This window comes from Microtus oregoni, unplaced genomic scaffold (genome assembly GCF_018167655.1).
Source record: "Microtus oregoni isolate MIOR12 unplaced genomic scaffold, Mior012 000119F_ref0000445, whole genome shotgun sequence".
Taxonomy (NCBI): Eukaryota; Metazoa; Chordata; class Mammalia; order Rodentia; family Cricetidae; genus Microtus; species Microtus oregoni.
In genome coordinates, this window is record NW_024544748.1 from 1618855 (window position 1) to 1763033 (window position 144179).

General features: G+C 41.1%; 2 long non-coding RNA genes across 4 annotated transcripts; both read right to left on the minus strand.

Annotated features, from left to right (window-relative positions):
* Positions 1–15718: 15718 nt before the first annotated feature.
* Positions 15719–38397, minus strand: LOC121444280. The gene is made up of 2 exons (XR_005973771.1): positions 18600–38397; positions 15719–17778 (listed from the first exon to the last, which is right to left on the minus strand). It is a non-coding gene; the product is annotated as an uncharacterized LOC121444280 (long non-coding RNA).
* Positions 38398–45822: 7425 nt separating this feature from the next.
* Positions 45823–108488, minus strand: LOC121444287. Of its 3 annotated transcripts, XR_005973773.1 has the most exons (5): positions 108107–108488; positions 104011–104065; positions 100562–100737; positions 69320–69434; positions 56631–57070 (listed from the first exon to the last, which is right to left on the minus strand). It is a non-coding gene; the product is annotated as an uncharacterized LOC121444287 (long non-coding RNA). The 3 variants fall into 3 exon arrangements; XR_005973774.1 differs by lacking the exons at positions 56631–57070; positions 69320–69434 and adding an exon at positions 45823–46532; XR_005973772.1 differs by lacking the exon at positions 56631–57070 and having other exon boundaries at positions 62231–69434.
* Positions 108489–144179: the final 35691 nt, after the last annotated feature.

Genomic DNA, 144179 nt, shown 5'->3' on the forward strand with positions numbered 1-144179 from the left:
GCTAACCAAGTAAGTTCTCTGTTGTTTTTAAATCACTAACTCAAATAAAATTTTATCCTTCTCAAAGATCTCTGATGCACTTTGACAGCTCAAAGGTTTTGTCAGTTTAAAAGGACAACCTCACCAAACAAATTTTAGCAAAATACAAATACAAGTTATGAAGGCATATACCTGCAAGTTATAAAAGTGTGATGACATGTGCATGCTATCAAATTTCTCTCTCACACTGCCTTTCATAGTCTTAAAGATACTTTTTATTATGCAAAAATATCTGTCACCATCATTCTGATATAAATATACTGCTGTTTAAAACTTATGTTTTTATAAAACCAAAAAATTCTTGTGAGTTCCAAGGAGCCGAATTGAAGGATCCACTTTAAGCAAGTCAGATACACCCCTCTCAATACTCTGATCCTAATTTTTTTTCCTAAACTTAACTTTGCCCTCTGTTCTGCCAATACCTTAAACAGGTGTAAGAGACACCAGACATTTTTCCATACTACAAACACCCAACAGAAGCAGAGACCAGCTACCCCAGGATGTGACCAGCACCCAGCTTTCTCAGCCTCCCCCCCAAGACAAAACCCAAAAATAAGCAGGAAGAAGTCTTGAGAATCTGCCATCCCAATTCCTTTAACCTGCTTTGCCTAACCTCCCCCTTTTTATTATAAAAAAAGAGATGAGAGTGTAATGGTCTGTCCTGTCCCTTTAAAAGATAAGCCCTACCTACTCCCTCCCCTGTTCGCTGAGGCAAGTGGATCTTCCACTTCCAGCCTGAGTGCCTTCCTTTTCCATCTATTTCCTGAAGAGGTAGCTGCAGCCATGGCTCCTCTTCTCTCCTCTCCCCCCTCCTCTCTTCCTCCTCTGTTTCTCTTTCTCTCTCTCCTTGTCCCCCTTCTCCCTCCCTCTCCCCTTCCTTTCCATAACTTACTAAATAAATACGCACTTTCTCTGCATGGCATGCCTATCCATCTCTGTCTTTCACCAGCTGCCCGGCTCCCTGCCTGAGACCAGCTGCCTTCGTGGCCTGCCCACTGCCCACTGCTGCCACTCAGGGAAAGGCACCGTTTTATTTAAACCATTAAGCCATCCTCATGCTTATATGAAATGTTCTTAGTCAGGGAGGCATTACCTCAGTCCCAGTACCAGTTTGAGGAACCTGTCTGACTCCATTTTAAAGGCAAGAACCATTATGCTGTATTTTAGAAAATAAGTTTTTATTTTCTGTGAGAGTTGAGTTGCTCTGTTTCCTGGTACCTGACCTTCCCCAACTCATGACCTTTATTTGTTTTTGAGAATACCTTGACCCTCCCTGACTCTTCCTGGCCTTCTCTGACCCCTCCTAATCTTATGATGAGTGACCATGTGATGTTTTTCTAAGATTTTTGTATTTTCTTATTGTCCAATTGTCTCCCTCCTGTAAACTACTCTGTAAAACCCATTAAAAGGGGTCAAAGACGTGAATTTGGGGCTTTTCTCTTTAACCCAACATAGGAGGCAGTAACTGACCAGCTTGGGCGCACCACAATAAAAATCAAGCTTGCTTCAAATTCAGCTCAAATTGTGGTAAGTGGTATTTTTCTCATTGTTGACATTTCCTGGAGAACCCGAGAGAGATTCAGGCCACCCACCCAAATTTTAATCCCAGACCTTGTGTCTGGCATGATGGGGGCTGAGGGGCACTGCCTCAGGAGGCATGTGCCTTGAGATATTCCAAAGCCCTGAGACTGCCTTCAGTTCAATGCAAGAAAAGCAGTAAGCATATAAGGAGGCCTCCTGGTGAGGTATAGTCTGGTTCTGTTTTATGGAATCCCTATCTAGGATATGGAGGGGGTTCAATGGGGCCCCAATATTCTCCCATTCAGAGCAAAAAGTGAGACATCACACCACCTTCCTGAGGTTCTTGGTCTGTTTTTACGACCTGTTTATCTTGTCTGTGTATGTCTTGTCTTGACTTTGGCTTCATTTTTACCATCCTCTTTCTGCCATTTGTACTTTCTGTGTTAATTGGTTTATTTTGGATTGTGGCAACTGAACTTGTGGACAGTATGGATAATAAGCCTAGCAAGCCTAGTAGCCCTCTAACCTGCCTAACTGCATCAGAGAGCTTTGAGAAGGCTAAAATTTTACTTGAGTTATTGATTTAAAAATGATAGAGAACTTACTCGATTGTTAGACCCAGGGCCTGTCAGGCTTTAGAAGATCCTGTGGGTTAGGAAATCTGTAGGAAGACAAGCCTACCTTGCCCTGAGCAGCTAGGCAAGTCGATTTCACTTATCTTTTGTCCACTGTCTAGAGATCGTCAGGAGTTTAGATGAAAGGCAATTCTGCCAAGTGGTTAGTGCTTTCACTTGAAGAAGCTAATTGTGGATGGACATTGTTCTGTGCCCACTTTGTGCCCATTTGTCTTCTGTCTTCTTTGGAAGAGAAGGGGTGCTGCAGCTAGCAGTCAACCTCTTTCTCTGTTGTGAAAAGTCTTTTAATAATTAAACATTTAAATGACATATTTCCCAGATCTCTGAGCACTTGAGGGCTGTTTATTGGGTATAGATAAGTTATAACTGCAGCACAGGATCTGCCTGGAGAGCTGGGTCCAAGCCTAACTGTACTGGCTTTTAACTTAACAGGTGAGATTTATACTTGTAAAAGACAAAGAAGAAAAAACTGTTTGCAATAGAAGCTTAACATTAGAACTGACAATAGTGGAGAACAGCTTACAGAAAAGCCTGTAGGTTAGCTTCAAAACATTTTTAACAGTAAGTACATGTACAGATATTCATAGTTGAATTTCAGTTTTATACACATATACACACAGAGTTAAAGCTAACTTATATTAATACATAGTTAACTCAAAAGTCACATGCATGCATATACACATATATTAAACAGGAGTTGAATGATATGGATGCTTTGGTGGGCCCTGCCAAAAGCATGCCACTGTGCAAAACACACATGTAACAGAGTCAGCAAGAAGAATTTAGAGACAAAAACATAAGTAAACGGCAAGACTAGGCAAGGAATACCTCAGTAAAGATGGCAACTTGGTTACCTGACCTGTCCTTAGTCAAGATGGCGGCAGTCATGTTTTTCACAGAGAAATCATGTTTTCGGAGCCATGGTGGGAATTTTATACAGATATGAATAACAAGAGAGACATAGAGGCCATATAGAACACACATTTAGAAATAGAATCACATCTGTGTGTCCACACCATTTACACATACTTTCATACATGAAGTAGGCAGGAAAATTTACCCAGTGCTGCCAGATACCACAGGGAGCAAGGGCTAGGAGTGGAACAGCTGCCTTGGATCTGGCCAGTTTTGCTGGTTCTTATGGGCCCAGCAACTATAGTGGTGACAGAGACAGAATAGGAGAAAGATAAGGAATAGGAGGAAGATAAGGAACACTTATAGGCAGGTAAGTGGTGCTACCTAGCTAAAGGAAAAGCGGGCAGGCATGGGATGCTGATGGGACATTGGCAGCATGGAGCATGGGTGGATAGAAAATTTTCATCTGCCAGTGTGCTGATAGTAATTAGAAAGTTTCTGTGTTGGGGTCTGCTTGTAGGCCACTTTAGATAGTTAATTAAGGGGTGAGGAGGCCATTTGTTAGTGCAAAGGTGAGTAAGGTTAAAAATCTGTAAGTAAGGCATTAAGCTTAGAGATATTAGGGTCTGTAAACGACATGGACAGATAGTATTTTACGTGGCCAAGGATGTGAAAAAGAGATGAGACCAATGGCTGGCTGGCTGGCTGTGAATGTCTTTGAGACTGAGTGAGTGTCAAGTGAGTGGTAATGTCAGTCTGAGGCTCATCAACACAGGGATTTAGGACCAATGATGACTACTCCAAGTAGCCCAAGACTAGGACAACAGACCACACTGAAAAACAAGATCCTAGTCCTCAGCCATGGGGAATCACCAGAGATGAACATCAGTGAGAGCTGACTTGGAGAAAGGGACCTTACCATTTGCCATGATGGAGAGGGCACAGAAAGCTGGAAAGTGGTCCAGGTCCAGGGTCCCCATGTGCCTCAGGCCACCCACCCATGGGCAGAATGTACTGCAGAGAGAGCCTGGCCAAGTCACACAACAATATTGTAAAAGTAAATCTGCTGGCCTAGCCTGTCACCTGGGTGTTTTGTCCCTTTAAGAGACAAGCCTCACCCACTTCCAATCTCCATCTTTCTGCCTAGGCAAGTAGATCTCCCTCCTCCTCTCCAGCCTGCTTTCTCTCTGTCCACCCTTCTTCTGAAGAGGCAGCTTCTGCCTCTCTCTTCTCTCCCTTTCCCCTCGCCCCTCCTTTTTTCTCTTTCCCTCTCTTTTCTTCTCTCCCTCCCCCACTAAATAACTTCTATACCCAAGCTTTCTCTGCATGGCATATCTGTGTCTCTCCTGCCTGCAGTGGCCTTCGATCACCAACCACCGCCCCTCATGGGACTGGCCTCCAGTGACTCTCATGAATGATAACACAATCATTTCCCCATGTGGAACAACTGTCAGCAGATCCTCTGTACCTACCCTCTTCACTACTGAAGAAAGGGAATGGATTCTTATGAAAGCAGATGAAGTGCTCCCTGGATTAGCTTCAATGGCTGATGCCCAGAGGGCAGAGATAATTGACCATGCTCTGCCAAGAAGGAGACCCACAATGGGACTACAACACAGAGAGAGGTAGAAAATCACTCAGTGAGTACCACCAAGTCTGCTAGAAGGAAGGAAACAGGCATACCAGAAGCTTGTTAACTTATCTAGAGTAACAGATGTGAAACTGGGCTCTAATGAATAGCCTTCAGCTTTTCTGGAGTGCTTCCTGGATGCCTATTGGTTATACACTCCTATAGACCCAGAGGACCTGGAAAATCTCAAGGCAGTTAATCTGGCCTTTGTTACTCAGTCAGCCCCTCACGTACATAAAAAGATACAAAACATGGATGGGTTTGTAGGAAAGAACAGGTCAGAGCTATTAGAAATAGCCCAGAAAGTATTTGATGGCAGAGATAGCAAAGAAGATCTTCCAATAAGGAAGATGGGGCATGCTACTGTAGCTGTACTACAAGTCCCAGCCACTCTCAACTCTGCCCATTCACACCATGATAAAAGGAGGAGACCTTTACTAAAGGACCAATTCACTTACTGCAAAGAAATGGATCGTTGGGAAAATGAATGTCCATACCAGAAACAGGTAGCTTATCCCGCAAACCCAAGCCAATCCTAACTATGGGGAATTCATGAAGCTGAAGTTCCTTCAAATTAGGAATTCAGGAGCCTATGGTAACTTTTATCATTGGGGGCCAACCTGTAAAATTTTTGGTGGACACAGAGGCTACTCATTCAGTATTACATGAGTCCCTGGGCCCCTTACCAACCAAACAATAAATTATGGGAGGGGGGGCAACAGGGACATCAAAGAGTACAAATGGACCCCTGACTGGACTGTTAACCTAGGACAAGGAACTGATACTCACTCTTTTATTGTTATTCCTGAATGTCCCTTTTACTGGGGAAATACTTCTTGAACAAACTGCAGGCAACATATTGCTCTCAGGAGGAGCTGCTAAGGCTTTAAGTATAAACTGTCCAATAAGTGGGGAATATCTTCTCTCCAAAATCCAACCCATTCCTTGGAAGGGGAATGGAAAATTTGCTGATCCAGGTAATTCCTACAGTTTGATCAGAAGGCAATCCTCCTGGCTCGGCAAAATGTGCCACCATCGTAGTGCAACTAACATCTGGAGCAATGCCCATTCAAGTCAAGCAGTAACCCATCAGTTCAAAAACCAGGGAAGGGATTAAGATTCTCACCAGGTGCCTCCTTTGTTGTAGGAAGTCTTACAGGAAGTGGTTACCCACCCACTGGGGCATGGCCTCTTATACTATATAAGCCAATGTAGAGCATGTGTCTGCTCTCTTTTTCTGGCTGCAGGATTCGGTTTCTGATCTCTGTTCAAGTAGAGGATTCTGATTTGTGAGTCTACCCCTAAATAAATAACCATCTATTACTCAATTCTGAGCTAGTGTGGTATTTCTTTTAAGCCTCCTTCTTTATTTGGTGCCCATGTGGATTTGGACTCCATTTCTACCAGGTGTACAGCCTAGTGACCTAGCTGGTCCACAGCCCAGACAGTCTCCCAACCCTGCCTGCTTGGCTTGCTTTTACCTAAATGGAATAGGTTAGTATGAACTTACTCACACTAATAATAATAATGAGTAATAGAGTGAATTCTTTTGAGTTATTATTTATAGGCAATTACATTGGTACAGATTCTTGTATATTGATACAAATTTAAATTATGTTAAATATTGTATGCATGTATGCTTCTACCTCTGCTTAAAACATTTTTATATATTGATATATATTTATTATATTGCAATGTACATTTCTATGCCTGATCAAGATACTTATACATTGTTTACATTTGTTTATTGTATAATAACCTAATATGAAGTCTTAGTCTTTAAGTTATATAGGTATTAAGAATAATAGATCAATAGTCATCTATGTTTTTCATACTTATAGTTAGACTAATCAGGTTCTTTAGATACATAGAGATTATATTCTGCATAGATAAGTAATCTTCAACCACTTCAAAGAGCTGTAAAATATAGCGTTTAAGTAACTTAGGGTTCTGTTGAAGTGAGACACAATTGCTCCTCGCAACACCAATCTATTCCCAAGAGAATGTTGAGCACCGAAGATACTCAAGCTTGTTTTCTTCTTGGCAAAACTAGCCTTTGGGAAAAGAAATGCCCATTTCTCAACCACTGACAAGATACATGGCATCCAGAAATGGATAAGCAGAACTGTCAAATCTTGCCAAGACAGGGTAAGGTGGTTTTGAAAATTTTCCTGCCTCTAAAAATGATCTGTCCGTTATTTTAGGCCTTTGCCAAAGTTGGTTGCTTCAATGTTGCAAATGAGACTTTGGGTGATTGCCCAGGGAGCCAGTTGTCTCTGTCATTTGTTACACATTTTGGAAGTTGCTTAATTGCACTTCCTGCTTAATATTATTTCCCTTCTTGGATCTTCGGTGGGGTTGAAGACTAGATAGTTGTAGTTACTTTCCTCTTATGACTTGGCCAAATTATTTATTACACAAGACTTAAACTAGTTAGGATAGGATAATTATTGAATATATTTATTCTTATTGTATATAATTTTGTATTAGGCTTAGAACTCTCTTATTTAAACAAAAGGTGGAGGTGCTGTAGGAAGTCTTACAGCCAGTGGTTACCTGCCCACTGGAGCATGGCTCTTTTATACTATATTAGCCAATGTAGAACATGCATCTGCTCTCTTTTTTTTCTGGCTATGGGATTCAGTTTCTGATCTCAGTCCCTGATCTCCGTTCAAGCAGAGGATTCTGATTTGTGAGTCTACCCTTAAATAAATAACCATCTATTTCTCAATTCTGAGCTAGTGTGACATTTCTTTTAAGCATCCTTCTTCACTTCTTGAAGCAGGCATACATATTCCTTGCCAGTCAGCTGGAAATACCCCCATGTTGCCTGTCCAAATGCCTGGAACTTGAGACTATAGACCAGTTCAAGACTTGAGGGAAGTGAAAAGGAGGGTAGAATCCATTTATACAAGTGCCCCAATCCCTATACTTTGCTCAGTTTATTACCACCAGAGAATAAAGTCTACACTGTGTTGTACTTAAAAGTTGCATTCTTCTCCTTTTTTTTGTTGAAATTAAGTTAGCCTATGTTCACATTTGAATGTGTTGAACCTGGACCGAGGATATAAGGGCAACTAACCTGTACTAGACTGCCTCAAGGGTTCAAAAGTTCTCCCACCATCTTCAATGAAGCAGTCAACCAGGATTTAAGGATATTTCATAGTAAGTACCCTGAGGTAACCTTGGTCAAATATTTGGATGATTTATTATTAGCTGCTTAAGATGAGGAGGACAGTTTGAGAACCCCCAGAGGCCTTTTGGAAACTATAGAATTTCAAAAAGAAAAGCTCAAATTTGTTCACCAAGGTTCCTTACTTGGTATAAGAACTGAGAAAAGGAAAAAGACTGGTCCCAGGCCCACATAGTAGTCATATAGTAAATCCCAACTCCAACCACTAAGAAACAATGTTAGGGAATTTCTGGGAGTTGTTGGATATTGCCATCTTTGGATACAAAGATTCACTGAAATTGCCAAACTCTTGTACTCTCCTATGGTCAGAGGCAACACCCTTTTGGAATTTCCCATGAGTATCAATAAAACATGACATATCAAGTTGTAGTAAGACTACGCACCTCCCTTGTATTAAGGCTGGGCAAATTGACTCATTACAGAATCAATAATAATTTTAAATATATATTTGCTTTATCAATACTTAAGTGTTATACTAAAACCATTATTCTAAATGCTGTGCCAACTTTTTAAGGGTCTACTCAAAAGACTATGAGTGCACAGAGTGTACAGAAAAAAAGGAACAAATTTCTACAGTTTCAAACTATTCTGGTGGCTTTTTAAGCAATAGTCATAAAAAAACCAGAGTGGCAGTACAGTAGCTCTTCTAAAATATATTACTCAGCCTATTAAAAAACATTACTAGATCTTATATTATAAAAATACCCTAACATTTTCACTAAAAAAATGTGGTCACATTAGCACCCTCCACCAGGTGGTACAAGCTCTAACTGCTAACATCAATTACCAACAATCTTATATTAACACTTAACTGATCAATATGGGAGTCTATCCTGTTATTAATAAATGTTTCTCTGGTCAACAATTCAATAATACTACAGATTGGATTTTAGAACATTATCCTCAAGTCTAACCTACACAAATCTCTTCAAAGTGATAGTTGTCATTCTTTTAGTTCTATTATAGATTGCTCACCTTGTAGCTAAGCCCCTGGGACTTAGTTATTATCCTCATTCTGCTTATAGACTTAAGTCCTCTTGGAAGGTCAAATGTGTTAATCAGACCCTAAGATCATGCATTAGAAAGCTTTGCCAGGAGACTCATCTTACCTGAAGGAAAATCTTATAAATAACCCAAGTTAGAATCCATGTAAACCCCCTAGCCCTAGTATTTTGGAAGCTGCTTCAAGATACTCTTTTCTGTATTTAGGTCTATTTATAGATTACAAAGTGTTTTTATAACTTACTATTCACTTTTTGGTGTGGGAGAATTGTCTGTATTCTGTCAATCATGTTATAAATAAACACTGATTGGCCAGATAGGAAATATAGGTGGGAAAACCAGACAGGAAGTAGAAATGATGTAATGAAAACAGGAGAATTCTGGGAAGGAGGAAGTTCATTCCTCCCACTCCTGCCCAGACCACCAAAGCAGCAGGATGTGATCTGCCCCACTGAAAAAAGGTACTGAGCCACATGGCTAACATAGATCAGAAAAATGGGTTAATCAAGATATGAGTTAGCCAATGAGAGGCTAGAGCTAATGGACCAATCAGCTTATAATTTATGGAAACCTATGTGTGATTTTCTTTGGGGCTAAACAGTTGTGGGGTACTGGGCAGGACAAAAACCCCAACAACAAACAAGCCAGCCCTTCATGTTACAACTTTTCAAATTTTTTATTTTATTATTTCATTTGTATTTGTGTTTTTCTTGCAGTTATGGCTATTTGAGTATTGGATCCTATGGAACTGGAGTTACAGTCGTGAGCTGCCATGTGGGTGCTGGAAATTGAACCTAAGTCCTTAGAATGACAGCTACTGCTCCTAACCACTGAGCTATCTTTCTGGCTCCCAAAGTTTTTTGTTTAATTTTTTTTTTCATTTTACATAACACCACCAGTTCACCCTCCTTCCCCTCCTCCCACCCCCTTTTCTTCCCCCATCCACTCCTCAGAGGGAGTAAGGCCTCCCTTCTGGGGGGGGTATCAACAAAGTCTGACTTACCAAGTTAAGGCAGGACCAAGCCCCTCCCCCCATATAAAGACTAAGCAAGGTATCCCACCATAGGGAATGGGCTCCAAAAAAGCCAGTTCATGTACACGGGATAAGTCCTTGTTCCACTTCCAAGGACACCCCAACAGATCAAGCCATGTAACTGTCACCCACATTTAGAGGGTCTAATTCAGTCCCATGCAGGTTCCCCAGCTGTCAGTCCAGAGTCTGTGAGATCCTACTAGTTTGGGTTCAGCTCATGTTTTCCCCATCATGATTTTGCTCCCCATTGCTCCTATGATTCCTCCTCTCTCTCTTCAACTGAACTCCAGGAGCTCAGCTCAGTGCTTGGCTGTGAGTCACTGCATCTGCTTCCATCAGTTACTAAATGTAGGTTCTATGATGACAGTTAGGTTAGTCCCTAATCTGATTATAAGGCACCCTCTCCACTATTGCTAGGAGTCTTAGTTGAGGTCATTCTTGTGATTCTTGGGAATTTCCTTAGCATCAGTTTTCTCACTAACCCCAATAATGGCTCCTCCTATCAAGATATCTCTTTCATTGCTCTCCCCCTCTCCCAACACAATCTTCTTAATCCCTCCTGTTCCTTTTCCTAATAACCCCCATCCCAGTATACCCAGGAGATATTAACTATTCCTCTTCCTGGGACACTCCATGTGTGTCACTTCTGGGGTCCTTCTTTTTATCTAACTTCTCTGGGGTTGTGGATTGTAGTCTGTTTATCTTTGTTTTACATCTAATATGTATGAGTGAATACATACTGTTTTTATCTTTCTGGGTCTAGGTTACCTCACTCAGGATGGTTTTTTTCTAGTTCCATCCATTTGCCTGCAAATTTATGGTGCTGGCACAACTGGATGTTGACAAGTAGAAGAATGAAATTAGATCCATATCTTTCCCCAGGCACAAAACTCAAGTACAAATGGATCAAATATCTCAATATCAATCCAGTTACACTAAGCCTGATAGAAGAGAAAGTGGGAAGTGGCCTTGAATGCATGGACGCAGGAGACCACTTCCTAAATATCACACCAGTAGCACAGCTTCTATAAGGCAAAGAACTCGGTCAATAAGACAAAATGGCAGCCTACAGAATGGAAAAAGATCTTCACCAACCCCACATCTGACAGAGGGCAGATCTCCAAAATATATAAAGAACTCAAGTAACTAGACACTAACTAAGGTACCAAGTAATCCAATTTAAAAAAAATGGGATAAAGATCTAAACAGAGAATCTGGTTTTATCCCATGTTTTTACAGTCCCAGTCCAGCTGGCCTTGGTGAGCTCCCAATAGATCAGCCCCACTGTCTCAGTGGGTGGGTGCACCCCTTGTGGTCCCGACTTCTTTGCTCATGTTCTCACTCCTTCTGCTCCTCATTGGGACCTTGGGAGCTCATTCTGGTGCTCCAATGTGGGTCTCTGTCTCTATCTCCATCCATCGCCAGATGAAGGTTCTATGGTGATATGCAAGATATTCATCAGTATGGCTATAGGATACGGTCATTTCAGGTTCCCTATCCTCAGCTGCCCAAGGAACTAACTGGGGACATAGCCTCGGGCTCCTGGGAGCCACTCTAGGTTCAAGTCTCTTGCCAACCCTAAGATGGCTCCCTTAATTAAGATATATACTTCCCTGCTCCCACATCCACCCTTCCTTTATCCCAATCATCCCATTTCCCCAAGTTCTCCCCATCCTACCCTTCTCACTTTTCTCTCTCTATCTCCCCTTACCCCCATCCCACCCTACCACCAAGATCCCAAATTTTTGCCCGGTAATCTTGTCTACTTCCCATATCCAGGAGGATAACTGTATGTTTTTCTTTGGATTCACCTTCTTATTTAGCTTCTTTAGGATCACAAATTATAGACTCAATGTCCTTTATTTATGGCTAGAAACATGGCAGACAATGAGGGCTGATGAGAAGCCAAGGACAATGGCACTGGGTTTTGATCCTACTTCATGTTCTGGCTTCATGGGAGCCTAGCCAGTTTGGATGCTCATCTTCCTAGACCTGGATGGAGGGGGAAGTACCTTGGACTTTCCACAGGGCAGGGAACCCTGATTGCTCTTCGGACTGGAGAGGGAGGGAGAGAGGAGTGGGGGGAGAGGGAGGGAAATGGGAGGCTGGGAGGAGGCAGAAATTTTTTTCAATAAAAAAAGGATCTAAACAGAGAATTCTCAATAGGAGAAATTCAAAGGGCCAGAAGACCTTTAAGGAATTGTTCAACATCCTTAGCCATCAGGGAAATGCAAATCAAAATCACTCCAAGATGCCATCTTACACCTATCAGAATGACCAAGATCAAAAATACTGATGATAGTTTATGCTGGAGAGGACATGGAGTAAGGGAAACACTCTTTCATTGCTGGTAGGAGTGCAAGGTACAGCCACTTTGGAAATCAGTATAGTGGTTTCTCCGAAAATTGGCAATCAATCTACCTCAGGGTCTAGCAATACCAATCTTGGGCATATACCCAAAGGACGCACAATCATACCACAAGGACATTTGCCCAGCTATTCTCATAGCCACTTTATTTATAATAGCCAGGACCTGGAAACAACCTAGATGCTCCTCAATCAAAGAATGGATAAAGAAAATGTGGTACATTTGCACAATGGAGTATTAGTGGTAAAGGCAAAGTGTTTTTTTTTTTTTAAGTCAGAAACGTGAGACTTGAGTCATACATAGTTTTGGCCTTGGGAGGACACACGCATCCTAAAGTACCCATAACATAATGGGTAATAATATAAACCTAGGTTCTAGAACTCTAAAACTTTTAAAGTTATTATTTAGCAGGAGCCTTTATGATATAAAAATAAAGGCATGGTTTGTGAAGCAATTTCCTCCAAGGTAAAATATTCGATCTTGGAGAGAAGTTCATTAAGAGAGAGGATGTAAGCCAGGCGGTGTGGCGCACACCTTTAAGCCCAGCACTCAGGAGGCAGAGAGAGGCGGATCTCTGTGAGATCGAAGCCAGCCTGGTCTACAAAAGTGAGTTCCAAGACAGGCTCCAAAGCTACAGATAAACTCTGTCTTGAAAAACCAAAAAACAAAACAAACAAAAAAAAAAGAGTGAAGATGTTCCAAAGGGGCATGAAGCATTCTAATAAAGCATTCTATCCTGCAGGGAAGCTGGTTAAGACCAAATAAGTAAACAGTTCCAAATTTTTGGGAAGTCCATGAATCTGAACAGATGCACTAGGCCCCCACTTCCCCAAGCATATATGAGCAGCAAGGACTGCTGGAATGCTCTCAGACCAGAAGAGCTTCCTGGAAGTGACACTCTCTAAACTATGGAGCTGCCTTCAAGTTGTGCAGTGTATTTCAGATTCCCAGCTTTAGTGAGTTATCATCCATGGATGGGCTTTTGGTGATACAGCAGCCTTCATGTCACCTCTTTGCTGTAACTCTGATACAATTCATTGGTTCACCATGTTGAACTTAGGAGGTATCCTTAGTTTGATCTGTTGTTGGTTCCCTGTGTGGCATAAGTGGGTATTTGTCCAATTTTCTCCAGGAAAAGTGTCATACAACAACATACCCATGATCCCTCCTGTAAGAGTTAATGCAAAAAGCCTGTCAATCACTTGGAAAAGATAAAGTCCCTTAGGATAAGCTGTTTGTTCTAGGTACATAGACATAGTGTAAAGACATTGTTCACTTTCACCTGCTGAGATTCCACTCTCTTCTGCAATGTCCCCTTTGGCCTTTGGCCATCTTTACCTCTTGATACTGGACTTTGCTCTACAATGGCCCCTTTGGCAACTGTCTACTTTCACCCTTTTGAGAATGCCCTCTGCTCTGCAATGATTTCTTTAGCCACCTGCTCTGATCCTTTGGGAGGTATTTCTACAGTGTAATAAACTGCCTATCTTCTACACTGTACTCTGTCAATCTCGTCTGAATTCTTTCAACAGTGATCACAAGGACCAAGGAGCTAAGGGGCATCCAGAGAGAGAGATACTGCTGACATTGTTGAGATCTGGTTTTGCAGTAATAGTGAATATAATTTGTAGGGTTTTGATTTTTTAAAATCTATTTCACCGTTGTGTCTAAAGTGAGTTTCTTATTTTTCCCACCAAAATGGAAACTATGTGAAGTGATACATATGTTAATTAGCTTGATTACATTATTCCACTATGCATATGTATATCAAAACATTGCATTAAGGTCTGGCTATGGTTCAGTGATAGACAAATCCCTTAGCATTGATGAGGCCCTGGGTTCCATCCTTAGTAGTATAAAAGAAATTGAACACCACACTAAATATTTACAACTTTTATTTGTCAATTATATCTCAATACATGTGTTATGGTATATCTGTTTTCTTTTCTTATAATTTATCTTATTTTTTTAAAAAGAAAACAAGTTATCTTTTTTTTCATTTTACATATCAATCCCAGTTCCCACTCTCTCCCCTCCTCCCATTCCTTCCACCTTACTCCCACTCCAACCCCATCCACTCCTCAGAGAGGGTAAGGCACATTGCTTTGGGGAAGGTCCAAGGCTCTCCCTAATATATCTAGGCTGAGTAAGGTATCCATCCAAAGAGAATGAATTCCCAAAAAGCCAGTACAAACAGTAGGGATAAATCCTGGTGCCACTGCCAGTGGTCCCACAGTCTGCCCCAGCCATATAACTGTCACCCACATTCAGAGGGTCTAGTTTAGTGCTATGTTGGTTCCTTCTGTGTCTGACTGAAGTTGGTGAGCTTCCATTAGCTCAGGTAAACTGCTTCAGTGGGTGTCCCCATTATGGTCTTGACCTCTTTGCTCATATTCTCATTCCTCCTACTCTTCAACTGGACTTTGGGAGCTCAGCTCACAGCCCCACTGTGGGTCTCTGCCTCTGTTTCTGTCAGTTGCTCGATGAAGGTTCTATGGTGACATTTAACATATTCATCAGTCTGACTACAGGGCAAGGCCAGATCCTAGAGAAGCTAAGTAACAAGGTGAACCCTAAGAAAAATACACATAAATCAACCTGCAAAGGAGAAATAGATAAGACTGCCTGACAAAATTGGGAGCATGAGGGTGGGGGGAGAAGAGAAAGCAGAAAAGGAAGAGGAGGGGAGAAGGGGAGGGGAGGAGAACTTGAGGGAAAAGGATACATGAGATGGAGGAAGGACAGAGACGAGATCAAGGAAAGAGATATTTTGGTTGAGGGAGCCATTATGGGCCTAGCAAGAAACCTGGCCCTAGAGAATTTCCCAAGAATCCACAAGGATGACCCCAGTTAAGCCCCTAAGCAATAGAGGAGAGGGTACAGCTGTTTTCTACAAGTACAACATGACTATCACCTTCATAAAGCCTAGATTGTTGTGACGACCTATCGAATACTTTAACTCCACAGTCATAGTAATAAAATAATCAAACTAACATATTAATAGCTAGGTTAATAATAATTATAATTGTATTGTTAGCATTAACTCTTAGAAGGAAGGTAACTACACCTTAACCCACTATTCCATACCTCTTGCCTATATGTGGTCTTGGGAAGTTCTAGAGAATATAGGAAGGGGAAGGATGACTAAAGGCAAAACTCCAGTTATGAAGCATCTGTGAGTGGTCACACATGCTAGAGTGGATTCTTCAGTGAAATCAGCTGCACAAATAACCCATGCAGTGGTGACTCATGTTGGGATTGGACTTTGTTGATGATGCAGCTGCCCAATCACCCATGTTCCTGTAAGTAACTCCAATAAATCCATTGATATACCAAACTGAACTTAGGTGGAGTCAGGCTTTGAGTTTCTAAGGGATACCCTATGTGGAATGAATAGTCATTTCTTTATCCCCACCCCACCCCAGGAAAAGTCACACAACAATGAAGTTTGATGTTTAATCCATTTTTTTCCAGTCACTTCATTTTTAGGGTCAGTGATGAATTTAACGTATGTATAAAACATCTTTGATGCTTTAAAATGAATAACAATAATGTTAACAGTATTCACATTATGGGAACATGGAATTTCTTAGATAAGTTTAATGGTGTCCCCTCCACTTCTTTTTATGAGATTGTTTAAGAAGTACTGATGCTAGACTTCCTTAAAGATTTATTAGAATTCAATAGTGAATCCATTCAGCCCTGTCTTTCCTTTCCTCTTTTTCTTTTCTTTTCTTTTCTTTTCTTTTCTTTCTCTCTCTCTTTCTTTTTTTCTTTTTCTTTTAGTCTTTCAAGACAGGTTTTCTCTGTAGCTTTTGGAGCCTGTCCTGAAACTTGCTGTGTAGACCAGGGACTGGCCTTGAACTCATAGAACTCCTCCTGTCTCTGCCTCTCAAGTGCTGGGATTAAAGACATGCACCAGTACCACCCAGCATCGCCTGACTTTCTATGTGGAAAGACTACAAAATCATTGCTTATTTTGCATTTCTTGAAGTTGTTCGTATTTCCTTGAATTCATGTTGGCAGGTCACATGGGTTCAGGAATATATCCATTTCTTTTAAGTTTTCTAACATTTTTTTAACAGTGCTAGGAATCAAATTTAGGGTTTTGAACATGCCAAACAAGCAGTCTACCATAGATCTACATCTCCAGTCCCAATTTTCTAGCTTTTTAAAAATGTAAGGTAATAAAGTATCCCCTAAAGTCTCTCTGGATTTTATTAGAGTCTACTGTGAATTCAGAAATATATTGTTCAGTACCAAATATTTTTGTAACTTCTTTTATTATACCATTATCTGATAAAATGTAAGCAATTCGATCTTTGCTTTGTTCCTGAATAGTTTTAGATAAAGGCCCCTGTGCTGCTGAGATTAATGCGTAGTTTCTATTAGTTGGATGGAATACTTTGTAAGTATCTGTAAAATGCGACTGCTCTATGGTGTTATTTACTCACGCCATTTCTTTGTAGATTTTTAGTTTGAAATGTGTCTAAAGATAAGAGTATTGAAATTTCTCACTGACTGGATCTAATATTTGGTGCAAAAAATTGATAACATTCTAATATCCTTGACAAATTGTTCCTTCTATTAATGTGTAGTGATCTTTAGGTTGTCAAACCACATTTCCACTACTCACAGCCTGTTTTATATAAGGGATTTTTACCCATTCAGTTGAGTTTACACAGCCCAGGCCTTCTCTCCTGCACTTTCATGGTGAGAATACATGGCTGGCAGCTACAGTTAGTAGGAGTAGTACCACAACTGATTTCTGCTGGACCTGGCTCCTTCATTGTAGAGAAGTTTAGACTTTGCCTTTTTAGTTTTTTAGTCTTTCTTGTACATAAATAGGATTTATTATGCTTTTACCATAACATTTTTTTTTACTCACTGGCTCAGATATAGTGTTTAATCCACTATTTTATTTGTAAATTCTAATCCACCAATCTTACATAACTTAACGGAAAAGATATACACTGAACCATCAGTATACTACAAATAACAATATCAGTCTAAAATGGCACAAATATTATCTCATCACGCACATACATATAAGTATTTCACCCATTACGAAAGTTCACTCAAGAATGCGTGTTATTAAGAATGAGTATTTTGATGGCTTAAAAAATAAAATACCATTAACATAAAATATTAATGGCATTATCCCTTAACATTTAGCAATACAATCCTTTTCCTCAGCAAGCTCACTAGAAAGTTTATGAATATCTTTTCTGGAGTTTGGTTGGTTTTGATTTGAGAAAAGGTTATACTGTGTTGTTCAGGATGGTCAACTTGTTTCTTTGACTCAAGTCTCCCAAGTAGCATGGATTACAAGCACAACCAAACTAGCATTTATGGAAATATGAAGAAATGACTCTTGATGTCCAGATGGTCTTGGGACTTCAGCTTGTTGCCAGATCCTAGGCAAGTTTTTCCAGTGTGGTGGCATGTTGAATATTGTTCCTCTTGACAGAGCTAATGGGCGGCATTTCTGGTTAAAATCACCTGATAGAAACAAACAAGTGCTATGATATGGCAGTCATAAGCCAAAAATAATTATTTCACTCCAATTGAGAAAATATCTTCCCACATACTATAGAATAAGCAGGACCACGTCTCTAAATAAACACCTCCTTCAGTCATCAAGTTTCTAGAAATACCAGCTTTTCAGAGGCACTTTATGAATTTGAGTTTTACTAGTTCTTTGAGACTTTGATCACATCTATCCCTCCTCCCCTAATTATTCCCACACATACCCACACATTTATCCCTCCCCCAACTATTCCCATATTACCCGAATATTTATTGCCTCCCAGAACTATTCCCACACATTTTCTCTCCACCTGACTTTTTGTCTTTTCAAAAGCACCTCAAGACCAGCTTATGCTACTCAAGTAGTTTCGGATATGAGGTCTTCCGATGGATCATGGTCAACTTATCAGGGGCTCCAGTCCTAAAAGAAACCTGTCCTTTCCTCTCCCAGAAGCTAACAATTGCCAATAGTTCCAAGTAATAGAGATTAATACCCACATATTTTCAACTGCATAGTATTTGTAGTACTTAATAAAGATGCCAGTCCATAGGATATCCCAGTTTTCTTTCCTGTGAGCTAGAGCTAGACATTGAAAGTATTGTAGTGGGTTTACAAGAAGCTAATGGAGAAGATGGATTGGTTCTAGCTCTCTTTGATCTGGCAATAAGTGTGTATTTCCACATTTAGGTTAGTATTATCCCTGCTTTGTGCAGTATATCCATGCTTTTTTGGTAGGTATTTTAGGCAAAAAGACAGGCTAGACAGTTTGGTAGAAGTCACGAAAACTACTTACCTGTAATTATGGTGTGGAGGTCTATAAGGAATACCAAACATCAAGCCTGAAGGAAATCCAGGTACAAATGTCCCAAGATGTTTCTCAGAGTATAAGACGACATAATGTTGAGTGAAGTGGAGTTCAGAGATCCAGGGATATTTTAAAGAAAAAAGAGCAAGTATGAGTAAAAGTAATACATATTAGTCATTTTTAGACAGATTCTTATCATGCAACCCACACTGGGCTGTAGTCCTATTGCTTTGGTCTTTTTAGTGCTAAGATGACAGGAGTATACCACCAAGGTGAGCACTCATAGTATTCATATGAAAAGAGTATTTCAGCCACAGGTGACTTTTTACGAGGTATAAGCCTCAGTTTTCTTGGTAGGTTTGGTCTGATGAGGGGGCTGGGTTGAGACAGACAGACATCCCCAGATCCTTTATCCTAGGCAGTCATTGGCTTTGCCGCCAGAAAGCCTCACTGTACTCTAATGAATTCCTGATATTTTAAGGGGGGTTTGATGATTGTTTCTGCAATCTCTTCACCTTTTAGAGAATAGTTCCTGAATTGGCCATTGTCTTACCATAATTACAATATGTTCTCCATGCTACAGTTGCAGTCCTCTTCTCGGCTTGAATACAGTCAGGATACAGAGTAAAAAGCCAAAACATACAGCATGAAAAGGGGATACATACATATAAATAGGCATAGGTAGAAATGCAAAACCCCACAGAAGAGAACAAAGTGGGTTCATCTACTTGGCTGTCCTTGCCTAGAACTTTGTTCCAATTAGTGTATTCTTTATGTTTCTCTATATTCTCTCAAGCCATGGGTGAAGCTAGAAAAGTGGGAAGCAGCAGGATAGAATTGCACTTTCACTACAAGGAAACCTTCACTGTACTGAAGTGGTGAGAACTGTTCTAATTGAATCCTGAGGTAGAAGATGTGTAGGAGGAGCAAGTACAGAGACTTTATGTATGGCAGCATAAGTACTAGAGTTAATAAGACCATATTGTATTTAGTTTTTTATGAAATAAGTGGATTTTAGCTGCTTTCATCACAAAAAAGCAGATATGCAAGATAATATATCTATTAATTCATCTTGCTGTAGAGATTTATTTATTATGTGAATGTCATAAAGCTCAGATACATGTATCAAAGAGCTGCTAGCTAGCACTGTAGTAGGATAGTGAGTTCAAGACCACCCTGACTGATGAGATAATATCTCAGTACAAACACACAAAGAGCTGCTATGGTCATATAAGATACACAATCAAAAAATCTTCAGTGATCAGAGCATAAATGGCCAGAGAGGGAAGAGAAAACTTTCTGTGGTCACCAAAACAGACACACTGACAGCAAATTTAACAGGAGAAATCCTAGATTTAAAATCATTGTTTACTTGACAAAGTAGCTATGGATGCAGAAACTGAGGAAACCAAAACTAGAATGTGACAAAAATAAATATGACTGAACAGGAACGGAGTAAGAAGTTTTCCTAAATCGTAAACAGCAAGGACTGTTCTGTGGGAAGTCTGCTCTCATGATCAAAGCTGCCATGATTTGAAAAGCTATGATAACAGGGGAAAAAAACCAATTCTGTAACAAAGACAGCTGTAGTTTTGGGGATACAAAAAGGTATATGGTTTTTTTATGGAAGGAACTATAGCATACAGCATTCAAAGGTCAAGCTCATAACCAGAGCAGAGAGCCTTTGAAAGGCACGAGCAAGGAATGGCTTTTTACATTATCAAAGTAGATGCACATGAGAAAAGCATGAAAATGAAGAACTTATTTCTTGGCCAGAGACGGAAACTTTTTTCTCACCAACTTTGTTGAGCCTATGGAAGAGGAGAAGCAGGAAAAATTCCTTAAGGAGAGTGGATATAAACTGGGAAGATATGGTAATGGAAAACTTCTTGTTTTACCAATCAACTTTAGCTCATGATGAAATAGATTTGGAAGGCATTTCACAGCTACAGCCCTGCACTGAATGACACAACATAGAAGTTGAGCATCACTTTCTTGTCAACAGCATCTATATCTAGGGAAAGACATAGTGATAGATGACTTATTCCAGTACTAAAGCAGCAACAGGGAGGATGTGACTGCAGAGAATGCACTTTATTGCCAGAGTAGTTGTGAGTTAGAAACATATAGGCATGGAAAATTATAACATAATTTTTAAAACCCGTATGAGTGAACAAGTCATGTTCTTTTTGCAACTAGAATTTTTAATGATTATACAAGACTGAGGATTGGATTCTATCTCTTATGGATACTCATTTTGAGTAATAAATTGATATGAAAAATGCACCAAGGAGCTGTGGTTAGTAAAGACATGAGATAGAAGGCTTATTTCCTAACAATACTATCTATGGTAGAAAATATAACATGCAGAATATATTTCATGGTGCAGATAGGAAAATGGTAGCTGCTTTTCATCACCAAATAGTTATTGCTGTGGTAAGGGAACATTCAAAAAATATGGCATTGAAAGATGTGGATATTGAAGATTTCCATAGGTATCAGAAAAATATATCTGGGAAAGACAAGAATATGGAGTAGATATTATTATTTGAAGTCAGCTATAACTTGAGAAGACATAAATATTGAAGATTGTTGTGCAGCCAAAATGAATACAGCCAAGGAAGACATATAAATACAATAATTCCTTCCTGACTAGAATAAATAATGATGGTGAAGATACAGAAATGGTAAACTTCCTTTGGAACCTACATGACGTGACCTCTTTGGAAGTGGCTGAGTTTAGAGATTTACTTCCTGGCCAGAGCAGATAAAAGCTGGCTACAGAACACTTTTTTAATGATCAAAGCAGAAAGAGCTGGAATAGTAAAATGCAGAGACTATCTTTCATGATTAATACAGCTCTTAATGTGGAAAACATCACATGGAAACCTTTTTCTTTAAAAATAGGGTAAAAAAGAGATGAAGGGGTCATGGAGATCAGACCAGCAATGCCTATGAAAAACATGACAGAGGAACCATTAAACACCAAACAGGTAATCATTATGTCCAAGGAAACTTTGTAATAGCAAAGACACACAGCTGAAATGTGTCTTTCATTGTTAGACCAGACAATGCAGGGAAAAACATGGAAATGAAAGATATCCTTCGGTCAACAATTTATAGTTGAAAAACATACAAAGCAGGAACAACTAGAAAATTCTATTCCTACACAGGAGTGTTAAGACAGAAAACTAGGAAACTGTCTGGCAGATACTGGAAAAATAATTTCACAGGAACCAAGCAAATGCTAACCAACAAAAAAGACCTGGTGATGGACCCCAAATAATCAGCTACCACAATTAGCCATATACACTAACCTCAGCATGGCCATGTATCTGGCATCTGCCTAACCTGAAGAGTGATCCAGATGTTCACCCACCTGTTTGGCCTAAAAGTCCCAGGTCTATTCTGGTTCTCATAGCTTGTCAACCAAATGAGCCAGGTAAGTGCTCCTGAACACAGCATGACCCTGCCCTTCATATTCCCAGGCATAGAAAACAGCAATCAGCACACTACCACAGCAGACTGAGAGACTCCTACAAAACTGACCAATCTTTATATGCCTATGATTAGCTGGTATCTTGCACTCTGCACACTAGACAATCAATGAGACTGATCCAGCATCTTGCTTTCCAACAAATAACCATCCACCATCATTGACCTCATTCACTAGGACAGAGACCTTGCTGTGGGCATAGGTCTTACACTTTCCATTCATGGAGAGTAATTCAGGCCCTGACCTACATACTGTCTGATGACCATAATAGAGTAGGTTTTAACCCTCCTCATGCTGAGACCATTTAGCAAAATTTCTCGTGTTCTAGTGAACACAGACAGTAAAATCATTTCCATTTTTGTTCACAAAATGAATTTTGCTCATTTAAGCCATGAGCAGTGAGTGCCACATGTCCACAGCTTCTCACAGTGCCATAGGCCCACCTCTCACAGATCCCCAAAATCCTGTGATCCATTCCAGCAAAGTGAGGATCCTAGAACTGCCTTCATAGGCCATGTTCCCATTCTCCCAGTCTAGATGGCTATGCACACCATGGGCACTAGACCAGCAAGGGGAGAGCTCTAGTCACATACATGGCTTTCCCTGAACACAACACAAAGCAGAGCTGAGGAACCAGGTTCTGTAGGCCAGTCCAGTATGATGAGACCAGGACATATGATTGCAGGCCACCAGCACAGGGCAGGGCCTTTCCTTGGTGTCACAACATGTGCATCAGCCAAGCCAGCTTTAAACCTGGTTCCTCACATGCTCATGAATTTTCCCCTCAGTAGGCTGTGTTGAGACCCACAATTCCTCCTCCATCCCAAAACCCAGACAAATTTTCATCCTCCATGTACCCATCCTCACTAGGTGTCCCAGCTGGTATGGCATAGTTTTTGAACCTTACCATTGAGTTGGGGTATTTTGGTCCTCACTTTTCTCAAATTTGAATCATTTAAAATCAGCTGGGATCCTTTGGTTCCCAGTCAGACAGGCCTCAATCATTGTCTGAAGCTTTAACCTTAGTCATTTTATCCATATCCTCTCAGGATACCTGTCTATGGTCCAGGAACCTGTGCAACACCAAAGCCTCCTTTGTGACCCAAATAACCATCACCTGCATTGACCTGACTATCCCAGGACAGAGACCTTGCTGTGGGAATAGGCCTTACACTTTCCATTCACGGAAAACGACCCAGACCCTAACCTATCAACTATATGAAGACCATAAAACAGTGGGTTTCAACACTCCTCATGCTGCTACCCTTTAGCAAAATTTCTCGTGTTCTGGTGAACACAGAGAGTAAAATGATTTCCATTGGTACATCCTAACTGCAGTTTTGCTGCTGTTATGAATTGTCATGTAAATAGTCATTGCATTGCTTCAGATGGTCATTAGGAGGGTCGCTTCCCATAAGTTGAGAACATATCCCTAAGAAAACGTCTCTGTAGGATTTCAGAGCACCTAGCCATGTGAGGGTCAAGATCCCATGATTTCTCAATCATTCTCTTTGACACCAAGCTGATGTAGTTTGCACACCAACATAGTAAAGAGAGGGACCAATAAGCCAGTGTCTCCCTGACTACCTTAAACTCCTAGGCCAAGCTTGAATATTGAAGTCTGCATGGCTGCATCTTGTGGATTCTTGCCCACGGTCTAAACTTCTTAGAATGTGACCTTAGCCCACATGTTTGTGGAACCAAAAAAACTGTGCAAAATCCTGTCTGGGTGACTGTCAAATATGCCACAGTCACCCTACTTACTGTATAGGGATTTCTAGCAAGTGCTGTTGTCATACAGATTGCATCCCAGCTCAACCATAGAGTTTTCTAGTAATGGATCCTCCCACACTGGCTCACACCCTTAAATCTATATGGAGCTATGCTCTAGACATTCAGGCCATAAGCAGTGAGGGCCACATGTCCACAGCTAATCAATGTGCCATGGGCCCAGATGTCAGTGATGGCCCATATTGTGCAATCCATTCCAGCAAGGTGAAGATCCCAGAACTGCCTTCACAGGTCATGTTCCCATTCTCCCAGTCTAGATAGCCATGCACACCTTGTGCACTAGACCAACAAGTGGAAAGCTCTAGTCACAAACATGGCTTCCTCTGAACACAACACAAAGCAGAGCTGAGGACCCAGATTCTGTAGGCCAGTCCAGTATGATGAGACCAGGACACATGATTGCAGGCCACTAGCACAGGGCAGGACCTTTCCTTGGTCTCACAACATGTGTATCAGCCAAGCCAGCTTTAAACCTGGTTCCTCTCATGCTCATGCATTTTCCCCTCAGCAGTCTGTGTGGGGACCCACAACTCCTCCCAGACACATTTTCATCTCCCATTTCCCTGTCCATCATGAGGTACCCCAAGGATGTTGCACAATTTTTTGAACCTGACCACTTAGTTGGGGGCATTTTGGCTCTCATCCCCAAATTTTAATCATATATCACCTGGGATCCTTTGGATCCCAGTAAGACCAACGTCAGAGTTTGTTTGAAGCTTTGCCTTCACCCATAAAATCCACATCCTCTAGGGATGCTCGTGTGTGGTCCAGAAGTTTGTGCACACCAATGCTTCGGGATTGACCAAGAAATTCAACCACCATCATTATCCCCACTCTCCCAGGACAGAGAACTTGAGGAGGGCATAGGCCTTACACTTTCAATTCATAGAGAGCGTTCCAGCCTGTAAACCACCTACTTCATAAAGAACTAAAGACAGTGGCTTTCAACCCTCCTCATGCTACAACCCTTTGGCAAAGTTTCTCATGTTCTGGTGACCACCAACTGTAAAATAACTTTCATTGAAACATCCTAACTACAATTTTGCAGTTGTTATGAATCATAACAGACATATCCTAACTGAAATTTTGCTGGTGCTATGATTCATACCAGACATATCTTTACTTCAGATGGTCTTTGGGAGGGTAGCTTCCCACTGGTTGACAGAAATTGTCATAAAAAGGGCTCTGTAGGATTTCACAGCAGCGAGCCAGGTGAGTGTACAGATCCCATGATTTCTCAGTCTCTGTTAAACATACTCCATGTACATGTATTCTGCACACCAGAAGAGGTCTGAGAGGGACCAATATCCCCTCGACTCTGCCACTAGCGTAAACTCCTAGGCCAAGCTGAAATCTTGGAGTCTAACTGCCAGCATTTCGAGGATTCTCATCCCTGCTTTGGCTTTGTTACAGTGTGACGTTACCACACATGTTTGTGGTTTCAAAATGACTATGCAAACTCTTATCCTGTAATGGCCTTATGTGCCACAGTCAACATTCAATGTGGGGACTTCAAGGAAAGGCTGGTGTCATATAGACTTCATTCCAGCTCAGCCTTGGAATTTTCTGGATACATAACTTCCTACACTGGCTCATGCTCTTAGGCCTAGATGGCACAGTTCACCAGGCATTCAGGCTCTGAGCAGTGAAATCTGTGTGTGCATAGCTCCTCATATAATCCCCTACTCCCAGTTCTCACAGATCACCCTTATCCTGAGATCCATTCCAGCAAAGTGAGGATCCCAGAGCTGACTTCACAGGCCATGTTCCCATTCTCCCAGTCTAGATGGCTATGCACACCGTGTGCCCTAGACCATCAAGGGGAGAGTTCCAGTAACAAACATGGCTTCCTCTGAACACAACACAAAGCAGAGATGAGGACCCAGGTTCTGTAGGCCAGTCCAATATAATGTTTGCAGGCCACCAGCACAGGGCAGAGCCTTTCTCTGGTCTCACATCATGTGCTCATGCAGGCCAGTTTTAAACCTGGTTCCTCTCATGCTCATGCATTCTCCCCTCAGCAAGCTGTGTGGGGACCCACAATTCTCCCCCATACCAAAACCCAGACACATTTTCATCCTCCATGTATGCATCCTTCACTAGGTGGCTCAGCTGGTGTTGCAGTTTTGAACCTTACCATTGAGTTGGGGCATTTTGGTCCTCACCTTTCTCAGATTTGAATCATTTGAAATAAGCTGGGATCCTTTGGTTTCAAGTCAGACAGGCCTCAATCATTGTCTGAAGCTTTAACCTTAGCCATGTCATCTACATCCTCTCGGGATGCCTGTCTATGGTCCAGGAACCTGTGCAACACCAAAGCCTCCTGTGTGACCCAAATAACTGTCCACCACTATTGACCTCATTCACTAGGACAGAGACCTTGCTGTGGGCATAGACCTTACACTTTCCATTCATGGAGAGTAACCCAGGTCCTAACCTATGTACAATCTAGTGGGTTTTAATCCTCCTCATGTTGAGACCATTTAGCAAAATTTCTCATGTTCTGGTGAACACAGACAGTAAAATCATTTTAACTGGATCGTCCTAACATCAGTTTTGCTGGTGTTATGAATTGTCATATAAATTGCATTGCTTCAGATGGTCTTTGGGAGAGTGGCTTCCCACAGGTTGAGTATAACTGCCCTAAGAAAAGGTCTCTATAGGATTTCATAGCACCAAGCCAGGTGAATGTACAGATCCCATGATTAGGCAATCAGTTACTTTGATACTAAGTTGATGTAGTCTGAACACCAGCACAGTCTAGAGAGGAATCAATAAGCCGGTTATTATCCCACTACCTTAAACTCCGGGTTCAAGCTGGAATATTTGAGTCTGCATGGATACATCTCATGGAATCTCACCTACGGTCCTGAATTCTTAGAATGGGACCATTACCCAAATGTATGTGGAACCAAAGAACTGTGCAAAATACTGTCAGGGTGATGGTCAAAAATGTCACAGCCACCCTAATTTATAGAAGTTTCTAGAATGTACCGCTGTCATATAGACTGCATGCCAGCTTAGCCATGGAGTCTTATACTAATGGATCCTCTCACATTGGCTCACACACTTATACGTAGCTGAACTGTACTCTATTCATTTTTGCCTACAAAAATGACTTTTGCTCATTCTAACCATGAGAGTGAGTGCCACATGCCCACACCTTCTCACAGTGCAATAAGCCCAGGTTACACAGATTTCCAATATCCTGTGATCTATTCCATCAAATTGAGGATGCCAAACTGCCATCAAAGGCCTTGTTCCCATTCTCCCAGTCAGGATGGCTACGCACAACATGTGAACTAGACGAGCAAGGGAAGAGCTCTGGTTACAAACATGGCTTCCCCTGAATAACACACAAAACAGAGCTGAGGACCCAGGTTCTGTAGGCATGTCCAATGTGATGAGACCAGGACATATGATTACAGGCCAACAGCACAGGGCAGGGCCTTTCCTTGGTCTCACAACATGTGCATCAGCCAAGCAAGATTTGAACCTGGTTCCTCTCATGTTCATGCATTCTCCCCACAACAGACTGTGTGGGGACCCACAATGCCTCCCTCATCCCAAAAGAGGCAGAGACACATTTTCATCCTCCAAAGACCCATTCTGCTCTAGGAGGTCCACTGGTGTTGCACAGTTTAATTTTGAAACAGACCACTGTATTTAGGCATTTATGGCCCCACTGTCACTAAATTTGACCATTTAGAATCAGCTGGTTTCCTTTGTTTCACAGTCAGACAATCCTCAGAGGTTCTCTGAAGATTTGCTCTCACCCATAGCATCCACATCCTCTAGGCATGCCTGACTATGATACAGAAGTCTGTGCAACACCAAAACCTCCTGAGTGACCAAGATATTCAACCACCACCGTTGTCCGCCCTCTCCCAGGAGAGAGACATTGATGAGGACATTGGGCTTACACTTTTATTCATAGAAAGCGTTCCAGTCTGTAATCCACCTACTTCATAAAGAACTAAAGACAGTAGGTTTCAACCCTCCTCATGCTGTGACCCTTTAGCAAAGTTTCTCATGTTCTGATGACCACCAGCCATAAAACTATTTTCATTGGAAAGTCCTTACCGCAATTTTGCAATTGCTATGAATCATAACAGACATATCCTTACTGCAATTTTGTTGGTGCTATGAATTGTCACAGACATGTCTTTGCTGCAGATGGTTTTTGGGAGGGTTGATTCCCACTGTTTGACAACAACTGCCATAAAAGGGCTCTGTAGGATTTCACAGCACTGAGTCAGGTACGTGTCCAGATCCCATGATTTCTCCGTCTCAGTTACAGATACACCATGTACATGTATTCTGCACACCAGCAGAGTCCTGAGATTGTCCATTATCCTCTCAGTCTGCCACTAGCCTAAACTCCTAGGCCAAGCTGGAATCTTGTAGTCTATATAGCAGCATTTCAAGGATTCTTGTCCCTGCTTTGGTTTGGTTACAGGGTGAGTATATCACACGTGTTGATGGCTTCAAAAGGACTATGAAAAAGCCTGTCCTGTAATGGCCTTATGAGCCACAGTAACCTACAATGTGGGGATTTCAAGGAATGGCTGGTGTCACACAGTCCTCATACCAGCTCAGCCTAGAAGTTTTCTAGATATACAACTTCCTACACTGGCTCACACTCTTAGGCCTGGTTGGCACAGTTTACCAGGCACTCGGGCTATGAGCAGTGAGATCCAGGTGTCCAAATCTCCTCATATAATCCCTAGTTCCAGGTCTCACAGATCTCACTTATCCTGAGATCCACTTCATCAAAGTGAGGATCCCAGAACTGCCTTCACAGGCCATGTTTCCATTCTCCCAAGTCTAGATGGCTATGCACACCATGTGCACTAGACCAGCAAGAAGAGAGCTCTAGTCACAAAAATCACTTCCCCTGAACACAACACAAAGAAGAGCTGAGGACTCAGGTTCTATAGGCCAGTCCAATATGATGAGACCAGGACATATAATTGCAGGCCACCAGCACAGGAAATGGCCTTTTCTGGTCTCACAACATGTGCATCAACCAAGCCAGATTTGAACCTGGTTCCACACATGCTCATTCATTCTCCCCTCAGCAGGCTGTGTGGGGACCCACAACTCCTCCCTGATCCCCAAACAGGCACAGACACATTTTCACCCCCTACATACCCATCCGGCACTAGGTGGTTCACTGGTGTTGCACAGTTTAATTTTGAAACAGACCACTGTATTTAGGCATTTATGGCCCCACTGTCACTAAATTTGACCATTTAGAATCAGCTGGTTTCTTTTGTTTCACAGTCAGACAATCCTCAGAGGTTGTCTGAAGATTTGCCCTCACCCATAGCATCCACATCCTCTAGGCATGCCTGACTATGATACAGAAGTCTGTGCAACACCAAAACCTCCTGAGTGACAAAGATATTCAACCACCACCGTAGTCCCCACTCTCCTAGGACAGAGACCTTGATGAAGGCATCGGGCTTACACTTTTATTCATAGAAAGTGTTCCAATCTGTAATCCACCTACTTCATAAAGAACCAAAGACAGTGGGTTTAAACCCTTCTGTTGCGACCCTTTAGCAAAGTTTCTCATGTTCTGGTGACCACCAGCCATAAAACTATTTTCATTGGAAAGTCCTTAACGCAATTTTGCTGATGCTATAAATCATAACAGACATATCTTAACTGCAATTTTGTTGGTGCTATGAATTGTCACAGACATGTCTTTGCTGCAGATGGTCTTTGGGAGGGTTGATTCCCACTGTTTGACAACAACTGCCATAAAAGGGCTTTGTGGGATTTCACAGCACCTAGCCAGGTGAGTGTCCAGGTCCCATGATTTCTCAGTCTCTGTTACACAAACACCATGTACATGTATTCTGCATACAAGCAGAGTCCTGAGAGGGACCAATATCCTCATGACTCACCCACTACCGTAAACTCCTAAGTCAAGCTGGAATATTGGAATTTAACTGCCAGCATTTTGAGGATTCTCATCCCTTCTTTGGTTTTGTTATAGGATGAGTATACCACACATGTTGATGGCTTCAAAAGGACTATGCAAATTTATGTCCTGTAACTGCCTTATGTGCCACAGTCCACCTTCAATGTGAGACTTTAAAGAAAAGCTGGTATTGCACAAATTTCATACCAGTTCAGCCTAGGAGTTTTCTGGAAACACAACTTCCTACACTGGCTCACGCTCTTAGGCCTGGATGGCACAGTTCATCAGGCACTCAGGCTATGAGCAGTGAGATCTATGTGTCCGCATCTCCTCATATAATCCCATCGTCCCAGTTCTCACAGATCATGCTTATCCTGAGATCCACTTCATCTCAGAACTGCCTTCACAGGCCATGTTTCCATTCTCCCAGTCTAGATAGCCATGCACACCTTGTACACTAGACCAACAAGTGGAGATTTCCAGTAACTAACATGGCTTCCCCTGAACACAACACAAAGCAGGGCTGAGGAACCAGGTTCTGTAGGCCAGTCCAGTATCATGGGACCAGGACATATGAATGCAGGCCACCAGCATAGGGCAGGGTCTTTCCTTGGTCTCACAACATGTGCATCAGCCAAGCCAGATTTGAACCTGGTTCCTATCATGTTCATGCATTCTCCCCTCAGCATGCTCTGTGAGGACCCACAATACCTCCCCCATCCCAAAACAGGCACAAACACATTTTCATCCTCCATTTCTCTGTCCATCACTAGGTGGCCCAAAAGTGTTGCACAATTTTTGAACCTGACCAGTTAATGGGACATTCTGCTTCTCACCCCCAAATTTTAATCATATAGAATTACCTAGGATCCTATGGTTCACATTAAGCCATCCTCAGATATTTTCAGAAGCTTTGCCCTCAAGCAAGGAATCCACATCCTCTAGGGATGCCCACCTATGGCACAGAAGAATGTACAAGACCAAAGCCTCTTGAGAGACCACCACTGTTGTCCCCACTTTCTCAGGACAGAGACCATGATGAAGGCATTTCACATACAATTTCTATTCATGCAGAGCATTCCAGCCTTTATACCACATACTTCATAACGAAGCAAAGACAATACCTTCTAACCCTCCTCATGCTGCAACCCTTTAGCAAAGTTTCTCATGTTCTGGTGATCAAAACTCAAAAAATTATTTTCATTGAGACATACTAACTACAATTTGTGGTTGTTGTGAATCTGAACAGAAATATGCTAACTGATTTTTTTCTGGTGCTGTGAATTGTCACAGACATAACGTTGCTTCAAATGGTCTTTGGGATGGTTGCATCCCACTGTTTGAAAACAACTGCCTTAAAAGGGCTCTGTAGGATTTCACAGCACCGAGCCAGGTGAGTGTCCAGACCCCATGATTTCTCAGTCTCTTTTACACATACTCCATGTAGATTTTTCTACATTACATCAGAGTCCTGAGAGGGAACAATATCTCCTCGAGTCCTCCACTAGACTAACTCCTAGGCCAAGCTGGAATCTTGTAGTCTATATTCCAGCATTTGGAGGATTCTCATCCCCGCATTGGCTTTGTTACAGGGTGAGTATACCACACATGTTTATGGCTTCAAAAGGACTATAAAAAATCCTGTCTGTAACGGCCTTATGAGCCACAGTCAATGAACAATGTGGGGATTTTAAGGAAAGGCAGATTCACACAGATATATTCCAGCTCAGCCTTGGAGGTTTCTGGACACATAACTTCCTACAATGGCTCACGCTCTTAGGCCTAGCTGACACAGTTCACCAGACATTCAGGCTATGAGCAGTGAGATCCATGTGACCACATTTCCACATATAATCGCATCGTTCAGGGTCTCACAGATCACCCAGGCCCTGAATCCATTCCAGCAAGGTGAGTATCCCAGAACTGCCTTCACTGGACATGATCCCATTCGTCCAGTCCAGATGGCTATGCACACCATGTTCACTATTCCAGCAATGGGAGATTTCCATTAACAAACATGACTTCCCCTGAACACAACACAACACGGAGCTGAGGACCAAGCTTCTGTATGCCAGTCAAATAAAATGAGAGCAGAACTTATGTTTGCAGAAAAGAGAACAGCGCAGGGCCTTTCCTTAGTTTCATAACATATATTCAGCCAGGACAGTTTTAAACCTGGTTCCTCTCATGCTCATGCATTCTCACCTCAGCAGGCTATGTGGGTACTGAAAACTCCTCCCTGAACCCCAAACAGGCACAGACACATTTTCACCCCCCACATACGCATCCGGCACTAGGTGGTCCACTGGTGTTGCACAGTTTAATTTTGAAACAGACCACTGTATTTAGGCATTTATGACCCCACTGTCACTAAATTTGACCATTTAGAATCAGCTGGTTTCCTTTGTTTCACAGTCAGACAATCCTCAGAGGTTGTCTGAAGATTTGCCCTCACCCATAGCATCCACATCCTCTAGGGATGCCTGTCCATGGTCCAGAAGTCTGTGCAACACCAAAACTTCCTGAGAGACAAAGATATTCAACCACCACCGTAGTCCCCACTCTCCCAGGACAGATACCTTGATGAAGGCATCAGGCTTACACTTTTATTCATAGAAAGCGTTCAAGTCTGTAATCCACCAAATTCATAAAGAACCAAAGACAGTGGGTTTCAACCCTCCTTCTGTTGCGACCCCTTAGCAAAGTTTCTCATGTTCTGGTGACCACCAGCCGTAAAACTATTTTCATTGGAAAGGCCGTAGTGAAATTTTGCAGATGGTATGAATCATAACAGACATATCCTAACTGCAATTTTGTTGGTGCTATGAATTGTCACAGACATGTCTTTGCTGAAGATTGTCATTGGGAGGGTTGTTTCCCACTGTTTGACAACAACTGCCATAAAAAAGCTCAGTATGATTTCAGAGCACCGAGCCAGGTGAGTGTCTAGACCCCATGATTTCTCAGTCTCTGTTACACATACTCCAGGTAGATTTTTTCTACATACCATCAGAGTACTGAGTGGGACCAATATCGCCTCGGCTCCCCAATAGCATAAAGTCCTAGGCCAAGCTGGAATCATGGAGACAATGTTCTAGCATTTTGATTATTCTCGTCCCTGCTTTGGGTTTTACAGGGTGAGTATATCACACGTGTTGGTGGCTTCAAAAGAACTTTGTAAAATTCAATCCTGTAATGGCCTTATGAGCCACAGTTACCCTACAATGTGGGGATTTCAAGGAAAGCCTGATGTCATACAGTTCTCATACCAGCTCAGTCTAGGAGTTTGCTAGATACACAACTTCCTACACTGGCTCACGCTCTAAGGCCTGGATGGCACAGTTCATCAGGCACTCAGCCCATGAGCAGTGAGATCCATGTGTTCACATCTCCTCATATAATCCCTCCCGTTTCTCACAGATCACGCTTATCCTGAGATACACTTCATCTCAGACTGCCTTCCTAGGCCACATTTCCATTCTCCCATGCTAGATGGCTATGCAAAATTTGTGCAGTAGACCAGCAAAGGGAGATTTCCAGTAACTAACATGTGTTCCCATGAACACAACACAAAACACAGCTGAGGACCCAGGTTCTGTAGGCCAGTCCAATATAATGAGACCAGGACATATGTTTGCAGGCCACCAGCACAGGGCAGAGCCTTTCTCTGGTCTCACATCATGTGCTCATGCAGGCCAGTTTTAAACCTGGTTCCTCTCATGCTCATGCATTCTCCCCTCTACAGGCTGTTAGGGGACCCACAGTTCCTCCCCGATACCCAAACAGGCACAGACACATTTTCACCCCCCACATGCCCATCCGGCACTAGGTGGTCCACTGGTGTTGCACAGTTTAATTTTGAAACAGACCACTGTATTTAGGCATTTATGGCCCCACTGTCACTAAATTTGACCATGTGGAATCAGCTGGTTTCCTTTGTTTCACAGTCAGACAATCCTCAGAGGTTGTCTGAAGATTTGCCCTCACCCATAGCATCCACATCCTCTAGGGATGCCTGACTATGATACAGAAGTCTGTGCAACACCAAAACTTCCTGAGAGACCAAGATATTCAACCACCACCGTAGTCCCCACTCTCCCAGGACAGATACCTTGATGAAGGCATCGGGTTACACTTTTATTCATAGAAAGCGTTCCAGTCTGTAATCCACCTAATTCATAAAGAACCAAAGACAGTGGGTTTAAACCCTCTTTCTTTTGCGACCCTTAGCAAAGTTTCTCATGTTCTGATGAACACCAGCCCTAAAACTATTTTCATTGGAAAGGCCGTAGTGAAATTTTGCAGATGGTATGAATCATAACAGACATATCCTAACTGCAATTTTGTTGGTGCTATGAATTGTCACAGACATGTCTTTGCTGAAGATTGTCATTGGGAGGGTTGATTCCCCCTGTTTGACAACAACAGCCATAAAAAACTCAGTATGATTTCATAGCACGGAGCCAGGTGAGTGTCTAGATCCCATGATTTCTCAGTCTCTGTTACACATACTCCAGGTAGATTTTTTCTACATACCATCAGAGTACTGAGTGGGACCAATATCGCCTCGGCTCCCCAATAGCATAAAGTCCTAGGCCAAGCTGGAATCATGGAGACTATGTTCTAGCATTTTGATTATTCTTGTCCCTGCTTTGGTTTTTTACAGGGTCAGTATACCACACGTGTTGGTGGCTTCAAAGGACTTTCTAAAATTCAATCCTGTAATGGCCTTATGGGCCACAGTTACCCTACAATGTGGGGATTTCAAGGAAAGCCTGATGTCACACAGTCCTCATACCAGCTCAGTCTAGGAGTTTGCTAGATACACAACTTCCTACACTGGCTCACGCTCTAAGGCCTGGATGGCACAGTTCATCAGGCACTCAGCCCATGAGCAGTGAGATCCATGTGTTCACATCTCCTCATATAATCCCTCCCGTTTCTCACAGATCACGCTTATCCTGAGATACACTTCATCTCAGACTGCCTTCCTAGGCCACATTTCCATTCTCCCATGCTAGATGGCTATGCAAAATTTGTGCAGTAGACCAGCAAAGGGAGATTTCCAGTAATTAACATGTGTTCCCATGAACACAACACAAAACACAGCTGAAGACCCAGGTTCTGTAGGCCAGTCCAATATAATGAGACCAGGACATATGTTTGCAGGCCACCAGCACAGGGCGGAGCCTTTCTCTGGTCTCACATCATGTGCTCATGCAGGCCAGTTTTAAACCTGGTTTCTCTCATGCTCATGCATTCTCCCCTCTACAGGCTGTTAGGGGACCCAAAATTCCTACCGAATCCCCAAACAGGCACAGACACATTTTAACCCCCACATACCCATCCGGCACTAGGTGGTCCACTGGTGTTGCACAGTTTAATTTTGAAACAGACCACTGTATTTAGGCATTTATGGCCCCACTGTCACTAAATTTGACAATTTAGAATCAGCTGGTTTCCTTTGTTTCATGGTCAGACAATCCTCAGAGGTTGTCTGAAGATTTGCTCTCACCCATAGCATCCACATCCTCTAGGGATGCCTGACTATGATATAGAAGTCTGTGCAACACCAAAACCTCCTGAGTGACAAAGATATTCAACCACCACCGTAGTCCCTAGTCTCCTAGGCCAGAGACCTTGATGAAGGCATCGGGCTTACACTTTTATTCATAGAAAGCGTTCCAGTCTGTAATCCACCTACTTCATAAAGAACCAAAGACAGTGGGTTTAAACCCTTCTTCTGTTGCGACCCTTTAGCAAAGTTTCTCATTTTATGGTAACCACCCGCCCTAAAACTATTTTCATTGGAAAGGCCGTAGTGAAACTTTGCAGATGGTATGAATCATAACAGACATATCCTAACTGCAATTTTGTTGGTGCTATGAATTGTCACAGACATGTCTTTGCTGAAGATTGTCATTGGGAGGGTTGATTCTTCCTGGTTGACAACAACTGCCATAAAAAAGCTCAGTATGATTTCAGAGCACCGAGCCAGGTGAGTGTCTAGATCCCATGATTTCTCAGTCTCTGTTACACATACTCCAGGTAGTTTTTTTCTACGTACCATCAGAGTACTGAGTGGGACCAATATCGCCTCGACTCCCAAATAGCGTAAAGTCCTAGGCCAAGCTGGAATCATGGAGACTATATTCTAGCATTTTGACTATTCTCGTCGCTGGTTTGGTTTTTTACAGGGTCAGTATACCACACATGTTTTTGGCTTCAAATGGACTTTGTAAAAATCGGTCCTCTAATCGCCTTATGTGCCACAGTTACCCTTCAATGTGGGGATTTCAAGGAAAGCCTGATGTCACACAGTCCTCATACCAGCTCAGTCTAGGAGTTTGCTAGATACACAACTTCCTACACTGGCTCACGCTCTTAGGCCTGGATGGCACAGTTCATCAGGCACTCAGCCCATGAGCACTGAGATCCATGTGTTCACATCTCCTCATATAATCCCTCCCGTTTCTCAGAGATCACGCTTATCCTGAGATACACTTCATCTCAGACTGCCTTCCTAGGCCACATTTCCATTTTCCCAGTCTAGATGGCTACGCAAAATTTGTGCAGTATACCAGCAAAGGGAGATTTCCAGTAACTAACATGTGTTCCCATGAACACAACACAAAACACAGCTGAGGACCCAGGTTCTGTAGGCCAGTCCAATATAAAGGAGACCAGGACATATGTTTGCAGGCCACCAGCACAGGGCAGGGCCTTTCCTTGTTCTCACAACATATGCATCAGCCTAGCCAGTTTTAACCTGGTTCCTCTCATGCTCATGTATTTTCCATAAACAGGCTGTGCAGAGATTCACAACTAATCCTGAATCCCAAAACATGCACAGACACATTTTCACCCCCCACATACCCATCCGGCACTAGGTGGTCCACTGGTGTTGCACAGTTTAATTTTGAAACAGACCACCTACTTCATTAAGAACTAAGGACTGTGGGTTCCAACCCTCCTCTTGCTGCGACCCTTTATCAAAGTTTCTCATGTTCTGGAGACCAAAGGCCATAAAATTATTTTCAATGAGACATCTTAACTACAATTTTGTGGTTGTTATGAATCTGAGTAGTCATATGCTAACTGAAATTTTTCTGGTGCTATGTATTGTACCAGACATATCTCTGCTGCTGATGGTCTTTGCGGGGGTTAGTTCCCACTGTTTGACAACAACTGCCATAAAAGGGCTCTGTAGGATTTCACAGCACTGAGCCAGGTGTGTGTCCAGATCCCATGATTTCTCAGTCTCTGTTACACATTCTCCATGTAGATTTTTTTCTACATTCCATCAGAGTACTGAGAGGGACCAATATCTCCTCGAGTCCTCCACTAGACTAAACTCCTAGGCCAAGCTAGAATCTTGTAGTCTATATAGCAACATTTCAAGGATTCTCGTCCCTGCTTTGGTTTTGTTACATGGTGAGTATATCACACATGCTTATGTCTTCAAAAAGACTATACAAAATCCTGTCTGTAACGGCCTCATATGCCACAGTCAACATACAATGTGGGGATTTTAAGGAAAGGCTGGTGTCACACAGACTTCATTCCAACTCAGCCTTGGAGTTTTCTGGATACATAACTTCCTACACTGGCTCATGGTCTTAGGCCTAGCTGGCACAGTTCACCAGACATTCAGGCTATGAGCAGTGAGTTCCGTATGTCCACATTTCCTCATATACTCCCATTGTTTCATATCTCACAGATTACCCTGACCCTGAGATTCATTCCAGCAAGGTGAGTACCCAAGTACTGCCTTCAGAGGCCAAGTTCCCATTCCCACAGTCTAGATGGTTATGCACACCTTGTGTACTTGAAGAGCAAGGGGAGAACTCTAGTCATAAACATGGCAGAATACAAATCAGAGCTGAGGACCCAGGTTCTGTAGGCCAGTCTCACAACATGTGCATCAGCCAAGCCAGATTTGAACCTGGTTCCTCTCATGCTCATGAATTCTCCCCTCAGTAGGCTGTTTGTGTACCCACAAAACAATCCCCAACCCAAAAAAGGAACAGACATGTTTTAGTCCTCCATTTCCCTTTCTGACACTAGGTGGCCGACTGGTGTTGCACAGTTTTTTGAACTTGACCACTTAGTTGGGGCATTTTGGTTCTCATCCACAAATTTGACTCATTTAGAATTACCTGGGATCCTATGGATCCCAGTCAGACCATCTTTAGATGTTGTCTGAAGCCTTGGCCTCACCCATGGCAACCACAACCTCTAGAGATGTCTGTCTATGACCGAGAAGACTATGCAAATCCAATGCCTCCTGAGTAACCAAGATATTCAACCATCATTGTAGTCCCAACCCTCCCAGTACAGAGATCTTGATGAGGACATAGGCCTTACATTTTCAATTCCCAGAGAGCATTCCACTGTATTCAAGCACCTACTGCATGATGTACCAAAGACAGTGGCTTTCAACCCTCCTTATGCTGCGACCCTTTAGCAAAGTTTCTCATGTTCTGGTGACCACCGTCCGTAAAATTATTTTCATTGGAAAGGCTTTAGTACAAATTTGCAGATGTTATGAATCATAAGCGACATATCCTTACTGAAATTTTGTTGGTGCTATGAATTGTCACAGACATGTCTTTGCTGCAGATGGTCTTTGGGTGGGTTGATTCCCACTGTTTGACAACAACTGCCATAAAAGCGCTCTGTAGGATTTCACAGCACTGAGTCAGGTGAATGTCCAGATCCCATAATTTGTCCGTCTCTGTTACAGATACACCATGTACATGTATTCTGCTCACCAGCAGAGTCCTGAGATTGTCCATTATCCTCTCAGTCTGCCACTAGCCTAAACTCCTAGGCCAAGCTGGAATCTTGTAGTCTATATAGCAGCATTTCAAGGATTCTCATCCCTGCTTTGGTTTTGTTACAAGGTGAGTATACCACACATATTTGTGGCTTCAAAAGGACTATGCAAGTTTATGTCCTTTAACTTCCTTATGAGCCAAGTCATCTTAAAACGTGAGATTTCAAGGACAGGCTGGTTTCACACAGACTTCATACCAGCTAGCCTTGGAGCTTTTTGGAAACACAACTTCATACTGGCTCGCACTCTTAGGCCTGGCTGGTACAGTTCAGCAGGCACCCAGGCTATGTATGAGCAGTGATATCCTTGTGTCCACATCTCCTCATATAATTCCGTGGTCCCAGGTCTCATAGATCACCGTGATCCTGGGATCCATTCCAGCAAGGTGAGTATCCCAGAACTTCCTTCACAGGCCATGTTCTTATTTTCTCAGTCTGGATGGTTATGTACCGCTATATGGACAAGACCAGCAAGGGAAGAGAGTACCAGTACCAAACATGGCTTCCCTTGAACACAACACATAGCTGAGCTGAGGACCCAGGTTCTGTAGGCTAGTCCAATATAATGAGCCCAGGACACATGATTGCAGGCCACCAGCACAGGGCAGGGCCTTTCTTTGGTCTCACAACATGTGCATCAGCCAAGCCAGATTTGAACCTGGTTCCTCTCATGCTCATGAATTCTCTCCTCAGTAGGCTGTGTGGGGACCGACAAATCATCCCCCAACCCAAAACAGGCACAGACATGTTTTAGTCCTCCATTTCCCTTTCTGACACTAGGTGGCCAACTGGTGTTGCACAGTTTTTTGAACTTGACCACTTAGTTGGGGCATTTTGGTTCTCATCCACAAATTTGAATCATTTAGAATTACCTGGGGATCCTATTTTTACCATTCAGACCATCTTCAGAGGTTGTCTGAAGCCTTGTCCTCACCCATGGCATCCACATACTCAAGGGATGCCTGTCCATGGTCCAGAAATCTGTGCAAAACCAATGCCTCCTGTGTGACAAAGATATTTAACCATTGTCGTTGGCCCTACTCTCCCAGTACAGAGACCTTGATGAGGACATAGGCCTTACATTTTCAATTCATGGAGAGCATTACAGCAAATAAAAGCACCTACTACATGATGTACCTAACACAGTGGCTTTCAACCCTCCTCATGCTGTGACCCTTTAGCAAAGTTTCTCATGTTCTAGTGACCACCAGCCATAAAATTTTTTTCATTGGGATGTACTCACTGCAGTTTTACAGGTGCTATGAATTCTAACAGACAAATCCTAATTTCGATTTTGCTGGTACTATGATTTGTACCAGACATATCTTTGCTTCAGATTGTCACTGGGAGGGTTGATTCCCACTGTTTGACAACAACTGTCATAAAAAGGGCTCTGTATGGTTTCACAGCATTGAGTCAGGTGAGTGTCCAGATCCCATGATTTCTCCGTCTCTGTTACCAATATACCATGTACATGTATTCTGCTCACCAGCAGAGTCCTGAGATTGTCCATTATCCTCTCAGTCTGCCACTAGCCTAAACTCCTAGGCCAAGCCAGAATCTTGTGGTCTATATGCCTGCATTTCGAGGATTCTCACCCTTGCTTTGGTTTTGTTACAGGGTGAGTATACCACACATGTTGGTGGCTTCAAATGGACTATGTAAAATCCTGTCCTGTAACGGCCTTATGAGCCACAGTCAACCTATAATGTGGGGATGTCAAGGAAAGCCTGCTGTCACACAGACTTCATACCAGCTCAGCCTAGGAGTTTGCTAGATACACAACTTCCTACACTGGCTCACGCTCTTAGGCCTGGATGGCACAGTTCCCCAGACATTCAGGCAATGAGCAGTGAGATCCATGTGTCCACATCTCCTCATATAATCGCATCGTTCCAGTTCTCACAGATCACACTTTTCCTGAGATCCATTCCAACAAGGTGAGTATCCCAGAATTGCCTTCACTGGACATGATCCCATTCTCCCAGTCCAGATGGCTATGAGCACCATGTTCACTAGACTAGCAAGGGGCGATTTCCAGTAACAAACATGGCTTCCCCTGAAAACAACACAAAGCAGACATGAGGACCCAGGTTCTGTAGGCCAGTCTAATATAATGAGACCAGGACATATGTTTGCAGGCCACCAGCACAGGGCAGAGCCTTTCTCTGGTCTCACATCATGCGCTCATGCAGGCCAGTTTTAAACCTGGTTCCTCTCATGCTCATGCCTTCTCCCCTAAACAGGGGACCTTGATGAAGGCATTGGCCTTACACTTTTATTCATACAAAGCATTCCAGTTTGTAATCTACCTACTTCATAAAGAACTAAAGACAGTGGGTTCCAACCCTTCGACTGCTGCGACCCTTTAGCAAAGTTTCTCATGTTCTGGTGACCACCAGTCATAAAATTATTTTCATTGAGTCATCCTAACTACAATTTTGTGGTTGTTATGAATCTGAACAGACATATGCTAACTGAAATTTTTCTGGTGCTATGTATTGTACCAGTCATATCTCTGCTGCAGATGGTCTTTGCGAGGGTTGCTTCCCACTGTTTGACATCAACTGCCATAAAAGGGCTCTGTAGGATTTCACAGCACCGAGTCAGGTGAGTGTCCAGATCACATGATTTCTCAGTCTCTGTTACATAAAAACCATGTACATGTATTCTGCATACCAGCAGAGTCCTGAGAGGGGCCAATATCTCCTCGACTCTTCCACTAGCCTAACTCCTAGGCCAAGCTGGAATCTTGTAGTCTAACTTCCAGCATTTCAAGGATTCCCGTTCCTGCTTTGGCTTTGTTACAGGGTGAGTATACCACACATGTTTATGGCTTCAAAAAGACTATACAAAATCCTGTCTGTAACTGCCTTATATGCAGTCAACCTACGATGTGGGGATTTTAAGGAAAGGCTGGTGTCACAGAGACTTCATCCCAGCTTAGCCTTGGAGTTTTCTGGATAAATAATTTCCTAAAGTGGCTCACGCTCTTAGGCCTAGCTGGCACAGTTCACCAGACATTTAGGCTATGAGCAGTGAGATCCATGTGTCCACATTTCCTCATATAATCCCATCGTTCCAGGTCTGACAGATCATCTGACCCTGAGATTCATTCCAAGAAAATGAGGGTGCCAGAACTTTCTTCACAGGTCATGTTCCCATTCTCCCAGTCTAGATGGATATGCATGCCTTGTGCACTAGAACAGCAAGGTGAAAACTCTAGCCACAAACATGGCTTCCCCTGAACAGAACACAAAGCAGAGCTGAGGACCCAGGTTCTGTAGGCCAGTCCAATATGATGAGACCAGGACACATGATTGCAGGCCACCAGCACAGGGCAGGGCCTTTCCTTGGTCTCACTACATGTGCATCAGCCAAGCCAGATTTGAACCTGCTTCCTCTCATGCTCATTCATTCCCCCCTTAGTAGGCTGTGTGGGGACCCACAAATCATCCCCAAACCCAAAACAGGCACAGACATGTTTTAATCCTCCATTTCCCTGTATGTCACTAGGTGGCCGACTAGTGTTGCACTGGTTTTTGAACTTGACCACTTAGTTTGGGCATTTTGGTTCTCCTCCACAAATCTGAATCATTTTGAAATTCTTGGGATCTTATTGTTCCTAGTCAAACCATCCTCAGATGTTTTCTGAAGCCTTGCCCTCACCATTGCATCCACATCCTCTAGGCATGCCTATCTATGGTCCAGAAGTCTGTGCAAAACCAACGCCTCCTGAGTTACCAAGATATTTAACCATCATTGTAGTTCCAACTCTCCCAGTCTCTTGATGAGGACATAGGCCTTATGAGCCACAGTCAACCAATAATGTGGGGATTTCAAGGAAAGGGTGGGTCACAAAGACTTCATACCAGTTCAACTTAGGAGTTTGCTAGATACCTAACTTCCAACATTGGCTCATGCCCTTAGCCTGGATGGCACAGTTCACCAGGCACACAGACTATGAGCAGTGCGATCCATGTGTCCACATCTCCTCATATAATCTTGTAGTTCCAGGTCTCACAGATCACCCTTATCCTGAAATCCACTTCATCAAATTGAGGATCCCAGAACTGCCTTCACAGGCCATGTTTCCATTCTCCCAGTCTAGATGGCTATGCAAAATTTGTGCACTATACCAGCAAACAGAGAGTTCCAGTAACAAACATGGCTTCCCTTGAACAAACCCCAAAGCCGAGATGAGGACCCAGGTTCTGTAGGCCAGTCCAATATAATGAGGCCAGGACATATAATTGCAGGCCACCATCACAGAGAAAGGGCTTTTCCTTGGTCTCACAACATATGCATCAGCCAAGCCAGCTTTAAACCTGGTTCCTCTCATGCTCATACATTTCCCCTCAGCAGGCTATGTGGGGACCCACAACTCCTCCCCGATCTCTAAACAGGCACAGACACATTTTCACCCCCCACATACCCATCCGGCACTAGGTGGTCCACTGGTGTTGCACAGTTTAATTTTGAAACAGACCACTGTATTTAGGCATTTATGGCCCCACTGTCACTAAATTTGACAATTTAGAATCTGCTGGTTTCCTTTGTTTCACAGTCAGATAATCCTCAGAGGTTGTCTGAAGATTTGCCCTCACCCACAGCATCCACATCCTCTAGGGATGCCTGTCCATGGTCCAGAAGTCTGTGCAACACCAAAACCTCCTGAGAGACCAAGATATTCAACCACCACCGTAGTCCCCACTCTCCCAGGCCAGAGACCTTGATGAAGGCATCGGGCTTACACTTTTATTCATGGAGAGCATTCCAGCTTGTAATCCATCTACTTCATAAAGAACCAAAGACAGTGGGTTTCAACCCTCCTTCTGTTGCGACCCTTTAGCAAAGTTTCTCATGTTCTGGTGACCACCACCCGTTAAATTATTTTCATTGGAAAGGCCTTAGTGCAATTTTGCAGATGCTATGAATCATAACAGACATATTCTAACTGCAATTTTGTTGGTGTTATGAATTGTCACAGACATATCTTTGCTGCAGATGGTCTTTGGGAGGGTCTCACGGTCATGCATTCTCCCCTCAGCAGGCTGTGTGGGTACCCTCAATTCCTCCCTCATCCCAAAACCCAGGCACATTTTCCTCCTCTATGTACCTGTCCTTCACTTGGTGGCCCAGCTTGTGTTGCACAGTTTTTGAACCTTACCAATGTGTTGGGGTATTTTGGTCCCCACCTTTCCCAAATTTTAATCATTTAAAATCAGCTGGGATCCTTTGGTTCCCAGTCCTACAAGCCTCAGACACTGTTTGAAGCTTTGACCTTACCAATGAAATTCACATCATCTATGGATACCTGTCTATGGTCCAGGAGCCTGTGCAACACCAAAGCTTACTTTGTGACCCATATAACCATCCCCCTATTGACCACACTCTTTCAGGACAGAGACCGTGTTGTGAAAATAGGCCTTACACTTTCCATTCAAGGAGAGTGAGCCAGACCCTAACATATCAACTATTTGAAAACAATACGACAGTGGTTTTAACCCTGCTCGTGTTGCGACCATTAGGCAAAATTTCTAGAGTTCTGGTGAACATAGAATGTATCATTATTTCCATTGGTACATCCTAACTGCAGTTTTGCTGCTGGTATTAATCGTCATTTAAATTGCATTGCTTCAGGTGGTCTTTGGAAGCATTGTTTCCCACAGGTCGAGAACACCTTCCCTAAGAAAATGTCTCCATAGGATTTCACAACACCAAACCACGTGAGAGTCCAGATCCCAAGATTTCTCACTGAGTCTCTTTGACACAGAGCTGATGTAGTCTGCACATCAACACAGTCAAGGGAAGGACCAATAACCCCATTTCTCCCAGACTACCTTAAACTCCTAGGCCAAGCTGGAATATTGAAGTCTGCATGGCTTCAACTAGTAGGTTCTCACTCACAATCTGAACTTCTTAGAATGTGACCATAAGCAACACTTATGTGTCATAAAAAGCACTGTGCAAAATACTGTCTCGGTGACTCTCAAATGTGCCACAGTCACCCTACCCTATGGGGAATTCTAGAATGTGCTGGTGTCATACAAACTGCATCCCAGCTCAGCCATGGAGTTTGCTAGTATTGTATCTGCCCACTTTGGCTCACACTCTAAGGCATATTTGGGACAGTCTTCTATTTATCCAGGACACTAACAGTGAGTTCCATATGTCCACAGCTTCTCACAGTGCCATAGGCCCAGGTCTCACAGATTGCCATACCCTGTGGTCCATTCCAGCAAATTGAGGATCCCAGAATTTCCTTTACAGGCCATGATCCCATTCTCCCAGTCTGGATGGCCATGCACACCATGTTCACTAGACCAGCAAGGGGAGAGCACTAGTTACAAACATGGCTTCCCTTGAACACAACACAAAGCAGAGCTGAGGACCCAGGTTCTGTAGACCAGTCCAATATGATGAGACCAGGACATATGACTGCAGGCCACCAGCATAGGGCAGGGTCTTTCCTTGGTCTCTCAACATGTGCATCAACCAAGCCAGATTTGAAACTGGTTCCTCTCATGCTCATGCATTCTCTCCTCAGCAAGCTGTGTGGGGACCCACAATTCTGGCCCCAACCCAAAACAGGCACAGACATATTTTCATCCTCCATTTCCCTGTCCATCACTAGGTGGCCCAATGGTATTGCACAGTTTTTTGAATTTGACCACTTAGTTGGGGCATTTTTGTTCTCATCCCAAAGTTTTAATCATATAGAATTACTTGGGATAATTTGGTTCCCAGTAAGACCATCCTCAGAGATGGTCAGAAGCTTTGACCTCACGTATGGCATCCACATCCTCTAGTGATGCCCGTGTATGGCCCAGAAGAATGTGTAATGCCATGCCTCTTGAGTAACCAAATATTCAACCACCACCATTGTCACCACTTTCCCAGGACAGAGACCATGATGAGGGCATTGGCCATACACTTTCAATTCACACAGAGCATTACAGCCTGTATACCACGTACTTCATGATGAACCAAAGACAGTGGCTTTCAACCCTCCTCATGCTGCAACCCTTTAGCAAAGTTTCTCGTGTTCTGGTGACCACCAGCCATAAAATTATTTTTATTGGGACATCACATCTGCAATTTTACAGATGCTATGAATCCTAACAGAAAAATCATAATTTCAATTTTGCTCATGCTATGAATTGTACCAGACATATCTTTGCTTCAGATTGTCATTGGGAGGGTTGATTCCCACTGTTTAACAACAACTGACATAAAAGCGCTCTGTAGGATTTCACAGCATTGAGTCAGGTACGTGTCCAGATCCCATGATTTCTGTCTCTGTTACAGATACACCATGTACATGTATTCTGCACACTAGCAGAGTCCTGAGATTGTCCATTATCCTCTCTGTCTGCCACTAGCCTAAACTGCTAGGCCAAGCTAGAATCTTGTGAACTATATGCCAGCATTTCAAGGACTCTTGTCCCTGCTTAGGATTTGTTACAGGGTGAGTATACCACACATGTTGGTGGCTTCAAATGGACTATGTAAAATCCTGTCCTGTAACGACCTTATGAGCCACAGTCAACCTACAATGTGGGGATTTCAAGGACAGTCTGGTATCACACAGACTTCATACCAGCTCAGCCTAGAAGTTTCTAGATACCTAACTTCCAACACTGGCTCATGCTCTTAGGTCTAGCTGGCACAGTTTGCCAGGTATTCAAGCTATGAACAGTGAGATCCATGTGTCCACATCTCCTCATATAATCCCATTGTTGAAGGTCTTACAGATCACTCTTATGCTGAGATTCATTCCAGGAAGGTGAGGATCCCAGAACTTCCTTCACAGGCCATGTTCCCATTCTTCCAGTCAAGACGGCTATGCACACCATGTGCACTAGACCAGCAAGGAGAGAGCTCTAGTCACAAACATAGTTTCCCATGAACACAACACAATGAAGAGCTGAGGACCCAGGTTCTGTAGGCCAGTCCAGTATGATGAGACCAGGACACATGATTGCATGCCACCAGCTCAGGGCAGGATCTTTCCTTGGTCTCACAACATGTGCATCAGCCAAGCCAGCTTTAAACCTGGTTCCTCTTATGCTCATGTATTCTCCCTTCTGCAGGCTGGGTGGGGACCCAAAATTCCTCCCTCATCCCAAAACCCAGACACATTTTAATCCTCCAGGTACCCGTACTTCACTAGATGGCCCAGGTGGTGTTGCACAGGTATATTTTTAAAGATTTACTTACCTCTTTATTATGTATTCAGAGTTGGCATCAGAGCTCATTACATATGGTTTTGAGCCACCATGTGTTTGCTAGGAATTTAACTCAGGACCTCTGGAAGAACAGGCAGTGCTCTTAACCTCTGAGCCATCTTGCCAGCAATATTCTACAGTTTTTGAACCTTATCATTAAGTTGGGGTATTTTGGTCCCCACCTTTCACAAATTTGAATCATTAAAAATAAGCTGGGATCTTTTGGTTCCCAGTCAGACAGGTCTCAATCATTGTCTGAAACTTTGCTCTTACATATGTCATCCACATCCTCTCGGGATGCCTGTCTATGATCCAGATGCCTGTGCAACACCAAAGCTTCCCTTGGGACACAGATAACCATCCGCCACCATGGACCACTCTCCCAGGAGAGAGAGCTTACTGTGGGCATAGGTCATGCACTTTCCATTCAAGGAGAATGACCCAGACCGTAACATATCTACTATTTGAAAACAATACCAGAGTTGGTTTCTACCCTCGTCATGCTGCAAACACTTACAATAATTTCTCGTGGTCTGGTGAACACAAGCCAAACAATTATTTTCATTGGCACATCCTAACTGCAGCTTTGCTGGTGTTATGAATCGCCATATAAATTGTGTTCCATCAGATGGTGTTTGGGAGTTTGCCTCCCACAGGCTGAGAACACTCCTTTAAGAAAATGTCTCCATAAGATTATAGCACGGAGCCAGGTGAAGGTCAAGATCCCATAATTTCTCATTCATTCTCTTTGACACTGAGCTGATGTAGTCTGCATACCAACACAGTAAAGAAGGGGGCCAATAACAATGTGTCTGCCCAACTAACGTAAACTCATAGGTCAAGCTGGAACATTGATGTCTATATGGTTGAATTTCATGGATTCTTGTCCACGGTCTAGACATCTTAGAATGTGATCATAGCCTACATAAATGTGGCACAAAAAGGACTATGCAAAATCCTGTCTGGTTGACTGTCAAATATAATGGAGTCACCATCCTTAAGTAGAGGGATTTCTGGCAAGTGCTGCTGTCATACAGATTGTATTCCAGCTTAACCATAGAGTCTTCAAGTAATGGATCCCACTACACTGTCTCACACCTTCAGGTCTACCTGGAACTGTCCTCTAACATTCAAGCCATGAGCAGTGGGGGCCACATGTCCACAGCTTCTCATAGTGGTATTGGCACAGATCTCAGAGTACACCCTAGTCCTGTGATTCTTTGCAGCAAAGTGAGGGTCCCAGAACTGCTTTCACAGGCCATGTTCCCATTCTCTCAGTCTAGATGGCTATGCATACCATGTGCAAAAGAAGAGCAAGGGGAGAGCACTAGTCACAAACATGGCTTCCCCTGAACACAACACAAGCAGAGATTAGGACCCAGGTTCTGTAGGCTAGTCCAATATGACGAGACCAGGACACATGATTGTAGGCCACCAGCCCAGGGCAGGGCCTTTCCTTGGTCTCACAACATGTGTATCATCCAAGCCAGATATGAACCTGGTTCCTCTCATGCTCATGCATTCTCTCCTCAGCAGGCTGTGCTGTGTCACAACTCATCCCTAATTTCAAAACAGGCACAGACACATTTTCATCCTCCATTTCCCTGTCCATCACTAGGTGGCCCAATGGTATTGCACAATTTTTTGAATTTGACCACTTGATTGAAGCATTTTTGTTTTCACCCCCAAATTTTAATCATATAGAATTACTTGGGATAATTTGGTTCCCACTCAGACCATCCTCAGAGATTGTCAGAAGCTTTGCCCTCACGTATGGCATCCACATTCGCTAGTGATGCCCGTGTATGGCCCAGAAGAATGTGTAACACCATGCCTCTTGAGTAACCAAATATTCAACCACCACCGTTGTCACCACTTTCCCAGGACAGAGACCAAGATAAGGGCATTGGCCATACACTTTCAATTCACACACAGCGTTACAGCCTGTATACCACGTACTTCATGATGAACCAAAGACAGTGGCTTTCAACCCTCCTCATGCTGCAACCCTTTAGCAAAGTTTCTCGTGTTCTGGTGACCACCAGTCATAAAATTATTTTCATTGGGCCATCCTAACTACAATTTCCCAGTTGTTATGAATTTTAACAGAAAAATTATAACTGAAATTGTTTTGGTGCTAGGAATAGTCACAGACATATCTTTGCAGCAGATGATCTTTGTGAGGGTTGTTTCCCACTGTTTGACAATAACTGCCATATAAGGGCTCTGTAGGTTACAGAGCACCGAGCCAGGTGAGTGTCCAGATCCCATTATTTCTCAGTCTCTGTTACACATACTCCATGTAGATGTTTTCTACATTCCATCAGAGTCCTGAGAGGGACCAATATCTCCTCGAGTCCTCCACTAGACTAAACTCCTAGGCCAAGCTGGAATCTTGTAGTCTATATAGCAACATTTCAAGGATTTTCGTCCCTGCTTTGGTTTTGTTACATGGTGAGTATACCACACATGTTGGTGGTTTCAAAAGGACTATGTAAAATTCTGTCCTGTAATGGCCGTATGAGCTGCAGTTACCCTACTATGTGGGGATTTTAAGGAACGGTTGGTGTCACACAGTCTTCATACCAGCTCAGCCTAGGAATTTGCTAGATACACAACTTCCTACACTGGCTCACGCTCTTAGGCCTGGTTGGCACAGTTCACCAGGCACTCAGGCCATGAGCAGTGAGATCCAGGTGTCCACATCTCCTTATATAATCCCCTAGTTGCAGGTCTCACAGATCACCCTTACCCTGAGATCCACTTCATCAAATTGATGATCCCAGAACTGTCTAAACAGGCCATGTTCCCATTCTCCCAGTCTGGATGGCTATGCCCACCATGTGCACTAGACCAGCAAGGGGAGAGCACTAGTCACAAACATGGCTTCCGCTGAACACAACACAAAACAGAGCTGAGGACCCAGGTTCTGTAGGCCTGTCCAATATGATGAGACCAGGACACATGATGGCAGGCCACCAGCACAGGGCAGGATCTTTCCTTGGTCTCACAACATGTGCATCAGCCAAGCCATATTTAAACCTGGTTCCTCTCATGCTCTAGTATTCTCCCCTCAGCAGGCTGTGTGGCTACCCACAATTCTGCCCTCTTCATAAAACCCAGACACATTTTCATCCTCCACATACCCACCCTTCACAATGGGGTCCAGGTGGTGTTGTACAGATTTGGAACTTTAACATTGAGTTGGGGTATTTTGGGCCCCACCATTCACAAATTTGAATGAGTTAGAATCAGCCGGGACCCTTCAGTTCTCAGTCAGTCCAGCCTCAGACATTGTCTGAAGCTTTGACCTTATCAATGGAATCCCCATCCTCTAAAGTTGCCTGTCCATGGTCCAGAAGTCTGTCCAACACCAACTCGTCCTTTGTGACCCAGATAACCATCCACCACCATTGATTTCACTCTCTCAGGACAGAGACCTTGCTGTGGGCCTAGGCCTTACACTTTCCATTCAAGGAAAGTGACCCAGACTCTATTGTATCTACGATTTGAAAACCATAGGACAGTAGGTTTCAACCCTCCTCATGCTGCGACCATTTAGCAAAATTTCTCGTGTTCTGGTGAACACTGACGGTAAAATTCCATTCATTGGGAGATCCTAACTGCAGTTTTCCTGGTGTTATGATTCGCCATATAAATTTCATTACTTCAGGTGGTCTTTAGGAGGGTTGCTTCCCACTGCCTGAGAACACCTTCCCTAAGAAAATGTTTCTATAGGATTTTACAGCACCAAGCCAGGTGAGAGTCCAGATCCCATGATTCCTGCGTCATTCTTTTTGACACCGAGCTGATGTAATCTGCACACCAACACAGTAAGGAGAGGGACCAACAACCCGGCAATTATGCCACTACCTTAAACTCCCAGGCCAAGCTGGAATATTGAAGTCTTCATGGCTGCATCTTGTGGATTTTTGCCCCCAGTCTGGACTTCTTAGAATGTGACCATACCCCACATGTATAAGGCAAAATTCTGCCTGGGTGATTGTCAAATATAATGGAGTCACCATCCTTAAGTAGAGGGATTTCTAGCAAGTGCTGCTGTCATACAGATTGCATTCCAGCTTAACCATAGAGTCTTCAAGTAATGGATCCCACTACACTGGCTTACACCTTTAGGTCTACCTGAGACTGTCCTCTCTAACATTGAAGAAATGATCAGTGAAGGTCACATGTCCACAGCTTCTCATAGTGGTATTGGCCCATATCTCACAGTACACCCTAGTCCCGTGATCCTTTGCAGCAAAGTCTAGATTCCAGAAATGCCTTCACAGGCCATGTTCCCATTCTCTCAATCTAGATGTCTATGCACACCGTGTGTACTAGACGAGCAAGGGGAGAGCACTAGTCACAAACATGGCTTCCTCTGAACACAACACAAAGCAGAGATGAGGACCCAGGTTCTGTAGGCCAGTCCAATATGATGAGACCAGGACACACGATTGTAGACCACCAGCCCAGGGCAGGGCCTTTCCTTGGTCTCACAACATGTGCATTATCCAAGCCAGATTTGAACCTGGTTCCTCTCATGCTCATGCATTCTCTCCTCAGCAGGCTGTGCTGTGACCCACAACTCATCCCTCATTTCAAAACAGGCACAGACATGTTTTCATCCTCCATTTCCCTGTCCATCACTAGGTGGCCCAGCTGGAGTTCCACAGTTTTTTGAACCTGACCACTTTGTTGGGGCATTTTTGTTCTCACCCCCAAATTTTAATCATATAGTATTACCTGGAATACTTTTGTTCCCAATCAGACCATCCTCAGAGATTGTCAGAAGCTTTGCCCTTACCCATGGCATCCACATATTCTAGGGATACCCGTGTGTGGTCCAGAAATCTGTGCAACACCAATGCTTATTGAGTGACCAATATATTCAACCACCACCGTTCTCACCACTTTGCCAGTACAAAGACCTTGATGAGGGCATAGGCCTTACACTTTCCATTCATGCAGAGTATTTCAGCCTTCATACCATCTACTTCCTGATGAACCAAAGATAGTGGCTTTCAACCTTCCTCATGCTGCGACCCTTTAGCAAAGTTTCTCGTGTTCTGGTTACCATAGCCATAAAATTATTATTATTTGGAAGTCTTTACTGCAATTTTGCTCATGCAATGAATAGTCACAGACATCCTAATTTTAATTTGTCTGGTGCTTTCAATTGTCTTAGGTGACCCAGCTGGTGTTGCATATTGTTCTGAACCTGACCACTTAACTGTGGCACTTTGGTTCTCATCCCCAAATTTTAATCATTTAGAATTAACTGGGATCCTATCTTGCCCAGTAAGATCAGCCTCAGAAATTGTCTGAAGCTTTGCCTTCAGCCACATCACCCACATCCTCTAGGGATGCTTGTCTATGGGCCTGTGCAACATCATTGCCTCCCGAATGACCAAGATATTGTACCACCCCTGTTTTCCCAACTCTCCCAGGACAGAGTCCTTGCTGTGTTCGTAGATCTTACACTTTATCTTCATGGAGAGTGACCAAGATCCTAGCCTATCTGCTATTTGAAAACAATACGACAGTGGGTTTCAACCCTCCTCATGCTGCGATCATTTAGCAAAATTTCTCATGTTCTAGTGAACACTGACTGTAAAAGTGTTTTCATTGGAGCATCCTAACTACAGTTTTGCTGTTGTTATGAATCATAATATAAATTGCATTGCTTCAGATGGTCTTTGGGAGGGTCACTTCCCACTGCTTGAGAACACCTTCCCTAAGAAAATGTCTCTATTGAATTTCACAGCACCAAGTCAGGTGAGAGTCCAGATCCCATGATTTCTTAGTCATACACCATGCTTATGTAATCTGCACACCAACACAGTCTGGAGAGGGACTAATAATCCGGCAATTATCCCACTACCTTAAACTCTTAGGCCAAGCTGGAATATTAAAGATGCATGGCTACATCTCATGGATTCTTGTCAATGGTCTGGATTTCTTAGAATGTGACCATAACACGCATGTATGTGGCACTAAGGGACTGTGCAAAATCCTGTATGAGTGACCATCAGAAATGCCACAGTCACACTATTTACTGTAGAGGGATTTCTAGGAAGTACTGCTGTCATATAGAATACATGTATTGTATAGAATACATGAAATGTATAGAATACATTTCAGTTCAACCATAGAGTCTTCTAGTAATGGATCCTCCCACACTGGCTCACACCCTTAGTTCTCACTGGGGCTGTCCTCTAGACATTCAAGCCATGAGAAGTCAGTGCCACATGTCCACAGCTTCTCACAGTGTCATAGGCCCAGGTCTCAGTGATTGCCCATATCTTGTGGTCCATTCCAGCAAAGTGAGGATCCCAGAACTGCCTTCACAGGCCATGTTTCCATTCTCCCAGTCTAGATGGCTATGCACACCATGGGCACTAGACCAGAAAGAGGAGAGCTCTAGTCACAAACATGGCTTCTCCTGAACAGAACACAAAGCAGAGCTGAAGAACCAGGTTCTGTAGGCCAGTCCAATATGATGACGCAAGTGCATATGATTGCAGGCCACTAGCACAAGGCAGGGCCTTTTCTTGGTGTCACAACATGTACTCAGCCAAGCCAGCTTTGAACCTGGTTCCTCTCATGCTCATGCATTATCCCATCAGCAGCCTGTGCTGGGTCCTACAATTCCCCTTCCATCCCAAAATAGGCACAGACACATTTTCATCCTCCATTTCCCTGTCTATCTCTAGGTGGCCCAATGGTGTTGCACAATTTTTTGAACCTTACCACTTAGTTGGGGCATTTATGGCACCACTGTCACCAAAATTGACCATTTAGAATCAGCTGGGATGTTTGGTTCACTGTCAGACCATCTTGAGCGATTATTTGAAGCTTTGCCCTCACCCCTGGCATCCACCTCCTCTAGGGATCCCTGTCTATGGTCCAGAAGTCTATGCAACACCAAAGCCCCCTGAGTCACCAAGACATTCAACCATCACCATTGTCTCCACTCTCCAGGACAGAAACCTTGTTGTGTACCTAGGCCTAATAGTGTCCAATCCTGGGGAGCACAAACTCTAACACACCTATTTTAAAACACGTGCAGGTGGATTTAATCTTCATAATTCTTTGACCCTTTAATAAAGTTCCTCATGTTGTTTTTATCAGTAACCATGCAATTATTTTTGTTGAGACTTCCTCAATGTTATTTTGCTACTCATGAATTTTAATGTAAATATCTGATGATCTTTGAGTATTACTATCCCCATGTTGAGAACCTCTGCAGTCATAAGAGGTCTCTGTTGCTTTCTTTGCACAGCCCCAAACCAGGTGAGTCTTTTTGATCATATCATTTCTCAGCCTCTCATACACAAAGGCCTAACTGATGTAATCTATACTCCAACCCAGCCATGAATATCACCAATAACCCAGAATCTCTAATCCCTGCACTCCTAGGCCTAGCCTGAACCTAGTCATTTGCATGCCACCTCTTCATAGATTTCTGTCCTAAGTGTCTCGCCTTCTTACAATGTGCACATCCTTCACATCTATTTGGTAACCAATTACAAAATCCCATCTGCTGACTACGTCACATGACAGTCACTATGCTTCATTGGGACTCACAGAAAGTGCTGGGGTCAAGCAGTCCACATACCAGCTCAGCCATGGAGTATTCTTAGACTTTATCCAGCCACATTGCCACATGCTCTTTGACCTAGCTCGAGTCATCCTCCATATAAAACAAGCCAAGATATCTGAGTGCCTTGGCCCTAAGCTCCTCACACTATCCAATCTCCCAGGAATCCCTGGTCTCCCACGGATATATGTAGTTCTCACCCTTCATTAAAGAAGTTTTTTTTTAAAGAAGAGGAAACTAAAGAGATCCACAACAGGTCTAAATATGGAGAAAAGTAACCAACTGATACATCTATAATTAAGCAGGGAAGATTGCAGAAGAGGAACTGGAAAGAATATAAGAGGCAGAATACTAGGTTGCTAGAGGGTATCTTCTACATATGACAGGGATAACATACCCATGAAGTCTCAACAATACGGTTGCCTGCACAAGAACTCCATAATGACCATATAAGTTGGCATGCCAACATGGATGGGGAAAATTTCACAAGGTCCCATCTTTAGATAAAGAACTACAGGCAATTAATGGCTTCTGAGAGAGGGAAAACAAGAAAGAATATCGATGTCTATTACTTGATAAAATGATTATGGAATATATCAACAAAGTTTAGATTAAAAGAAACAGAGACCATGCAAAATGAAGGAAAGTTATTAGACATTTTAAGTATTATACTTTTAAAATTCTAGGATGAAAGGACACAACCATTGAACTGAAAATATGCAATATCCTTCAAAATGGGGAAGTTGAGCTTGGTGGTGTAGATCTTTACTCCCAGTGCCTGGGAGGCAGAGGCAGGTGGATCTCTCTAAGTTCAAAGTCAACCTGACCTACATAGTGAGTTCTAGGCCATGTGATCTATACTATAATACCCTGTCCCAAAATAAAAATAAATAAATATAAATGAAGAAGAATGAGTCAAAAGCAAGTGAGAGATTAGTGGTCCCAATACTCTCTCCAAAGGCCAAACAACATAGGTCCATGGGTCAAACTTGTCTCAGTCTCTGAGGATTGAGCCTCCACTTCATTTTCGGAGGCCAGGCTTCTCTCTCCCAGCAGGTCTACAGGCACACTATTAAACCCAAGAAAATAACTTCTCAAACTCTAGGACAGAATGAAGTCAGATTTACTTGGTGTATTGGATTTGCTTGGGCTGTCACCCTTTTATGTTTCTATGGTCTACTACTTCCTCTCTACTCTGTCCTAAAAAACTTTGAAATGTATAGATTCATGAATTTACAACTTAGGAGGCATTTGTGCTGGGGATCAAATCCAGGCAAGTCTTTGCATACACTAAGCAAGTTCTCTACCACTGAATGGTAGTCCAACTTCTAAAGAAAATGTTTCTTGAGACAGAACCTTTTTTTGAATTACTTTCTAATTGACTATAGATGTGATGAGACTAACTGCTTGCATTCCTGCCTTGACTTCCTGGAAATAACGGACCTGGAACTGTAAGCCAGGTAAAGCTTCTCTCCCTAGAGTTGCTTTTGGACAGGTTATTTTATCACAGAAGCAAAAATGAAACTAGAACACCAGACCTGTCTGAATGTGGCCCCTTTAATTTAATTCACTTATTCTGATTCTAATGGCTAATAATAGCTATAGGTCAGGATAAAAGAGTCTAAGCTACCTGTCATGACCTTACAGATGCTTTACAGTCTTGAAGTGGTCTGAGAACTCCTCTATAAAAATGGGATACCTGGACTACCAACACGGACAGGGTATCACTGTTGTAAAAAGAAGTATCAAAACTACTATTAGCCTGATCTTACTAAATAAATTAATGAAGACCAAAGAGATGTGGTGACTGACTGACCTATATCTAAGTGGGGCATAGAGAAACTGAAATTGAAACCAATTATTTTCTTTTAATTGAGCTTTCTTTCTCTCCACTACATGGAATGTGTCACACCATCCTCCCTCACTATTATGAGAGTATACTTAGCCTCAAGATATTGTTAAAGCTCTCATAACTGATAGAATCTGTAATATATGAAGTTCTGTGATATATTCATTCTTCATTTCAAGAAACACACAATGAAAATGTGCTCTGTGGTACACCCTAAACTAGATGTGGAATTGTGTTAGGTATTCAAGAGAATCACTAATGAGAAATTCTCTCCTTTTTTTCATTTCCTTCTTTCGTGTGTGTGTGTGTTGTGTTGTGTTGGGGGCGGTGGTACTGAGGGCCTTCTGAACACCAGGCAAGTGTTCCTCACCCCTGAATGATTCTTCTTCAATACATATCTAGAAGTAAAACCTAGATTTTTCCTAATTAAAAATCATTTTATTTTGCTTGTTTGTTTGTGGGAGGAGCCACATGTGAGGTCAGAGGATTTATGTGACATTTGGTTCTTTCCTTCTACCATATGGGTCCTAAGGACTGAACTCAGGTCAGCAGGCTTAGTATCAAGCACTGTTACCCACCTGAGCCATCTTGTCAGTCCCAACCTGAATTTTTCTAAAAGACCCAGAATTCTTCATTTGAAAAGGGTTGTAGGAAACCACATTATCCATTTCCTCTCCCTCAAGAGTTGTGCCCAGTTTGAGTCAGTAAAATCAGACCTAAAAGAACAGAGCACAGAAGGACTTATTCGATGTATATGTCTATCTATGAAGGGGGGGGGGGACAAGACACATTTTTAATTAACTCAGTAACTCCAAAAGGTAGATCTTATTATCTCTACAATCAGGGAAATCAATCTGTAAAAAATTAAATATGTTACCCATGATCATAATAAGTTTCTGAGCTGAGCTAATGTTTGAACTCATACACTCTGGTGTCAAAATTTCCAGTATTTTAAAATTAAATTTTCACTTAGCATATACAGTAATGGGCATCATTATGGCATTTTCTTATAAGCATTATGCTTTGTTATTATTTGTTCCCATCCCTATCTTCCATACCCCTTGTTCCCTGCCCACTCTGGCCGGTTCTCTTCCTTTCCCCTCATGGTTCTCCTATTCTGATTTTTTTAATCACATGTATTCCATTATGCTCTCTTCCAACCCCCTTAAGATCGCTTCATTTTGTGGCTTCTACATTCTTTTATAACTATTAGGCATATTCCCAAAATGTCTATATATAAAGTGGACAACAAGGGGAAGTTAAGAGGAAGGAAAGAAAGCAGAACACCAGCTAATTTCCGTCTAAGCTCATAGACCTTATCACATCCTGTGACGCAGGGAAAGCCTGAGTTTTCACAAGGAAGAGATTAAACGTGCACTCTTATTAGAGTTTTTTCAAGGGTAGCAGAATTCAAAGTGTTTAGTTTTTTAAGTATTTTTTTTGGTCTCTTTAATTTCATCTCAGCTAGACAGAAAATGGAAAAATTGTAGGGCTTTATGTTCCAAAACTGTTACTCATACTAGCTCCACCCCCACTCCCACTGCCACCCCCTTAATACAACAGTCCAAGAAATAATGCAATGTACCTTTTGGAAAAAGTGACTTTATAGTTGTTTTGGATCCTAAGAAATATCCTTTTCTTGTCTGATGATTTCTCACCTTAACTTCCAAGCAAAGTGTTTCCTAATGCAAAACTTCTGCTAGGGAAAACTACTTCCCAGTTCTTCCCAGACTCCAGTGGATAGTAATACTGGAAACCTCCATGGCTCTTCCAGCAAATGGGACAGAGGCGGGCTACCTGGCCAATGGCTTCTGCGATAAGGTTTCTGGGAAAGATGTTATTCTGCAGGAACACAGCTTTCAGACCTGCCTCCTGTCACGGTCGTAAGGGTAAATGTTGGAAGAATAGATGGAAGAGGGTGGACAGAATGAAGATAAGGTATATGAATGTTCCAAGTAGAGGGAGAAGAACATGCTGTGTAACTCTTTTGTCTTGCTTCCAAGTAATAATACCTTAAAATAATTGTGGAGACTCTGATTCGTTGGATATATTGTATGAGATGTCACTACAGAACTTAGCCATCTATCTCAAAAGCTTCAGGTATTTATCTTGCCTTGCCTTTCTTGCTAGGCAGAGAACACTAGAAAAGAATAGGTCTGCCATATTACAGTGCTAGCCTTTTGGTAAACCTTTACATAAGGTTTTGTTAATTGTGAGTCATTCCTCCATTGCCAAAAAGTTCTTTACCTGGCCAAATCCATAGTCTTCTTGGATGCCAACAAAGACCAAATCCCTTCAGCTGGTCTTCCTGGTTGGACTTTGACTAGGAGTTCAGTAATGTTCAATCATGCTACAGTAATTTCTTGTGACTCAGTCTCCTGAGGAGCCATCAGATGGGATGAGCCTCTGGTAAAAGCCTGAGAGTGAGTAACTCCAACATGCTTATCCTTACTAACTAACCCTGTAAGTAATCTATCCACACCCTGAAGCAAATGTTTCCATTTGTCTGGCATTATCTGGCAAAGCTACATTTTCATTTTTAAGGAGAAAAGGAGTATCAGTAAGCTGCTTCATGCTTTTGAACAAGTTCAGGAGGGAAGAAACCTAAGACTCATAGCAGAAACGTATAGAGAAACTAGAGGCAGAAGATTTCAGCTGCTGTCATGGTAAACACAGAATGCATTTGAAGGAATAAGGTGGGGCAAGTAGGAAAAAATGACAAGGACTAAAAAAAGGTTTCATCAGTTGTTTGCTTGTCAGACAGCCCAAGAAATGACTTTGTATTTGGGGAGCTAAATTTCTGCCTCTAATATTTTTACACAATTCCAAAATGCTTGTTCTATATATCAAACCTCACATGTAGTTTAAAGAGTAGAAAGATAGGACTAGAAAACTTCTCTTTGCAACATCAAAAAAAATGTGAAGACTAAGGCCCAGGTCTTCCATTCTGAGTTCAAGATGAAACATGAAGCATTCAAGATGCAAATGTAAAGTTCGGTTGCATGAACAAAAGCATAATGTTCATCAGTGAGCCAGTATTTATGTTCTAGTCTAAGCTGTTAAGGCCACAAGTATGCTGGGTATGGGAGCATCTCCTATAATCCCAGCATCGGCAGAATCTGAGGGGCAAAACCAGAAAGATCAGGAGTACACAGTCAGCCTTGGGTACACAGGGAGTTTGAGGCCCACCTAATACATATATCTGTCTCATAAGAATATAAGAGAGAAGGAGGGAGGGAGGGGAGAGAGAAAGACAAGGAAAGATGATACTTGATATCAATTGTTTACTGCTAGATATCATACTTCACAAACAACAAAACCAATTCAAAGTGGAATCCCCGACTTTAAAAGCCAAGATAACAGGAACACAGAGTTACAGACAAGCCCACCTGGAAGAACTAAGAAACATACTACTGCCTGAATACAACTGATCTTGTCTGATTGTGGAAGCTAAGTTAGGTGGGCCTGTGCAGCACTTGGATGAGAGAAACTGTTGTGGCCAGAACCAACCATGACAATTGAGTTTTACCCAGTAACTTATGACCTGTCCTTTAATTTAGTCTCAGCTAGACATAAAATGGAAGAGAATAAAAATGAAGATGAGGCAGAAACAGATGGGTACTTCAGAGGAAAAGCATTATCAAGCCAACATTCACTGTCCCTTTAAGGTTTTCCAGGGCAAGAAGAAGCAGTACTCTTCCCTCTGTCTTCAATGGACTCACAACATGAAGAAACCACACTAATCTATAAAAAATTGCATCCTCAAAAGTCCTTGACTCTACTAACCCTTCTAGTCAGTCTCTTTCTTGATGTTCCACAGAATTGAGCATGGAAGAGTCTACACAAAGATACTCCAAGCGAGTCAAGAAGTTTGATGTGGGCATGCTTGTTTTCCCAAGAAAAGATTAGTTTGCTAATCTCAATTAATGAGTCAGGCAGACCTTACTAGGAAGTCCTAAATGAAGTTACACTCTTCTCCAAGCTGTATTCTCAGTTTGCAACACCTACCCCAATTAAGTTCTATTTATTCGCCATTGTTATAAATTCCCTAAATTTATTTCTCATTCTGTTATGCAAAACCTCCCAGAATTTGGTTTAAATATCTGTCTAATCATACTTTTAAGAACTTCAGTGAAAAACTTCTTTTATATTTGTCTTTCTGGCCACAAGGGCCTCTCTTTTGAATCTTCTCTTACCTGCTGGATTGTATTCTACAATCCTTCTACAGTGTCTCTCACTACTGCTACTTTCGTTGTCCCTCTTCTTACATTATTTTTATTTTTCAGGACCAATACACCATTCCCAAAGTACAGTAACAAAGCTCTTCATCTATGCCTGCCTATACTAGATACCCCAAAGATAGCTGTACCCTTTACTTGTTACTTGGTAGATGTTACCTTCTGCCTTTCTTTCTCTTCCTATCATCATAATCAATGCTGACTGATCAATAGGTAAGAGACACAGTAGGGAAAAAGCCTGTGTTTTCTAGAGAACTGTTCACTTCAAATACCCACCTATATTTTCAGATGGCATGTTCTAATTTTTGTTTGGAAAATATGGTCACCATAAGTGTAAGGTATCCATGAAAAATACATAGTACATAGGTCCATGTAATTCAGTTTGAGAGACAAAATGTCCTTAAAGTTCTAGAGGCATTCAAAGACAATACACCAGAGAGGACCAATACATAGACAAGTTTTAACAGATCGAGTTGAGTTGGGCCTTGGGAGATATCTGGATACAGTATGCATGAGATTTGGGGTTAGGGTCATCATCTCAGCAAATTAAAAAGCCATTTGTATGAGTATAAAATATTGCTAAGCTGCTTCTTATGACATTGGCCAGTTTCTTGGCACCAGTACTGAATGCTGAGATCAGTTGTCAAAAGACTTTGCCCAATCTCTTGGTACCTCTTGACCCCACACCCCACATAGCTATCTCATTCCCTGACTTCATCTGAGTGGCTTCCTAGGATGGTCCATTTCCACTAGTCAATTAGAAGTCAAGCAAATTCACTTAACTATATACATCAAAGAGTCCCAACCAGTAACTTAATATGATTATAACACTCAAGGCCCAAACTCATTCAAACATTTTACTTTCATCTCTTAATTGATTTAGAGTAGTTACCTAGATATAACATACATCATTGCTGATGTAAACCAATAGGAAGATTATTTCAAAATAGTAAATGAAAATAGATAAATTCAGATAGGAATCAAGTATATAGATTAAACAATTACATTATATATATATATAATGTATATCAAGTTCCATTAGCTGATAAGTGAACAAGGCAAGAAAATTTCATGACAGAGTAAGATTGGTAGAAATGATTAAGTTTCTTTAACATGACTTACGAAAGCCCAAAGGAATTAGAATATTAAAAACTGGTTGGAAGTGAGCTGGGGAAAAGGCAAGGAAGCTTTGCCTAAACTTTTCATGAAGGAATAATAAAATTTATACAGGGCCTTGACTCACCTGACAAATACAATTGCCTTTACTCTTCATTGTTTTTTTTTTCTAATGCCTCTTAAAATAAGCATGTCCAAAACCTTGTATCACCAAATTACTGGCAAAAATTGCAGAAATTCTTGGAAACAATGAAAATCAACTAGTACTACTACTATAATTATTAACATCTAGACAAATTAACAGATAAATAAGTAAAATTGATCACAAAAATGTCATGCTACAGAGCTGTCCTAGGAATGGATAGTTAGCGTCTTGAAGGCTATTTCAGGTATCTTGCTAGCTGCATATATGTTACAGGCATTGTGAACAATTTCTAGGAATGACTTATGAACGTTAAACACATTGCCTAGGAATTGTTTACAATTCCTGATTTAACATTCTTCTGCAAAAGAAATACAAGTTAACTTGATCATACACTGGCTTTAAGGTAGAAGGCAGTATTTCTGCAGGCCTGCTGTGTAATGGGAAAATTTACTTTTATGTATATAAAAAGACAATGGCTAAATAGTCATGCTGTTCACTTCAAAGACTCACTTGCAGAAGACTATGCATGAACAGACTAAAAATAGCTAAGAGCAAAGAAAAATTCCTTTCATTAAAATGAATTAATTGTATGACAGTCATAAATCCAAACATATAGTGCATAAATATTTCAATAATTGAATTAAGAATTTAAGTCTACATTTCTTTCTTTTCACTTTTTTGAATAAATTAGGTACTAGCAATGTTTGTTTTTAATAGATCAGGATTTGTACACTCAGATATGTACAGAACTGTCTGAAATAGTTCTTCTGAGGATATGTTCTGATGTTGCCATTGTTGAGAGTATTTTTGAAACCCTGCTCTGAGAACTGCCTTCTGAGCCAGCTTGTGAGACAATAACACAGTCACATTGGTTTTTGTCACATTTCAAAACTTACTTTCAACAAAGTAAGTACACAATTTGTATCAACTAGATTAATCTTAGAAATCAAAATGCAGTCACATTGTTACTAAAGCCCTGTCCCAGGCCTCCCTTATAATCTTTGCTCAGGATGGATGCAGAACAGTCCCTCACTCTCTACCCAAGTATCCTAAAAGGCATGTCCACTTGAGAAGGACTGACTAAAATTTGTTCCAAAAGTCCAGACTAAACTTTGCAATGAACTTTCATGGCATAGTATGTTTGGCCAGATTAGGTGGCTGAACTGTAAGCTTCACAACAGCAGTTCCATGCCTTATTGGTAGCACCTACAGCCGTGTTTTGGATGTTGTCATTGCACAATAAATACCTGTTGAATGGTAGGTGGGTGGATGTGGGGGAAGGTGCTAATGGATGTATGGATAGATGGAAAAACTTCCTTAAAGAGTTACTATGGATCGATCTTGGGATGTAGCTCTGTGATAGAACACTTGCCTAGCATACACAAGTCCCTGGTATCATATCCTCAGCATAGGAGTAAAATAAAATAGCTATCCTGGCACAGCAAGTATTAATGGAGGAGTGAAATACAAATGATAGCTATATGGAAAGTTTTAATTCTGGCAGTGGTGTGGGAAGTCCTGCATATGTGTTGCTTTTATTGGTTAATGAATAAAGCTGCTTTGACCTATGACAGGGCAGAATGGAGTAAGGTGGAGGAGATGCCATGTAGCCACCGAAGGAGACAGACAACCTGAAACCTTCCTGGTAAACCACAAGCCTCGTGGTAAAATATAAAATAATGGGAATGGGTTAATTTAAGGTGTAAGAGATATTTAATAAGAATCCTAAGCTAATAGGCCAAGCAGTGTTTTAATTAATATAGTTTCCGTGTGATTATTTGGGTCTGGGCAGCTAGGAAACAGACCAGCAGTCTCCACCTACATAACAGTGAGCCCAGGATATCACTGTTTGCCAGTACTTACAAAGATTCTGGTGGTGGCTACAGCATACATGGGGACTGTGAGCTGGGTAGCTTAGAGCCATTAAACGAAGCTAGCCCCTTGCCTCTTTGGGATCAGTTGCTTAGGCACATTCCATTCTCAGACTAGGCCTCTGATGCAGGTCAGCTTACCTGCAAACAAGTGCCACAGGGTAACTAGTAAAACACCATTATCTAAAGTGGCTCAAACTAGGTTACATAGCACACTTGTATCCCAGAGCTTTGGTCTGGGATAAGGAAAATAAACTGTCAGAACTCTGCACTGCTCTCTTTTCCTTCCTTTCAAGCTAGATGTCCTGAGTCTTAGTCCTTGGTGTGCTTACCTTCTCCATAGCCCAGAAAAACAAAGCTGAGGCCCTCTTCAGCTCCCCATCTGATTTTGGAATAGATCCTTTCCTAGAGACAGCAGCAGCAGCAGCTGCTGCTGCAGTGCTAGTAATATAAAGGTAGTAGTAACAGTAAATAGTAAAGTCCTGCAGGTGATAGTGTTGACAACAGAGCTGTACTGGCCAAGTGTTTAATCCATGGTATACACTATATATGTAACATTTTAGTTCTCTTGACAAAAGTAATGATTCAGCATTGTTGCCATTAGTTTTGCAGCTAAACAAAGTGAGCCTATGATAGGTTAAGACACCAAACTAGTCAGGGGTCAAAGCCTTCGCCTGCCTGACTCTAGTGCCAGAGAGTAAATCACAATAGCATGTTGCCTCTCAGCATTGTGTTCTCCCCTTGGACACATCCTTCCATGGCCAATAATAAAGATGCAAAAGAAAGCTAAACATACACCCTAGTTCAAGCCTAAAATGATTTGGATAATAGTAGCTGCAAAGCAACTGAATCCTACAGTCTGAACATCTGTTTTAAGACCTTGAGTGAGTATGTTTTTCTGGAATATCCCTTCAGAAATGCTTTTCTGAACATTTGTTCAAACAAGCTGAGGTCTGGACACCCTCTGATGCCTTTCTCGATTGGTTATGCGCCAAGTATGACATGATCTTCCGCATGTGGTTTGAGTTAGGTGCAAGTGTTGCACATGCCTGGGATACTGGGCAAGCCCACTAGAGCTTCCCCTGGATGCAGACAAGGCTGACTCCAGCAGGCCCACTGAAGGAGATGGTAGATCTGTGGTGACTGGGATGGAAGCACCAGTTGGATGGGTCACCCCATAACCCCCATTGAGCTGGGCCCTTTGCATTCCAGCAATTCTTTCCCCCTTCTGCCTGGATATTTAATTGTGTTTGGGACAATTTCCAAAATATCCAGTGGTCTTCTCAAGCTGTATGACTTGAGAGAGTTTCAGAGCACTGAGCCTGAAGGACTTGTTGCTATGGTCTGGCTTTCTTGCTGCAAACCACAGGGTCTCTACCTGCTGTGCCATGAGATCATTAGGGAATTGATCAATGTCTTTGGAAAGTGCCTCCTCATGCACATAACTGGAAGGGACTATAATCCCAGACAGTTTTACAGCTTTGGCAGGATGGAGGTATACACTGAGGATAGATTGAATGTCACCTCTTGGCCTGGGTTTGTGGGAGATGGCTGAAGAGCCCATCAGCAAATCTGCCATGTGGCCAAGTCCATGTGAGTGATGGAAACATGGCTGTGGGAAGAGGCCAAGGCCAGTAATGAAGGAGGAGACACTCAAACCTATGGGGAATCCCTGAATCCCCAACATCTGTGAGAAAGATCAGATGAGGCTTGGGGGTAAAAAGCAACAAGAAGGCATCCAGCAGTTCTAAGTGCACACAGAAAGAAGTAAAAAGATACCAGTCAGCTGTGGGCAGGGAGACCTACAGGTGTCGGGCCTGCTTGAACATTCAAGTTCAGAGACACCGCATACAGGGCAAGTGCTTCAAGACAAAAACACAATTCTTAATTAGGAGCAAGTGTTTCCTTATGTCACTATGAACTTCTGAAATTGCCTCCAAATATTCTTGAGAAAATAATCCATTCTTCCCTCTCAACGCAAAATGCATATGTACCCTGAAAATCACCTCTCCATATACTTAGTCTAACAATTCGGAGGAAGGAATACTAAAGGTTGTGTGTGTGTGTGTGTGTGTGTGTGTGTGTGTGTGTGTGTGTGTGTGTGTGTGTTTTGATTGATTGAGGTTTAGAGAAAATGAACCGGGTAAGAGTTAATCACACATTTGAGATGAGAAGTCATGAGGGTCTACTAAGGATGCTTTGTTGAAATGTGGAAGAGGTTGCCTATTGTGAGATGAAACTGTAAAGGAATAGTACCACAACTTGGCAACCAACTAGATTTATCAGGGTAATGGGAAAAAATGTAAATGCCATCTTTATCATTTTTAGTGATTGATAAGATGAAAGTACTGCCAGTCACAGGGACAGTGAATTCGGGAGAAGAACAAGTTTTGGCAAGAAGAGAAATGTGCTTAGGGTGCCAGACTGAGAACTATGACCCAGGAGGGAGGTCAAGACTAGAGACAGATGTCCAAGCAGCCATAGCTTACATGTTCTTTTACCTAAATCCAAACATGCTGGTTCCCATTCACTATCAGCACAGGCTGCAAACAATGGATATTTGAAACTTCTGTCTTTCTGCTTCTCCTGCTAATTTCCCCTGCTGCCCAGTTTCTTCTGCCCTCTATCTCTAGAATGTCACAATAGGGGAACATAACTTGTCTCTTCATCTATTGCAAGCAATAATAATACATATAAGATCTGTCTTGAAGAATGACTGACTCTATATTTCCAAACACATGTCATGTGTGAGTAACAGATGATCCCAACAGATTATATTAATCAGTTTCCATTTTCTTGGACGTTACTTACTTACACAGATGGAAAATTTGGTATGTATGAGAAAAACCTAGAAAGGAAGATAAGGTGAGTGCTACAGAGTTATGGTGACCATATTTTTTGAAACAAAAATTTGACACTGGTTCTTATTGAAAAACTTGCTGAAATCTTTTCTGGTTCAATGAGGCAATTTAGGAGATACAACTGAAACAATGAAAATTGCATTTCCCAAGACACTTCAATTGTTCCCTGGGAACAATAGGACAAAATACTTATTGTGGGAAATACACAGAGCAGAATACCAATAACATGATACATGTTGTGGTTTTGTGATTTAAAGATTTTTCTTTTATTCTTTTCATATTCTTTAACTTTCAGTCTAGATTTAACAGTCTGGGCACTTGCTCCTTCTCTAGAGAACTCAAGGGACCACAAATATACTGAAGGTCAGTGTATGAAGACACTTCAGAAATAAACTGATCTTTTGTTTGTTTCTGAGATAGAGTCTCATATATCCCAGGCTGTCCACAAACTCAAAATATAGCTGATGGTGACCTTGAACTTCTGATTCAAGATTTCCTCTACCACCCAAGAGCTAGAATTACAGACAGACATGTACCACCATGCTTTGTATAGGTGGTTTTGGTGATAGAAACTACTCTGCCGACTGAGCAATAGCATCAGCCTAAAACCACTCTTGACATTTTTTGAGATAGGGTCTTACTATGTATCCCTGGTTGTCCTGAAACTCACTTCATAGACTAGCCTCAACTCACAGAAATCCACCTGTCTCTTGAATGCTGGGATCAAAGGTATACACTACCACATCTAGCCTCCAAACACTTTTTTTAAGATACAAAGAAACTGAGATCCAAAACTATGAAATGGCTTGCCGAAGGTCAGAGCACAAGTCAAGGGCAGATCTAAGACTAGAATTTGGGTGCCTTATCGTGTCCTTATGAATATTCTTTTTCAAACACCAAGCTTCAATTTGGGGAGCAGCCTTTCTACTTCTTAATCTTTGCATTTTGTCCCTAACTTTTGCTTTGGAAATCCCTGGAGGAATGGGACCCACTATCAACAGGGCACAGCGCCAAAGTCAGAATAGCCATCATCTCAAGTCCCCTTGATATGCAGTAGCCCTCAACACACATTCCTCAGCATCTTTCTCTTTTCTCATCTGGAACATCCACATCTCCATTACACCAAGTATCTTCCTGTCAATGTGTACATAAAGGGAAACGGGTAGAACATGGGAACCTGTTATTCCCAGATGATTAAAGGTAAGACTTTTGCATATGTGTGTGCTGGACCGTTAGCACTTTCCACACATTTCTGAACATCGTTATGAGAACCAAGCATCTTGCTCAGGAACAAAGTTTTACTGCTGAGAGAAAATACAGTGCCGATTGTATCTCATTTCTTGAGTTTCCTAAACTCTTCCCTATGGTGAAGCAGAAAAGTCATATTATACCTGCGTATGTTCCAAGAAGTGAATTGCTCAAACCCCACACAAGAGAGCTCTATCATAGGACTTAGTACAGTGTGTGGCAGAAGCCTTATCCCTGGTCTTTATTCCTTCTATATGGATGACATAAATGGAATCCCATCATGCACAACTTCTCTATTATGTGAAGCAAGCTTCTACAATGCCATTAACCATGTGAGATACTTTAAAAGACTCCTCTGAGCCTCTGAGCTCCTGGGTGTCTGGAAGAAGGGCCTGTAAATAAGCCTTGTCTTTTAGCCCCGAGGCCTACTATATGTTCCAACAACTGAACTGCAAAGACACAAATAAGGAACTCAACTGAAGTAGGAAGTGTAACAGGAAATTAGACTGGAGAGGGAGGTTGGCACCAAAATGTGGAGGACTTCACATGAAACCTGTGGAACACACTCTCTCTGACATAGGCTATGAATATGTATCTTTGTGTCCTTCACAGAACAGAACACTTTCCATAGCAGGGTAGTTCTCCACGGCAAGTGAAAACTTTGAAAGCTATCCCCTCCTTAGTTCAGTGCCTGTACAAGAAGTTCTGAGTCTTTTAAAAAATATTTGACAAACTCATAGTTCCCAGGCACTCACTTCAATGTGTCGCAAGCAATTTCATTGAAGCATTGCATATACCTTGGGCCTGGGACCAAGTGCAAGAAATTTCATCCCATCAGAAAAATCATTGAGGCAGCTTAAGGTAATGGAAACTGGTGCTTTGGATTAAACCTGTCTCTTTCCATCTCTGTTTTTTGGTGCCTAGATAATGGCTATGAAGGAAAAAAGCTAGAAAGTGTATAGCTTGCATACTTTGGAATTAGCTTGGGAAGAAAGACAAAATGGAGAGAATAAGGAGATAACTCTATTCTATAACTCAGTTCCAAACTATGATCTAAAGAATAGTAAAAATAAAGTCTTTAAACCAATGGTGCGACACAGGTCAGAGTGTTCCATCATCACTACCCAAGCTTAGAATACTCTTCGGACTGAAATCTGGGACAATTCCTTTCTCTACATTCTCTCTGTAGTGTATTGCCAAATCAGGATTTGTCAGACCTTAGCCGTGATGTTGGAAATCAAATGCTAAAAACTAAAGAGAAATGAGTCCCAGGCATATAGTGTAAGTACCTATCCCAGTTTTAAATGCCTTGATGGTGGAAAGGGGGAAATAAGAATATCAAATACAGATGGCTTTACCATTTTCAAAGATCATTTGCTTCTAAGAAACATTTCCAATATTAAGGAAGAGTTAGATTAGACACCTTGGTATGTCACAACAAGATATCACAAATTGCGTGCTGTAAACAACACATTCATTATCTCACAGTTGTAGAGGCTGAAAACCCAAACTCTCTGTCAGGATTGGTTTCTGCTGAGGCTTCTTTTCCTGGCTTGGAGATAATCATCATCTTCTCACTGTGTCCTCAAATGGCCTTTCTTCTGTATTTGTGCAGAGAAAGAAGAAAGGGGGAGAAAAAGGGGGAGGTAGGGGCAAGGAGAGGAGAAGGGGAAGAGGGGGAGAGAGAGATCTGATGTCTCTTCTCTTCTTAAATAGATAGCAGTTCTACTAAATTAGGGTCACACTAATATAATCTCATTTAACCTTAATAACTTCCCTAAAACCCCTATTTCCAAATACAGTCACATCAGAACTAGGGCATCAAACTATGAATTTGGAGGAGAACACAATCCAATCTATAACAATACTGTAAAATGTATTTTTTTGTAGACAGTGTATCAGGTAATCCAGGTTGGCCTTGAAATCCTGACCCTCCATTCTAAACCTTCTGAGTACTTAGACTACAGGTGTGCACCTCCATGTCTAGCTTATTTGCTGAACTTTACTAAGAAGGACTGAAACTGAGAGGTTTTGTGATTTGCACATATCGGTAAGTAGCTGAGATCAAGACTAGAACTGTTAAGCCATGGCCCTGTAATTTTTCGGTTATACTATCTTGTCTTACTAAACGAATTAGGGCATACCCCTTCCGCTTTTGTTTTCTTTCTTATGAAGGTTATAGAGAATTGATATAGGTTCTTCTTCAGGGACTTTTGGTAAAATTCACTATGAATCCACCTTGATCTGATTCTTTCAAGATAATTCTTGAACTAAATATCTTAGTAGATACAGGCCTTTGCAAATAATCAATTCCCTTTGAGCTTTGGTAGACGGTCTTTTTAAATTAAACTTTTAGTTAGGCTAGATATTAAAGCGTTTTGTAGATTGTCTTTTGGGGAATGGTATATTTGTGGTTATGACATTTCCTTATTATCTACAAGATATAGCTTTGCCATCTCCTTACTTTCAGGTTACAGTCATTTATGACTTTTTCTTTCATATTTTTGCCTGAATTTTCTATTAGTATATATTAATTATACAAAGTAATATTCATTATTACATCTTTATATATAATATATATGAAGGGAAATATACTGTTGTTGAAATATTATATAAATGTCAACTAAATTTAGTTGATTGGTGGTCCTACTCAGTTTGACTACATTTTTGCTGATTTTCTGCCTACTGAATCTGTTAAGAATAGACTTCTTGTCTACAAGAGCTAGTTTCAGGACAGGCTTCAAAGCTACAGAGAAACCCTGTCTCAAAAAAAAAAACAGATTTAAGAAAAATCTTGAAACACAATGGCAGAATTGTCTACTTTTGAGTCTTGTTTTTTATAAACCACAATTACAATCAATGATTTTTTTAAAGATTTACTTTTATTACTTTTAATTATATATTAAATTAATTTTTGTATTTGTGCAGCCGTGTGTACATGAAGGCAGGTGCCTGTGGAGTCTGGAGAGGATGAATATTTCTAGAGCTGACGTTACAAGCAGTTGTGAGCTGCCTGATGTGTGTGCTGGGAACTGAAATTGGGTCCTCTCCAAGAGCAGCATATGCAGTTAACCACTGAACATCTCTCCAGTCCCCAACTGACTTTTAATTGGGAGTACTTAATCCAATTGATGTTGAAATCACCACTGATGGAGTTGGATTAGTATCTACCACATTTCTTACTATTTCTCCATTCCGTTTGTTTCCTTGCTCTTGGTCTCACTTTTCTTCTACTCCATTTCTGCCTTTAGTTAAGCATAATAGATGATTCCATTTTGTTTAATTTTTTTTTAGTATGTAAGCTATTTTTTTCTGCTTTTCTTACTTCTGGAGATATAACCCAGGGTATTGCACTAGCTATATCCCAGCCTCACAATTAGTGTTTGCTGTTGACATTATAACATAAATTCCTAACTGGTCAAACTCTATTTTCAATGAACACTGTACCATGTCACAAGTACTACAAATATCTTAGAATAATATTCCCAAATTATTCTTTTCATTTTTATAATACTGCTGTCATTCATTTCGCCTGTCTAATACAGTGTTGCTGTTCATCTATTAGAAAAAAATGAGAATAGCAATGAAAAAATTCTTTTGGTTTTTAGTGTATGAGAGAATAAGAAATATATATATATCAAAACTGCCTACACTTCACATAAACATGTACCTAATGGTAGAAGCCAGTTAAAGCATTCACACGAATTGATTACTGTGGCTTTGTTTTAAGTCCAAATAATTAGCTCTACCCATGTATACATTTCAAGACTCCATTCAATTTTTTGTGTTACCTATAGAATTTGACACATAGTAGGTATTCCACACATGGGAAATTTCTCTAAAAGGATTTTCATAATGAGTGGGGTAAATGTTATTATTCCTATGATCTATTCCATGTGTTTGGAAAGAGCAACATGCTTTGGAATGACCAAGAAAGGCTTCATGATGGGAGCTGAAACTGAATATTACCCTGAAGAATGGATAGGATTTGTATTTAATCAGAGGAAAATTAAATGGCATTCCAAGTTTTGGGCACAGCACAAACAAAACTGCAGAAACAGAATAAGAAAACACTCTTTCTACTGTTAAAAACAGCTATCCTGGGACATCTTTGTGACTTGAGATCTTAGAAGACATTGACAAAAACTATAGAACTGATTAAATATGGTTATAGAGGGAGTACACTCAGCTTTGAAGATACTAACTAAATAACAATGACTAAACCAAAAAAAACCTTTAATAGTTAAGCTGTACTTTAATAGTACACAATAGCTAAGCAGTACTTTAATAATACACAATAGTTAAGCAGTGTTCTCTGCTAGTGCTCAGTACTAGGTCTTAATTTTAAATTTAGGATAATACTTGGAGCATTATATGTACTATGAAATTCAAAATATTCGTTACTAGGTCTATAGCACATTAACTATGGAAATTAAACATAGAAAGATCTTGGTTGTTCTTTATTAAGAGGAGAACATAGACTTTAGAGAAATATCGACAGTGCATATTCTGCCTACTTGCTTTATCTTTTTTAATCCAAGTAAGTGCAAACACAAGAAGCATTCAATAAACCTTCTCTTCAAGTATAAAAAAATAATTTCAAAAAAGATTTCTTATAATATTTTGAGTCTTTCTATGAGCCCAGTTAAAGGCATATGTGTGAAGGAATTGGCTAACTGAAGTCCTAAGAGAGAAACCAGCTTCCATCCAGTGAAGTGTAGATCCTGGACACAAATTCATCTCTATCTAACTTTAAAAGACCACATTATTTAAGCAACGCCATATTTTCTCTTTCTAAAAAAAATTTTATTTATGTGCACTGGTGTTTTGCCTCTACGTATATATCTGTATGAGGATCTTGGGTACCTGGGAACTGGAATTACAGACAGTTGTAAGCTGCCATGTGGATGCTGGGAATTGAACCCAGGTCTTGTGGAAGAACAGCCAGTACTCTTAACTACTGAGCCATCTCTCCAGCTCCAACACCATACTTTCTCAAAAAAAGTTTAAAAATGGAATGACTTTTAATTGTGTCCCTGGAACTAGATCACTATCAGGAAAGGATATTACAGTTGTAATTCAAACATGGGGTTAAGAAGGTAGATAAACTCGATACTCAACTTCAGAGTCTCATGATCTAATCTAAATGTCTTAAGAACATGCTTTACTGTTGTGTAGAATAGATATGCAAACAGGCATACACTTATATATACACTAAACAACTGGATTTTTGCTTTCCAGAAAAATTCCCCACCATGTATCCTTCCTTTGAAATTTCGCTTCAGCTTCTCAAAGTTCTGGAATTTACTGGGCCAAAATGTTCTCACTTACAGGCTTCCTATTTTGAAAAAAGGTACTACTACCTATACCCAGGAATGCTAATCCTACAGAATTCTCTAGACAACATTCAAGTTGTCATGGATTCTCCACTGTAAAATGGCTGTCTGCTGAGTACTCTCGAATATATGGAATGGTGATGTATATCACTATAGGAAATTTGAAACACCACGAAGAAAAGTGGGCCATGTACTTGCAAATCAGATAAAAAAATGTCAAGGATTTCTCTGAGGTGCAAAATCGCTCGAATCTTACAATGTTGTTTTTGTTTAATATTCTTAGTAGTTTCCATTGGGTACTTTTAAAAAATATTGACTATTTACAACAGGGCAAATAGCATGCTGTGGTTGTAAAAGTACCTTTGGTACAACCTCTAAGATTCTCCTCTCATGCCAGCTTCAGCACATGCTGCCATTTCAGAGCTACAGGGATCAAATAAAGGGCAATAAAATGGACCTTCTGCTTTAGATAGCTGGGCAGAGATGAAGACAGCTTGAATCGGGCCTGAACTGCTGTCAAAACCAACATCGTGCTTCATCTCCCTTCCCTCCCACCTTCTGAGTTTAGAATCAGTCACCTGGAACTAGAATGACTATCAGAATCAAATTTTTACTCAGACAACAAGATAGAATTTAGGAATAGTTTCTAAAATGGCAACGAGATTTTGTTATTTGCTTAGCATAATCTAAGTCCAACATTCATGTTAGACTTCTTCAGAATTCTGTATTGGTTTCACTTCCTTTACTTATTAAGCCACAGAAACATTTTCTTTCTTTCTTCATCCCTTTCCCTATCAACCTCCATTTATCTCTCTCCCCTCCTTCTCAGATAGACCTACTAAGCTCCATTTGGTAATTAATTATGCATGAGAGGTGGGAACTACTTCTCCCCTAACAGACCATACATCAGTTTAGAAATTACAACTTGATAACTTGAGATTCCCCAGATACCAAAGGGCTATAAATAATTCTTTCAATTAAAAATACTCGTTCTCCATATATGTTCACTCCCTGTATTTTAACTGTCTTTATCCTCTTGCATGAAATCTTGGGATATGATGCAGCCTTTGCATCTAGAAGTCTGAAAAACTACTTAGGGTTAACAACCACCACTTGGCTATAAATTAAAGGCAAGTTGGAGTCACAAGTTTCAGGCCTGAGGTGAACGCCTTTGAACCAGGGCAAAATGAAAGCAGTTGTCCATAACCAGCAGCCTTTTCCAGTACTGAGCACGATTGAAAGGCTTCCAGGGAAGCCTTTGAACAGGTTTCTTTGAGGAGTCCTCCAAAGCCTTCCCAAAGGGCTATTACTAAGTCTAGATGGGGACTTCAGTTCTCTGTGTCCAGCTAAAATCCCTCTACTGAATATCAACTTGATATTAGAAAATAGATGAGCTTGACTCTTACCAGCTTTTAAAACTTCTAAGGACTCTGAATTATGTAGTGTGAAACCTATCTAGCAAGGATTTCAAAGCCAGAGGCATAAGGTCACAGATCTGGGCATCAGAAATAGGGTCTTACTCAATATGTGACTGATTATTTCCAACCACTCTGTATATTATGTTAAGAAGAAAAGAGCGAGCCATAAAAGTAGTTTAGCACAATTGTAAACAGTTAATTTACCAAGGGGTCAAAACGTTATTTGAAATAAGGAAGAAGTGGGAACAAATTTAAGTCCTCAGTCCTGAACTGCCAGTATGGGACTCGTTGTCAATGGAAATACTACATAGTGAATAACAACAACAAAACCTTCTTATTGAGCTTACTGTCTATTTTCAGTTTCTTCTAGGAATACAGGCAAATAAGACACATTTGTATGTTCTTAAGAAAGGCTTACATTCCAACAGGATAAATTTGACAAAACTGTATATAGGACAAGAAAAACACACTGATGACTGTGTTGCTATCTATGTGTTTGTAATGAATGTTACCCCAACTAAGCTGTGAAGTCTCTGAGGGTAGGTCTTTTATTTGTTACATAGAACAAAGATAGTAGGCACATAGATATCTTTGGATAGGTCAAGATAATAATAAATGAGAGTATCAAAGATTATCTAATAGAAAATCAGGAAAGGTTCAAAGTTGGAAGCATATTATCTCATTTTTCTTCAATCTGCTCTCTCTACTTAGAGTGAACTTTTCCTGAACATATAGTAAGATTACTACATTAGTTAAATGGCTCTGTATTGCCTCGGGGATAAGAACATAAATTTGTTATGAATAATACCAAGACAATCTATAATGAGCTCTATGCCTATTTCTCACCATAGGAGGGATCATACTACTGTAACAATGGTTTATTATCCATATGCACTACAAGTTCCTTGATGGTAAAAATTCCATCCCATTTGTCTGTATGAAACCAATTCTTAAAACAGTGTATGACAGTTACTACTAAATATGCAGTAGTATCTTCTAATGGCATCGGAATAATATTACTACATATTTAATTTTCCTCAGAATCTCTTTCATTTCATTTTGCCTCACAGACCTTGTAAAGATTGTCAAATAATTACATATATTTCTGTATGAGTCTATTAAACTCATCTTCTAGTCCTATCTATCTGACACCATAATTTATCTGCATGCATGTCTTCTCACTTAGAAAAATATTATTATGCATTACATAACTTCTGAGTTATTATACACCCTGGACTAAGTTGATACAAATAAGTAGTCTCAGGTATAAATATTGGGTTGAGCAAAGAAAGTAATTTTATAAAGGCAGACTCAGGGTTATAATGGTAATTATTATGAGCTGAGTATAGAGGCAGACTGCTTGGATTTTAATCCTGGATCAATCACTTGATCAGGAACTATTTTTATCACTTTCTTCATCTTTGATGTGGAGTTAGTATTTGTACTTTTTCAGGTTCCATGAAGAGTAAATGAGAAAATTTATATGAAGTATTTAAAACACTGCCATAGTGCACTATAAACACTTTGATGCCAACTAACACTTCCAGTTATCTAATATTTGATTGTGGTAGTGACTGTCAAGTCATTTATTAAATACAGACATCAGCTGTACATGCTTTATGGCTGCTGCTCAAACCCCAAGAAGTGAACCACAGCATGCTCAGAGATAGAATTGCCTCTAAATTTTATTTTCAGCCCCAAAATAACATATATGGCCAATGATTCAGAGCATTCCAATCCCTCAGGTATACTATCTGGTCTTCAAGATTAAGTATATTTTCACTAATTTGGACACACATACACACACACATGATGTGATATAAAGGATTCCACAAAACTCTTACCCAATAAATCCCTACCTATTGAGTTTTTCTGTTTATTGAGAAAACCAGTCGCCAAAGCCTCCTTGACTCAGCAAGAGCTCCAGGGAATGAAAGATGGTAGTAGGGACTGCCCCATACTTTTCACATTTGTTGTTGTCTTAGAATTGTAAATAAAAGCAACCCAGTCCCAGATGTGGGATTCCTCTCTATATGCTGTGCATATGTTTTATTATCACTGGTTAATAAAGAAGCTGCTTGGGCTGTGACAGGGCAGAATAGATGTAGGTGGGAAAACTAAACTGAATGCTGGGAGAAAGTAGGGGAAGTCAGGGAGATGCCATGTAGGTGCCAAAGGAAACAGATGCACCCTAGAACCTTGCTAGTAAACCACAAGCCTCATGGTAATGCACAGAAAATAGAAATGGGTTAATTTAATATGTAAGAGCTAGCTAGAATTATACTTAAGCTATTGGCCAAACAATATCATAATTAATATTGTTTCTGTGTGATTATTTGGGTCTGCGTGGCCAGGAAATGAACAAACAGTTTCTACCTACAAGCCTTTTTAAGCTAGTTCAGCTATGACTATGTACCATGAGTTTCCCAAACCTCTTCAGAGGATAGCATAGAGATTTTGACTCAGAATTGAAATAAAAGAATGGGCAAGGGGAGTGATACTCAAAGAAAATGTGTTTAATTTTACACACAAATTCTCAGTGTACAGGGAATCAGAGGCCTTTGTTGATCTTAAAGTCACAGACTCACAGAGATGGAAAATTTTTATCAGGTCTCAATGCAAAAGGGAATGTGAAAGGTGGAGCTTCAAGGTAGGGTATGAGTAAAGGTGATTAAAGGACAAAAGGAATTTGAGTCTTACATTAACTGCTGGTGGACAGACCTCAAAATGGAGAAGACAGGACTATATCAAATAGCTTTGTGTCGAAAAATTGATCTGAAGATGAAAGGTCATTTGGTTGACTGAGCTCAGATTGCCTCATCTCTATGAGAGAGACCCATTCTAACAACAGAAGGAATAGCGTTATTTTAGCTTCTATCAATCTGTTAAAGTTGAATTTATGACACTTGCAGAGAGTTCTAAGTATATTTTTAGTATGTGTATTTTTCTCTACTGTTGTGAGAAGTCATTCTGTATATGTGTTGCTTTTATTGGTCAATGAATAAAAAAGCTGCTTTGGCCTGTGATAGGGCAGAATAGAGTTAGACAGGGAAAACTAAACTGAACGCTGGGAGAAAGAAGGCAGAGTCAGATAGAAGCCATGTTGCTGCCACAGGAGACAGACTCCTCTGCTAGAGCACACTAGAACTTTGCCAGTAGGCCACAACCTTGTTGTGATGTAGAGATTAATGGAGCTAGGTTAGTTTAGGATATAAGAGCTATCTAGAAATATGCTTAAGCTATTGGCCAAACAATATTGCAAATAATATAGTTTCTTTGTGATTATTTCGAGTAAGGGCAGCTGGGAATGAACAAGCAGCCTCTGCCAACACTCTACCCTCCCCCAACACATTTATTTCTGATGTTACTTTTAAAATGAGGTATTTTAGTCACTTCTGTAGATCACACACAATTCCCAATAACTAATTTTAACCTTTTCATCTGGTTCCAGAAATGAACCAGTGCCCAACAGAGAGTTGCTGTTGCTTTTGGAAAACTGCACTCTCACAAAAGAAAAGTGAAGTTTGAGCCTCTAGTTCACCAGACCAATGGGCTTGTATGTAAAGTGAGGAATAGTAGGGACTTTGGGGTGTCTTTAAACACCAAACTTCCCAAGCAGACTCTTAATTCAGAAATACTTCTTTAAAATCCCTATACTCAAAGCAGATTTAAAATGTCCAGTTCTTTAAGGGATTTTCAAAATGAACTATTAAATAAACTATTTTAATGAGTTAGTTGTCTCTAGCAAAGAATTGATCTACTCATAAAAACATCCAAGTCTTTTTGTGTCCAAGTACACATTCTAGGTCACTTTGGTCTAAAAAACCATTCTGTTATCAGTTCAATTGATGACTTCATTCAAATACATAATTCAGTTTAATAACAGCTTGATTCTGTCTCATAACTAATTAATTCAGTATAATGTCTTAGTTTCATCAATGAGTCAATTAATCCATTAAGGCAGACAAGATTTAATAAATTGTATTCATTACATTTGATGAATAAATAAAAAGTGCTTAGGACAGGAAGGCACAGAGTTCTTGAAAGATTTTGACAAATGAAATAATAAATTACTTTCCTTGTATATCTAACTGGTGAGGGAGGTCCTTCTGTCTATGTGTTGCTTTTATTGGTTAATGAATTAAAAAAAAACTGGCTTGGCTTATAGCAAGGTAGAAGGAAGGCAGAGTCAGAGAGAAGCCATGTAGCCCTGCTGGAGACATGTGGAAACTTTACCCAGTAAGCTGCAGCCACGTGGTAACACAGATTAATAGAAATGGGTTAAATTAATATGAAAGAGTTAGCCAATAAGAAGCTAGAGCTAATAGATCAAGCAGTGATTTAAATAATATAATTTCTGGGTGATTATTTCGGTTTCTGGGCAGCCACGAAACAAACAAGCGGTCTCCTCCTACATCTAACCATATATGCACATACTGTGGGTGCTTTTGAGATATGGCCCAGTCTTCTTGTCTTGTCTTACAAGTGTTAAGATTTCAGGCATGTGCCACCACACTTGGCTTCCTTGCATGTATTAGTGTGCCTAGTTAAAAAAAAAAAACTCATAGAAACCTTAAAGAACAATTTGTAAGAAAATAAAGTTTTCAACAATGGCTATTCATTAACAAAAAGTATGAGTTCAAAATAGCCAGTGGGGTTGTTTTTAGTTGTGTCTCTTATACTTTGAAATATTACAGTTTTTTAATTCCACTACAAGAATGATTTTTCAATTTTTATCTTTAACAAACCATTCTATAAGTGACTCTTAACATCGTCAGAGCATCAAAGAGTATTTAATAAGAAAGATACCACATAGGGATATGGGACCCAAATTGCCACAGGGTAAAGTACATATACAAATATACTGTATGCAGATATACTGTATAAGCAGCTATGCAAAATTACACTAAAATATTAAATTTAGAATGTGCCTAACCATTAACCTGTAGGCTTCCACTTCAAAGGAGAATATACCTCATGAGTATATATCCATGTCATACCAAGGCAGTCTCCAACTCTCTTTGAATTAATTACAGAAGATATTATGAAGTTGGAAACAAAGCAAATGTTCTTACACCTCCATTTTCCCTTCATCTCACCACATGAAGACCACAGAGCCACATGCTAAATATACGGAAACATTGTAAATTCTCTAGGATGCATTCTTCTCTGTTTCTGATCTCACCTCCATCTCCAATGTACTACAATTAAGATTTCTGTGATAAAATGCCTCACTTAAGGCCTTAATTTCTCAGCCTATATGACCACTAAAATGTTCTTTAGTAATGGTGAAAAAAACTTTTAGAATTATAAATTCTTTTAGAATGACTAAAGAAGAAAATGTTATGTCCTTCAAGATGACAAAAGAATATGGACATTTTCCTGAATATTATCTTCTTATTCTAAACCATAATAATAGGAGGAAACAGGAAGATGAATAATTAAGTATTTATTAAGCTCACCGAGAGGAAAAACTGTGTATTTTCACCAGGAGGCCTCCAACACCAGAATGTCTGGTATACAATATATTTTGAAAATAAATGAATTAATTACTACAAGACACATAAGTCATCAGCAAACATGATAAAGGTATGTCTCAAAGAATTCACAACATAACAATTCCAACAAGTAGTTTAGTTGGATATGAAATAAGTGCTAGAATCGAATACAGAAGGAGGACTGTGAGAGTAGAAGGACAGAAGTTCATTTTGGCTGGGGATATTTTAGAAAGTCCCCTGAAAAAGGCAATACTTATGCATCAGTTCCAATTTTATACACCTATTTTGTGTCAGGAACTTTCTGACCTGACTACTTTTACCCAACCGTTTTGATGTGGCTTAAGATAAATAAACCATCATGCTTTCATCCGTGGTATAAATTACCACGTAATGTGTAAAACAGATGTCCTTCCCCCTTTGCTGAGCCTTGCCCCAATGCTAGCCTTTACCAGAAGGTGAAGAGCAGGGTACATGCAGAGTAGAGTTGACATATTTATACTTTCCATTTTCCAAAAATGGTGGCCTAGCCTCCTTTACTCATCGTTATAGTCCAACAGTTCTACTCAGTAAATTATATTCTCATTCCCTGAGAATTTACACGTACCTGGATCTATATACTTCAAATTGTCTTTTTTTCCCCTAAAATTCAATGACACCAAAGGGAAATGATGTTGACCAACACTGAGTTCTTTTCTTAGACTCAAAGTATACAGGAAGTCTCCAGTTGGATTTCTAAGTGCAATTTTACACATAATATTATAACATTCCTTTAACTGGGGGATTTTCAAAAGTATGATTGACACAACCTAGAAGTCAGCTTGTAAATGCATGTCCCTCAGTGGTACCGTGCTTACATTTGCAAAACCGTGGGTTTGATCTGCATCAGAGAGGTGTAGAGAGAAAGGGAAGGAGGGGGGTGGGAAATAAGTTAATCTAGCTGATATATAATTTTTAATTTTGTTTTTTTCTAACTATAAAGGTAATGTGCTTGATATTTTTAAAAGCAAGAACTTAACACAGAAGAAGGACTGGAGAGAGGTTCTCAGAAAAGTGGTTGTCATGCAAACATGAGGACCTGAGTTCATATCTACAACATCAATATAAAAAGCTGGGCATGTCCATGTACCTGTTATCCCTAGTCCTGAAGAGGCAGAGACAATCAGATCCCTTGGAACTCCTAGCTGAATTGGTGAGTTCCAGGTTCAGTGAGAGACATTATCTCAACAAGTAAGGTAGAAAGCTAGGGACATAGCTCAGTGGACAATGTGCTTGACACACAAGCATGAGGACCTGCGTTCAAATCCCCAGAACCTACATAAAAGCTGGACATGTGTGACTACCTGTAATCACAGCACTGCTACCAGGAGAAAGAGGTGGAGAAATAGGAATCCTTGGCTGCTAGCAGGCCAACAAACTGGACATGCACAGTAGAGAACAACAGAGATATTGTCTTAAATCAGAAGGCAAGAAATGGCCTACAAGAGTGTCCTCTGGGGGCTGGAGAGATGGCTCAGAGGTTAAGAGCATTGCCTGCTCTTCCAAAGGTCCTGAGTTCAATTCCCGGCAACCACATGGTGGCTCACAACCATCTGTAGTGAGGTCTGGTGCCCTCCTCTGGCCTGCAGGCATACACACAGACAGAATATTGTATGCATAATAAATAAATAAATAGATATTTAAAAAAAAGAGTGTCCTCTGACTTCCACATGTGGTATGGCACATGTACAACCACAGTCACAGACAAGCAGTCACACAGACACATGGCAAACCTAAAAAATACAAGGGTTTGAAGAAATCACCTGCTGACTTCTATCCACACTCTCACACAAACGCATGTGCATACTTACACATCATACACACACTTATGGGTTTCTTCATGATAACATATCAAAAATTTCCTGCTTTAGAATTATTAGTGCTGGTCATGGAGTCCAGAGCCTTGCCCGTGGTAGACAACAACTCTGTCACTGAGTCATAATTCCAGCCTCCAGTACTGGTCTGGAAAATATGAGGGTCCAGAATAAAAGATGCTCATTAGCTAGTGCTGAGAGCTCTACCAGAGTAATGAAAACCATGTCATCAAATGGGTTGCCATTATGACCAATAGCTGCCTAAAGATGTACCAATTTCATGAAATGGAGCCATAAGGAAACATTTTGGTACCCCATGGAAGTGAGAAATAATAATAAAAGAAGGACTGAATAAAGATACACAAATAAAAGTTGTAAACCTGTATGCATGTTTATATTTGTCTAAACTTTGTTCTATGTTACATACTACAATAGGTAAGAAAAATGACCTGTTTATGTTTTCATTTTATCTGAAAGGTAATATGCTGAGTGATCTATGTCCTGACCATGTCTAGATAGTGGGTCAAAAGGTTCTAACCATTTCCTGGTCTCCCAACAACTGCATACCAGAAAAACTAAACAGGGGCAAAGCCTGTGAACATAAATGCCTGTACAAGTGGCCCGTATCCTTAGAGAATCTGCTTAACGCCAAGGATTCAAAGAAAAACTAAATATGAATATACACAACTTTTGTCTGTAATTTCTGGAGGTTCACAGGCTTGAAGTTAAGGGCTCCTGTCTTGGTTTCCTTTCTTTTCTAAGCATACAGCAGTCTTAGCTGGTAATTAGCAGCATCACCTTCCAGAAACAGGTTCCATACTCACTCTTGCTCTTTGCCTCAGATGTTATGCTAATGGAGTGTGGATAGTGGTTTAACTCAACTTGACTTGGGGTCCTTGGGAAACTGGCACATTGCCACAACTGTTAGCCCTGTCTTGGAAGCTAATGTGCCATCTCGTGTATAACAATAACACAGTAAAAATAACAGAACAGAAATTCTCTAAACCATTTTTTTTAAAACTTAGCAAATTGACAGGCATGCAAAAACCCGACTGGAGGTGTAATTTTTTTCGCCTTCTTTCTACGTTAATTTTTCTTCCTGATTTCAATTAGCCAAACTTGAATGGAGACATTACAGACAGTTCAACCCCACCTCAGAGCTGTGCAGACAGCTCTTGTTGCCAAGCTGTCTATCACCAAGACAACTGGGCCAATGTGCTTTGCTCTGGGTAAATAGCTCATCAGGGCCAGTTGCAGAAGGAGCCATTTTACAATGACCTCCCATTGGATCAAAACCCTTCTACTTGGCGATCTAAAATATGTTTTGAAAGCACATGGGGTTATAAATAAATAATCATTAATATTTCCACAAAATTCTTTACACTGATGAAAGGTGGCTTTGCTCCAGAGGTCGTTTATTTGCAAGTTAATTTGAGGGATCTAGTAAGTGCAGAGTTCCTCTGTTTGTGAGTCATTGTTTTTTTTTTTTCCTTTGCATTAATCATACGTTTCTTCCAACACTGTCTTGTCAACCACAAACTCCCCTGAAGTCATCAGTAATATAGCAATCTTGCTGTCTCTGGCCTCTTCTCTTGAAAACATTTGGAATTAAAGGCTATGATAAACTGTGAGATGGTTGGCATTCTTGCCTCAGATGAAGCAGTCAGCTGGGGCTCATGCTTAGACACAGTGCCATTTAGCAAAAACATATTTTTGATAAGTTCAGCACATATAAATGAGTCAGAAAGAGAAAACTAAGCAGATTCAAAAAGAGTTGATTTTTAGTTGTTGTTGTTGTTTTAATTTGGCATGCAAGTTCTGAGTTTGGGGTCCTTAGGGATCTAGCAGAGGTGGTAGACCATTGTACTCCCATCCAGCCTCCATTAGCGCTGATCCACCCTCAGCAGCTTTGTGAGCAGCCCCTCACAGCTTTATTGTTCTCTGATCGCATTGGTGGCAGGTGTCTGCTAATCAAAGGCTTAAGAAGGTGTAGGCTTTAGGAGTCAGCTCTGACTTGAAGGAAAACTTTCCATTCAGCCTTGGGCAACAATATTGGAGGGTTTTTTTTTTTTAAATGTTATAATCAACTCTGTGCCAAGTGGGGCCCAAGCTCCCCCTACACAGCCCCAGGAATCCAAAGAAAGAAGTGTTTTCAATTCTCTTCAGAATGTCTGATCTCCCACACTGCAGACCAAATAAAAACAGTCTGGGCCAATTGTGCCTCCTCCTACCCCCATCTATTGTGGAATCCGCCTGGGAGAAACTCAGGAAAGTTGGCCTTGGGCCAGCACTGGCCTTTCATGGCAGCAGAAAATTTCCCTCACCTTCCCTCCATCAACTGTTTTTGGAAAATGAAGGACAAGCCCCCATCTCAGATATCCCATGGGAAGGGACAACTAGGTGAGACAAAGTAGAGCCTAAAATGATTTACCCGGAATAGAACAACCTGAGAAGTTCGAAGGCCTGAGTTGGCATCTCCTGTTTACTTACTGCTTTTTGTTACCATTGCTCCTAGCAACTGGACACTCTGAGAAAGAATGCCCAGTTGCTTGGGAGTTGAACTGGCCACAGAGTGACACTCAGCGCCTCGGCTTACTTCCCAACCATAGATTCACACTACTTATTCCACAGACCAGCTCTTGTCCCTGTTCTCCACTGGCTTTCACTTTGGTTCTCCCATCATAGTAACTCAAGGTCACTACTAATGACCTCCGCCACTCAAGCAGTTCAAGTCACTTCTGGAGTCCTGAGTTGTGAAAATGTCTAAGTGGGGTGATACCCCTAAGTTACTACCTATCCAACTCCCAACCCTCACCAACCTTGACATTCCTTGGCCACAGGTCCCTCAGTCTATGTTTCTTAGGGGCCTCGAAGTCCTGAGAAGTTTGAGTGGGTCCTGCAGCACCAAGTGCAGGTGGCCATGTTCAAAGCAAGAATAACTTAAAACTCTAGGTTTTCTGGCCAGATACCAGCTTATACACTAATAAAGTTCATAGCAGATTTTTCCCGAAGAATTTTACCAAGCCAACCTTTCTTTCAAGGTGAGTGAGAAGTACCTAGGAGGACATGGCTCAGGAATACCAGGGTTTTTAGCTAAGAGCTAGAGCAGATAGTGATAAAGGCTTGGATAAAGCACAGATAATAGAATGGGAAGTCTGGAAAACCAAAACCTTCTCAAGACCTCAATAAACAGAAAGTAAAAGGGCTAATCCTACAATTGCAGGTGCATCAGAGTGTATCAGGGAAGAGTGGGAAGAAAAACCCCATATGACCCTCTTTCATTCTTAACATAGAATGGTCCCTACCTAAAGTGGTTGGGTGAGGGCTGTGAGGGAGAATATAGTGGAATTTTAAGCAGTATAATGCTTAGTAGAAATACAGGCTATTTCCATTTTCAAAATATTCTAGTCTGGATTTATTAAAATAAAACTAAATAAAAAAAGAACAAGACTAAACTCAAACTTACGTTTTTGTGTTCATGACATTAAATAAACAGATTTCAGTGAATTCTCCCCCTTTTAACTTGTTGGTTGGTATTGTATAGATGCAGCCAGCATCTAATATGCTTTCAATTGTGTCTTCAGCCCTCAAGACCCTGGGGGTCTGAAATCTCAGCCAACTTTGCAATTTAATCCAAAACCCAAGGCAGTTCAGATTCCAAGTAACCTGTTACCCTCTGCTAGCAAAACATCACTGGTGGTTTGAAAAAGGCCATTTTTAATAACCCCTTTTCAGTTTCCTGGCAGGCCCCCAGCTTTACTTCAAAGTTGATTTTCCCCAGTGAGAGTACAGCTGGAAGAATCCAGAAGTGCACTGTGCCATGCTTCCACTACCCTGGACTTCGAAGGCCCAGCTCTAGGGCAGTGAAGAGGGCTGGAATTGGAAGGCAGACAGGGGGCTGGGCAGGCTGTGGCTCACAAGGAAATTTCCCAAAGACAAAACAGCCCATCACCCATAACAGTAAACAACCACAGAACTGAATCCAAATTGAATTTTGGGATTGTATCACTTTGGCTTATTTTTAAATTTGATAATAACGAAAAGAAACAACTGTAATTTGCATTGCCTCTTAAGTGTCACAGTAGTTTGGGATTTTTTTTTCTTATTGTTTTCTCTCAGTGGCCCATTATTTAGTTGTCATACAATAAGATGCCAAGCAAACAATCTGAAGAGACACTGGAGGCAGGGAAGAGGCAAGAAAACAGAATTTCATTTGGGCCGGCAAATGAAGACAACTGCAGACTGAGATAGCCTTAAACTCCAAGACAGTAGCCTTGCAGGCCTGAATTTTCTCTTATGTTCTTGCCCAGGACTAGTGAAGTTGGGGTTGCCAGTAAAATGACCACTTAGCTCAAAATGTCTCATTTCAACTCCAAGTCTTCTTAAAACAGCAGAGAAGGACTGGGGCCAGAAAGTGCTTTCTAGTGCAAACACTGGTGCACTTTTACAAGGCAGGTAAAGCCTGAAATTATGTTGCTAATTAATTTTATATTTCCTCCAGCTACCTAGAACCAACTGTAGCTCAACATTCCTCAATTGGGATTTTGCCAAGAATTCAGATAATGCCATTTATGGATCATGCCAACAGTTGAGGTCATGCTTTCTGTCTAAAGTGGAAAAAGAAATAGGGAGGAATTCGTGGAAAGTACATATGGGGGGGGGGGACAAAAGGGAGAGAGAAAAGAGATGAGAGGTAAAAATCTTTCTATAGCAACCAAGCCCAAATAGACACATAGAGGAGACAAGGCCCAAGAGGAATTTGTACAACTTGGTGGTGGACATTAAGCAAAAACAGTCTAAAGCAGCATTCACAGGAAAAGTTCAAGAAATAGTGAGGTGGAGTCACAGAAGCAACCCCTCCAAAATTGTGAAGGACATCAAAAAGCCTGGTGCCTTGCATCATGGCTGCTGGCAAACACTCTCTGCTTCATGCACGCCAGGAATGTGAACTGCCTGCCACCTGGTTCAGGGTCTGGGAATTAGAAGTGAGGCTTTGTTTCTAGCAGGAATTTAGGGATATGAGGACTAGAGCGAAGCTCTAGGATCAGGCTAGCCTGAGCTTCCAGCTGGATCACCCTTTGGATAGCACTCTGTCTAATCATCCCTATTGTAGAGATGAGAAAAGTGAGGCCCCAAATGGAAAAATAGCATAGCCAAATGTTGCTGTTAGCCACAGAGAAAAGACTGGCACCCAGCTCCCAGCTGTTCATATTGAATATTCCATTGTTCCAAAAGAAAATGAGAAAGGCAAGACTATGCCAGATTATTTCCTAAAGTTATAAGTTAAAATCCTGATATTATACCTTCTCTATTTTTAAATGTCAAAATACCTTTTTGGGAAACAATGACTCCAAAAGTAACCATTTGTTTTAGGATGTCTTCTATGTTTTATAGTACAACCCGCAAAAATAATAAATTGAAATTCCATGGGACACATCAGTATCTAGGGGCAAATATTTGGCATGGAATAACAGTAGTCTAGTCTGGTCTCTGGCCATGTATCACCAGTCAATCCAAATCATGTGAGCCTAAGCCTGGAACCCATTGGAAAGGCCACTGAAGTGTTATGCAGGGAACAGTGAGTTTGAAAGAGGATGGCTTGGCTGGGATGTGCGTGGAGGGTGAGCTAGGAAAAGGATGAAGCACTTTGAAGACTGGAGAACCAAGATGCCTTGGGTTCAAACTCTCAGCCTGTTTTGTTTTCTTTACAGTTACTTTGTGATGACAACTTCTAATTACCATTATGCCCTGCTTTAATTTAATATTTTTGCTATTATATAGTCATATTTTTGATTTTCATCTGTTTTGAAATTTTCCTCATAAGGAAAAAAGTCATAACATTCATTTTCTATGTAGTGTGCTCCTTGTATAGAAGTTTAGAGAGGCTTTGTGACTTGCCCGAAATTACCTGGATCCTACATGTTCCACTTCATTCTAGATCTGTTAGTCCTTCCTTTAGTCTACCTATCTATTCCAGTTTTGTTAACTTAGAGCCTCTCAGTATGATCCGTCAGCTGGAATACAGCATTCTAACACATACTTTCAGCTCTCCCACCTCCAAATGCTCAGAAGCACCACTCTGTATGCCAGAGCCAAGAAGCACCAGGTTTTAGGTCCCCAAAAAATTACAGACATTCTGGGCGTGTAAAGAATTTTGCCTCCTTAAATTTTGCCTCCTGACTACTCACTAATGTGACCTGTGGGAAATGTGTGCCCCAGTGTCCCATCACAGCCGCTACCCTATTGCTATTGCTTCTGGCCAGATAAAGGCCAGAGCAGGAGCTCTGCATGTCAAAATGCACACCCAATGTGATGACTGCCATCAAATTCTCATGACCCTCACTGGGATGACTCGACTAAACAATCATGTTAGAAATATACTTCCTCCCAGACCACACCATGCACTACCCAGTTAAGTGTCAGTCTGCTCATGAAAAATGATTTAACCATTAATCTTAAGCAAGATTAATTTTAAAGATAGAGCAAATAACACTGACAAAACAACCACAATATTTCAGATCCAAAGCTGAATGTGTTTGAGATCCCTATTTGGAACTGTGGTTGTTTGGAATTGTTTCTAGTTGGGATTCTGGTTGTTTGTGATGACCCCTATACATATACTCCTTCACATGGGGGAGGAATCACATTTTCTAAGTGAATAAGAAAGATGCCCTCTGGCTCTTGATGAGTTTGGTGATTAGCAAGTTCCAGAACCCTGACTCAGCAAAAGTACTGGGAGCGAAGACCTAGTAGTCACTTAGCTGTGGCTCGGATGGATCTTGCGTCATTCAGACTAAATAACTTCCGAAAGAAGTCGAATTAATATCTATCTCTGGGCAGGCAGGAGCCCAGAACAGATCATAGATACGGCCCATCAACAAATGTTCATCTCTCAGAACCTGGTAAAATAAAACAGGACTCACGGGCTTTGGGTAAAGCAGTCAGCTTCCCAGACTCACATGGGAAAAAGTTAATATGGTGGTAATGAGCCACTTAAATGCCTGTCTGCCTATGTTACAATAACATGCCCTTTTCATTCCGTCCAACAGCTCCCAGAGGGCACTGTGGACAGCCATGATTTCTGGGTATTTTGTTCCCACTCCACAAGCCTACCAAAACCAAAGCACTTCCTACTCTCCTGATGTTTTTTTAACATGCTGAGTGACCTCCCCATTCTTTTTCCCTTTTAGTATCTATTTGTCATGAGTTTTCTTTCTTTTATGTCTTTTACAATTTTTTTCTTTTTATCCTTTCAATGTTTAGGACTTATTTTTCATCAACATTGCTCCTGGGGATATTTTTCCTTTCTCTCTACTCTATTCTTTTTTTTTCTCTTCATGTCATATTTTTAGTAATTTCTTTTTCTGTTTGGTAGAACTTCCTTTTACTATGTTTTTGTTGGGTTTTGCTTTACTGTTTTTATGGATTTTTATGTTTGTTTCTTCTTTTTTCACTTTTAAAAATTGGGTTTGGACACTATCCTGAGTGAGGTGTCCCAGACCCAAAAAGATGAATATGGGATGTACTCACTCATAATTGGTTTCTAGCCATAAATAAGGACCAAGGAGTCTACAATAGGTGAACCTAAAGAAGCTAAGGAAGAAGGTGAACCGAAGGAAAAACATATAGTTGTCCTCTTCGCTAAGGGAAGTAGACCAAATTTCCGGGGAGAAAATGGGATCTTGGGGGGGGGGGGGGGGTGGGATGGGGGTAAGGGGAGATGGGGAGAGAAAAGGTAGAAGGGAAGGAGGGGGGACCTGGGAAACGGGAGAATTGGGATAAAGGAAAGGTGGATAGGGGAGCACGGAACCACAATTCTAAGTTAAGGGAGCCACTTTAGGGTGGGCAAGCGACTTGACCCTAGAGGGGCTCCCTAGTGCCCAAGCTGAGGTTCCCAGTTAGTTCCTTGGGCAGCTGAGGATTGGGAACCTGAAATGACCCTATCCTAGAGCAATACTGACGAATATCTTGCATATCATCATAGAATCTTCATCTGGTGATGGATAGAGATCGAGACAGTGACCCACACAGGAGCACTGGACTGAGCTCCCAAGGTCCCAAGGAGGAGCAGAAGGAGGGAGAACATGAGCAAAGAATTCGGGACCACGAGGCGTGCATCCACCCACTGAGACAGAGGAGCTGATCTACGGGGAGCTCACCAAGGCCAGCTGGACTGTGACCGAAAAAGCATGGGATAAAACCGGACTCTCTGAACATGGCGAACAATGAGGGCTGATGAGACACCAAGGACAATGGCAGGGGGTTTTGATCCTACTTAATGTGCTGGCTTTGTGGGAGCCTAGCCAGTTTGGATGTTCACCTTCCTAGATATGGACGGAGAGGACCTAGGACTTAACACAGGGCAGGGAACCCGGACTGCTCTGTGGACTGGAGAGGGAGGGGGAGAGGAGTGGGGGGAGGGGGAGAAGGGTGGGAGGAGGGGGAGAAGGGTGGGAGGAGGGGGAGAAGGGTGGGAGGAGGGGAAGGGAAATGGGAGGCTGAGAGGAGGTGGAAACTTGTTTTTTGTTTATGTTTTTTTTTCTTTTCGCAATAAAAAAAAAAATTGGGTTTGGCTTAATATTCTTTTGCCATTCATTATTTTCCTTCTCTTGGGTCTTAACTGATGTGTTTTTCCTTTTTGCTTTTAAGGAGGTTTATTAGGAGGGGACAAGTTGCTTTTAGATATTTTGGGGGAGGTAGAAATTTTTTCTTTTATAATTTTCCTTTATCTATATTGTTTTCTTTAATTAAAAAACTTGTCTCTCAGCCATCTGTGGTGATACACCCTGACAATCTTGGTACTTAGGAGGTAGAGGCAGGGGGATTATGAGCTCAAGGCTAGCCTGAGTTACACAGCGACATCATCCTGTCTCAAAAAAAGAGAGTTTCATTTTCTTCTCCTCCTCTACCATTATATCATGTGCTCTCCTTTGTCTTTGAACTTAAAACAGCATCTTTATTTTAACACTGTTTTAGAGTCGCAGAGATGTCATAAAGACAGCACAGAGGATTCAACATCCTCAACAATGAGCATTCTCTACTACTGTCTCTCACTCATGGTATATAATTTTTATGCATTTTATTGTGTATTACATTTTAACTAAAGCTATTCAAATGTCCTTAGTTTCTGCCCAATGTCCTTTTTCTATGCCTGTATCCCTTCCAGGATCCCACATGACATTTACTTGTTACATTTCTTTAGACTCTTCTTGCTTGGACAGTTTCTCTGACTTTTCATCTTTTTGGATTATAGTGATAGGTTCTGAGGCATAGTGGGCAGGCGCCTTACAAAATGTACCTCAGTTGTGACACAGTGATGCTAACCTTAGTCTTTGCTTTTTGTTTCTCCACTGTGAATTGACTTTCTCCTTTACTCTGACTGCATTTTTTTTTTAAATCAAATCCTTGCTTGGGGTAGAAAGAAATAAGCTCCCCCTTCTGGAAGATGGCCAGTGCCACATTATTTTGCTCTGGTTCTTTCAGACTGTCTTTGTATTCCCTTGTCATGTCATGACCCTTCCATATAGTTTTTCACTCATTTAACTTTCTAAATGATTTTATTTGTCTTTGACACTTGTTTGCTTCATCTTAATTTCAATTTGCTTTCCTCTATCTCCCCCCATCCTTTTTTCTTCATTACCTTTTAATGCTCTCCCCTGTTTTTATACCATTTACATTTCATTTATTGAAAAATAATTGTCTACATTTATATGTCTATTAATCTCTTCTTTTTACATAACATTTTCTTGATTAAACTAATATACACTATATAGCTAACATATTTTACATAGCTAGAAGAACAATACAACGACGCATAGGGGAAAATGTACCCTCATTCTCATCCTCTAAGCCGCCTTTGTATTAATGTTCATTATCTACTGGATTTCACACCACCCTTGAAAGCTGTGTCCCCTCCCAGAAATGACAAACAGACCCAGTGTTGTAACTCCTAAGAGTGATTATTTTCTTCAACAACTCTGATCCATCCATGGTCATGGCCATTAAACTGAAAATTAGCTGGAATATCAAGGTGATAGTTATGTATTTTCTTGTATATAAGCATCCACATTAAAATCACCTATGCACACTCTTTTCCTAGATCTCTTTAGCTCTTAGCACCAGGAGCATGCATGTGTGTGTGTGCATGCTTGTGCCTGTTTCCCACACTCAGTGAACATCTAGAAGTAAGTTGGAGCCTAGGGATCTTGGAGGAGGAGCCTCTGAGAGAAGTGAATATACACGTGACTGGAAGGCATCAGGAAGACCCCATCAGGCGCTTCACAGTTCAGATGGCCTACTTGCAGGCCACGCTCTGTCACCACTCTTCTCTCATCCCAATGATTTCCTCTCTCTCCAGGTATGAGTTCTGGAAAACTGACATTCCAGCCCTGCCCCCCTATGCAGCAAGGGCAACGAGTAAAGCTGAGTTGCTGATTACTTTGCTCTTTTGCGCTCCCATTTCCCTGACTGAGAAAAACAACAGGACAGCCTTTCCCGACAAGCCCTGCCTTAGAGAGCTTATTTTAGGTGCAACCCCCACACAGAAGCTTGGAAGGGGTTGGAGGTGTGTGGGAATTAGACGGCCTCATAATTCCTCTCTGATGGTGAGATTCAGTCATCCGAGTACTTCTGTTGTTGCTGTCAATTAAGACTGACACCAGGAGGCGAGCGGACACAGAGCTAGGATCTTTAGATCATTCTAACCCCTACCAGAGCCCTTTTCCTCCTGCTTGTTCCGTTTCATTATGGCACTACGTGTTGAGAAAAGAAGCTGGGGATAATTCTATAAAATGATATGTCCCAGTCTTCCAAGCCAAGGTTTCACGGTAGCCCAGTCAGAGTCGGATAGTGCTGCAGGTCCACCAACCTGGTCTAAAGAGTAGTTTTCTGGTGGTAGAGCCACTCTATGTTGTCTCAGAGCAGCTCTTCCTATCTTTTGTGTGCCTCTATACATCATCCAAGACTGTGCACTGGCACTAGGCTAAAGACCATGCGACTTTATCTTCCTACAATGTGGTATTAATTTTCACCAGGGAAAAAAAGTGGCTAATGGAAATCGGGCATTTAAGGTAGTAAGGGGGACAGTTTTGCCTCAGGGCAACGCATAAGGGTTTGATTTTCTTTGAATTCTCAACCTGATTCTGAGGTTAGCAGTAACTAGTATAAGGGCAGTACAAATACATGAGGTGAAGCCCTCATCTCAGAGCCAGAAGAACCCACTGGCTCAACAGCACAGTGGTTTTGAGCAGTCCACGTACTGAAGGACTTTTCGGCAATGTGGTTCTCATCCACAGTGACCAGACTGAGCATGTCTACTATGCAAAGCAAACTCAAGCAGGCAAAGTAGTATTGGGGTGGAAGGGACATAAAAAATGGTTCATAAGAATGTTGGAACTCCTGCTTTTCTGGCTCATTCCTCGTGTACAGCAGCAGAGGAAGGAGAGATGTTTACAAGGGCAGACAGATATGGGAGGACCTCAGAAGGCCTCCACACAAGCATCGGCCTCTTTGAGACTATATGGAGCACTGTTGGTGTTAACCAAGCATCAGGAATTCTCTAGGCTGACCCTGGAAAAAATTATTGACACCATAAATACTGAGGTAGAGAAGTAGAGCTAGTGGAGGGAAACTTAACCTTGGAAGTGTAAAGTACTTGCTTCAAGGGAGCCAATGACTTACAGAGCAGGAAATGGTCATGGAGATATGTTAATTAATCTCCAAACCTAACTATAATAAGCAGTTCTCAAAGACTAGCAATTGTAAACGACAGGGAGACTTTGAGTTGAGAGCAGAAAGAGGCCGTAAGCTATGTAGGAAGGTGAACCAGGAAAACTTAAAAAAAATTAGGGGCCTTTATATGTGACCTTGAAGGAAAAAGGCAAAACGGCAATGGGAAAGATGAAGGAGCGTAGGAAATGCCAAACAAGCACACACAGCAGGTATGTTCAGTTCTAATATTAAAAATGAATTTGCAATAAACCATAAAGGTAGAAAGAACATTTTGGAACGCCATGTATATATGTAATTTTTCAGTTCTTTGTAAATGAACTATTATAGGTACTTATAAGATAGAATTGAAATAGGATGCTTCTGTTAAAGCAAACACCCAGCCAGTCAAGTCTGATGTTACAGGACTGTAATCCAAGCTACCAGGGAGACTGAGGCAGGAGGATCATAAATTCAACACTTTACTGAACTACCAGTGGTGGTCGACTTAGTGAGCTACCTGGTCTCGACACAAAATGTTCCAAGAATGTCATGGTTGTGTTTTAATGGTAGATAGCTTATCTGGAATGTTCAGGATCCTCGGTTCATTTCAGTACACGCTGAGCTATCTCTCCAGCTCAGGAAAACATTTTATATGTTCCTTGTATTATCTTTCAGAGACAACTGATTTTCCTAGCATGTTCTAGGTAATCATATGCCTTTCTGAAGGCCGCTTTCCTGTCAGGTTTCCTTCATAGAAACAGGTAATTTGCACAGCAAGGCAGGCTCACCAAAAATTTCAGCAGGCAACAGTGTATTTCATACACACATGAACTAACTCACAGGGAGAAAGGAGCAAGAGCTTTGAGGATCTAGAACAAACTTCAAGAGTGTACACTCTACAGTCCACAGAGAAAAAAGATCAATATTTGTTACTGTTCGTCCCTATATTTTCATCAGATTGGGCTGTAGAAAGATTTTAATTCTAGTAGGCCCTTGCTCTGTGAGTGTATTTGTCGTCGGTACTACAGCTGGAACCTATGGCTTTGCACATGCTAGTTAAGCATTTGACCACTGAGTGCCAGCAATTATGGTGTTAATATTCATGCCACTGTGATTTGTATATGGTCTGAGTGTGTCTTATAACTTTTTATGTTGAAATTTTCCTCCATTGTATTGTATTAGGAAGATACAAAATTAATTTAGTGATAGTATTTAGAGACAAGGCCTTTAAAAGGTGACTTCATTTACATAAGGCCGTTAAGGTGGAGCTCTCATGGTTGAGTTCTGGTAAGGTAACTAGAGAGGGAAGATACAGAGTCACACACATGCCTCTTGACCCTTGTCATATGATGTTCTATAAAGCCTTGGGACCCTGGTTGCAAAGTCAAGGGGCCTTGAGCTAAAGTAGTCTTTGGCTTATAAAGTCTCCAGTCTCCTGTATTCATTATGTAACAGTAAATGGACTAATATTGATATTTAGACTTCACAGTGCTGTTGTAAGTACTAAAGGAATTCATATACATAAAAGTGTTTAGAACAGAGCCTTGTCTACAATAAGACAATATATGTATTAGCTAGTGTCGTCACTATAGCTGTTGCTTGTTGTGGCTCCTGGTGCTGCTACTGTTAAAGAAAACATCTTAGAGTTTCTGGATGCTATTTCATATTTTCCACAGTTTTTCCTCACAGTTTTCTCCAAAGATGAGAGGGGTTATCTGTCACTGCTCTTTCTCTGAGATACCACCCCCATCAAGAGCTTAAACTCTAGAGCCAATTGTTAATCAAAATTGTACCTCAAACCTGCCCTGGGCACAAGGAAAGCTTGACCTCCCTGCCTGTCATTCCTCTTGAGGGATGGCTGTAACAAGCTGCCTCACTCGTTCCTGTTCCTGTACAGATCATGAAAAGATATGAGCAGGTCAGCAGGCAGTACACTCTCTGGGAATTAACCTGGAGCATACTGTTTCCATTCCTTTGTGTGATTCTGGTCTTCTCCATTCCTTCACTTCTCAACGCTTCTGAGGAGTTGCATGCTAACTGACTAGCCACAAACAATGCACTGCCTTATCCTTAGCTAGGCTTTTGGCAGCTAAGGATATAGACTGGAACTGCTGGGACAGACTGTACTCCGTAGACACTGGTTCCTTCTCACTGTAGCTGGAACCTTTCATCTCATTCCCATAAGGACCTTGTGAAAAGGAGAAGCCAAGCTCACAAATACACAACCCACGTTTGTTCACCTCCGTTTTCAGGTAAAGGGCGGCTAAGACATTTACATTCTCCCACCAAGTTTTGTCACTGGCATCCGCTTATGGTCTCCCAAACCTTAATTGTTCCTAGACTCCCGGTGCGAGTCTTTGTATGATCAGAGGCATTTAAATATCTTTGGTTCAACCACCATAACCTCATCCTATACCTACATCATTTATCCACATCCTGGGTCACACCCAGGATCATTTCATCACCGAAAACTGCCCCACCTGTGTCATCTTTTAGATCATACTCTCTGTTCCCCTGAGGATTTTTCTTTGTTTCTCTAACTTGCATTCTTAGACCTCTTGATATCTCCCAATTTACCAGACTCATTCAGCATAATTACGTTCTCTGACTGGCCTGGGATCTGTAATTCATTATGCCAGTCACTCCCCTTTCCATACTCATAACCTGCTCCATCATCTCCTGGTACAACCTGCAAAGCCACACTCTCCTGCCTCAAAAGAGTTTTTCCTGGAAATCCTGGCCAGTTTCTACTGTATATCACCTCGATAGCCTCATGTCTTTCCTTTGCTCACTGCCTTAACTCCTGAATCTTTATCCCTGTCCTCTCTAATGGGAACATCATGCTCAAACCTCTCATTTTTTAAGGCAAAGTGCCTGAGCCTTACCTCTCCAGTTGCTGCCCCTTTCTCTCCCCTTTTCTTTTGAATAAATGGTATAGTCACTGCCCCTTCCCACAGTGCCACCTGCTTCTGTTTCCTGGGCAAGTTCTCTTATCCCTGTCAATACTGCTATTATTAGTATTAATCAAATAGTATTTTTAATTCTACTGTAGCCACTACTAGACATAAGGGCCTCCAAGAGGAGCATCATGTCTAACTTAGCTATGTGGCCCCAGAGCCTAGCACAGTGCTTGATTGATAGGAGGTGCTCAATAAACGAATTATGTCACAAACACTTACTGAGCACCTACTAGGAACCAAGCACTATATCGGCTCTGTTAGCATCCACAGCACTTGGGTTCTAATCCATCACAAAACCCACATTCAAGAACCATTGATTCTCACAGAAACTTTCTCTCCTTTGTCAATGCCCATGACCACTGCTCTGGCTGGATCTTCCTCACAATAGGCATTCAAAGTTTGTTGAAGAAGTTTGATAAAACCCAGCAGATGCCAAAAGACTAGTTTGCTCATATAAATAAATGCCCATGGGTAGGTTTGTTAAAGGGTCTGGTAGCTGAGAGCAGCTTTTCCAGGCTTTCAGAACCATTCACTTGAAACTCTATCTCAACATAGCTCAGCCTTACTAAGCCTCTGCCTGACTTGGCCTTGGCCCTTTTCTTCAGCTTCTCTCAACAAATCTTTGTTTCCAGGTTTTTCTCTTTCATCTTCAAACCAGTGAAGAAATTTCTTGGTCTTCTACTCAATAGTATGAAGAAATACCAATACTAGAAGTGCTGCTGACTTGAGGGTCCCACTTTACGAAATGTGTGTCCCCTTTCCACTCAAAGGCTACCTTTGGTAGCTCTGCTTCATTCTGCCAACTGGATCCTATGCCAAGTGGTCAGTAAGAATAGAATTCAGGTTTAATGGCCAGGGAAAGGCTTCACGGATAAGAAAGGGAAACTTTGTGATTATAGTTCAGCAGATGGAAATATTCTGGTAAACATGAAGGTAGGTGTGTGTGTGTGTGTGTGTGTGTGTGTGTGTGAGAGAGAGAGAGAGAGAGAGAGAGAGAGAGAGAGAGAGAGAGAGAGAGAGAGAGAGAGAGAGAGAGAGAGAGAGAGAATGTCTGTGTGTTTCATAGTTTTCTTCTTGGAAGGAGGGTAGCATGTATAATGCAAGTTCAAGAGGTACAAAATGGAGTAAGTGTTCTCCCCACTCCTACCAGGTTCTCTTCTCTGGGTGTGATCACTGTTTCTTCTGTGTTTTTCTAGAGATGGTAGATACATTTACAAATATTGGCATAGCTGCATGCTAGTCACTGACTTAGAACATGGCCCGGTACTCCATAAGCAGAGGGAACTAGTATGTGCACAAGTGTAAAGTAGAGAATGTCCTTTCATCCAATATCCTCTTCTTCTTAATTCCCAACCTCTCTTAGTAGCCTTTTCCTGCCAGGGAGAACAAGTTCAAATTTCCAAACCCTTCCTACTGGTACCATGCTCTGCAATTTGCAGGATGGTCATAGTCCCTGTTTCTTGTAACTTTGGTACAGTTCTGTGGATTCATTTTCTCCTTGACTATCTTTGCCTTAGAGTTAGGCCAGTTAATAATCTTCGACCCTCCATTGTAGCTAGTTTGTAAAATCATTTCCATGTGCAGCTGCTTCTAACCACTTCCACTGTCCATTTGCAACTCTCTCTCTCTCTATCCCTCAGGTCCCCATCGCTTCTCATAGGCAACACTGGAATTTGGAGTGAATGCCTACCTAATGGCCTCTAGCGTCTTCGGTAAAATCAAATGGCCTAAGTACTGTGAGAGCTCACTTGTATTCAACCAACATTTGTTTCTTTCTCATCCTCTCTTTGCTATCATCTCTCCACTGTCTTTATACATTCTCCATGTTCTATACACACGCACCTTAGTAGATGCTGTACAATTCCTGAAATATTTCTTTATGTCTTTTTCTCTATTGAAATCAAATCAGAACAGTGGAACATGACAACTTACCTGGACCCTAGAGTAAAGTACTAGAAAATTCTGGGTATATACATCACAAAGGAGAATCACATTCAACGCCTCTTAAAGTCATTGACTTCAGAGTCTAGAATGGCATCGTTGTCACTTAGAGGCTGAAAAAGTCAATACTTACCCTGCATTTCAACCTTAAAATTCTACATATCCTTTGTAACTCATCTCCAAAGTCATCTTCTTCTTGAAGCCTCCCAAAACTGGGGCAGTTCATCTGTTTTCACAGAAGCCTGAATGAAATTTTTCCTTTCTATGCATTGCCAAAGGTGAGTCTATTCCTTCTGGCCTGGTGTAGTACAGTAAAATCCATTCCAACTCATTATCCCACCTCCTAAGGCAAGTCCAACTAAATGAGGTATGTGGCTACTGAGGAGCAAGTTAGGAGGTTCCCTCAACTCATATGTGCTAAAGTAAAGTGTGCTTCACCCTGAAACTGATTGATTTTCAACTTGACTTAGTTTAGTGTATAGGATGTAAGTGTAACATAATTTTTAACTTATATGACATCTGTTTTATTTCAATGGAGTTAAAATTTTTTTCACATCATCAACTGTTCTTTGAAAATAATTTAATAATTTTGGAAGGCTTTTGTCTTCTTTCAATCCATAGTATATCTGTTCCCTCTCTTCAAAGGCTCCTCTATGTTCCCTATTTTTGCTTTTACAGATAACATTATACTAAAGGTGTATAAATCTGTAGCCAAACATATATTTTTCAGAAGACATACTTTGAAGTTCAATTTCTCTGTCATGAGGTACTAAAATTTATACAAATTTACCAAGCCACTTCCTATGATGTCATGCTGATTTAATCCAGTGGTAGTATACAAGAACGATAAGATCATTGCACTGTGGCCAGCACAGTTCATAAATCCTTTCTAATATGATAAGCAACAACTCTGACCTGTCATTGTTACTCCAACTTGAATTCTTTTATCATTAGTAAAATGGAAGGGTTTTCAATAATGTTAACATGTGTGATTTGTTTGTCCCTCTCTAGTCATTTAACCTATAGATTTCTACAGCTTGCTTTTTGATGAAGATCACATTGTTTCATTCATAAATTGACAAGTAGTTCATGGAATCAGCACATCTGATCATAATCATGCTTCTTGCTATTCACAATTGATGTTGGATAAAACCATGGCAAACACTGTACTAGTGATTGCTAACCCATAGCATATAGATCTGATTTATTAACAACAAAATCACAGCCAGCAGCATTGTCGCAAATGGCTGGAGTACATGTGATACCCATGGTTTATCTGTAAGGTATAGACCAGCCTTCTTAAGTTTAGAAGCACTAGACAGCACTATCTTGGTATTTTGAACAGTGAAGTCATAAAAAATGTGATGATTGTGGTACTAAACACACCATGCAGAGAGCTTTATTAGCAGCCTAAGACTGGAAACAAAACGCAGAGTTGGGCTTCTGCTAGAAGCCTGAACTGTGGGTATTCGGTCACTGCATTTGTCCAAATATGCCCACACAAATGCAAGAATTGATCTTGGATATATCACTAAATTGCAGCAAATGGGTGATTTTGCAAATATGCAAATCATGTAAGGACAGAATGCACGTTATTGTATTATTGTCTGAGTGCCCAGATGACCAATCATATTTTAATGTCATCTATGATTTCATGGAATTTTACATTTTTAATTATGAATGCATATAACTCTTCCCTCTTATTATTTCATATATTTAGTTCATTGGAAGCTGATATAATATAGTCATTTACATTTTGATATATACATGTGTGTACATATATATATATATATATATACATGTTTTATTCTAAAAAATTCTTCTTAATAATACACCTGAACTTCATTTGATGGATGATGTGTGAAATCATTTGCACAGGCACAAGTCAGAATTACCGCATCATGAGAACTGTGCCATTCCAGCTCCCGGCGCAGGCTTCTTCAAACACAGGTAGGTCAGTTCTGGAATACATGAGCAATTTCCAGAAAAGAGAAAAGAAGGGGAGGATGACCTTACCTTCACCACTCCATGAAGGTGCTGGCTCTTAGGCCACTTAGTAGCTGCATTCTGTGGGGCAGCAGGATAGCAGGGAAGCCAGAAGCCGATGACTAGCAGGGATCTCTCCAGACCACAAAATGGGGGCAGTATTTTCTGAAACACTTCTAGAGCCGATTCTGTGCCTCGTGGTAAAGCTGTTGAGGCAGAATATGGGCGACTAAGTATCTGAAGTCTGCATTTTTAAATCATGTTAAACTATAGAGAACACAAAGTCTTTTTTAATCACACAGTTCAGTGGCACTTACCACAGTCCCACTGTTCACAGCTGTTCACCTCCAGAGCTTTCTCAGCTCCCCAAACTGAAACTTTGTACCCAATACACAGGAACTCCCATCCTCTCTCCTGCTTCACCAGCATTAACCACTACTCTATTCTGTATCTTGAATTTCTATATTCTGGGTAATCCATAGTTGTAGAATCTTACAGTGTTTGATGTTTTATGTAAAAAAAAAAAGTTTTGTGGTTTTTTTTTTTTTGTAATAAGAAAATGGTCACTGCTAAAGCACATTCATGTCTCATGCAGCATCGGGTATTTTAGAAAATCTTATATTTCTCAGGGACCTCTGAGGGTACCAAAACTCTTCCAGAGGAACTCATGGAATCAAAATGACCTAATGTTAAGAAATTACATGAGGGGATGGAGAAATGACTCAGAGGTTAAGAGCACTGACTGCTCTTCCAGAGGTCCTGAGTTTGATTCCCAACAACCACATGATGTCTCATAGCCATCTATAATGAGATCTGGTGCCCTCTTCTGGCATACAGGGATAGATGGAAGTAGGATGTTGTATATGTCATAAATAAATAAATAAATTTGCACAGGCACAAGTCAGAATTACCGCATCATTAGAACTGTGCCATTTCAGCTCCCGGCGCAGGCTTCTCCAAACACAGAAGCCTAAAAAAGAAACTACGTGATATGACTGGAGAAATGACTCAGAAATTAAGAGCGCTTGCTGCTCTTGCAGAGGACTTAAGTTCAATTCCCATCACCCACATCCGACAGTTCTCAACTGTGTGTAACTCAGAATTCAGGGGATTCAATGGCCTCTATGTGATATGGAAAAAGACTGAATGAGGAAGACACTAAGTACAGTTACCAAAAAAATGAAAGACCACAATTCATAGATGTTTTATTTGGAAAATATTGTTTCCATTCCAAAACAAGTTTTTGTGAACTGTTTTGAATTTGATGAATCTGTTCTTGAATTAGTTGATTTTTGAATTCTGTTTTCAGTTCTATCATGCAAAATATCAATAGACGTGGCTTAAAAAAACAAAATGTCCAAGGATGCCATAAAACATTTAAGAGGGTACAAGCTAACTGAGTATGGGTACACAAACCTGTAATTCCAGCTACTGCAGAAACTGGGGCGAGAGTTGAAAGGTTGACACCAGCCCAAGTTATGTTTATTCCAGGACAGACAAGGTAATTTAATTAGACCCTCTCTCGAAACCAAAATAAAATGAGGTAGAGGTGCAGCGTGCCAGTAGCAATCACACAGAAGACATGGGAACTTTGGTTTGATCGCCAGTTCTGAAAAAAAATAGTGTGAAAATGGACCTAAAACAAAATTGGTAGCCAAGTACAATGCCATTCACCTGTAATCCCAGAACGCAGGAGGCTGATGCAGGAGGATTACAAGTTAGAGGCCAATATAGGCTATATAGCAAGCTCAAAAACAGCATGAGCTACATCGCAAAATGAGACTCAAAGAGGGAGAGGAATTATATTTTAACCTTTTCTACAATAAATGACACAAAGATTAGCTCAGAATCAGGCTTTTTAAAAAAAAATAAGATTCCCAGATGAGCTCAGAGTGTCACTGCCACAAATAATCAGCATATCATAACGACTGAGGAAGATGGGATAGTGTATCAGGTATGCCTGCTAAAGCACTGAGGGGGATTTAGCTCTAATACATATATGCAGATGGCAGTGTTGAGCAAAATATACCAAAAAATGAATTAATGAAACCTTGGGATACACCAATAAAAGGATAGTGTCCAGAATGAAGGAGATGATTTTCCTTTTACTATACACCATTTTGGGAGTACTGGGTTTAGCTTTAGAGTACCGTATACCAAGAATGACAAAACAGAATACAATATGTCCTCAAAAGGACAAATGAGCTAACAAGGAGACTGGAATGCAAGACAAATGTAGAATTATCACATTTGTTAAATCTAGAGGCTAATATCTAGACATATCAGTCCCAGACAACTGGAAAAAATGTGGTTGAATAGTCATCATGTAGAAGAGATCCTTCTCCCCAGGTAAGGCTATCCACACATGTGGCTTTCTATACCATCCCCTTGGTTGAAAATGAATGAAATTTATGCCCTGCCCATGCTGAAGCATGTATGCATGGGCAGCCCATATATGAAGGTTCTGTTGAACTTGTCCATATTGGGTTTCATGATCTAAGTTGATGAGAATGATTGACCAGGCTTCCTCCTCAAGAGGGCACCAGATCTCATTACAGATGAGCCACCATGTAGTTGCTGGAAATTGAACTCAGGACCTCTGGAAGATCAGGCAGTGCTCTCAACCGCTGAGCCATCTCCCCAGCTCCTTGGCTAGTAATTCTCAAATCTGTTTGTCCAGAAGGCAGCACTCTGCCCTCCCTGGGTTTCCTCTATCTAGACTGCCTCAGGCACCTTCACCTCCACAGGACTAGATCCAAACTGTTAGTCCTATTTTTGCCTCAAAAAATTCTTAGTGGATTTCCTTCTGGGCTCCAGGAAGGAAATTTGTCCCAGTCTGGCTAACACTCTGAGTGTGTACCTTTATATTTCCGTGATGCTAGCTTATACAATAATCAGGAAGAAATGGAAGCAAACCCTCCAAACCTGTCTTGAAGCCAGGTTCACAAGGGATTTGGTCTTCCCTCAAAAATGAATGTGCTTTGAATCCTAAATTTTCTAGATTATATTAAAAATTAATTTCTGGCACCATCAGGGACAAAATCATTAAGTAGAAAAACTTGGAGAGTTCCCTGCCCTTCTCTAGACAACACTTCCCTGATTGTTAAAGGGAAGGTCTCCATGTCTTCTTACAGATGGATCCTTCCAAGTATCTATAGCAGACATTGTTCTGGGGAAGGTACAGACATTATGAATAAGTGTTCATGCCATTTGGCCTGTGTAATAGCTCAGCTGTGTTCCAATCTCATCCTCCAGGACCTGCTGGGCTGCAGGCTGATCATATATCTTCACAATACTCTCGTCAGCTCCAGGCATCCAGCCCAACATGACGTACTTGTGCACAGTCCTGATGCGCCTCTGGCAATATCAGCATGTTACTCAACTGGAGAAATGATCAGGTAAAAATGACAACCCTGAGGCACATGCAGTACCCCTCCCCACACCCCAAGACTCTGATGCATTCTGCATGGGTCACTTACAAGATTTATGACCTTGGACAAATCATGGGACCTCTCTGAGCCTCCGTTTTCTCATCTGTGAAAAGAAGAAGGGGGGGGGGAATAACATACAACGCTATGGATGTTGGTCAACTGGTAGAATGCTTGCTTAGCATGCACAAAGTCCAGAGTTCAAGTTGATGACACACACCTATGATCCCAGCACTTAGGAGCAGAGGTAGGAGAATGAGAAATTCAATGTCATCCTTGGCTACAAAGCTAGTCTAAGGTCAACCTGGACAACGTGTCCAAAAAAGGTTAGTAATCCATAATTTACCTAACTGCTGTGAAAACTGACATTTTTGGCTGAGCCAAAATGTACATTTTTTAAATTTTCCACTTAAAGAAAACCTTGGATTCTGATCAAGTCCCCCTTCTGTGTCCTTCCATTCTGATCATTACCCGATCACCCACCAGCCAAATACTCAAAGAACTAAGGCTATATCTGGGGACTCACAGCTCAGCCACTTGCACAAGTCAGGTGGCTTCTGCTTCCTTTCACAGGAAGCAAGTTCCTTCCCACTGAGACTGTCCAGGCAGCTCTGCAGGAGCCCCCATCCAATGACTCTCATTCTGCCTCTTGGGGTCAAATTGTACTGATAAATCCTCTTTAGTCATGAAAAGTCTAAAGATATCAGAAGACAACCATCATGGCCTAGTCACTTTCCTGGCTTCTTTTCTTAATCTCCATTTTGTCTCATTCCCCCTTTAGAGACAATATAACCAAGCATAGTACTTGAGCTATGGCTCTACAAATGCTGGTCAGAATAAAAGGATTGATTGCTGCAATTTTAGAGCCTATACAATAATTCATAAATATAACCTGAGTTTACATTAACTTTTCCACCTTGGTCATGAGTTCATCCTTTAGAACTGTAATTTCTTAAAAGAATGTTGTTTGCTTTATAAAACAAACACAAAATGTCACACTTGCTCTTTTTTTTATTTTTTTATTGAAAAAATTTCCGCCTCCTCCCTGCCTCCCATTTCCCTCCCCCTCCTCCCACTCCTTTCCCCCTCCCCTCACTCCTCTCCCCCTCCCCCCACTCCTCTCCCCCTCTCCTCACTCCTCTCTCCCTCCCCCCACCCCATTCCCCCTCCCTCTCGAGTCTGAAGAGCAGTCCGGATTCCCTGCCCTCTTATCAAATTTATTTTGTTATTGTTGGATTATCTTTGTGGTCTGGTAAATTCTTCATAGATTCCTAGTTCTGTCATCCAGCATATTACTTTTCCTTGCATTCCATTTCTGTCTTCCCACCGCATAAGCATGCTATTCTACAGCTCCACCCAAGACATGAACTAGAATGTTGGAGCCAAGCCAGAGCCAGGTAGAGCGCTGCAGGCAGCCTACTACCAAGGACCTCTCCATAATGGTGACGTTCAGCATTTTCCCCAACTTGATGTGCCTGAGAGACCTGCGCCCACCCATTTCCATCACCACAGTGGCTCACATAGCATCTTAGAGACTCAGGGAGGGGGTAGGCCTCCTGAGAAGCAAGCTCAACTGGGAGAAAGGCCTTTCTCCATGTACTGTTGCTAATTCCAAAGAGAATTAGTTCTGGGAAGTAAATAAGTATGTAAAGTATCCAGCATGTTTGATAGATAGTCAGTATTCAATAAAAGATTGTCTTAAAGAACGCATTCAGAATCTCGCTGGAAGAGAAATGCTGACTCATAGTTCCTCCATCTTGTTCACAGAGCACCACAACAAAAAGCTTTGTCATGCTCTTCTCTGCCCTGCAGACACACTGTAATCATCAATTAATTAATAGATCTCATCCTGAACACTGTGTGAGAATTCCTGATCCAGAAAAAATACAGAAAAGAACTGACACTCTTTGTGAATGTTTTCTTCACGTGCATGAGTGGTTCTGGGAAGTAAATAAGCAATGTATGTAAAGTATTCAGCATGTTTGATAGATAGTCAGTATTCAATAAAAGATTGCCTTAAAGAACGCATTCAGAATCTTGCTGGAAGAGAAATGCTGACTCATAGTTCCTCCATTTTGTTCACAGAGCACCACAACAAAAAGCTTTGTCATGCTCTTCTCTGCCCTGCAGACACATTGTAATCATCAATTAATTAATAGATCTCATCCAAAAAGGCCATATTTCCTGGCTCCTACTTCTGACTACATAGCATAGTTCCCCAGTGGGACTATTGTGGCTAACACTATACCATATTATCCACTGCCCCCATCATTGCCCTTCCAGCTGCTCCTATACCTAATCCTGCTCTTTACAGCACCAGTAATAGAATCCAGGCAAGGTAGCCAAGGCTGCTCTTGAAACTACGCAGTTCCCACATTTTTACAGCTAAAGGACAGATTGTGATACTCCATTCTCCTCACACCCACATCTCTGACATGATCCCCAAGTCCCCCCCCCCCTTCTGCCTCTCCCATTTTGTGTCCCTGTGACTCATGATGCTGCGTACCACATCTCAAGGCTTCCAGTCACCACAGGTCCAGGTGAAGTCGAGGGGGAAGGGAATCTGAAATCTGAGAAGTCTGTGAGTGTGCAACACCAGAAGACATTTTATCCTGGGTTTCTCTAGTACTGCGTGGGTGATAATCCGTGTATTATTATAGAAATAGCAAATATGTACATGGATGCTTTATATTTTATAAAATTCTACAGTGAATAAATTTCTCTTTGATCCTCAAAATAGTTCAGTGGCTTCATTTGTGTAAAAGCATTGTTAAAAAATTTAGAAAGAAATTGTCTTTATCAAGCTAAACTATACATACACATACACAAAAATAATCCCTGTCACACAATCCAGTTCAATAAGACAAAAATGTTGAATATCATCTACTTTGCCCCCAAAGGCATTAAACTCTAAGTTTCTATCTTTTAAACAGGATATTAGCTTTATTTTAGAAATAAGCACAATTCTCAAAAAGGTTAATTTGCTCAATGTTCATATTACAAATAACAGAGACGACCCGCAAAGCCTGGGTTATTTGATTCTAAACCTTCTAATTCTTACCTTCTCAGTCCTGGTAAGGCCATTCAACTGCCTTCAGCAAAATGGCCGCCATCCTCCCTTTGGAGAAATGGGCAGTGGCTAACGGAAGCCATCTTCCTAAATACGCAGAATCCTAACAAATTCTCCAAAAAAATATTTTTTAAAAAAATATCACCTTCCCTCCCAGGCAGTGGAGTTTCTAAATCGTTCTAGAAAAGCTTTTCTCTTTCTCCTTACAGGTAGGAAGCCTCAGAGAGCCGCATGCACCCCTGCCAGCTGAAGCAGCCAGCTCCAACCCCACCCTCCATCTTGCCGCAGTACATGACTCATCATCGTCATCAAACCATTGGGCCTGCCCACTGTCTCACTGCATCAAAAATGCCGCAGTCTGCGGAAATGTCATTGTTTTCATCCTCCATGTCTCAGCCCCGTCTTTTCCACTGCAGTTCCCAAAAAACAACAGGAACACGCGCACATGACAGAAATTCAGACAACGCAGTCCAATTTCTACATAAAGCCACAAGCCCTGAGGAGAAGCCCTGCCAGAGATGAGAAATGACGTACTTTGCTGAAGCTGCCACTTCCCCAACCACCTTGCTAAAAAAATAATTAGGAAGTAAACACTCCGACTCAGTTCTAAACAACTCCCTCATTCACACCTTGGCTTACCTATTGTAATTAGCTTTCTTCAAAATCGCTCACTCACTCCTAATTTAAATGGCTATCACAGTTAAAGGGGTGAAAAGCCTGTCATTTGTGGAGTGAGACAATCAACCAAATAGCCTGAGGTGAGTCCCGTACAAAGAATGGCCCTAGGAGCTGGCCTGCAGAGCCAGGCATCATCACTGCACCACAAACCACCCAGTCTCAGCTCCAGCCTGCCAGATGACGTCAGCGTTCAGACTGCCTCCCAGATGCCTCAATTTAGAGCCCCAAACCCTTTTTTATATGTCTGTATAAGACATTAAATATATATATAAAAAAATTCTTCAGGTTGTGCTAACCTCTTCTGAGCCCTCCCTCTATCAACCCTGCTTCCTGTATTTTCCTATCTCCTTATCTGATCGCTTTTCTTTTGCCCAGATTATTTTCAACATCTATAAATACCTGGATCCTTGTCTGGGCTTGAGTCAGCATAGTCTTCAGCCATCCTCCTGGCTTTACCGACCTCAGGCTCCAGCTCTGCGCAATCACCTTAAACTGGCTCAAATGGATTTTTAACTGAACAGAAATTACTTTTTTTTCTTTGTCATAAAATATTTAAAGTGATCAAGATCAATTTCTGTCCATTTTCAACCCATTTGGTCCAGTTTATAGCACTGACGCAGTAGCAAGGCACTGAGGGGCTCAGGATGCATCAGGAATGAGATGAAGCTGCGTCAGTTCTGCTCAGAAGACCAGTGGGGGACAAAAAGGACCTGATGCTGAGGACCATACCATTAGTAATGGTGACGCTGGAGGGGGAATCAGAAGAACCTAATAGTCCATGAGGTAGGATCAAACCACTGTGGACCCCGGGGGAGGGGCTTAAAGGCCTGATGCTCAATGACGCAGTATCTAATCATTCCTGTGAGAAAGGAGGGGAAAGATGCTGATGCTCAGCAGATAGGAACAAACCACTGCCATGTAGAGGGAGCTGAGAAGGGATGCTTTAGTGCAAGACATCATCAAAGCACTCTTACAAACCAGATAACTAGAGGGAAGGGTAAGAGAACAGAGAGCATAATAATCTATGAGACAGGAGCAGGCCACTCTGGAGGTTTAGTGACAAGGATGATGTTCTAAGAAATAGGACCAAACCACTGGGGGGACGGGGGGAGGAGCAGGAAAGAGCTGAAATCTCCTAAAGCAAATTTAATTCCCCCTAGTGACATAAAAGAAGATTTAATATTCTTAGAGATAGAGTCAAATCCTGTTTTTTGATTTATCATGGGTCTGATATACATGATCTCCTTTGCTCTCTACTCCGCCCTGATGGTTGGATCAGACCATATTTCCACAAAAGCTTCTGCACAAATTCTGAGCTGCCCCTTGAGGGTTGCTAGGCAACAGTGCAGCAGCTGCCCAGGGAACCTTGCCCTTTTGACATTAACCCCTTAGTTTCTGAAAAGAAGAATGTACAAAAAAAATGAGGAGCAAGATGAGGAATGCTAGTCAAGGGAGAATGGATCCCGAACAAAGAACCGTTAAAATTTAAATGTAACTAGTGAGTGGGTGGGAAATGATGGATACACAGAAGTGGAAACATCCTTACACAGCAACCGTCCTGTAGCTTTTAAAAAATCAGAACCAATCCCTGGTCAGACCTTTGAGCCTTCCTGTGACATCCTTAACCAGTGCCTCTTGAACATCATTTATATCTTTCTTTAAGGTAGCTTTCTGGGAAACGTACCTGGTTTTCCTGTAACTCTGGTTATTCTTTTCATTCAATCCAAACATCCCCAAGTTAACCCCATAGTCTGTGTTCTATCTTCTAGAGTGGTGGTTGCTAAAGACAAACTAGGACTCACAGGCCACATCCAACCTACTGTCTATTTTCATGCAGAACACAACCTAAGAATTTTTTTGACATTTTAGCTTTTTTTTTTTTTTTAAAGCAAAGAAAGGTGGCATGCTCCTTCATTTACACACACGTAGGAATACTTCTCTGTCACCAAGGTAGAGTTAAATAAGCAGATATAAACCAGGAGAGTTCTCAAAACCATAACATGCAGTGCCTGCCTGGCTTTTTAGATGATAAGTGTGCTAAATCTCAGGAGTCTCCCGTTTTTGTTGGGGAAAAAACACTGGCCCTATAGTTTGATGGTCTTTCACTTAAGAGACCTCAGGTACTGCGGAGACTCACTCTATCAGCCCTTCCTCCATGCCCACCTTACCAGACTAGAGAGCTAGGAAATAAATGAGGCCTGGCCTGAGATACAGTGACGATGCAACAAGCTTGTTCTTTCTGGTACTGATGCTGCAAGGTCCTTAGCTCTCCATTGTGCCTGCCGTCGTGAGCTCAGGGCTAACTAACCTGGTCAGGAAGACAAAGCCCACAGTGATGTCTGCCAGACATCCAGTCCCATTTTCCATGGCCTCTGTTGATCCTGGAGCCAACCTTCAGGCTGGACTCAACAGATTCAGGACGAAAATAGGCGCTTGGCCAGGAAGGCTGGCTTTCCACAAAGTGCTCTTTCCCCCAATGGCCAAAGCAAACGCTGCAGGCTGGGGCTAACAGCCAGCCAGCCGCTCCCGACCTCTGCCAGCCAGCACCAAGGAGGCCCAGAGTCAACAGTGCACGCACAGGTCTTCTATTTCATTCCTCCTTAATTACTCCAACATCAGATTTCCCTTCAGTGAATCTGAAAAACCAAACAGAACTGAAGGCGGCTCTCGCCTCTAGGAAATCTCAGAGATCTTCTACCAACCCCGGCTTCAAAGATTTACTCTCTTCTGCTTTTCGGTGTTACGCCCAAATCTGCAATCCCCGACAAGCCGACAAGGAAACCAAGAGTCCCGTATGTAAAAGCAAAGAGCCTTTATTTTAATCAAGTTTGCAAACTCGATCTCCCCACATGTCTAACGGAGAGCCCTGAGCTCAGTTAGAATAGGGTTTAAACTGATTGTTCCTATTTCTTAAAAGAAGGAAGGATGCATGCAGGAATGCGTCAACAGCACCCCATGCTCTGGCTGACTCACATGCCAAATGGGGAATCAAAACAATCAAACCAACTATTCTTCCTGAATTAGGCAGCCACTCTCTCCTTACTGTGAGGAGGGCTTGAGTGAGAGTCAGGATTTGGATACTGGGTAAGGAGGGCATGGAAAAAGGAAGGGGGAAAAGCAAAGAAAAGGGATAGAAAATCCTAAACAATACTAAAGGCAAGCACTCTATCCCTGAAATACATCTCTAGTCCTCTTTTTACTTTTTGTTTTAAAGCAGGATCTAAGTTGCCCAGGGTGGTCTGAACTCAGCCTGTAGCCTAGGCAAGACTTGAATAATAATGTGTATTATTTAATATATAAATTGAATACAATTTATTATAAATATAAATGTGAAACTTCTGTCTCAGCCTCCCAAGTATATGGAATTTCAGGCACTGCAAAAGAAAGTACATCCATCTAGCATATGAAATCTCTTTTAAAGCAATAACATGTGATCAATGAGCGACAGTGGGATGGGGGGAGTAAACCGAGAAAATGACACTGTATTAGGTATAACTGTTCGTGTAGAAACTACTCTTCCAATGAACCTCTTTTTCTAATGATAATAATAGGCATATCTCAATAAAAACCAGCCTGTAATTAAAGAGAAATTTGTCCGCAGTGATGTTTTATTCCTGAACTGGTGAACAACATACCCCAGAATAACATAAACAACTCACAAGATTATTGTAAGATATTTTAAATTTTTGAGGGAAATATACAGCTCATAAACTAGTACCATTGCCATTTTTACACTTAAGTGCTCAATAAGTATAAATGCAACAGAGTTCTCTTCACTTAGGGATGCCATAAAGAAAATCACTGAGTCAGTGAGGGCACAATGAACCAAAAATACGGGGCACTTTTATATATGCACTGCAGGTACTATTTCATGTCATCTCCAGCCATTGTGAGGTAAGTCCTAATATTGTTTTTGTTTCTTAAAGAAATGAAGGCTCCAAAAGATATAACCATTTTCCCAGGATACCCAGGCCATTGACACCATGATGGGAGACCAGTTGTAGGAAACTCCAGATATTGTTTTCTTGACCGGTTCTGCATAATTAGTTCTATGCATATTGAAGCTCTAGGCTCAGAAGAATGTCTTAAGATATTAGTCCTATTCTAGAAGTACAGAAGCATCTTATTTCTAGATTAACATTGATACTATAAGAGGTACAAGGAAAGAGGCACTGCTTAAAACTAAATACTAAGCAGAAGCAAAAATTCAGATACCCTTCTAAGTATTTCAACTATTCAACTGTTTTTGAACAAATTTTGGAGGAATCTCCATGGTTTATAGAATCTGGCCTTACATTTTGTTTTATTAACATATATTCATTGTATCATGATGGGTTTAGTAAGGACAATTTCCTTCAAGTATATAAAGTACCCTGATTATATCCATTTCCCCATATCCTCTCTTTTGTCCTCCCTCCTGCAATCTGTCTCTTGCTCTCCCTCTCATCTTCCTCTTTCCAGCAGCTTTTACATTATACATATGGTCCTGTGTAGCTACCCAAATTATAGGATCTATGAATGACAGAAAACATGCAAGATTTGCCTGGCTCATTTCACTTAATATGATCATCACAAATATGGTCCATTTCCGTTGAACAAAATCATTTTATGCTTCATAGCTGAATAAAGCTCCGTCATCCACATGTACCATATTCTCTTTATCCATTCATCTGTCAACAGACCTTGAACTGATTCTGTAACTTGGCTGTTGTAAATAGTGCCCCATGACCATGGATGGCAAGTAACTCTGTGATATGCTGATACAGTGTTTTCTGAGTATATAGCCAGTAGTGATACAGATGTTACTCTAAATTCTAATTATCTTGCAGCATTTAAATTCATTTTTACTATAGTGCAAGAAGCCATTATCTTTTAACTGATGGAATATAAAATAGCCCTAGTTACCATTACTCTCCCCCAAAGTAAGGACAAAACCAAACAACATAGGACAGGAGAGTAGAATCAAGAGAACCACAAAGGGAAGGAGCCAATGTCATAGCTGAACCAGTGGGTAGCCTGTCCAACATCTGGGCTTTCCTGTCATGTAAATAAAAACTCGTCAGCATTTTTTTGTCTATTTTAGTTGGGTTCGCCATAATTTGCAATCAAAATATCCTTTGTGGGAGTTACTTTTCTAAACCACTGAATACAATGCTCAGTATGCCCATGCATGCATATCTAAGAATCTAGTTTCAGTGCCAGCTATCTGCAGAAGACTGATCTGTACCGCAAAACACAATTTATTGTTCAATGCATAATTTTACATAAGCCATTATACATAATTTTACTCTATAAAACATCACAGCGAGTTTAGTTTATAGTTATTTATAGTTACCTCTTTAGCTATGCTTTCTCTCACTTACAAGTATCAGAAGATCTTCCAAAAATTGAAGTCAAGTTTTAACCTTTCCATTCCCCTGCCACTGGTGGGCCAAATGATGCCCAGCAAGCCCTATTGCTAAAATTTCTGGTAGCTCAAAAACTTGACCTTTCAGTTCTAGGCACATGCAGAATAACTATGGATAAAAAAGTGCAGTCAGCCAGGCCAGCATCCAATGCTCTACAGCAGACCTGACACAGAAATCCACTGAAGAAATTGTTGGTATGTGTCATGGGTCAGTGAACCCAGCACACAGATGGTAAGAATGTCATGATGACTGCCACAAATGTGGTCAACTAATTACAATCAGAGCACTGCAAAGACATTTTCAGAGATAGGCAGTAGTGGTGCACACCTTTAATTTCAGCATTCAGGTGGCAGAGGCAGACAGATCTCTGTGTGTTCGAGGCCAGCCTGGTCTACAGATCAGGTTCCAGGACAGTCAGAGCTACACAGAGAAATTTTGCCTCAGGAGAAAGATAGAAGACATTTCCAGGAAGTCCTCCAAAATGTACCCATCAATTTCTCTCTTCTGTCCTAGCTCCAAGAATGTAATTGTATCATAGAAATCAAACTGTTGTGATAGCTGAAAGCTTGAGCCATTTTCACACTCTGATGCCTCTCTGGCCTAGTAATTCCGTCCTTCTAAGCACCCTCATGGCTGTGCATTCTTCTGCTACCACTTATTTTATTGACTTGTGACTGTCTGTGGATATCTGTCTTTCTCAGTAAACTTTGAGTTTCTTAAGAACAGCCATTGTGTCTTCTCGTCCTCTGTATCCCATTGCCTTATCAGAAAAGTTCAAATAGAACATTCACCCAGAAAGTGCTTTATCATTTTTTTATACTGGGTTATATATTTCTACGTTCATTTCTCAGGTTTTGAAAAGCATTTTTAGCTTAATAAGAACTTCAGAAAGAGTTTAAGTCTGCCATAATATAGTGTTCAAATACAGAACAAAGGTAAAGTTACACTTTTCAAAATATAAAATTCTCTTTAGGCGAAAATTTGTTTATCAATATTGTGTAACAGTCTTGTCAATGTTTTTGTTGTTTTGTGGTTACATGTTTGTGTGTCTATCTGTGTATGTGTATGTATGCATAGGTATGTGGAGCCCAAAGGTCAAGGCTAGGGGGTCTTCCTTAATTACTCTCCATCTTGGTTTTGGGGATGGATCTCCCAGATTCTGCTAATCTCTCTGGCGTGTAAGCACCAGGAACCCATCCTTCTGACTTTGCCTCTGCAGTTGGGATCATAGTGATGCACCACCATGCCCAGACTTTTACATGGGCCCTGGGGAATCCTAATGCTGGTCCTCATGCTTGTGCCTAAGTATTTTACTGACTGATCCATGTCCTCAGCTCCTAGTGTGTTTACTGAGCACCCTCCTCAGCTGCCAATGCTTTTATTTCAAAGAAAAGACTGCATAAATATTCATGAAAACTAGATACTGATGTAGTGATATTTTGTTTATGTTTTAACAAATAAAGCTTGCCTGAAGATCATAGTACAGAGCTAAGTCACTAGAGACCAAGGAGAGGTGGCACACACATTTAATCTCAGGACTCGGGAGACAGAGAGGCAAACGGATCTCTGTTAATTCAAAACTACCCTGAGCTACATGAGACTGAATCTGTCTAAAAAAAGAGACAGAGCTCACACAAAAGTGATTCCAGCACTTGGGATCACACGTGTTGAATTCCAGAACTAGGGAGGCAGAGACAGGAGTGATATGGCTGGGTGGAGAGAGGAATATAAGGCAGGAGGAGACAGGATCTCAGTGCAATCTGAGGATCGGTGAAGACAGTTGCAGTCTGGGAATTACCCCTTCAGTCTGAGGACAAAGTCTAAGGAGGCAGTCTAAGGACAGGATTGCCCCTTCGATCTAAACTTTGGTAGAGGTAAAAGGTCTCTCTATTGGCTAGCTGCTCTGCTTCTCTGACCTCTCAGCTTTCATCCCCTAATATCTGACTCCAGATTTTTATTAAGAACAATTAGAATTCATGCTATACACTGACTCTAATGGAAAACATTTTTAGGGTCCATATTTTAAATTTTAACAGAGTCTACCAGACATATTTATCCAGTATAGTGCAACATCTATTTTATCTTTAAATCAGGCTGAGAGAATGATGTTTGAGATGAATATTTGCTGACAATATCAATGTGTTTGTTCTGCAGTTGCAAACTTAAAAACAGTCTTGAGAACCAGTTGTTCTCAAAATATGACTCTGGGGTCACTGGAATCCTTTTAGAAAAGTTACAAGTTCACCCTCTTTTGATAAGAATGCTGCAGTGTTGTCTTTTTTGCTAAGCCAAGCATACACTGATGTATGTGTCAGAGGCAGTGGTGATGAAACCATGGGGCCTTACCATGAGTCCAGGTGGAGAACCAAAAAGTGTTAGTAAGCACTTAGGGAATGTTTCATCTTGGAAAGGTTTAGTTAATGTATGAGGTCACTGAAGTGATTTTTAAAAATCATAACCGTTTCAGCCTTGGCCTAGACGGGGGTTTTTTCAGAGCACTGTAGACTGCCACTGTACACACAGATGCCCCCACCCACAGACCTGGGTGGGTTGCTGTTGTTGTTGCTATGTGCCTATTCTCTTCTCTCCCCATTAGACAGTCCAGGATTTTATCCTTCAGTGCTCCTCCTTCAGCAGTGATCAAGGTTGGCGAATGGCAGCAGGGACAGTACAGAATTGCAGGCACCAATATGCCCAGAACCTGCACCACAACGCACTCTTGCAGACGAGAGACCTTTCTCATCCAGCCACACTTTCGTTGATGTTAACATCAATTTCTGTTTCCAGAGCTTCTGCAGGCTGAACAGTGAGAGACGTCATCTAGGAACATATGTGGTGATGGGAAGAAGGTCACCTCTGAATGCCAAACTAAAGCCTGCCAAATTCAACTAGTCACTGTTTTTCATATATGCCCTGTGACCTTTCCACCTTCACATCTTTGCCTTTCCTGGTCTCGAGGTCATAAATGGCTTCTTTCCATTTCTTCTCAGTGGCAAATGCTAACTGACCTTAAAACATAGTCTCTTAGCTCAAAGTCTGCCCATACAGCAGCCTCCCCTAGGTATTGTTTCCTTCTCTTTTGTGCTCCCGCAAAGGACCTGGGTTCTGGCTCTTCCTCTATTTCCATCATCTGCCTCCGTTAACATTTCTACTTTACCCTCTCCGCCCACACACTCATCTCTTGTCTCTAATACCACAGCTGCATATAAAGTAGCCTCCCTGCCACCAGTCTTTCTTTCTATCCTACCGGCTTCATTATGCTGGGGCCAAAGGCAGCTTTCTAAAATGCAGAGCACTACTCTAATTTAAAACTTCTCTTTGTTTTAACCTAGACAACAATGAGGACCCTGAGAGAGACATACATGGGTCTAATCTGCATGGGAAGTAGAAAAAGACAAGATCTCCTGAGTAAATTGGGAGCATGGGGACCTTGGGAGAGGGTTGAAGGGGAGGGGAGCAGAGAAAAATGTATAGCTCAATAAAATCAATTAAAAAAAACTTCTCATTGTAAAAGACTGTAAACTCAGTAACATTATAAACCACAGTAACTCTGTGAACTCAACAGGTCAGAATCATGGGCCGGGAGAAATGGAGGAGTAGTAACTATGTTTAGAAATGTAGATTCCCAACAAGGTTTGGTTTCCTGAAAGTCTGTAATTTTAAAAGGTTCACAAATCTGCCAAGGATGGCAAGTATGCTTCACCTCATGAATCCATTCAAATTGGCTGCAAGTAGCCATTTGGAGTACTGTGCTGTGCCGTGTTGAGGATCTTAAGTCCCATCCAGTTTGAGTGGGAAAGAACATCATGTCTGATTAGCAATTACTGCCAAGGGTAGTGATCGTGCCAGGCATTTACCATATCTTCTCTAGAGAAAGAACACCTTTGTGCACGGTGCCATTTGTCATTAAGAAGAACACCCCCTATTCACACTTCCAGTCCTGTAGTCCCTAGAAAACTCTGAATCATCCTCCAAGTTCAGTTCAGTGTCTTCTAGTCTGGGAAGCTTTGGCTCGCTTTCCACATCGTTCCTCCTCCTCTGACCTCTCATAACTATTTGTTCATAAGCAGAATGTACTACGCTTGCCATTTCAAATCCCTTTTTAATAAGGGTAATAGAAATAAACAAAATTTCTTTGAAACAGAGTGTCTCTCTGTAATCCAGGCTAGCCTTATTCTCATAATTCTGTCTCAGACTTGTAGGTACTCAAGTTACAGGTGTGTCCCACCATGCCTGGCCAATAAATTCATTAAGAAAAGGTAACTTAAATTGCAAATCCTTATGTATTACTGCCCTATTCAACACTGGTGTGCCTGAGTCAAACTGTTGTACTATATTCACCTCTTATTTTATACTGAGGCCTCAGCCCAGGGCCTGGTGTTCTCAGAGCACTCAGCAAGCACAGACTAAACTGAAGGCAGACCCCATGTAAGGATATCAGTGGAGGAGGAACCAAGAAGCCTAAAACTACCTCAAAAGCATCTTTCCATGGAGAACTATGGACATAGAGGATCAGGTCCATGGGTGCATGTGACCACTTCTAATTGAAGAAACATACTATAACAGCAAGAATACAGCCTGAAGTAGATGCAAAGATCTATTCTTTCCTCTGTAACAATTCTGCTTCAGTCTCAGTGGCCACCCACTATTCTTAACCAGCACTTCCTGTCTGTATTTCACAATTTGGAACCCATTTGTCTCAGGCATGTGAGTCTTGCCTCCACTGCCAGACTACTTTTTAAAAATATATATGTGTTTGTGTGTGTGTGTGTGTGTGAGCACGTGCGTGCACACATATGCATATACATGCACATATACAAGTACTGAAGAACACTTGTGACAAAGAACAACTTTGTAGGAATGGGTCCTCTTCTTCCAGCATGTAACTTTCAGGGATGTAGGTCTTCATGAGTTGTGGCAGGCACATTTACCCTCTGTGTCATTTTGTCAGCCCCTAGCGCACTCTTAAAGAACAAGAATCATCAACAAAATCTTTAAAACTCCCTAAGAAGATAACTCAGGTCCAGGCCCCAAAAATATACTCATTAATATATTAAAACTTATGTTTAGGATTCCTAAGCATGTGCACACACACATGCACATACACGCCCGTACACAAACACTCGGGCACAAAGGCACACACACATTCTCATGCACATACGCACACAAAATTAAAAAGAGATCATGAATTTTAAGGAAAACAGAGGAGGTAGATGGAAGAATTTGGGAGGAGGAAAGGGAAGGAGTAAATGATGGCATTATATTATAATCTTAGAAACTGAAAGAATCAAAATGGTTTTGTTTATAGTATAACAATCGAAGAAGTCAGGGAATACTTGCTTCAGTAATTATTGGCCGCCCAAATTAGAAAAAAAATTAAGGGAAACTATATGGAAAAACCAAGCTCTTCCACCTACTTACTTCTCTCCTCAGAGCTTACAGGTCCAGATAGATAATGCCTAGGGTTTTGCCCTGTAGTTGAGAAATAATACACATTTGTATACCTAACATAGTATAGCAGAAAAACTTTGAATCTAGACTCACATGACTTGAATTCTTATTCTGACTACCCACAGCTTGCTGAAATGCCTCCTCCCCCAGATTCTTACTCTATTACATGAGAGAAATAGATAGAAGATCTATAGGGGGTCCTTTCTACCCCAAGTTTCATTGTTAATTACTCTAACTCCTTACATTATAAATGGGGGAAGATGGACTAAAATCAAATAAACAAAGTTATATCATATCAGTGAGTACAATAGAAAAGAACAAATGCAATCAAGAAGGAAAGTGGGTCATATGGAATGTCACATCAGTTGTGTGGGGTAATCAGGAAAGGCCTTCTTATAAAGTAATATTTGATTAAAGACATGAAAGAAGTAAGAGACCCAGCAATGTATATGTCCTGAGGAATATAACTCTAGGATGATGAACAAAATGTAAGAAGTCCTGTGAAACAGTATGCTAGAAGTATTTGCAGAGACTGGTGTGGCTGGAACAGAGTAACAGAAGAACAATAAAACAGGAGAGGGAGGAAGCAGGCAGTATAGAAGACCATTGTAGGACATCATAAGACTGAATCTTATTCAGACTGAGTATGAGAACTACTGCAAGTTTTACTCATAGGAAGTCGTATGGCAAAATTTGTCTCCTGGAATACAAGGCTCCTTTTGTGAGGCTGGATTATAAAAGAGACAAGAAGGAATTGAAACAAGAAAACCAGTTAGAAGGCTATGTTAAAAGTTTGCTAGCTGGCTGGGCATGGTGGCACATGCCTTTGATCCCAGCAATGGAGAGGCAGAGACTGGCTGATCTCTGTAAACTTGAGGTAAGACTAGTCTACAAAGTGAGTTCCAGAACAGTAAGGGCTGTGTAGAGAGACACTGTCTCAAAAAAGCAAATTATTTTTAAAAGTGTGCTAGAGGAAAGACAGACATCTATATCTGAATCAATGAGCTACTCAATGATGAACTGACGGAATGTGAAAGAGAGTTCAAATACTGTGATGGACCCAGTGTGGGAATGCTTCTCTCATAGACAGGCAATGACTCCAACTGTGTCTTAATGGATCAAGAGGAGAGATCTATAAAATGGGTCTGATATAAGGGTACTAGGATCCAGGGAGAAGAATGTTGTCCAGTTACAAAACAAGTTCATGGCCTATACCTAAGTGCCCTAATTCTCTGCCTTTTGCCCTTCAGGCTATAATTCATATGCCTTGTTTTCTTCTAAACTTAGACATTCATCTTTGTTTTGGTGATCAGCTCTTACCCATATGGATCCCATATGTGCCCACAGCTCAAGGACATCATTTAGCTTTCCCCATCACTTTTCAAGGACTATTTCCATGCCAGGAAGCCTGGTCTGAACTAGCTAAGTTACTTTGTGTATCTTTGCTAAATGAAGCATATTTTTGTCAGACTCAAAATAATCATGTTTTCCTTTATTTATCCCTCTTCTTTCATTTCATTATTATTTCTTGCTCCATCATGCCCACTACTGGGATTCTGAAACCCTATCTATGATTATAACTCTTACACGTATAAGCTATCTCTTGTCCCTGATTAATCCTCCTCTTTAGCACCAGCTAACACACGGTGATTCATCCTGGATATTATCCTGGATATCTCTCACACCCTCCAGTCACAAGGTAAGCACTATTCTGGCAAGGAACGGTGTTGTCTTTATTGCCCTGTCCTTGGTATCTTCAACAGTGTTCTTCAAATATTAATCACCCAGTGTAGTTTTGCAGATTTGTTGCTACTGCTGCCTGTTGTGCAGTCCCTATTTCCTGGCAGGACAGGGGGTAAGAAGACATGGAGGGAATGGCACAGACTCTGGGAGATTCCAATATAGAAGCACTTTATTATAAACAGGTTAGGGGGGTTATGGGATTAGGGAAATTAAGCTGCTGCATGAACATTTTTGGTTGGTCCTTTTGAAACTGGAAGTCACTGCTGGCATGTTGTGATTGGCTAGGATCATGCATCATTAGTTACCATGCTTTGGGTCTGCTGACAGGTTGTCTTGGCCAATTTTGCTTATTCATTGTGAGTTTATATGCGCTTGCTTGTGCTTGCACTATTGCTCTGCCTCAACCCAGTAAACATTAATCAAAGAAACTGAATGGTGATAATACTATTGAGAACACAAGTTCCTATTTTGTTCTGCCATTTGCAGTATGTAGCCTCTAATTCATGGTCCAAATCAGCAACAGGCAAAAGAAATGAGAAAGTGATGAAGCACATCCCCCAAATTATATACAGTTCTTATACTTGGAAAAATTTAGTAGAACCATCATATGTAGCTACCAGAGAGATTTGGAGATAATCTAGAGCTACATAGCTTTGTATCTAGTTTAAATATTCTTTAGTACAGAAGAGGATATGTAATATTGAATAATCAATAAGCTATAGTTCACAAAACAAATAACATTAATATTTGCAACAATTTTATAAGCCTCATTATTCTGTCGCCTGATGTGGGATTTCCCCTCTGTAAAGGAGGTGGGGTTAAGGAGAAGCCATGTAGTCCCCCTGGAGACAGACACCTGAATTTTAGCTGGTAAGCCACAGCCTCGTGGCAATACACAGATTAATGGAGATGGGTTAAATTAATATGCATGGGTTAGCCAATAAGAAGCTAGAGCTAATGGGCCAACCTGTGTTTTAATCAATACAGTTTCTGTGTGATTATTTCAGGGCTGAGCAGCTGGGAACCAACAAACAGCCTCTTCTAACAATCACCTAATCCTTAATATATCCATAGATGTTAGAGATAGCCTCCCTCTTCAGAAAAACATCATAGGTTTAGTAACATTGTATTCTGCTATTTGTATCGCAGTTTTAGTTATTGAGAAATCTATGAGCTGCCATATTTTATTAACTTGCCCAAGTAACACGGTATCTTTAAAAGCCTAAGTTGTTGTCTATTCAATAGTGAAGATCTAAGTGTCATATTCAGTAGGAGATAATAGCCTATAAACTGTAATGTGGCATAAAACCTAGAAGTAGTATTAAAACAACAGTGAACCTCACACTAGGCATGCTGTCAGAGAGACACCCTTAAATTATTCTTTGCAGCTGTTCCCCAAATAGAGTTTGGGTTTGCTATTTTTGTACACCAACTTCCTCTTTATTGGCCTTAGTTACAAGTATCCATCCCAGCTAGCAAAGAAAAAAGTATCCTACTCTGAGACCTCTAGTTACTCCGGAAATAATTCAAAAATTGACCACTGGAACCTCCTGAAAAACTTCCACACAGTACAGTAAACAAATAAATGAAGAGACAGTCTACAGAATGGCAGAACGTCTTTACTAGCTACCCATTGAATAGGAGTCATATCTAGAATATTGTGATGGCTATTCTTGGCTGACAGCTTGACTGTATCTGTAATTAACTAAAACCCAAGTGGCTGGAAACACCTGTGAGGGATTTTTTTCTGAACTAAATCATTTGAAGTAGGAAGCCTCACTTTTAACACATCTTTTGAGGTGGGAAGATCCACCTTTAATCTGGGCCACATCTTCTTCTGGCAGTCTAGATAAAGAACATGAAAGAAGGAAGCACTCTCTTTGCCGGCTTGTTCTCATTCTCACTAGAAATCCATTCCTTCACTGCCATTGGAGCCTACATCTTCAGGATTCCAGCATCTACTGAAGCCCAGCTGAGACATTCAGCCTCATGAGCTGAACAATTACTAGATTCTTAGACTTTCTATTGGTAGACAGTCATCGTTGGACTAGCTGGATCACAGCCTGTAAGCCATTCTAATAGTGTGTGTGTGTGTATGTGTGTGCTCATCCTATCAGTTCCGTTCTTTTAGAGAACTCTAGCTAATATAAGTATATAAAGAAATAAAAAAATCAATAAGAAATCAAAGAAACCAATAAATAATGAGCTAATAAAATGCCAGAGTGCTCTCAAGAGATGAAATACAGATAGCCAATAAAAATATGAAAATGTTCAACCTCACTAACCATCAGAAAAATGAAAATTAAAAAAATATTGAAATTTAATCTCACCCAAGTAAGAATAGCAATCATGAAGAAAATAAGAAATGTTGACAAGATGTGGATGTAAAGAAACCTTTATACACTGCTGGTGGGAGTATAAACTAGTCAAGCCACTATGGAAATCAGTATAGTGCTTTTTCAGTACACTAACAATAGATCTACTAATTAGCCATGTTATCCCACTCCTAGATACTTACCCAAATCTCTCCATGTCAACATATCACAGAGATAACTACACATCAATGTTTTTCACAACAGTAGTTCACAATGTCTAAGTTAGGAAACCAGGGTAGTCATCCAATAACAGAAGAATGGATGGAGAAAATGTGGTAGATACACAATGGAATTTTTCAGACATAAAAAAGAATAATGTTGTGGTGCTTACAGGAAAATGGATGCAACTGGAAATAATCATATTGAGAAAATTAAGCCAGTCTCAAAACAAAAAAATATTGTGTGTGTTTTCTCTAATTTGTGATATATATATATAAAATTTATTTTATTGAGCTATTTATGTTTCTCTGCTCCCCTCCCTTCTGGTTCTTATATCTTTATAGATACATAAATATCACATATGTCTTTATGGCATGGAAGTGGGAGCAAAACTGTCTAGAGGATCAAAGAGATCTAATGGGAAAGGGGAACATGAAAAAAAAAATGAAGGTAGAGAGAATTGGGGAATATACCAACAGTATATACTGGTGTGTACATGTCCTTATGTAACACAATACCATGCACAATGAATACAATGAAAATGTTTTCAAATTACTCTGTTCTGGAAATCTAAAGTTTCTAAAAAACCTATCAATATTGTCATTTATGACATCATTTTGAAAACGGTGCACAAAATCTATTCTTGTGCACCTTATTATGTGAAGAAGAAAAGTCCTATTTTCAAGTATCTAGTGTATGAGTCAATGCAATACAGCAGATCTATTTTACAGTTATATAAGCTTAGGTTCAAATTCCAGCCCCACCATTAAGAGGTTGGGTGGTCTTGGCAAAGTGACTTCACATCTCAGGCCTTCTGTTTCCAAATCCATAAAGAATATATTTTCTACTGGCATGTAGTTGATATGTAAGATAAAACTAATGAAGAAATAAATAAATGAATGCATTTAGAAGTAGATTTCTAGGCAACATACCTGACACACAGTGGATGCCAGGGTCCTTCCTCCAAGATTAAGGTTTTATGCCAAATGTCATGGCACATGATTCAATCCCAACACTTGAGAAGCAGAATCCGAAGCAAGCATCATGAGTTAGAGCCTAGCATTAGCCAGTCTGAGCTGCATAATATATATTATGCATATATGTACATATAATATATAATATGTGCATATATAGTATATAATATATCATGCACATATATGCATAATATATGTGAAAATATAGTATTATATGATATACATGTGCATATATTATGCATATGTAATGCATATATTATACAGCTGCATAATATATAGTATATTGTGTAGTTATATATGTAGATCCTGTAATGAATGATACCCCAAACATTTACTCAAATGGTGTCATGAAAGCTATTAATATGACTACCCTTGTATTCAAACATGTTACTTCCAAAAAGCAAAATCATTGGGTTGCAAGTTGAATGACCCAGGACATATCATTTATTCTTTCAGTCAGTCATCCATCCGTCCATCCGTTCATTCATTCATTCATTCATTCATTCGACTAATTAAAAAATATCTGTAAACCATTCATTATGTGCCAAGCTATTTTTACTTCTTTGTGTTAGGTGTTGGCCTGATTGTTGATCTTAAGAAACAAGGATTCTCATGGAAAAGACAAATGAATGATTATTACATGGGTAGTGACAGCTATAGTAACAATCAAGACTAGGTTTCATGGAAATTCATAAAAATGGAACCTCACCCAATCTAGATCAGGAGAGAGGTCAGGGGAACATCCCCCAAGAGGCACTGCTAGAGCTTGAAGAAGTAGGACTTAGCCAAGTGGAGTGCAGAATGGAGTACAATAGCCAAAGGAAAGAGCATGCACACAGCCTTGAGTCAGAAACAATAAAATAATCTCCAAAGACCAGACATTTTAGTTATTGAAGATGGCAAAATGCAAGGGGAGAAGGGGAAGGGACATGCTAGAGAGCTGAGCTGAACAGAGCATATGGAGCTGTGGACACCAGGTTTAAGAGCTTGCCGTTGAGCCTAAGGGGCAGTTGGGAATTTCAAACAGGAGTATCCCACAATTGGATCTACCAGTTAGACTCCAGAATAAAAGATGCACTGGAATTCTGGGGGTGCCCTGAGAATGGAGGGGAGTTTACTGAGAATGAGGAAAGTATGAGAATGAGAATCATCCATATGCGACAACTAGCAAGCAGTAGAGAGGAGTGAAGCATGCTACCCAGGTTTTTCTCTACTGTCAGCTAACACTATCATCTAATACCTAGAGGTACTTGCCCATCATTTTGCTTAGTTGGTCCTTGGTTTTTGGGTGTCAGATGGCTACAATAACTTCTGTTATGCTTCCTACAGTGCTAGGAAGTGAACGAATGGCTGTGAATACTCTTTCCAAGGGCCTATGTAACAAAGATCCCCCCAAGGGTTTAAGGTTTCCAAGGAAGTTTAGTAAGATGGGTACAAGTCCAGGGCACGAGTGTGTGAGACAAGAAATTTGCCCTTGATACTCTGTTTCCTGCCACCCAGATAGCATCTCTGAGTTCAATATCATGTTTCCCTGCATCTATCAGACAACTTTACTCCCAGTTGGTTGTTAACATCTCCAGGATCAGATTTTAGAGCGTCTTCACTTTCATATCAAGTTATCCTGTTTTGGCTGTGATTTCCCCTTGCCTTCTGGCCATGTAAATCCCACACAACAACAGAAAAGAAGAGAAGAGCTACTGAGTCTGCGGAGATGGTGTGGTGGCCCCCATAGGCTCATTTTCGAATGCTTGGGTTTGGCTTTTGTTGAGGTTGTTTTTTTTTTGTTTGTTTTTTGTTTTTTTTGTTTTTTTTTTTTTTAATGCTTTGAGATTTCAAAAGCCCATGCCAGACCCAGTCTTTCTTGCTGTCAGCTTCTGACATGCAGACCAGAGTGTAAGTGCTCCAGCTCCAGCATCATGCCTGCATGGCTGCCTGCCTGCTGCCTGCTCCCCCACTCTCAGCAACTGGAAAGCAAGCCCCCAATTAAATGTTTTCTTTTATGGGTTGACATGGTCATAGTGTCTCTTTATATCAGTAGAAAAGTAACTAAGACAGATGGTATTATATTTCTAGCATCCCTTAATTTTTGTTAGCGCATTCATCAAGTGCCTTTTTTTGTTCTTATATCACAGATGTGAACAACAGGTACCAGGAACTCCACTGCAAATGGAAGAAGTTAAGACACAAGAAAGTAAAAACTGACTTGCCAATGTGCACAGTGCAAGTTAGTGGCAGCTTCATACATAAACCCAGGTCTTCTGTCTCCACCCCCTGCCCACCAACTAGAATCTCTGTCTAATGGAACATGATTCTTTATCAGAAGATGACCTTTTCCTGTTGGAATCTGGTCAATAAAAGAAATGCAACCAGCAGCAAGCAAGGATCCCCTGAGCAGCAGCTGGTTCTGTGAATTCTTTTCCCCCACCCCCACCCCAACCCCAGAGGCTCAATTCTATCCCCGAAAAATGCAAGCATCAGCCAGGCTCCGGGGGTGCAGTACAGAATCTGGTCCCCTCCTCCTTTTCCCCTCTAGATCCCTGGAGCTTGAGCCTTGGAAAAGCCACACATTTCAGGGAGGAGGCCTCCCCATGACAGCTGCAAGCAGGTTATTCCAGAGAACGTTGAGATGGCAGGAATATTTTCCAGTTGAAATCAACCCAATTCCCTTTGTGTTTGAGTCTCGGGAACATTCATGATGAAAATCTAGACAGCATGACATTGTATGAACTCTGAAATACGGGCTGATGCTACTCTGGCTGGTGTTGCCTTTGGCTCACACTGAAGACCTAGTCAGAGCCTTGGAAAGGATTGGCCAAAGCAGCTTCTGCCAAAGACCCCGTGCCATCCAGATTTGAAAGGCTGCTGAGTGGAGTGCTGACCCGGTCTTGGAGAGAATGGTTGACTTTTTATCCGTTTGTCCAAGGAAGCTCTGGGGCTGTGAGTATCACCACTTGGGGTAGCACAAGAGGAAGTGATTGGCTGCATCTTTGAAAAGGATGACCAAAAGGAGACCTGAGACACTGCAGATAACGGTGATTCATTGTCTCCCAGAGTGCACTGGTATCACACGTGGCCAAGAGATTTCCCACCAAGGTTAGGGATGGGGGCAACACTGTATTAAAAGAAGGACTCTGGGCTCAAAGTGAAACCTTGTCTCTTAATTTTCATCTTCCATACTCCAGCCTAGGCCCTCTCTGAAATATGAGATTTTCAGTTTGCTCATAAAAATGGCCATCCCTGGGGATGGAGAGTTGGAGACGGTCAATGGTGAAAAGCACATCAGTTCCCAGCTCCCACATGGGTGGAGGGCGTAGCTTATAGCTGCCTGGAACTCTAGCTTCTGGGAATCTGACACCCTCTTCTAGCCTCTGAAAGGACCTGCACTTGTGCACGCACACACGCAGTTAAAATACTTCTTTAAAAAATTAAATGATCAATCTTACTCCAGCTGCACGAGTGGAAGCATGGGCACCAGAAGAACGAGGCCGTGCCACTTACTGAAAACCTCCTTCCCCTACACTGTTCTTTAGCTTCATCATATTAATCTACAGGGAAAATAAACCCTGTCTACCTCATAAAGTGTATTAGTGCCTTTTTGATCACTGTGATAAGCTCCGTAACTATAAGCTTACAGTTCCACAGAGTTAAGAGTCTGCCACCATCACTGCAGGAAAGTGTTACAGAGAGCCCCGCGTATGATGGCAGGAACAGCTGAGAGCTCACATCTCTAATCACAAGCAGCAATCAGAGAGAGGGCACTGAAAATGGCACGTAGCTTTTGAAACCCCCCTAGTCCAGCCACAGTGACATACTTCCTCTCGAAAGGCCATGCCTCCTAAACCTACTCAAGCAGTGTCTCCAAGTGTAGAGCCTGAGACTATGGCAGGCATCTCATTGAACCCTTTGTGAGAAACAAATGAGATGATGGGTACAAGGGGTCTTTGAAAGTTGTAAACAATAAGGCCCTTACCTGTAGCTCGACTCTTAGAAGCAGACTAAGTGATACGACTGATATGGGGACATGTACAAGGAGTCTCCCTAGACCTGGTGCTTTGATAAAGGAGAGGAAGGAAGATTCAAGTGCTCTTGAAATTGTGGGTCCTGGGTCTGTAACACATAGAAATCTGAATGCAGAAAGAATCCGGCAGCAAGGCACAGCACTGGGCTTTCACAGGTCTTCTCTGGGAGAAGCATAGGTTGGGATTTGCTATGCTCAAGGGCCAAAATGGCTCCAACTCCCAAATACCATCATCACTAATGGCTAAAATCCTAGAGGAAATGCTGGGTTGTTGAGCTAAGTCATCTCTTCTGCTAAAAACACAGGTGTACTCACGGCGTGGGAAAATGACCGGGTCCATAGCGTTTGCACCCTCTTGTAAAAGTTTTCTTTTCGTGCTTTGCTCCCTCCAAACACTGCACCATTCTACTCCACCAGGTATCATTGCACTTCCCTACTACAGTTGCCTACTAAATTGCAAGTAGTGCCACAACGTAACTCCAGAACCTTCAGCAGCATCCCATTCCCAGCAGGATCCAAAGCTTCAACCTGGCATTCTGGATTCTGAATCATCTTGCTCTAGCCTGCTTCCAGCTGTGCCTTAAATGAATGCCATCTGTGTTTTGGCTAAATGTCTCTGTTCCAGAAGCCACAAAGAGAACATGCACTACATGAAGAACGCACTGCACTAGGAGTCCAGAGAACCAGTTCCACTCACAGCTCCAACACTGACTTTCTTGGTGATCTTATCTAAGTCATGTATTTGGCTGTAATGTCTACAATGATGGGATTACTTGCCAAGTATATCAAACCTATTTGCTAGAAAATTAAAATATAGGTGTTTTTAATCTCTCTATGTGTTTGTATGTCAAGAAGACAATGTTGAACATAGGTCCTTGCCTTCCACTTTGAGACAGTGTCTCCTGCTCACTACTTCATATGCCTGACTTGCTAGCCCCGAGCTTACAACCTTTTTCCTGTCCTTACTTCTTATCTCATTATAACAGTGTTGGATTCACAAACATATGCTACTGTAATCAACTGTCTGTGGGTCCTAGGGAACCAACCCCACATCTTCACAAGGTGCATAGCCTGTGCTTTACCCCATTGATCCATCTCAATTCTTAGGATTACTTAATTTATTTTTGATAACTTTATATCCGAGTGATGTATTTATATGATTCTCCCTCCTCTCCCTCCAACTTTTTCTATCTCCCTCCCACTCCTTGTCAAATCTATAGTTTCTTATTCTTTAATCATAATTGCAACAAATATATATATATACAAGTTAATAAATACTAAAACATAGTCTATACCCTCTCTACATTGTCACCCATGTTCACTTTCTTTGCTTTATACTTTCCAAAGTGAAGTGAACATTACTTAAGTTATAACCTTCATCCATAGAGTCACCCAGAGTCCTAAATAAACCAAGATTTTTCAACTTTAAATACCGAGTAAGCTAAACTCACATGCTTTTGTCTTTTCCTTCACATTCATGTTTCTTCAAGTCTTTTTACCTTCCTGGAAAATGCCCGAGTCCTCTCTGTTTAAGAACTCACCTCACTCATAATATTAGGACTTTTTTTCCATAGGATGACTGGGCCACATCCTCCTGGCCCAGTGAACATTTCCTCACTCTTCTACCTCTAACACTGGCTGGGCCTAGTCTCTGGTTCTTTATAAGTCATACTGTATTTCTCTGTCTGCCACCTAAAACACTGTGCCTTACCTAATGTTTCTATTCTCACAGTGAATAAATTCCTGAGGGTGTCTGTCTATCTTCCAGGCTTTGACAGAGACTTTATAGGTGACAAGAGGTGACAGATTTGTGGGATGACAGATTCAGTGAGACATCACCACTACCCCCACCATTCCTGAAATATATAGAACACCGTTTTAAATATGTTCTCTATCCATATCACACACTATCAAGAGAATCGAATCAGGAACAGATTCACACGATTTCCATCCAGTGCTTTTTTTTTTTTTTTTTTTTTTTTTTTTTTTTTTTTTTTGGCCTGGAAGGCTTCTCCAAGGCCCTGATGCCTATAATGCCTGGTGTGCTGGGTCTAACGTGATTCCTGAGAATAGGCATCTCTGAAGTCCCAGGTAATATTAGTGATGATGACTGTATTTCAAGAACCACTCACCTAGTCTGATCCTACTACTTTATAAATGAAGAAAACGAGAAAGAAACTTGTCTAAGGTTACCATAGAAGTCGGTGTCCAAACTGTGGCTCCTGACTCCTAAGCCATGGCACCTTCTTCCCCATCACAGATAAAATTGTTCCTCTTCTTTCTTCCTTCCCAAGAGTCCAGTGACGATGAATTAAGTGTTGTCTGGAAAAGGCCTTTGGGTCCTACACAGTTAAGATGTTCATAACCAGGTGCCAGTGTTATTGCTCTGCAGAGACATCTGATCCCAATTAGGGCTCTTTGCTCACTGCCTGAACTCATGTTTAGATGATCCTCCTTCCCCCCCCCCACCCTCTCTCCCAGCTGTGTTTGCAACAAAGAGCCACCCTTCTTGGCCAAGAGCCAAGTGGGGTCACAGTTACTAGCTGTGCTTTCCCTGAGGCTGGATGGAAAGGCCTAGTACAACCAAGGGGGTTGATTAGGTGCCTAGTTTGCTTCAAGCAGTGCTCCAGATGGGACTAAGGCTCAGGTTCCATCTCTGACCTGTACATACCCCCAACCAAGGGAAGACTGGAAACTACAGGCCTTATACAAGCCCTGCTAGAAATGAAGGATGCCCTATATACACTTGCCCGACCATGTACCAGATCACATGTACAAGAAACTTAAGCAATAGTCACACCGTAGGTTATAAAGGGTTTAGCAACATATGACTCACAGGTGGAATTCTGTCTGTGGCCTGATTTTGTGCTTGAGATGATCTAAGAAAGATTTTTGACATATTTAGTGGGATTTCAGAATCTAAAGGAGAAGGTGATGGTGGCAGTAGTGACAAAAAAACATAGCACACTACAAGGCTTAATATATTGACTATCAGATTCTTTATAGAAAAACCATGCTGACCCCTGGACGATCGAACCCTCCAAGTTCCAAATGTCAGACTGAAAAGTACTTTGAGAGCTCAGTTATCTGGGGATCATCCTGCATTTCTTGATGTGCTGGGGTTCTGGAAGTGGCTTAACTGATGTCTCTGAGGTATCTGCGTCTCTACCCCTTCCCACTTATCAGATAAGATACATCAATTTCATTTCTAAAATCAGTTGCTTTGCTTTTGAAAAATATTACAAATCAGTGACAGGAGGAACCGAAGATCCGCCATTATGACACGTGAGAACGGGGGAGGACCAGATTAGAGAAAGGTCATATTCACCAAGATACTCAGAGCCAAATAGGAAAGCAAGGTGCTGATTCACCAGGTTTCCTAGAACCCTGTTTTTCCACATTACATAGCCAATGAAGCCTTGAAATCATGCAGATCAACTATGACTTCCTGAGTAGCAAAGAAGGAGGCACGAGATTGGGCCCACTGATACTCTGTCATGGGGGAGGGATGGATCAAGAGACATCATGTGAGCAGCTGTGAGTCACGCCATGAGTCAACCCCCTCCCCTAGGGTTTCTTGATTAAGGGACATTTTTTTTTTTTTTAGGAGTGGTTTACCTATGTCTACTCCTGTAATCGCTCACTCACGTTCCTGTCAGTAATGCCAGTTAAACTCATTGGCTCGCCATTTTAGTCTTGGGTGGAATCAATTATTTGATCTGTTATTGAGGTCCTATCTAGAATAAATGTGTGGACATTTGTTCTTGCCTCTTCAGGAAAACTCAATGCTATATCAGAATGTGAGATTTTATATGTCAACAAAGTAGATAAAGTAGGTGATAACCATAATATTGCCAGTTATCATTTACATAGAGTTGATCACTTTACAAAGTGTATTTGCCCACCCGCCATCCTAACAGCACAAGCTTGTATGACTTTGCCAGTTCCACTAATACAAATTCTTTAAGATGATACATGCCAGAATTTAACACTACCTTGTCTAGCCCTCTCATACACTTAAGCAAACTGTGACTCCAAACATGTGGGTGACTTTCCTTTCAGTACATAATGAACCAGTGGCCTAGCTTGTTCCAATATACCATGCTTAGAGATAGGATGCCAATCCAGCAGGGGGAATATGCAAAACTGCTTCTTCTCAGAAGATGAGTCCAGTTTCCACTGTCTCCAGTTTCTTGGGAACCTAGGGCTCGCGAAGTTTCACACAACTCTCTCCTCTCTACACTCAGTGTCACATTTATCTCATCAGCTTTGATGGCTCAAAATGCCATCTGTTTGCCAAAGATTCCCCAATTATATTTCCAGCCACAACTATTTTTCAAATTCCAGACTAATATATCCAATTACCGATTCAACATCTCCACTCAGTTGTCAAATAGAATTCTCAAATTCATCATATCAAAAACTAAACTCCGTGTCTCTTCTACCTTCTAAATACCTTCAGGGAAGAGGCACCAGCTGCTTGGAGACCACTTGATCCAATCCAAAGAATAGAATCTGGTCAATACAGTGAAGGGTGAGGAGTCTCCTGTACCATACAAGCCAAGTTCTTTCTAAGGATGGACGAAGCTGGCCTTTAGCTATCTCCTTTCCTCCTTTCCCCACCAGAGCATTCCGGGAGAGCACAAAATCAGTTAATCTCTAAAGTAGCATAAAATTAAAAGCAAATGCAAACGTGTTGTGAGGGATGTTTTGTTCCTTTTAAAGTGACTCTGAGGGTATTGACAAAAAGAGGTAAATCAGTCTAGAGATTGATTATCTCTATGAATATAAGGTGGCAAGCCAGGAATGGAAACAGAAGATGAGAGTCAGCATGAACAGTGAGCAATTAGAAGAGGAAAGTCAGAATATATAGCCCTGTGGGCCCATTCAGCTAGAGATTTAGGCCTAAGGAAATCTCTGAAATATTCAACTAGGATCTTGGGAGGCAAATGGACCTTCCTCTTCACTCAAAACTCCCTTCATAATGACCATCTGCAAACACTCCGGCCCACACTGCAATTGTACTCTGCTTCTAACAGCCCCCAATGCTTTTGAGCTTCCCTGGCCACAACATACCCAGCTCAATGAGGTAGTATGGGTTCACTGAAAGTACTGGCCTTGGGGTCAAAATGAACTAGGTTCCAGACCTAAATTGCCTCAAACATTCTATGAAAGCTACCCCTCCCCTCAGCTCAGACTTCAGTCGAATCAAATTCAGAAGAAGATGATTTACAGGCAACTGAGGAAAGCTGAGAGCAGGAGAAATAGTCTTCCACAGGGAAGAGCACACCAATTGGTTATCCAATACCAAATGGTCAACCCCAAAAACATACATACAAGTAACATACAGACTGAACAGTTTATATCTATGAATATATGTATATGTGTGTATATATATATATATATATTTGCAGAAACAATTAATTTTAAAGGACCATGAATTTGAAGGAGAGTAGAAAAGAGTATATGAGAGGGTTTGGAAGGATGAAATGGATGGGAGAAATTATGCAATTATATTAGAATCTCAAAAAATAAAAGAAAATAAGAGGACATTGGTGTGTCTGTTTCCAAAGCAATAGCAAGCCCTCGGGATCTTGGTGTTTCCTAGAGGTTTCCATCATCTTGCCAGCTGCATGCCACTATAGCAAATGCACACAAAGATGGGGCTTCCATGCTTATATCCTCTCAATAAGGCCAAAACCAGAGAGCTACCAGCAATTCCTACTCCTTTTGGTACAAGAAATTTAATTAAGAACTAAGGCACAAAAAAATCTCACGGAAAATAAAGGTAGCAAATAGATGTGTCAAGGCCACAAAGCAACCTACTGGAATGAGCCCTAGAGCGATAGTCAGAAGTCCTGCTAGTACTCTGGCCATGGCTAAGCAGCTGTGTAGCCACGGGCAGTTTCTGGTTAGGATGAACTGCTTGCATACAACTCTGCTGGCCCCTACTGATGACCCTCTAGGAAAAGCGCTTCTTTACCTGCCCTTCTTCCTCTGAGGCTCATGGTGTGTAATGAATGAGTGTAGGGATCAGAAGGAGATAAAAATTAAAGTCTCAGAGGCCTTGAAAATCAAGTAGTACACATCTGTAATCTGAACATTTGAGCAGCAAAGGCAGGGGGCTAATGAGTTTGAAGCCAGTCTGGACTACAAAATGTGTTCAGTGTCAGTCTATGATACATAATAAGACCCTCTCTCCAAACACACACACACACACACACACACACACACAGAGAGAGAGAGAGAGAGAGAGAGACAGAGAGACAGAGAGAGACAGAGAGAGACAGAGAGAGACAGAGAGAGACAGAGAGAGACAGAGAGAGACAGAGAGAGACAGAGACAGAGACACACACACAGAGGAGGGAGGGAGGAAGGAAGAGAGGGAGGGAGGAAGGGAGGGAGGGAAATGACTGAAGCAGATGAGGGTACAATAAGGATAATTGATGACTTTTGTACAACGAATATGGCAAAGCAGATTTTACCACGGGGAGAATAAAAAGTATGAGGTGGGAACGACAGCGAATTTCATACGTCTGATTGTGTTAAGGGGAAAGAAAAAACAGGGAACACCTAGGTTGGTCCTGGTGTCATGTAAACTGAACTTCTAGCCAATTTCTTTCAGTGAAATATAACAACCTCTTTTTTAATGTCACTAAAACCCAAGTTAAGTCCTCAAGGCTGCCAGGTGGCTCTGAAAGGGTTTCTGAGCAGTTCCACCCACACAGAAGCGCAGAGAGCAGTGTAAGCACGTGCAAAAGAGGCAGGCCAGGAAGTGTTTCACAACAGCAATGGGCCTACCAGCCATCAGGATCTAGAACCCTTTAGAAAGGAGCGAATGAGACCAGCAGAATACAAACCTTAACCTTACTGTGGCATACCTCAGGAACCAGTTCAGGAATGGCCACTGTGCGCTCTCTCATACACACCCCTGGCAGCCCTTAGTGCTTCCCCACAGCAGGAGAAAACCAACCTTCCCATCAGCCTGTGCAGAGTCCAAGCAACTAAGAGGCTCCTGAAGAGACAACTTAGAAGGCATAAGAGGGTGCCGGGTGTGGCCAGACACAGTGACCAGCAAAACTTTTGGAATGTTGCTTCAGAGTGGGTGTGGCCTAGTATTGTCAAACAAGGCAGGAAAAAAAAAGCTGACTTTGTTTTGGTTTTGGCCTGACTTTAGAGGGGGCAGTAAGTGCCTACAAACAGCTGGCTATAAAAGCACACACGCACAAACACATACACGCTAACACACACACACACACACACACATGTGTGGGCACATATATATTCCTTCTGGAAAATCATGGCCTTTAGCACATTCCCCAGAATGACATCAACCAGGGAATAGTGCCAAAAATGTGACTTTCACATTTCTGCAGCAACAGACGATTTCCTCTCCCCATTTGGCTTTTTTCTTATATGTATAAATAAAGGAGCCAGTCAATCGTTCAAAAACTATGAACATCTTAAGCACTTCCAGGCTTTGCAAGTAGTAATTATTAATAGAAGCAAGTGACCATGCCTCTTAGAAATGTTATTTCACATAGTTCTTTTCTGGTTCCTTAAAGGAGATTTATATATGAGGCCATGCTGAACTGAAATAATAAGAGTTGACACAGTGACCACACCAAAATGGATTTTTCCCCACTTGATTTATATCACCAAGCTTGCACACGAATGTTCCATTTGGTCTGCCCAAAGACTCTTTAGTCTGAGGACAGGAGACTGGAGGTCACCCAACCCATGGTGACTGAGAATCCACCAGGGCAAACGAAGGCAAACGGAAACATCAGGGAAGCCCAGCTGTGTAAATGGTTTGCTGTCCTTCAGACTTAGCCAGAGGTCATTGCAAAGTCTAACAACTAAGGGACACTCAGTGTGCGCTCGGTTCCATAAACTTCTGTGCCCTTTCCTTTACTTCCCTGTCTCATCTGACTTTCCTCCTGAGGTATAACATTCCTTTGAACTGTGGAAATGACACGGGTTGTCTTCCTTCACTACCCAGACACCTTGTCTCTCCACCAACCATTCCACCAACCAAGATCCATCACCCTTCCCCATATTGTGAGACTTAGAAATCTCCCGGACACAATGACTCAAAACTGTGTCATAGGCCTTTCAGTGTGAGTTAAAGTTGAGGTTATAAGAAAAACCAGGGCCTTAAGTGTTTCACTCTAATCAAACCTGGAGGGGAGGTGTTCTGATTAAATTACAACTGCATAGAGTACTTAAATGTACTCACTAATCTCTGATGGTTCATCTTGAGTACCAGTGTGGCAAGAGCTAAGAGAAAAACCTTTGGAAAGGTCTGTGAGGACATTTCCAAGAAGGGTTAACTGAGAAGAAGACTCTTCCCAGAGTGGGTAACCTCTTGATGGGTGACCAAAATATATTAAAAGGTCCAAGGAAAAGGCCATGCTGTTTGTCTGCTGCTGAGTGTGTCTCTTTTTCTTCTTGCTGCTGCCGAGGCTACTGCCACTACCACCCTCAGGAGGAAGCCTTCAGATTGGGACTGCAAGGCATCCAGTTTCATGGACTGAACAACTACCTGGTTCTCAGCCTCTCCAGTGTGCAGATAACCACCATTATAGGACTAGCCAGCCCCTACCAATTGCAAGCCATTCAAGTAAATTCACTTTATAATACATACACTTTCTATCCATTCTATTCCTTTATTCTACTCTGCCTATTATGTATACAGTTCATATTTTGTATGAATCCTTCCCTGCTGCTCAAAGGATTTTGGCCTCTAGTTCTAGCTAGCTAGCTAACAGGGGATTTCCTCATTCCAGAAGGTGGCAATAGAGATGCTGAAATAGATGTCTCTGTCTACTGCTACCAGAGTGAATTTGAATTTAGGAACAGGTAGGTTTGCAATCGGGTATCAGACAGCAAGAAATGACAGAGAACAGTTTCATTGAGCAGTGATATTAAGCTAGGACTAGTTCTCTAACTGCTCTGACTTCAGAGAAATGATTAAAAGACTAGTTTTTACTTGGCATGGCTAAATCTGTAAGCCCAGTACTAGAGATGCTGAAGCAGGAGGATTGTCACAAGTACAAGGACAACCTGAGCTACATAATGAATACCAGACTGGCCTAGACTACAGTATGAGATCCTGATCAAGTAAATAAATACATACATAAATATACAAATAATGGATGGAAATAGAAAACACTATCCTGAGTGAGGTAAGCCAGACCCAAAAAGAGGAACAGGGGATGACTCACTCATATTTGGTTTCTAGCCATAAATAAAGGACATTGAGCCTATAATTAGTGATCCTAGAGAAGCTAAATAAGAAGGTGAATCCAAAGACAAACATATAGGCATCCTCCTGAATATTAACCTTCATCAGGTGATGAAAGGAGACAGAGACAGAGACCCACATTGGAGCATCAGAGAGAAATCTCAAGGTCCAAATGAGGAGCAGAAGGAGAGAGAGCACAAGCAAGGAACTCAGGACCGCGAGGGGTGCACCCACACACTGAGACAATGGGGATGTTCTATCGGGAACTCACCAAGGCCAGCTGGATTGGGTCTAAAAAAGAATGGGTTGAAACCGGACTCGCTGAACATAGCGGACAATGAGGACTACTGAGAACTCAAGAACAATGGCAATGGGTTTCTGATCCTACTGCACGTACCGGCTTTGTGGGAGTCTAGGCAGTTTGTATGCTCACCTTACTAGACCTGGATGGAGGTGGGTGGTCCTTTGACTTCCCACAGGGCAGGGAACCCTGATTGCTCTTTGAGCTGATGAGGGAGGGGGACTTGATTGGGGGAGGGGGAGGGAAATGGGAGGCGGTGGCGGGGAGGAGGCAGAAATCTTTAATAAATAAATAAATTAATTAAAAAAATAAATAAAACAAATAAATGAAAGTAAATGAGTAAATAGAAAGCCAGACAGATAGATAGATGTCAGTTTCTTCTAAGACTTTTATGAGATGATAGTGAAGTGATGTTGAAAAAGTATAAGGTAATCTTTTCAAAATTAATTAGGCTCTTAAAGAAAAGTTGAAAGACCTTGGGACCTGCGAGCACACCAGCTCTAATATGTACTGACTTTGATGAGAGCCCATCAAGAAAACCCCGGGAAAAACAGTTTAGGAAAAAATTCAACTGTTGTCCAATTAAACATGCATTTGAAAAATTATGTGAAAAAATCGGAATTAGCTCAATCAACCCTTGCTATTATGAATATGATCTGGGTGGGCCCCTCTACAATTCATTGCTGGAAATTTGGTCCCCAGTGTGATAGTGTTGAAGTTATGGAACTCAAAGTGGTGGGTAACTGAGTCATTGGTGCATAATTTCTAACAGAGATTAATGTTGGTCATTCCTGGTGAATTCTTATTCGAGTGCTTGCTATAAAAGGCCATCCCAATCACTTGACCAGTTATATGCATAGTTAGTTCACATTCTATTTCATTGACATATTGTGACATAGTTATGGGGAACTATTTAGATACTGGAAAAAGGAGACCACATAATGCTGACCTTTTAGATTTCTTTTCTTTATAAAGTACCAAGTCTCCAGTATTTTATTATAACAACAAGATAGATTGATAAAATTCCTTAACAGAAATTAAGCTTTATAATTGAACATTAAGTACATAGAGTCAGATGTAACTTGAAGTAAATCCCATTGATGTATTACCATCCTTCTTAATACCTAGTTTCCTAATCTGTAAAATTGGACTGATAATTATACCAAATTAATAAATTTATTGCAGAGACTAAATAAAACAAGATCCTGTACATATAAACCAGTCATTGCTGTGCTTGGCATAGGGTAAGCACCCCATCAATAGTAGTACTTGATATTATTATTATTGTTGTTATTATTATTATTCTTCAGAAGTCATAAAGCATAGGCCATATTTGTACATGTTAAACATCACAGAGTTCAGATGTCATTAATCTAAATCTATGGTCCCTGTACTTGAATAAGAATCATCTTACAAGATCACAAATAAGAGTGCTAACCTCCAGAACTTTAACTTATTAACACTGGTACTAATAAAAAGTTAATCAAGTAGGGCAAGGCAGTTACTACACTTCAGGTCTAGTAATCGCTTTTACAGCAAGATTACTTTTCATTTATGATGAAAAGAACAAGTTCCTAAATAGGAGAAATAAGCAAATTAAAGAAGTCTTCGCATAGGTTGACTGTAAGGACGGGCTAAAGGACTTCGTTATGTCTAGTTTCAGTCAAGTTGGGGTGTTGTTGTTTGAGGGGTTTTGTTGTTTCTGTTATTTTAGGTTTGGGGTGTTTTTTGTTTGTTTGTTTTGCTTTGTTTTGGTAACACATATTTTTCTGGAAGATAAACTCTCCTGAGTTTATTCTGCTTTAATAAATTATTTCTATCAGTACACAAAATAAACAAAACTTGATTTCTCAAGAACTATTATTTCTATTTGTGCCTAAATTTTCTATTTTTTTAACAATGAAAAAATAATCAAAGTATTTGTCTACAGTTGCCTTAGTTAGTGTTTTCTTGCTGTGAAGTTGCATGACCACAGCAACTCTTATAAAGAAAAGCATTTATTGGGACTGGTTTGCAGTTCAGAGGTTTAGTCTGTTATCATCACAACAGGAAGCAAGAGTCATGCAGACAGACAAAGTGTTGAAGAGGTAGGTGAGAGTTTTATATCCAGATTGGCAGGCAGCAGGAAGAGAGTGAGCTGCTGGGCCAGACTTGGTTTTCTGAAACCCCAAAGCCTATCCACAGTGGCACACTTTCTCCAATAAGGCTACACCTATTCCAGCAATGCCACACCTCCCAATAGCGCCACTCCCTATACTCTCATGGCAGCCATTTTCATCCAAACTACCACAACTTTACTTCCTCACTTCTGTTTCTGAACACATTCCAGATGAGCTTACATTAATAAAAATCTCACAAAAATTCTTTCCCTGAGCTCCTCTGGCTTCCATATTACCTAATAGCATAGATGTGTGTGTGTCCTCATCTTATTCAGGCACCAGTTCACATTCAACTTTATTAACCACACTCTCCTCTTTCTTGATATATGTTACCATTTTAACATCATATTTTCTGTATCCCTTCTTATCTCACTGGACGTTCCTTCTCACTTTTCCTTACCCCCGTTCTATCCCAGGACACCTTTCTTTTCATTTATATACTCTCACATGAAAATTTTACTTGCCCTCATAGATTTTACACAGACCATCCACATACATTGAGTTCCATCATTTTAACTACATTTCTTGATTCAAAAATGACATATCCAATTACATAATTGACCTTATTATCCCTTGCATATTCTGTTGTCATCTGAAACTTGATATGTCAAAAAGGGAGTTGCTAGTCTGTGTATTAACACAACCAACCCTTAAACTCTCCCACTTGAGAAAAAAAGCCCCTAAATGAAATTCTTCTTGATACTTCCCCTTTCTTAAGGCCTTGTATGCAGTTTATCATATTTTCAATCATTCATCCTTGGGAACATATCCCATCTCCATCTACTTCCTTCCAGATCCACTGATAATACTGCATTCCAACTCTGTCTGTCTATCTATCTATCTGTCTATCTATCTATCTATCTATCTATCTATCTATCTATCTATCTATCTATCTATCTATCTATCTCTATCTCTCCCTCCTTTTCCCTCTCCCTCTCTCTGTTAGCATGTAAAACAATGGCTTTTATTATTGCTCTTGACTAATTTACCACAGCAACACCCTGGAAGCTGTCCCTATACATTTCTGTGAACTGCCTTCCCTGTATATCCAGAATCTTTCTTTTAAAATATAAGTTAGATCACTGAATGTCCCAAAAGACATCCAATAGCTTTACACTATTACTCTCAGAATAAAGTGAAGCACGTTATCACACACGATTAGTCATGATCCATCTCTACCCATTTCATCCCACAGCACTCCCTCTTTATTGTTGTACTTTAACCATGATGCCCTCTCTGTCCCTCTGATGTAACACATTTGCATTTCCTCTATTTATGAATGCTTTTCTTACAGATTTTACTTGGCTGAGTTCTCAGCTTCAGATCACCAAGTGCTACTCTTCATCAGAACATTTTATGCCTTTTACTTGAACACTTCACATTATCTAACATTTTCATGTTACTTTATTACCCATCATATCTCATATTAAACTACATTGTCAGCTATACAAGAATAGGAAACTTGGGGCTAGAGAGACATCTCAGTGGTTAAGAGTGGGATCTCATTCAGAAGACCTAAGGTTAGTTCCCAGTACATACATGTTGATTCACAATCACCAATAACTTCAGTTCCAGGGGATCCAATGCCCTCATCTGGCTTCCATAGGCACTGCGTAAACATGGTACATATATAGATGCATAGGTAAAAACTTCATATACATAAAGTAAAAATCAACAAGTCTTTTTGATAATAAGAGTAAGAAACTTGTCAGTATTATTCAAAACTGTATTTCTTGTCACTAAAATAGTGCTTAACACCAAGAAATCAGCATGAAGCCAGAATTTTGTTATTTTGTGGATATAATTCTATATCCTGCAACAGTCCCTGGATTATATTAAGTACTGAATATTCAATAAACAAATAAACATCAGGAACTCTATCCTGATAGATCTGTATCCATGTTAATACCAGCCAAGTTCTCATTCATATCAACAATTTCTCTTTGGTAAGATAATATATAAAGCACAAAGATTTAAAACATCATATAGTCCTCCAGGAGTGCCAAATAACCTCTGAGCATGCAGGCAAGGTCTGAGTGACCTCCAGAAGCAGACAAGAAGATGTAAGTGACCTTCGGGAGCACCGAACAACCTTCAGGAATGGCAAGTGACCTCCAGGAAGGCTGAGCAACCAGAACTGTGGCCCCTAACTCCACCTCAAGGAGCGACCATCTGAGCTTTGGATCCTCTAGCATCTGGAGGAGTGATCATCAGATACACAGCCCCAACTACACAATGGGAGAAAAAGATGAGTAGACAACAAGATAAGAACACACTCGACAACACAAAGAGCAACACAGCACCACCGAAACTAATGAGTCTATAACAGCAAGACTTGAACACCCCAACACAGACAAAGCAGAAAAAAATGACCTTAAAAATAGCTTTAGGAAAGTGATTGAAAAAAAAAGTGATTGAGGCCCTTAAAGAGGAAATTAAATATTCTCTTAAAGAAGTGGAGGAAAAGACAAACAAAAAATTATCAAAGAAAACCAAGAAAAATCAATAAAGCAGATGAAATAAATAATTCAAGACTTGAAAACTGAAATGGAAACAATAAAGAAAACAAACTGAGGGAATTTTGGAAACAGAAAATATGGGTAACAATCAGGAACCACAAATGCAAGCATAAACAACAGAATTCAAGAAATGGAAGAGAGACTCACCGGTGTTGAAAATACGATAGAGGAATTAGATTTATGATCGAAGAAAATTTTAACTCTGACAAAAGCTTAACACAAAATATCCAGGAAATATGAGATACTATGAAAAGACCAACCTAAGAATAATAGAGATAGAAAAAGAAGAAGTCCAACTCAAAAGCACAGAAAATATATTCAACAAAATCTTATAAAAAAAACTTTCCCAACCTGAAGAAGGAAATGGCTGTGAATATATAAGAAGCTTACAGAACACCAAATGGACTGGACCAAAAAAATAAGTCCCCTCACCACAAAACAATCAAAGCACTTAACATAAAGAATGAAGAAAGAATATTAAGAACTACAAAGGAAAAAGGCCAAGTAACATATAGAGACAGACCTATCAGAATTACATCTGATTACACAATGGAAAAAATAAAGGTCAGAAGGTCCTGGTTAAGTGATATGCAGATATTAAGAGACCATGAATGCCAGCCCAGACTACTATACCCAGCAAAACTTCCAATCACAATACACAGAGGAAACAAGATAGTCCATGACAGAACAAGATTCAAGCAATACCTAGCCACAAATCAAACCTACACAAAGTACTAGAAGGAAAACTTCATCCCAAGGAAGTCACCTAAACCCACAAAACCACAGATATAAATGATCTCACAGCAGCAAATCCCAAAGAAGGGGAAAACATGCACAATAACATCACTAACAAGAAAAACTAAAATAACAGGTAATGTGGGATTCTTTTCCTTATATGTGTTGCTTTCATTGTTTACTAAATAAAGAAGCTACTTTGGCCTGTGATAGAGCAGAATACAGCAAAGCAGGAAAATTAAACTGAATGCTGGGAGAGAGAAGGCAGAGTAAAAGAGATGCCATGTAGCTGCCGGCAGAGACAGATGCTGGAAACAAGCCAGTAAGCCATGACCTCATGGTGATGCACATATTAATAGAGATGGGTTGATTCAAGATGTAAGAGTTAGTGAGAAATATGCATAAGCTAATAAGCTAAGAGTGATTTAATTAATACAATTTCAGTGATTATTTCAGGTATGGGTGGCTGGGAAATGAACAAGCAGCCTCCACTAACAAACAGGAACTAGCAAACATTGTTCCTTAGTATTTCTTAATAAAAATGCACTAAACACACATATAAAAAAACACAGCCTATCAGTTTGCATACAAAAACAGAATTCATCCTTCTGCTGCATACAAGCAACACACCTCAACTTTAAAGACAGACATCACCTCAGAGTAAAGGATTGGGAAAAACTTTTCCAATCAAATGGACCTAAGAAACAAGCTGGGGTAGCTATCCTAATATCTAACAAAATAGACTTCAAACTAAAATCAATCAAAAGAGACAAAAGAGGACATTTCATATTTGTCATAGGAAAAATTCATCAGGAAGAAATCTCAATACTGAACATTTATGCCCCAAATACAAGGTCACCATCATATGTAAAAGAAATACTACTAAAGATTAAATCACACATTAAGCCCCACACACTAATAGTGAAAGACCTCAACACCCAACTCTCACCATTGGACAGGTCTGCCAGACAGAATAGTAACAGAGAAATAAGGGAACTAACAGATGTTATGACTCAAATGAACTTAACAAAAATCTATAGAATATCCCATCCAAACATAAAAGAATATACTTTCTTCTTAGCACTCCATGGAACTTTCTGAAAAGTTGACCACATACTTGGTAACAAAGCAAACCTCAATACATACAAAATAATTCAAATAACCCCATGTATCTTATCAGATCACCAGGCCTTAAAGTTGGTATTCAACAACAATGCTAATTTCAGAAATCCCCAAAACACATGGAAATTAAACACGCTCACTGGACACCAATGGATCAAGAAAGAAATAAAGAAAGAAATTAAAGACTTCCTCAAATTCAATTAAAATGACTGCACAGTATACACAAACTTATGGGACACAACAAAAGCAGTGGTAAGAGGA